Below are 144,179 nucleotides of genomic sequence, written 5' to 3'. Positions count from 1 at the left end.
TGATTCACATGAATGCCCTTTTCTCTGGGTATTAGTCATTTGGATTTGTATGCCCAGCCTTGCTGCTTTATCAGTAGCCTCTAGCCAAGTGCACTGGTGTGGAACTGCTGCCTGTGCCTCCTGCTGCAACATTTCTATATAGCACCTATAGTACTGCTGACTTTCTATATAGCACCTCTAGTACTGCTGACTTTCTATATAGCACCTCTAGTGCTTTTGCCTGTGTCTCCTGCTGCAACCATTCTGTATAGCGCCTCTAGTGCTGCTGCCTGTGCCTCCTGCTGCAGCCTTTATGTATGTAGTGCTTTCTATATAGCGTCTCTAGTGCCTCCTGCTGCAGCCTTTTTGTATAGCGCCTCTAGTGCTGCTGCCTTTCTATATAGCGCTTATAGTGCTGTTGCCTTTCTTTATAGCGCCTCTAGTGCTGCTGCCATTGCCTCTTGCTGCAACCTTTCTATTTAGCACCTGTAGTGCTGCTGCCTATGCCTCCTGCTGCAGCCTTTCTATATAATGCCTCTAGTACTGCTGCCTTTCTATATAGCGCCTCTTGTACTGCTGCCTTTCTATATAGCGCCTCTAGTGCTGCAGCCTTTCTATATAGTGCCTCTAGTGTTCTGCCTGTGCCTCCTGCTGCAACCTTTCTATATAGCACCTCTAGTGCTGCTGCCTGTGCCTCCTGCTGCAACCTTTCTATATAGCGCCTCTAGTGCTGCTGCCTGTGCCTCCTGCTGCAACCTTTATATATAGCGCTTCTAGTGCTGCTGCCTGTGCATCCTGCTGCAACTTTTCTATATAGAGCCTCTAGTGCTGCTGAACATACACAATTTATTTGCTGCAACCTTTCTATATAGCACATCTAGTGCTGCTGCCTGTGTTTTCTGCTGCAGTCTTTCTATATATTGCCTCTAGTGCTGCTGCCTGTGCCTCCTGCTGCAACCTTTATATATAGTGCTGCTGCCTGTGCCTCCTGCTGCAGCCTTTCTATATAGCGCCTCTAGTGCTGCTGCCTGTGCATCCTGCTGCAGTGTTTCAATATAGCACCTGTAGTGCTGCTGCCTGCCTGTCAGTTGCCTAATGGGGGCTGATCTATATTACATCATATGTATCTCTGCTCTGCCTGGTTTTGTAATGAATTTAACACATAGCAGAGAATAGGTTGGTTCTTCAGTTTTGCAAGGGGTGGCGCACCAGAAGGTCATTTCACCTTTGCACCAATACAGCTTGAATTGAGCCACCCAACCAACAACAGAATGTAGGACAACAACTAAATGCATTAAAATATACTGTGTGCAGCAGGATGTTGAATATAACTGGAAGTTTACTGTCTGGTTAAGCCTTTTATTTTTCCATGGATCAGATAGGGCTAATTTGGGAGATCCTGTGAGTGCTGTTATGTAAGCTCCTGTCCTTGTGTTCTAGCCTCAATTAAGCAGTCCTCACTGGAATTAACTGATCTACTAGTAAGGACATGATTCCCCAGAATAGCTGATTGAGCATCATTTGCAAAGGTTAAACTGGAAGCCCATAGGCACTGATTCATAATCTTTTATAGAGCCCCTTCCTTCTTACCCCAGTGCCCAATTTCTGCAAGTCACCCCTCTATCCACCCGAACCCGTAACCCATGTATTTTGGTCCTTTCACATCGCATTTTTATTCATCAATGTTTTACAATCTTATTGTTTGTGCCCATGGGGCCCTTGTGTGGATTCAGACCCAGCAACCTGCGTAGTTATGCTGCTAACATCCTTATTCTTTATTTTGTTACAGTAAACTGTGTATATTTAGTAAAATACATTTATTGCTGTACTTAGGGATTAACACATCCCTGCTTTCCTTCTGCCAACCATGCACTTTCACTGATGCTGGTCCGGTAGAATTGCTAGAACCTGGTATTCCTTGACATTTGCACAGAAAACCTTTGTATTTGCCCAGTGTCTGAATTCTGTAGAGCAGGGGTTTCAATCTTGTTCCTTTACAGAGAACTGAATGTTGGGAATTATAGGCTAGACTTCCCAGATTAGAAGTGTGAAATCTTTACAAATACGTAACAATAATAACATGTTTGTATCACATGAATTGTTTAGGTGAATTAGGTGTCTTCTGCTTGTGGTATTGACATACATAGCTGTTACTTAACCACAATTTATAGTTGTAGGCAGAGGTAATGTCAGGAGTGGTTCATGTACAAAGTGATTGTGGATAATATGAAAAGCAAGTTGGGGGTGACAGACTTTTCTATGGTTGTCTTTGTAATGGTACCCACGGTTTCTTAAGTGGGATTGTTTTACATGTGTTAAATCTGGAAACCCCCTGTACAGAAAACTCTAATATAGTAATGTCATTTCCCACAGTCCTGATGTACTCTATCTGTAATAAGTGCATTGTCCTTGTATTCTGAACTAGCACAACTCTATAGTTAATTACAATACTAATACACTTTCAGTATTTATGTTTTATGATATCCTTAACACTATGGGCTCCATATTACGACAAGACCCTGGAGAACTCTAGGACCCAGGCATTCCATATAATAGATCCGATGCCTGTAACATTGTGGTTTTCATGCAGTCATGTATTTGAAGAAAGGGTAACAACGCCAAATATTTCTTACATTTTTTTATGCAGATGAAAAATGTTATATGAGGTGTATTAAGTTCCTCAGTCTGACTCTGGTTTCTCTCCTTTGTCTGCTTGTCTGGGTTGTCTCATTGTATGGTGCATTCATCTTGCGTGTCATTATCATCTGTGTGTTGCAGTGGTATTGTTAAGACATGCGTGCTTGTGTTGGCTGCAGTGGTGTCAGCAAGCAGCGTTGACCCCAAGAATCAGTATATGTTGCTTAGGTGCCAGCTGTCACAGTTGCATAATTGTGTTTATGTTGGCTGTCCCAGCATATTGTGTTGCATTAAAGTATCTCTGTTGCCTGCAGTGTTGTCAGTAAGTCACAGCTATATATGTGTGTCTCTTGTTTTCAGACCTATGTACCTACAGTATTTGAAAATTACACAGCCGGTTTGGAGACAGAAGAGCAACGTGTGGAGCTCAGCCTGTGGGACACTTCAGGTATGGGCATTTCTTTCATTGACTATAATACTCTTATCCATAGGAGAGCATCAGTGATGCCTAGAAAGAGACAGACCTTTTGTGTACAATGGAAACTATGCAACATGTTTATAACTGTTGGGCATTACCCCCTTTTTAAATAATTCTACTTTACAGACGGTATAAAGTGAGATATTCCCTGTCATGTAAAAGGTAACATTTTCAGCCCTTTATATATTTTAAAATGACAATGTCTTTGTATAATCTGATTTGGTATTCTTTTCTGATCTCTCCATGGTGTATTATCACTTAGATCTACTTGTATTTATATAGATATGCTGTGTGTGTGTGTGTGTGTGTGTGTGTGTGTGTGTGTGTGTGTGTGTGTATATATATATATATATATATATATATATATATATTCTGATTAACAAAATCCTTTGCCAAAATCACAGGAAAATGGCACTGCTGCAAAGATTCCAGACCACAATAAATCCAGCAATCTCAGCAGTTTTATCACCCCTCTCTATTTTAGGAACAATACCTTGGAGTAGATTGCTTTCATTGACTTCTTTGGATAAGAACACGTGGGTTGATCTGGGGCATTTGGCCTTGGGACAGTGGAGTGCAAAATTACCAAATTTCTACTTGTGTACCATTGCCCTTAAGGTCATTGTGTGACCTAAATGATTACATGGCAGGAGAATGAAGATTTGTTTACAGACAGGAAAGTTACTGCCTATGAAAGTCCACCATTTTTCCATCAAGAATTTTTCTTGGAGAGCATTTCAATAAAAATAAGGATATTAAACATATTTGAAGTATAGGATTTACAGAACTTAAATAACAAAATTATGGTATAATTAAATACATTACCAGGCAACAGTGCTATAAAAGGTGCTATACATTTAAACAAAATTTCAGTTAATAGTTTGTCAGGAGTCCAATTAGACTTAGAATTACAGGATGGCCACCTCCCATAGACTCCTTTTTTCCAAATAATCCGAATTTTAAAATATGATTTCCTTTTTCTCTGTAATAATAAAACAGTACCTTGTACTTGATCCCAACTAAGATACAATTAATCCTTATTGGAACCAGCCTATTGGGTTTATTTCATATTTACATGGTTTTCTAGTAGACTTAAGGTATGAAGATCCAAAGTACGGAAAGATCCGATATCTGGAAAACCCCAGGTCCCAAGCATTCTGGATATCTAATTAGTCCTAAAGCAAGACATGGCTGCTTTTTGCCCCAGCTTGAAGCAGATAAGCCTAAAGACAATGTAACTCTACTGCATCAAATTAGCTTTTACTTTTTCAAAATTAAAAAGTATTTTCACCAATTATTTACTTCATTATGCACCTTTACATTCAACTTATGCAGCTGCTACTTAGATGGTAGGACTGTCTTACACAATCATGGTGGTATAGATGCATGTAAATAGGCTCTTTCTCTATCTGCCCCTAGGGCCAATATCATTTCTTCAGTGTTTCCTGTCAACACCAGCATGTTCATCTTGCTTTGCAATGGAAAAAACGTTTTGACTTCACTTATTTTACACCTGGGTACAGCACCAGATGGATTTCCCTGTGTGCCACATGCTTTAGACAATCCGTATAATACCTCCCATTAATACTCACAAACAATTATAAAAGTGCAAAAAAAAAAAAGATGCTCACTCAGGAAATATTAAATTATTCATAAGTGTTATTTAAACTGACTGTATTGTCTATAAAATAGTGCATTGCATAAGTCCAGTATAAGAACCAATTAAAGGCCAAGTGTATAAAGATAAGGTGTTACGGTTAAACAGACAAGATTTGAAAGGAGAAAGAAGTGGGCAAAGAGAGAAAGCATTTATGGGCATAATTATGAAACCCGATGAAAGCAATTGGTATGCTTAATGCCCTCATGGCTTAATGGTATAAAGCAGACTGCAATTAAATAATGCCATTAGAGCTCATTATGCGTGTAGAATCATTCTTTCCACGTACACAATCCCTTTGGAAGTGTATCATTGATTGCTGGATTATGAGCACTTTTGAAAAAAAACTTCTATTTCTTTAACACCTTCTGGGCTGTGAAATGCAACAAATCATTTTAAGCAAAAGCATTCCGCATACATAGTAACATAGTAGTGTAACAAAGTAAGTAAGGTTGAAAAAAGACACGCGTCCATCAAGTTCAACCTTTTAGTGGTTTTTTTTTTTTTTTTTTTATCTGCCTAACTGCTAGTTGATCCAGAGGAAGGCAAAAAAAACCCATCTGAAGCCTCTTCAATTTGCCTCAGATGGGGAAAAATTCCTTCCTGACTCCAAAATGGCAATCGGACTAGTCCCTGGATCAACTTGTACTATGAACTATCTCCCATAACCTTGTATTCCCTCACTTGCTAAAAAGCCATCCAACCCCTTCTTAAAGCTATCTAATGTATCAGCCTGTACAACTGATTCAGGGAGACAATTCCACATCTTCACAGCTCTCACTGTAAAAAAAACCCTTCCGAATATTTAGGCAGAACCTCTTTTCTTCTAATCGGAATGGGTGACTTTGTGTCAGCTGGAAAGACCTACTGTTAACTAAAGCATTAGAGAGATTATTATATGATCCCCTTATATATTTATACATAGTCATCATATCACCCCTTAAGCGCCTCTTCTCCAGCGTGAACATCCCCAATTTGGCCAGTCTTTCCTCATAGCTAAGATTTTCCATACCTTTTACCAGCTTAGTTGCCCTTCTCTGTACCCTTTCTAATACAATAATGTCCTGTTTGAGTGATGGAGACCAAAACTGTACGGCATATTCTAGATGGGGCCTTACAAGTGCTCTATACAGTGGAAGAATGACCTCCTCCTCCTGTGACTCTATTCCCCTTTTAATACAGCTCAAGACCTTATTTGCCCTTGATGCTGCTGACTGGCATTGCTTGCTACGGCCAAGTTTATCATCTACAATGACTCCAAGGTCCTTTTCCATAATGGATTTGCCTAGTGCAGTCCCATTAAGGGTATAAGTGGCTTGGATATTCTTACATCCCAGGTGCAGGACTTCACATTTATCAACATTGAATCTCATTTGCCACTTAGCTGCCCAGATTGCCAGTTTGCCAAGATCATGTTGCAAGGATGCCACATCCTGGATGGAATTAATTGGGCTGGATAGTTTTTGTCATCTGCAAACACTGATACATTACTTACAATACCCTCCCCCAAGTTATTAATGAACAAGTTAAATAAAAGTGGACCCAATACCGAGCCCTGAGGGACCCCACGAAGAACCTTACTCCAAGTAGAGAATGTCCCATTAACAACCACCCTCTGTACCCGATCCTGTAGCCAGTTTCCTATACATGTGCAAACGACTTCATTAAGCCCAATAGACCTTAGTTTAGAAAGCAGTCGTTTGTGGGGCACAGTATCAAACGCTTGATACTGCCCCCCCACTGTCCAGCATCTTACTCATCATAAAAAGCAATCAACGTTAGGCAGATTCTCAGTCTTGTTACGCAACTGAAGGTTGACTGATATAGATCAGATACTGGTATTAACACAGCAAAAACACTGGCCTAAAACCCATGAGAATGAATCTGGGCATGTTGGCTAACATGAAATGTTTTTTTGGGGTGTGGTTGCCCTTTTGGTAAAACAGATAACAAGACAATGAAGAGTTTGGTTGGGGTTTGTGTTGAGTACCTTAAGGCAGAGGGTGTGGAGGATAGTTGTCAAACAAGTGTAGGAGGCAAAGAGCTGACATTCCTCTCTGCCTGTTAAAAAATGGATGTAAACTGTAATCAAAGGTCTATTGTTTGGCCAGTTTTTCCTGCTGAGTACCATTCTGATGGTCATTCAGGCCTGAAACTGCCCTCCAGCTTAAAACAGAGAGGCAGTTTTAACCTAATAGCCACATTTCTACATGTTGTTACAGCTGCTTTTACTGGGAGCCATGTAAATTTCCGAGTTACCATAGCTGTCACTTCAGTCATGCTAAGCCCTGTATTTTAAACAGTAATGTGGAACCCGATTGTGTTTTGCTCAATTTCCCCCACAGTTTGGTTATAATCAGAGGAAGCGTTTTCTAGTTCTTCCTAAGCACCACAATCCATCTTCATTGGGCAATTAGAGAATTACTTATCTCTTTTGTAGCAGTGTAGTGAATTTTATTTTCTATTCCTCGTGTTTTCGCAATGTTGTAGTGCCGCATAGCGGAAGAATCTGAATGAAATTCTAAGCTCTCATACCCATACTATTGGTATTGGGTTTTTTTTCCCTAGACCTGCAGTGGCACTATTTGTCTCTTGGCTTAAACAATCTAGCTGACCTGCTGGCTACTTGCTATGCACCGCCAGCCCAGACACTGCTGCAGATCAGTGGCAAGAATCGCAGAACGCATACGTGGCACCGATACTTTCAGCTCAGCTACGCAGTACAATAAAAGCCCCCAGGGAAGGGATGCAGCAGGCACCAGCCAGTCCTTGAAGAGCAGTCCAATAATACCAGGCAATTATCCCTGAGGGGTTGAAATGTTTTATGTATCCACCTAACCAGAACTATAGATGTATCTACTTATTAACTGTCTCTTGATTTGTGATCCTGAGCGGAGTCACATCTATTTATTTATAATTGTCCTTCCTGGCATTCCAATAGAGTATCTTGCACATCTTCTTGTTCTAAAGATGAGAAAGCATGTTCCTGGAAGGGCTTTACTGATGCTTTGCAATGATGGATACATGTTGCTAATATTTAATTAGGACTTTAGAAACTGTTTCTTTCAAACTTTTACTTCTCCAGATAATTTTAGCATCTTAATTACATACACATAATCCAGATGGAAACAAGTATTTATTCAATGTATCCTTTCAACACTTCAGAGCAGCCCGGATTGTGCAGTGCCCCACATTTAACTAGTTAACTCTTGGATTTTTTTTGTGTATTGATGAATTCTGCAGCTTCCTGTCCCTCTCAATGATTGGTCTGGTGTTGTTGCTATGGATACTGTTCTCCTAGTCCGGGTGGGGGTATTTGCTATTCTAAGCACGGAGTGACTGAGCTGAAGCTGGAAGGGGAGGGTGAAAAATGAACAATCTAGCAATTGAACAGAGGCACCCTGGGTCTCTGAAGAGGTCCAAGCTTTGCCCATTGTCAAAATATGCTGCATTTTGTGTGCTCTTTGCAGTCCCTCTAAAATGTCTTTATTTACAAGCCTGTCACATTGTGCAGTGTAATGGGAAGCCACAACAGGGCAAGCTGCTGCTCACTGGCTCTCTAGTGGCAAGCTCTTTGTGAGAAGCCGTCCGCTCTCCATTTTCAGGTGCACTTGTAATGTGTCCCTAGCCACTTGTGAGACTGAGAGGCAGCTATGTGCATAGAAGCAGTGGCAGGCCATACAATAAGGATCCTTTTACCACTACACAGACACTCTGGATACAGTTGGCTGACTCGTGCCTTATGTTCAACACCATGTCATTTCAACTCTTTCAAGGGTTGTGGAAAGCTGGGCCATGTATCTGCTCCTTTGTAGTAAATAAACATTATGTTTGGAAAGGAGCAGAAAGGCTGACATTCTCCTAAGAGGCATTGAGCTGTATGTGTATGTCTAGTATAGAACTGAAGAAGCTGCTCGGATGAGTAGTGAAACGTCTTCATTGATTACTCCGCAAGTCCAATTGTTTTTAGATTTACCTATACTAGATATACCATGACCAGGATGAATGAAAATCTTCATAGTTTTATGTGTATGTTTTTTTTTTTTAAACTGATACGTTTTAGTAACTTTCATTACACATGAAATGGGTACCATCCGTTATTTGCGGTACCTGTCATCAATGGTAACATAGTAATGCAAAAATGATTATTAGCATATGTTTAAAACAATAGCTATATAGCGGAGGGGTATTATTATTACTACTTATATGTTGGACTTACAGTATTTAGGCTACTGTCTTTCTGCTGAGTATGTCCCCTTGTCACGAGTGTAGGGCCAGATAAAACTGAGGGTCATTTTCATTGGCTAACCAAGTGAGCCAGATTCAATGTATATGTAAGATTTTCATTGGTGGCTATACCAATTATCTTTGTCTTTAGGGATCCCAATAGTAGTCCTGGTTGTGTGTGTGTGTTAGGTTGTTTTCATGGATGGCTGTATCGTATAGTTAAAATGATTGACAATGCTATTGGTCACTGGAAAAAGACACAATGGTACCGGTACCTTGTTATGGCCACCTTTGCCATCTATGTGCCACTTGTACTAAATGTAATATAGTGGAGTTTTAATCCCCATGTATAAAAGTATGAATAAACGTGGGCATTTCAATATAGCATAACACTTTAATGTACATGGTTAATTGCTGGTACCATGGCACTTGGCCAACTCTAATCCACAGAATATAAACAGTAAACCTATTGTACTTGTAAGGGCGACTTAAAAGCTTACTTGACAGGATAGAAAGCAATTCATTGGCTGCACTAAGGAACCATCGGAAATGTGCCCTAATGACTTCCAGTCTATGCACAATGCAATATTTAATGCCTTTCAATAAAGATCAATTTAGAGTCTACAGGAATTTTTCTTTGACAATGTCAGCCCTTGTAATGACCTTCACAGGCTGTCAAACTTCTGCATCTAACAAAGCCAAATCTCTTTTCAGGGTCTCCTTATTATGATAATGTGCGGCCTCTGTGCTACAGCGATTCCGATGCAGTGCTGCTCTGTGTTGACGTCAGTCGGCCAGAGAGTCTGGATAGTGCTATGAAGAAGGTGAGCCTTTTATGTTTTCTCTGCAAATGGAAGTGGTAGAACAAAGTGTAGCATAACCTGACAGTGTGTGGCCAAAAAAAACACATTTAGCCTGTTCCATTTGTATATAATATAAAAAACAACCTACTGTATGTCAATTCAAAGGTGCTGTATAGGAAAGTAATGTCTTGTCTTCTGCCTCAATGTTACTGTTCTTCTTTCAGTGGAAATCAGAGATCACAGACTATTGCCCCAACACAAGAATACTCCTGATTGGATGCAAAACGGACCTACGCACTGACCTTAGCACAATTATGGAACTATCAAACCAGAAACAGGCACCAGTATCATATGAGCAGGTATGGTCCCATTTTCTTTTAATCTAGGACTTGGCTGTGTTGCCAGCTCTTCCTTTTTTTTTTTAAAGCCTAAAAAAAATAATATGGTTGGAAATATTCTGTATTATATTGTGTATACTATTGTATATGTGCTGGATATTATGAGACGGTCCCTAAATTCAGTTAACTGACAGGAGCCCAGAGCATATACCATGCATCAACAGAAAAGAAGCTGAGGTGTAGAAATTTTAGCCTAATTATTTGCTGAGCTTTAGTTCTCTTTTAAGGCAGCACATAAGCAGCATATAGTTATAAACAATGTAGCATTTGTAATGTTGCAATCTGATTAATTATTTCTGTTTTCCTTTGACTCCTAGGGCTGTGCTGTTGCAAAGCAGTTGGGTGCAGAGAATTATCTTGAGTGTTCTGCCTTCACATCAGAAAAAAGTGTACACAGTATATTCCGAGCAGCGTCTTCCATGTGTGTGAACAAAGCTTCTCCAGCCAGTCGCAAGAGCCCAGTCCGGAGCCTATCTAAGAGACTGTTAAATTTGCCCAGCCGTTCTGAGATCATTTCTTCCACTTTCAAGAAAGAGAAGGCCAGAAGCTGCTGTTTGATGTAGGGCTCTCATGTCTGAGAAGCACATGGACATTTGTATCAGACTTTGGACATTGTCTTGCACTCTGTTATCACCACTGGAAGAAATGCAGGAGTGGCCTGGAGGTGATGATTCTGACACCAGTAGCCTCTCAGTAGCCTCACCTCCAGGACGAGCTAGCACCTGGGCCCAGAGAGTGACGGAAAACTTGGATTTGCACAAAGAATGATTGCACAGGAAGACAAAAGTTTAAAGCAGAAAGGTGTGCGGAAAAACAAATAGGGATATTTTTTTCCTTTTTAGCAACCACAAAAGAAGCTGCTTTAATACCCCTTCCCATACCTTTGTTAAATCCCCTGCCTTGCTGGGGCAAATCATTAGTGTTAACCCTGTGGTACTTGTCCCTGTACAGTACTGTATAGGATGCAGTTCCAGGAGAAACCAACAAGGCAAGTGGTTTCCTTCCTGTGCTGTGAAGATTTTAAATTATTATATTTTTTAATCAACAGTAAACCTGTATGTGCTTGATCTGTGATACTAAATTTATTTATTGAAATATATGGGGGAAAAGCATCTGACATGTTTCTTTCGCAGCCTCTTGACTTGTATCAAGAGTTTTTAAGACTTTGCCAGGGATCCCTGCCCTGTGTGTACACTGATGCACTTTGGCATTGCAGATCTTGATATCTGTAAGACTCATTCTTCCATACTGTATACTTGATGGCAGATTTCCTGCTGAGTCATGTAAAATGATTTGTGTGTGTGTGTGTGTATATATCAATCCTTGTTAGAGTTCAGTGTTGACTGCATCGTCAGAATCTCCAGTATGTGGAGCTGATGACATGCCCTAGACCATAACTGGCAAACTAGTTTAAAGGTTTCTCTGTAGCTGCAATAAACTGAAGCTGAACCTTATTCTTCCCTTCAACCTTGTTATGTCTTTTTATTGTCTGTCTGTTGCATACTCAGGAAGGGGCTAACCAGTTATCTTAGGCTACAGAGCCCACTTTTTAATACATTTACTTTTTGGGGGTTATTTATCAAAGTCTTTTTTTCTGGTCGGGCTTTTGAAGGCAAAAAACTATTTTTTACTAGAAAAAATACTCAAATGTATTCAATTTATTGATTTATTAAACTCTGATGGTGTTAAAAGTCCAAATAAAAAAAGTAATCCAACTCAGACCTGCTGAGTTCATGTAGAAGTCAATGGCAGATGTCACGTTGATATCCTGATCTGCACTGGGTTTAATTCAATAATCTGGTTTTCAGGCGTCGAATCTGAAAAACCCTCTGCGACAAATTGGAAAAATTTGTACGATTCAGATTTTTTCACGATTTTATTAAGTTTTAACACCTAATTTGCACTCACACAGTAATGGAACAAAAGGAACTACGTTTGCCCCAGGTATAGTTACCCATAGCAACCAATCAGAAGATAGCATGTACTTGTCTAAAGTGTTAGGTGTTACTAGACTTGGTGCAAACTTTGCAACTTAATACATTATCACTCCTAGACTTAGTATGTACAGCCATTGTTGAAGTGACAGTATGTAAGGTGTTCAGGATGTGCTTTCTTAACCAAATCACTAGGCTACAATAAGACAAACGCAAACTGCCTCAGCAAAATAGCCTTCTAAGGGCCACTATAGTATTATTGAAAAATTGTGCTTAGTACAGAATACCTATGCTGATATAGGTTAAATAACTTGGTACAGGATAAAAGGCCCTTATGTGGACTGGCAGCATACAGGAGGAAGTCAGAAAAAAGGAATTCAAAAATAAGTACCTGCTTTGAGGCCACTGGGAGAAACTTCAAAGGGGTCGGTGAGCAACATGTTGCTCATGAGTCAATGGTTAGGGACCACTGCCCTATAACTGCCTCTCCCTGGACACACCAAGGAATGTAGAGCAGGAGACTTGAGAGAGAGAGAGAGGGCATCAGGAAGCAGTTTAAGTGCTCGCTGGGCCCCTCTGAAGAGTTTATACACAGGGGGTCCAGCACAGTCTATGTATAATGCTGGATACTTGGTCTCTAGCCAATGGCACATCACAGAGACCCCTCCCTTACTGCATCACTATGCAGTATTCTATTTCTTTTGCATTATGATGTCACTTGTATTCAAGACTGCAGATGGTTTGGTGTAAACTTCTCCTGGATCCAATTACATTTTTTTAATTGCTCTATGTCATATAAATATAACAAATGCTGTCAACAATGGCTTAGTGCTATAAAATCTGCGCATTTCATGCCCCATTTCCTGGCACTTCCTCAGAGTGCAGATGGTTTCGTCCATTATTTTGCATAAAAGAGTACCTGTGTACTGGAGTTGGTTGACAAACATTTTTATTTAGGTTATTTTGCGTGTGTTGCCTCATTGATGGTACAGTGTATGTTACTATGGGTAACTGCATTTTGGATCAGATACCAGATAATTTTTGTCTCCTGTACTCAAGTGGGATATTGTTAAATTAGAGAGAGTCCAAAAAAGAACAAGTAAGTTGCTAAAGAAACTGGAAAGTCTCAGTTATGAATAAATGGGAATATGTACGTTACTACACCAGAGGATTTATACCCCAACCCCCCCTTAAAATTCCCATACTCCTTATAAGGTATACAAAATACATTTGAATTCATATAATAAATACACATTACATAAAATGTATGCTGTTTAAAAATGCCTCATTATATAAATCCATCATAATAAAAGTCTTAAATTCATATTACTGTATATATATATAAATATATCATTATTATTAATAATAACTTGTGTTTGTGATTGATTTTGTAATAATCCAACACAATTTGCCATCCAGAACAATTGGCTTTGTTGAGAGGCAGGAGACAACACATATAACCTAATGCACTTGTGCCATCAACATAAAATACCACTTGTCCTATCTATCGACACAGAGAAAGCATTTGATTGAATGGACTGGGACTTTATGTTTTAATTCCTTAAAAATATGAGACTTAATATACAAATTCTAAACAGGGGCATAACAAGAGTGCACAGCCCCCCCCCCAGCCAGAAACATTTTCAGAGTGCCCTGCAGCAAGCACCTGTCCGCAACTCCCCCTCCCACACCGCATACTCTCTCCGGTGCGAGCACTCAATTTAAAAGAAGAAGAGTGGGGGATTTCAATTCTATAGAGGAAGCAGGCCCTATGGTCCCCCTGCGACCGGGGGGGGGCTGCTTCCTCTATAGTTACGCCACTGATTCTAAAATAGAAACAAGTTTTATACCATTCCCACAAGAATACCTTAGGACAGTGATCCCCAACCAGTAGCTCGTGAGCAACATGTTGCTCTCCAACCCCTTGGATGTTGCTCCCAGTGGCCTCAAAGCAGGAGCTTATTTTTGAATTTCAGGCTTGGAGGCAAGTTTTGGTTGTATAAAAAACAGATGTACTGCCAAACAGAGCCTCAATGTAGGTTGACAATCCACATAGGGGCTACCAAATGGCCAATCACAGCACTTATTTGGCATCCCAAGAACATTTTTCATGCTTGTGTTGCTCCCCAACTCCTTTTACTTCTGAATGTTGCCCATGGGTTCAAAAGGTTGGGGATCCCTGCCTTAGGATAAATGTCTCACTCACTGATGGATTTTCTCTTCACCAAGGCACCAAACAGGGATGCCCTGTGTCCCCCCAATGTTCATTTTGTCCACTTCAACCTTTCTTGCAAAAGGGTACTGTATCTCAGACACCCATCCATTATAACACTGCTGCTTTCGCAGATGATATGCTTATCTCAAATCAACACAAGGGACCTTATGAAGGAATTTTATTTACTTGGAAAAATCTTAAAAACAATGTTAAAAATCCCAAATTATATATTTTTGCTTACCTAAGGCCTTTCTCAGAAACATTCACCATTAGTTTCAAACTGTGTCTAGAAAAATAAAAGAGCATGCCAAAAATACACATTGCTTGCTCATCCTAAAAATAAAGAAGCTAAAAGTCTCTTTGTTTTCCTTCTGCTGTGCTGCAACAGGGCTACAAAGAATGATAGGAATGACCTGTGGAAGTTATGCTAAACTGTGGGTTCTAGTGTTACGACAATTGATCCCAATCCCACTACACACTCTGCTGACTCCCAAGGGACTCTAGACCAGTGATACCCAACCAGTGGCTTGTGAGCAACATGTTGCTCACAAATCCCTTGGATGTTGCTCCCAGTGGCAACGCAGGTGCTTATTTTGGACCACGATTATCTCAAAACAATCATACAATCGTACGAATTGTTCATCAACTAAAATTGCCAGGAAAACAAAGGGTAAATGCCTGCTTGTCCCTGCAACCATAGATAGATTGCACTGGGACCGATAAAGATTTTTTAACCTGGCCGATCAATTTTCTGACAGATGTTGGCCGAAAAATTAGTAAGATGTACGAGCGTTGAATCTCACTAACCACACAATAATTTCGAAGAATTGGTCGGAATTAACGCTTTTCGGCTCACATGGAGCCGTCGTCAGGATCCTGACGACGGCTCCATGTGAGCCGAAATGCGTTGATACACCATGCACAAATAAAGATAGAGTGATACACGCTTGATGGCGTTTGCTGTGAGTGCTTTCATGGACTGCGATATACCCTTAGACTACATAATTATGTTCCCTCATTGCATAGTATACACTGTAAGTCTCCCTTATTGTATAGGATACATTCAATAAAGGAGAGGTCTATCCGGTGTAATATATTGCTGGGGATCACATCAGGAATGGTTGTATATCCTATAAGGATAAAAAAAAAATTCACTTGCGAGACAAAATTTGTAGTATACATGCTGAAATGACCTTGTGGCATGGCATATATAGGACAGACCATCAGAATGGTCAAGGAGCGAATTAAAGAACACAGGAACAATATAAGGAACTATAAAATTAGTACAGCAACTGACACACCTGTCTCGAGACAGGGCCATAATGTAAGCCAGCTAAGATGGCTGGTATTAGAAAAAATAACACAGTCTAAAAGGGGAGGTGATATATGAAAATCCCTTGGACAACGGGAAGCGTATTGGATAAAAAGAATGAATACAATGGCTCCTGCAGGCTTGAATGACTCTTGGAGCTTATCTCCTTTCTTATAGCTAAACTGTTCATGTATCTCTTTCTTCACAGATATTGAGTACAGCTTGTGATTAGAATACTTTGTTGCAAGTATCGGCTAAGGGTAAGACCTTTTGTATCAATAGTTATTAATGTATAGGCAGTTGAAACAAGGTAACCTTTAGGTAGGCTCTTTTTGAGCAGTTCCTACAAGTAATTTGGTTATTGTTTTTATATTTATTTATGTGTAGTTTGTCTCAACTATTTCATGAGGAAATTGCTTCTGACGACCGCATTTTAATGGTTATGGAGTTTTGACACTACGGATTGAATCGGGAATTTGCACAGCTACACAAATTTTTATGATATCCTGGACTTTTAAATATCTTATATCTATTTATTCTTATATTATACACTACTTGTGTTCTTATGTAATTGATTATTGTACCTCCCAGTGGTAAGGGTTAACTGTGGTTCAAAATATTTTTTTGATGGAGGGGTGGGACTTCCTGTATGACACTCTAAAGCACTTTTTCACTTTGGATTGTACACACTTGAGAAAGGGCCCTTGCTGCCCGAAACATGTCGTGTGGAATGCACAATAAAGACTGAATAGCAGGTATTCTGCTTTTTGCTGTTTTCTTGATTTGCCAATTTAATATATTGAAGTTGTATAATTAGAACAGCTTGAAGTACAACAATGTGTAAAGCTCTATTTAAGTCATGTGGACGCTCCTTTGCAAGATACTGCCTTCACGTGTGTCTTTTTCTTATTTATTCCATGCCACCTTTGTTTCTAATACCATTTTCACACAGAACCTTTTATAAAATCTTTATTGTTAGTTTACTGTATAATGAATGTCAAGGTATAGCAACGCCCCCTCTTAGGAGACTTTACAGTAGAGTACGTTGTATGGGTATAAGCTGTCATAACCATATATTTCCCTATATTTAACCAGAATTGTAGTGAGGTCCAAACCCTGAAAGCCGGGAGCAGTCTTCCCGAACTAATTCAAGAGCTGAACGTAATATTTATTTTTCCTGGAGCTGATATAGGAATAAGCTGCACTGCACTGATGAAAGCTATATTATAAGGCAGAGATGTCAGACTTTCTGCTTTTGTGAGGTACACATTTCAGAATTCTCTGCCACACACTCATATAGGAGGGCTGTCATCTTGCTTTAAAAATGTATAGGTTAAAAAAAAACAGATTGTACACTGAACAATACAAGGGGTTGTCAGTATTACTGATTTGTGTGTTTTTAGTGATATAGAAATTTACTCATAAATCATCTAAGAAAACATAAATTTAATTTGGAATTTGCAGAAATCATTTTATGTCCAAGCCCATCCAAATGTAGGGCACACTTGTTTTGTTTAGAACATTTTCAGGAATATTGTTGCTATAGTAACCAAAAATAAATACTTTACCAGAAATTACATTTTTAGTTGACCAGATGATAAAGATGATACATGTAGACTGTCATAATGACCTAACATGCTCTGTCCATTCAATCTCTCTGTTCTGCCCCAATTTGATAAAGAAAATTATGAAAATTACATGTGGATTTAAAAAAATTTTTGTGTGTGCACAAAGGTGATGACACAATTCAAATGGTCTGTCATCTCAGATCAGTTTCATATGTGTGCCAAATTGTAAATAAGATGTACTAAACTAAACTAAATGCAGAATTAATATATTTACAATATTCATTAGGGATGCATCAAATCCACTATTTGGGGATTCTGCCAAATTCTGATTGTTTCATCAATGATTCAGCAAATCCAAACGGAATCCGGACCATAATTTACATATGCATGATAAAGCCCCATCTGGAATATGCCATACAGTTTTGGTCTCCATCACTCAAACAGGACATTATTGAATTAGAGAGGGTCCAGAGAAGGGCAACTAAGCTGGTAAAAGGTATTGAAAATCTTAGCTATGAGGAAAGACTGGCCAAGTTGTTCACATATAATATGTACAGTATAATAATCTCTCTAATGCTTTATTTATCAGTAGGTCTTTCTAGCTGACACTCATTCCAATTAGAAGAAAGGAGGTTCTAACTAAATATTCAATAGCACAGCATTTACCTTTGTGACAAATAGCATTAGTTACAAATTCAGCTTGCATTATAAATTTAAGGGCAGTGAGCACCTATTACCTATAACGTTTTCCACTAATGGAGGAGATGCGGGCTTTTAGAGGGGGGAAACAATAATATTTTTCATTTGAAAATCCTACTATTGAGCACTCTGGCCCATGCAACAGGTAGGAGCTTCTGGTGCAGACTGACATGTTGGGGCACACGATGCTCATTATGGGGCAAATTCACTAAGATTCGTAGTTGCGCCAGGCGTAACTTCGCCGCACTTTGCCACACTTCGCCAGGCGTAGTTTTGCCAGCGCTTGGCAAATTCACTAAAATCCGAAGTTGCGCTCAGGGGTAGCGTAAGGTTGCGAAGTTGCGCTAGCGTTGATTCGCTAAGCGAAGCGAAGTTACGCTAGCGATGGTTAATTTGCATATGGCGCCAAATTCAAATTTCAATGGAGGAATACGTACAATCACTACAAATGCCTGGGAAACCTTCAAAACATCAAATAAAAATTTTTTTTTGCCCTACACATGTGCCCACTGTATAGTTAAGTTGCCATGAGTTAAGAAATGTAGGGGGGAAGGAGGGGAGCCCCAAAAAAAATTTTGATCTTTTTCAGCCTATCACCCATAATATAGAAAAAACGCCAGCTTTTTGAAGTAATCCCTATCTACTCTATTGCGCTTCGCCTGGTCTCAGGTGGCGAAGGAAGTCTAGCGTAAAAGGTAGCGTTCAGTACAATGCGCGCGTTAGTGAATTTGCGTAGTTACGTCCGTTGTGCAAATTTGACAGGCATAAGGGTGCGAAGTAACACTAGCGAATTTACGCCAGCGTTCGTTAGTGAATTTGTGAAGTAACAAAAATGACCAACGCTAGCGAATTGGCGCTTCGGCGCATAGTGAATTTGCCCCTATAAGTGAGTGGGCCAGAGAGCCTGATAGGGGACTTTTCTAGAAAAATATTATTGTTTCCCCATCCAAAGTGCGGGCTCTGTTAGCAGTGGAAGATCATAGGTGCCCTTTATTTTCATTGGCCATCACTGATATTCATTGTTCTTAGACTTCAGTGTTGGTTCGTATTTATTTAAATGACTTTTTAGCAATATTTAGGGCAACGGGGCATTGGGTGGTTTTAGGCATGTTGAGTTTTTACATGACGTGTGTGTGTAACCACGCTGATACATGTCAGTTGCCCATGAACTCAATTCACCAATCTGTTTCAAAAAAAGATACCTGTACTTTATTACTGTAGCCATATTACAACCACTAACACATTGGTGTTAGAAAGACCTGTTGTGGAAATAAGAATTGTGGGGTGGAAGCAAGAATGGTGAAATGAAGCATATATCAGAAATCAAAACCTAAACTAAAAAAAAATAGGGTAAACCACACAAAAACTTTCTGTACATTTTAAAGAACAGTAACCCAACACCAAACACCAAAAAAATTAAAGTGTTTTAAATAAACTACAATATAATGTAGTGATGCCCTGCACTGGTAAAATGTGTGTGTTTGCTTTACATAGTTGCTTGTTTATATAAACCATAATAGAGTTTCTGAAGCAAACACACCAGTTGTGCAAGTGCAGCATTACAGTATATTTTGTTTTTGATACTTTAAAACACTTTCATTATTTGGTGTTACTGTTCCTTTAAGACGGCCACTCCTGCCATGAGGCAAGTTGAGAAACATGATTCAGATGCAGTGGCAATGACCGACATGGAGATTTTTGTATCATAAAAGAGCAGGCACTTCCAATGACCAATCTTCCAGACAGACTTGTAAAATGATAGACTTGTAAAATGATAGCCAAGTGCCATTACCCTTGAGAGTGATTTTTTAATGATTTTTAGTAACTGAACTCTACATTTACTGTCATCTACACTTAGTAAACAGGGAGCGGGGTATAGTTGTTTAGGAATCAAACAAAGCCTCAGTTAAGGATAATTAGATGTTTTATTGTGGGTAGATCAAAGCATGGAAGAGCAGATAAATAGACACTATTAAGAACTGAAAGGGAAAACAAAGCAGCCATATTGTGATGGGGAAACGTATTATTGCCAGTTTAATCCTTGTATAAATGCTATTATAATCCTTGTACAAAGCAAGCAAGCAACAATGAAATAGGAAGAATTGTGTATGCATGTGTGTAAACAAATGAACAACAAAATGACCCTGCTCGTTAGACCTAAAACTCTTCATTCATGGTATTTTCCTGGGTTGTGAAAAGTACAGGGGAGATTTTAGGCATAGTTGACCCCATTGCATCCTAGGCTAGGGCCTAAGGAGATATTGAGAGTCTGCAGACCAATTTCAGCCCCTGACCACTAGCAGACTCCTCTTCTGTGTTTACATCCGGAAGCCTTGTGTCGGCTCCAGCATGAACACATTTGTCGGATTTCGGCAAAGAAACACAAGGCTTCTGAACCTAAACACAGAAGAGGAGTCTGCTAGTGGTCAGGGCTGAAATCGGCCAGTAGATTTCAGCAGGTTGATTTCAACCTCGTTTTGCCCTAGCCTTGTAGTATTGAAAACACACAAGACCAGAATGCCCAATATCTCCTTGCATTATCCTTTTAGAATTGCCTGAAAGTGTTAGTATTGGCCCAGAAATGTAAATGCGCAAACTGAAAATGTCATGGCCGTACAATTATATTTAAGCTTTACTATGGCTAGCCAACAGACACCTGGCAGGCAAGTATATATCCACAGTGTCAGACTGGGGTTTCCGGGGCCCACATGGCCTGCCGCCTGTGGCCCCCCACCCCAGTCGCGGACTCCAGTTCCTCCAAATGCTGCCACTCCCAACCCCTGTTGTGTAACGCTTACCTTACTTCCCTATTGCAGCCGCGATTGTAGGCAGGCGAAACCCGCAATTCTCTCTGGGTCTGCAGTGTCCGTCCAGCCAGACGACTCTGTGGACGTTATTTATTAAAGTTCGAGTGCCAAAAACGTGAACGTTTTTTTTTACTGTAAAATCCAAATTTTTAGTGGAAATGTTTTTATTATACCCTGAGGCTGCAATAAATCCAGATCCGAAAATCCCCCATATCAGACCTGCCGAGGTCAATCGGAGAGGTCCCTATCATATTTGGAAGTTTCTGTGGTCTGCTCTGGATTTAGCCAGAAATTCCAACTATTTCGGGCTATTCAGAAAAAAATCGAGCTATTCTGGAAAAAAAAAAGAAAAAAATTATACGATTCGGATTTGGATTCCGATCTTATAAAATCGAGCTTTTTTAATACGAAATAAGGTCAAATCATGGATTCTAGTTTGGTCTGACTTTTTTTTAAAGGTAGATTTTTATTTATTTTCAAAACTTACATTAACAAAAAAACATTAAACTCAAAATAATTATCAGTAAGGAGTATGTAGTTTTAAGTCGCATATAAAAGTAAGCAATTTGCCTGACTCTATATGAGTCTTTTATTTTGTGGAGTGTCTAGTCACTTGCCCGTTCTTCCCCTCAGTGGGAAGTGCTAATGGGGTGTCTCGCATTGGGAGTAGTTGTACCCTATTTTAAATACTAATTCGGCATTAATTCTGATCTTTCCATTTTCTCACTGCCCAGCACATCATGATCATACCGGTCTGACTTTTTTTTTAATAAAATAATCAGAACATTTTTGAAATAAGCCCCTGTATATCCAGATTTACTTTAACTTCACCACACCAGTATTTTTGTAGGCTTTTTTTTAAATGTATATTTACACATTTATTTTTTCCAGGTTAGTATATAGAACAGGGATTGTTAACTTAGGGGTCTGGACCCAAAAATGAGCCCCTATACTGTTTAGGGTGTGTCCCAATACTAACCTATTTATAATATGAATGTTCTGACTTTTTGTAACCAGCTCTTTGGGCTGATTCACTTCAGCTGATATATCTCATTATAGAGTGAAACTCCCTACATAACAGTCCATCAATTCTAAAGCACCATTAACACCTCCCACCACAATGAAACCTACTATGTTGTTAAATCTATTAAAAAACAATTTATAGTTTCATTCAGATTATCATGCAGAACATGTGCTGTGTTTGAAAATGCATCACCGGTTTCTTTTAGTCATTACACCATATATCTGCTCTGGGCTAATTCTTCATAATGAGGTGCTCCTTTCCTTTCTTTGTACAGTCATTATGATGGTATTATTAATCAAATATAAAAAAGGCATTTGGTTAGTGATATTACTAGATAGGGCAAATGCATGAATATTTTATGATATTAAAATAAGTCACTTGGTTAATATATTCATAATTTGAAGGAATTTATAACCAAGGAATCGCTTGCTTTTAATTATTAACAGAGGTTGAGAAGTTCCTAATTTTACTACTACAGAATTGTAATCTGATCTTTCTTTAGTGGTCTAATTAAATGTGATATAGATGGGAATAAATTATTTTGTATAGTTTGTTTATTTAAGTGGTTCTGAAGTCCTAACCAGAATTAACACACTCTTGTAATATATAATTGTATTCATATAATCACTCATTCTTTCAGCCACATGTAACAAGAGATGTTCTGATCCTCTTGCTGTCCATGCTATCTACTGGCTGAAGTGGGAGCCAATGGGAAATGAGTAGAAGACCTTTTATGTGCAGCAGAGCATAAAGTAAAAATACCCAAATTACCCAGTTATCTTGAGTATTCCCCTTGGGCTGGATTATAGTATGTTCCACATCTCACAGAGGGTATTTAACAATCCAGGGTTTTCAGGTGTTCCAGAATATTTTAATATAATTATGATTAAATAGCAAGAGTTTTTTCTATGACCAGAATGTCCCCTACCTTATTTTGTATTGTTGTTTGTTTAAGTGGTATATGGCCTCTCAGAGGTTCTGGTAGACAGGGTCAGACTGGGGGCCCACCGGGACCGCTTTCCAGTGCCCCCCTCTGGCCTCTCCACCCGCCACCTACTATGAGGCGCTGCTCGGTGTGCACACATGAAGACGCGGCCGGCGCGCCGGCGCAACAAGCACGAGGCGCAGGTGGATCGGCGCCAAATTTTTTTTTACATTTTATAGAATCCCATGCGGGGAGAGGGGGTCTGGCCCAGTGGGGGCCCACCGGGTTTTTTCCCGGTGTGCTGCCGGGCCAGTCCGACACTGCTGGTAGATGAACATAGTTTAATAATCAATTTCATGGAATAATTCCGCAGATTGGTACCCTGTGGAAATAAATGTAGTAATGCTATTTAGGGGCATGGTTGCTTAGTATTTCCCACTAGTATAGGGCCCTAGAGAAATAATTGCATTTCTGACTGCATTCCTGCTTTATTGGTTAGCCAAAATATAATATCTTATACCATAACAATTATCCCTATACGGTGCCACGAATGGCAATCAGTGCCGTACACAGGTTAATGGTATACATGGCATTTTGTTGACAGCTATTGTGATGGCAATGAAAATGCTACTCACTGTGGATTACTTCTTATTCATATGGCATTGTTCATATTTCATGTGTGCATTCCCTAACAGAATGGAGAAAAGGTGCCTTTTTTTCAGCTACAAAATGTGCATAACTTGTACATCAGTTATTTAGAAGCATTGTAGGAGCTACAAGGGGAGGCCAATTTATCTAAGTCATGTGATTTTTTTTTAATCTAATAAATTCGAATTGGAGGTTATTAAAGAAAAAATTCAAACGTCTAAAACTGAAACAAATTTTACCGACTCGAAAAACTCGAATCAAATTTGATTTGAATTCAACTAAACTCGAATGTCAGGAAGGCTATTAACATCTTTAAATGGGTCACTGGACCTCTCCCATTGACTTATACATGAACTCGGCAGGTTTTAGGTGGCCGCTAGTCGAATTTGAATTATTCCCAGGGTAAAGGTTTGATAAATCTCGAATTTCAAATTTGAATTGAGTTTGGGTTATTCCCAATTCAAATTTTTTGACCAAAAAAAAAATAGAAAAATTCGAATTCCCTATTCGACCCTTGATAAATCTGCCCCTTTAAATGTAGCAATGATTGCAGAATTCTGGAAGTGCCAGGAGCACATTTTTCATAACTAGGTACCATAGAGCACAGAAGAGAGCAGCTATTCACTTGAGAATGTTCTCACACTTGATTGAATCTCTCCCGCTGAGCATGCATTCTCTAATGAGTGATTTATCCAGCTATTAGGGCTAAAGAAAGGAGAGCAGGCACATTAGGGGGTCTGTAGTGTGCTAATGCCTTCTTGTTTCCCAGCTGAATCTGCTTCTGTCTCTACATATAATCTTTATTAGCATTTCCAACCTCAAACGCCAGGGTGATCTAGCAACATCTGAATGACTAGGAATACAGTTAACATTGCACAAATACAGTCACTGATTAGTTTCTAATTCTGGGTGTGACCTGGGACTGGTATCACTGTTAGAATACCATTGTCTGTGTCATAATCTAAACAGAAAGTCAAATATGGGAGTTGATAATATCTAAGTCATGTTTTTCCTGGGAGTCAATGAATAAATAAAAAGAAATTAGGGTTACCACAAATGCAAGCATTCATTTCCCAAGTAGCGCTAATTGTCAAAACTGATCAAATGTGTGAATCGCAGGTAGCCAAATATGTTGACCCAACCCAAGATTCCATGTGTACTAGATTGTAAGCTCTTGTGAACAGTGCTCTCTGATACTATTTTTGTTCTGTAACTCTTTTGCAAGTAAATTATTGAATGCTTATTATACATGTTTTGTAAGCACTGCATAACTGTGCCTAGGGTGCAAAGCTGGAAGGGCGCCAGGCATGTACCTACCCTGCGCCTACCCCTAGTGAGGGTCCATATCCCCAATGGGTTTTCTGCTCCCTTGTAATACAATTGTGCAAATGCGCACCTGTTCAGGTTCGCGGCTGACCAGGTTGCCTAGGGCACCCCGGCTGGTTTGGCCCGGCACTGCCACAAAGTGGTCAGGCAATGAGTTAGAAGAGATAGCACAAGAGGGATCATGCCAGTGCAGCAGAAACTTGGTGAGTTTCTTAGGTAGGGGGACAGAGAGGCAGGAGAGGACAGGGCTAGTGTTACCATCACTCCAGTTTTGAAAAAATTATTCTGTCTTTTGTGAGCCCCCTCTGACCTCATTCACCCACCCTTTTGTACAAATTAGAATGTTGACAAAGGTGGCAGCCATAGACAGGGTTGAGCTAGGAGCAGGAATTGAAGGCTAAATAGCAGAGACTTAAAATTCATCTCTCTTTAGAATAAATAAATATAACAGCAGGTCAGTGAAATCCGTTTGCATACAGCTCCCCCTGGTGACAAATACGCCAAATACATTTTTACAGGAACATGCCTTGTTGCTTGTGCTTGAAGTACATATTTGCTACATAGATTTCCATAGACATGATTTGGATTATTTATTCCGATTGGAAACTTAAATAAACAAATTTAAGAAAAAAACCCCAGTCCACAGAACACCAAAAATGCTGAGGAATAAAATGTGCCAAATCACCCCTTGTACCATTGCCCAAAACATACATGTCTTCTACAGTTGGAAGCAGAGCAAAAAACAGGGCCACCATCAGGGCAATTTTCATAGAGCTTATTGATTATGAGTTAATTAATATGCTGGACAGCAGGGGAGCAATAGATGTGATCTATTTGGATTTTGCCAAAGCCCCACAAATGACTGCTTTTTAAACTATGGGCTGTTGGGCATTTGCACATGGATAGGAAACTGGCTACAGGATCGGCTACAGAGGTTGGTTGTTAATGGTGCATTTTCAGCTTGGAGTAAGATTCTTAGTGGGGTCCATCAGGGCTCAGTATTGGGTCCACTTTTGTAATGTATTGACACAAAACTATGCAGCCAAATTAATTCAAGGAGGCGGCATCCTTGCAACAGGTTCTTGACAAACTGGCAATCTGGGCAGCTAAGTGTCAGATGAGATTCAATGTTGATAATTGGAAAGTCATGCACTTGGGATGTAAAATTATGCAAGCCACTTATACCCTTATTGGGACTGAACTAGGCAAATCCATAATGGGAAAGGACCTTGGAGTCCTTGTAGATATTAAACTTGGCTGTAGCAAGCAATGCCAGTCAGCAGCATCAAGGACAAATAAGGTATTGAGCTGCATTAATAGGGGCATAGATTTGTGGGAGGAGGGGGTTATTCTTCCACTGTACAGAGCACCGGTAAGGCCCCGTCTAGTATATGCCGTACAGTTTTGGTCTCCAGCAATCAAACAGGACATTATTGAATTAGAGAGGGTACAGAGAAGGGCAACTAAGCTGGTAAAAGGTATGGAAAATCTCAGCTATTAGGAAAGACTAGCCTGGGGTTGTTCACATTGGAGAAGAGGCGCTTAAAGAGTGATATGAGAACTATAAATATATAAGGGTATCATACAATAATCTCTCTAATGCTTTATTTACCGGTAGGTCTTTCCAGCTGAGGCAAGGTCATCCATTCCGATTAGAAGAAAAGAGGTTCCTGCTAAATATTCAAAATGTTTTTTTTAATTTTTTACAGTGAGAGCTGTGAAGAGGTGGAATTCTCTCCCTGAATCAGTTGTACAGGCTGATACATTAGGGGTTATTTGGCTTTTTAGCAAGGGACGGAATACAGGGTTATGAAAGATAGCAAATAGTACAATTTGATCCAGGGACTAGTCTGATTGCCATCTTTGAGTCAGGAAGGAACTATTTCTCCATCTGAGGCAAATATCAGAGGCTTCAAAAAGGTTTTTTCCCTTTCGTCCCCTTCGGCAGCAACCATGAGATATATTTTGTTCCCTAACTGGTAGGACAAGCAAAAAAAGAGTTAACAACCTCCTAGCCACACCTATAAGTAGGAGTTACCTCAACAGTCCACAGTGTTTTTCTTGTCCTAGATGGTAGGTAAGCAGAATTTCTTCTAATCCTGTTGTTTTCTCTCCTCTTTTTTTAGGAACAGCAGAAGGAATGTTTCCAGGTCCCCAGGGGACTTGAAGACCGTAGGATGGACTGCCCAAGGGGCAGGAGATCCGGGGAAGGCAGGACGCGTCCCCAGGTTGAGCCGCACTAAAGTCCGGGTAGTCTAGGGCTGCCCTAATCCAAGATGGCGGCCGTGTAATTGGGCGCGACGCTAAGAGCGTGCGCGGAGTGACCGCTGAATCCTCTGACGTCAGACGCAAATGCGGAAGTGAAGGGATTTAACCGGCGATTTGAATTCTAGTGGCGCCTAAGCTGGTTGCGGACTTAGAATTTTGGCGTGTCTCCCTGCCTAGGCTGTAAGGTAGTGTGAGTGAGGGTGATGTTGGATAATGAACTTATTTTACTTAACCAGATTCTGACTGATGCATGTTTTCTGTTACAGATGTCCACTCCTGCTAGAGAGGATTCGAATGCTAAGAGACTTAAGAAGTCTAAACATTTGCAATGTAGAGCATGTGATCAAAATTCCCTGAAGGCTATGACAAGAGATTGTGCATGGACTGCATGACGTGTATTGCCAAGAAACAGGGTTCGGAATCTGTACCCTCTACTACCTGGATAAAAGATTTTATAAAATCTACAATGCAGGAGATGATGGCAGAATTACAGGATTCTAGACTGCCAGAAGGTCCTCTGGATTCTCCAGTATTGTCAGGAGAAGATTCATCCTCGGAGGAGGAGTCTCTAGCATTATTTGCAACAGATAATACGGCTAGACTAATTAAGAAAGTTAGATCCACTATGGATTATTTTGAGGAAATAGAAGCTCTACCCTCGACTTCTCAGGTTACAAAGAGGTCTAAAACTTTTCCGGTACATTCGGTCATGAAAGAGCTTATGAAAAGAGAATGGAAAGAGCCAGAAAAGGCACCTACTATAACTAAGAGACATAAGCTTCTATTCCCAATACAAGAGGAGGAACTGCAGTCCTGGGAAGCTCCTCCCAAAGTGGATATAGCGATAGCTAGGCTGTCCAAAAAGACTGTCATTCCTGTAGAAGATGGATCAGGATTAAAAGATCCAATGGATAGGAAGGCAGATAGTATTCTGAAAAGATCTTACACTGCTGCAGTGGCAGCATGTAAACCAGCTTTGGCAGCTTCGGGAGTGGCACGCTCCACTAGATTCTGGTTGAAGCAGCTGGATGAAGATATCACTAACCGCATAGCTAGAGAAGAGTTATCTAGTTCTCTTTCCAAGATCAGTATGGCTATTGATTTCCTATGTGATGCTACTGTGGAAGGTGTTAAGTTATCTGCTAAGGCTATGGCATTATCTACGGCAGCTAGAAGAGCCTTATGGCTAAGAAATTGGTCAGCTGACGCAGTTTCAAAAAATAGCCTCTGTACTATGGCTTTTGAGCCAGGACATTTGTTTGGTGCCGAATTGGACAAGTTACTGGAATCTTTGTCAAGTTCTAAGGGTAAACGTCTGCCGCAGGAGAACTTTAGAAGGAACAGGAGATCCTTTTTTAGAGCTAGAAGATCTCCAGTTCGTGATTCAGAATTCCAGAAGGATAAAAGAAAGAGAGACAATGATTCCTTTCGACCCTTCAGAGCTAACAAGGGAGGAGATAGACCATCCTTCCAGAAAAAGAAGTCGTCTTTCTGACGCCAGAAGTGCTCTTCCAGTGGGAGGAAGATTATGGGAATTTTTTCCAGAATGGGAAGAGACTATTACAGACAGTTGGGTCCTTCAACTCCTGCAGCTAGGATATCAGATAGAATTCCAACGGTTTCCACCACAAAGATTTATTCTCACTTCCTTAGCCCAACCAGAAAGACAAGTGGCTATCGAGGAAGCAATTCTAGGATTCCTAGATTCAAGGGTACTCGAACCAGTTCCTTTTGGGGAGAGGTTGCAGGGAACCTATTCAAAGGTGTTTTTAGTGCCAAAACCAGACGGTACTTTCAGGACCATCATAGACCTACGGTTCGTAAACCAGTTTATCAGGAAAAAATCTTTTCGGATGGAGAACATCAGATCGATAAAGAGTATCATAGAGCGGGGAGATTATATGGTTTCTTTGGACCTCAAGGATGCCTATCTGCATGTACCCCTCTGTCTGGCTCACAGGAAATTTCTACGTTTAGCGGTAGTAATCAGGGGGTCAATGGTTCATCTGCAATTCAGAGTATTGCCTTTCGGAATAACAACAGCACCCCGAGTGTTCACCAAGATAACAGTATCAGTAGTAGCGATACTGAGGAGGAAGGGAATATCTATAATTCCTTACCTGGACGATTGGTTGATTTCAGCGGTATCAGCCTCTCTATTGAAGAAACATCTGATACAGACTATAGAGATGTTACAGAAGCTGGGGTGGATAATCAATTGGAAGAAATCAGTCCTGGTTCCATCAAGGACAATTCAGTTCTTGGGATACATCATCAGTTCAGAAGAGATGAAGATATACTTACCTGCGGACAGAGTAGAGAAGCTTATGGATGCAGTCCAAAAGATTTTCAAGAGTCCTCAGTCCTCCCTTCGCGAGTTGATGAGGGTAGTAGGCCTTATGACAGCATCTATAGAGGCAGTACCCTGGGCAAAATTCCATATGAGACCTCTGCAGTCAGAAGTTTTAAGGAGATGGGACCGTCAGTTGTCATCCTTGGAGAAGAAGGTTATACTCAGCAGGGATACAAGAATCCATCTGAAATGGTGGCTCCAGAGGAACAATCTCTCGATCGGGTCTTATTTTCATCAGGTGGAATGGACGGTTCTTACCACAGATGCCTCACAGACAGGATGGGGAGCCCATATGAGAGAGATGACAGCGCAGGGTCTATGGAATTCAATGGAGAGTTCCATGTCTTCAAACTTCAGGGAGATGAGAGCAGTGTTCAGGGCCATCCAAGCTTTTCAACATCATTTGAGGGGTTCGAACCTGAAGATCATGTCAGACAACTCCACCACAGTGGCATATTTAAACAAGCAGGGTGGGACCAGAGCCCCAGTACTCAGTCAGGAAGTGTACAGAATTCTATCTTGGGCAGAGAGATGTGTAGCCAGACTGATGGCAGTTCATATAAAAGGGGAAGACAACATCCTGGCAGACTGTTTGAGCAGGAAGACCTTTACTCCAGGGGAATGGTCTCTAGATTACAACATTTTTCAGAAGATAATAGATCACTGGGGGATTCCAGCAATAGACCTGATGGCAACAAGAGAAAATCGCAAGATGGAGATCTTCAGTTCAATCAACAGGATGGATCGGTCGGATTTTCTAGATGCCATGTCCTTCAGGTGGGATTTTCACCTAGTGTATATATTTCCTCCGATTCCAATGATACCCAGGGTGCTTCAGAAGATAAAGGCGGAACAGGTGAGAACTATTCTGATAGCACCATTCTGGCCCAAGAGAAGTTGGTTTGCACCCTTGATGAGAATGTCCAGACAGGAATTCTGGATTCTTCCCCAGATACCTACATTGTTGACTCAGGGACCAATACGATGCAAAGATCTAGCTCGGCTTCAGTTGACTGCGTGGAGACTGATAGGTCCATTCTGACATCACAGGGGCTATCATCAGAGGTAGTAGATATTCTGATTCAATCAAGGAAAGAATCCACTAATAGAGTATATTGGAGGATTTTCAGAAGCTGGTGTTCTCATCATCAGATTGGCCATAAGCAGCCACCGATAGAGACAATTCTTAAATTTCTACAGGAAGGATTTGCAAAAGGGATCGCAGTGAATACTATTAAAGTCCAGATCTCGGCTCTTTCGGCTTTGATGGACAAACCTCTTTCTTCACTGCCTTTAGTGAAACGATTTGTGAAGGCGATATCGAAGATTCGACCTAAGGTGATGCAGCCACTGCCTACTTGGGATCTTTCTCGTGTGTTAAAGAAGTTGTGTGAATCTCCATACGAACCGATACAAGATTGTTCTATTAAATGTCTTTCTTTTAAAGCTGCATTTCTAGTAGCAATTACATCTGCTAAACGTATTGGAGAGCTTCAGGCTTTGTCATCCAAAGAGCCATATATTTCTTTCCTGCCAGATAGGGTAGTGTTGAGAACATTACCTTCCTTCAGACCGAAAGTGGTTACAAACAGTAATGTTAATCAGGAGATTGTGCTTCCTAATATGAGTCAAGACTCTCAGTCTCAAGACAATAAATTGTCTCTTCTAGATGTGGGTAGAGCTTTGAAGGTCTATCTGAAAAGCACTGAATCTTTCAGAAAGGAAGAAAATTTGTTCATTACCTTTGCGGGGAAAAACAGAGGTCTTAAAGCTTCGAGACCCTCTATTGCACGTTGGCTGAGAGAGACTATACAGATGGCTTATATCAAGGATAATCTTGTACCACCATTTAAAATAAAAGCACACTCGACCAGGAAAATGTCAACTTCATGGGCAGAGATTGCAGGAGTTTCCATGGATAATATTTGCCGTGCAGCTACGTGGAGCAATCCTAATACCTTTGTTCAGCATTATAGAGTGGACATTTTGGCCTCCCAGGAAGCTTCCTTTGGCAGTGGCATAATCCAGAGGGCGGTGTAGCTACAGACCCACCCTAATTACTCGCTAACTCTCATGGTTGCTGCCGAAGGGGACGAAAGGGAATTAGTAAATTTATACTTACCGAAATTTACTTTTCCCTTAGTCCCTTTTCGGCAGCAAACTATTACCCTACCCTATTAAAGATATTAAGAATGTTTTTTGTCTGGGTTACTTTTTGATTACACTGTGGACTGTTGAGGTAACTCCTACTTATAGGTGTGGCTAGGAGGTTGTTAACTCTTTTTTTGCTTGTCCTACCAGTCAGGGAACAAAATATATCTCATGGTTGCTGCCGAAAAGGGACTAAGGGAAAAGTAAATTTCGGTATGTATAAATTTACTAATTTTTTGCCTTCGTCTGGATCAACTAGCAGTTAGGCAAGGTAAATATGGATTCAAAAGGTTGAACTTGATGGACGTTTATCTTTTTATAACCTAACTTACTGTGTTATTATTTCTCTCCAAATCGGCAATACCACTGTAAAATGGCTAATATACCGTATATAACTTGAACAGGGAATTTTGGTATCCATAATCTAATAAACACTAGATTTACCATGTGGAATAGAGAATTGTTGTTTATTATCTTTGCAGTGGCCTTTAAACTATCTTACAGATGTGGATAGAGAAACAACCCCCTTCACAGTCTCTTTAAAAATAAGCTATTTCATGTGTTTCATATGGATTGGTTGGTGGCCTCACTTCAAAAAGAAAAACACACAAATACATTTTTTGAGGTATGGGAGAGTTTTATTGACACATTAGATGAAAACAAACATCTATCTGATGAACTGCATATGTAACTTCATTGCCAACTGGGGCAGTGGGACACTGGGAAAAAGAGCTGATGGGCCATGCCAGCCCCCCTACCCACAGAGTTAAAGGAGGAGAACAGCTACCTTTTCACTACTTTTTTATAGTCTTTAGCTGGTTTTGAAATTAAAACCTGGCAACCCTGCATTTCAGTGACATCAGTGAAGTTATGAATGTGCAGTGCGGATTCAGTGGTTTTGAGAGTGGCGATGCCCATGCACGAGTCACTTCTGTCAACTTTGCTTATGACCCAGAAAATGTTTCTGTCCCCCATGACTGGATTTGGTTAAGTTAACAGCTGTGCCCTAGTGCGAGGTGGACCATTGGTGTTGCAGCTCAGATGAGCCCCCAGATGCCCCAGTAGGACACTGAATTCACCATCACATTTTGGGTTCCCTTTTGTGCTTTAGTTAGGGTTGCCACCTGGCTGGTATTTTACAGGCCTGGCCATTAAAAATGATGCTTGATGCCAATGTTATTAATAGGAAAAAACAGCAAGAATATAGGAAGGACGGTATTTATTCCAGAAAAAGTGGCAACCCTAGATGTAGTGGTACCAGTACCTGGTTTCAAGGGGATTCATACCGAAGCTTTTTTTTGGTCAGGGTCCTGCATACCTCCCAACTGTCCCAACCGTTTTTCGCGGGACAGTCCTGTTTCTGACAGCTCAACCTGCAGTCCCGGATTGTTACTGAAATGTCCTGACTTTCTCTTTGATCTCCTGCACTGAACAGTCAGAAAAAGATAGTTTCTGAAACATTTCTGAAACTTAATTGGCTTTTGGCAGAGAGCCCAGAATAGTGGCAGGGGCACTAGGATGCTTTTGTAACAATTTAAGATAAGCAAAGAAACAATTGCAGCAATTTAAGATAAGCAGGTCTCTTGGGGAACCTGTGATTTGCATCTTAAAGGGCAATTCACCTTCATTAGCAAAACTGTAAAAAAAACTAAAAACCACAGAAATGTGTTCAAACTTTCATAATCTGCCAAATGTTGTCAAATTAACATGGTAATTAGGCGGTGTGGTCACAAAAAACAGGCGTGGTCAAAAACATGTCAACGAGCTCTGCACGGCAAATCTTTTTGTCCCTCTTTCTTTTTCCAAAATGTTGTTTAGATTTTGTATCAATTAGTTGTTTTGTATCTTCAACGTACAAACTCTCTACAAGTTGGAATATCAAATGCATAAATTAATAAAAAAGATGGCAGGAGCTAACAGGTGCCGTGTACACCTCAGGGGGCCATTACATTAATCATTCAAAGCACAGCTAGCCAGCAACATCTTCAGCCACAAAGAAACAGCATTTCGGGAAACGTAGTTCCCCCCCAACCCAGCGCGCAACAGCATTTCCGGGAGCGTACTTTCTACGTCAGGACGCACGCATCCTTCTGCGTTTGTTTCCCAGCATGCCACGGAAATAGCTTAGCTAACATGGCGGCGGAAGAGTAACGCAGTACGCTGAGTTTACGAATGTAAGTGAGTAAAGCTAACAAGGTGATACGTATGTGGTGAGGTGAGTAGGAGCTAGTGGCGCTGCAAGTATGGAGTCGGTGTGTCGAGTCGAGTTTGTATTTACACAGCCTACATGTGGTCACTTAAAACCATAACAATTCTGGGTTTGGTTCCGATATTTATAATTTTACAGCGTTGGCAGCGTGTCTTTAATAAGATGTTTCTTATTGTACAGAAGTACTCATTAAACGATAAAGCTGGGAATGCAGTCATGTGGTTTAGAGGAGCCTTTTTCATTTGTCTTTTGTTTTCTGTTCTACAGATCTGCTTACTTTCCATGTTGAGGCTGTAAAGAAGAGACATTACCTGTATAAAAGTGATTCACTTAAAGTAAGTGTTCAGGTTCTCGCGTTATGTAACATAAAATATTTGGTAATATGAAGCTTTCAGCTGGTTTCAATTCCAGACTGCACTCCATGTACCACAATCTGGTATGGCCTGCTCCTCCTTCCAGATTTCAAATCCCCTATGTGAAAAGTAGGGATGCACCGAATCCACTTTGGATTCAGCCAAATCCTTCACAAGAGATTCGGCCGCATACCGAATCCTAATTTACATATGCAATTTAGGGGTGGGAAGGGGAAAACATTTTTTACTTCCTTGTTTTGTGACAAAAAAGTCATGCAATTTCCCTCCCTGCTCCTAATTTCCATATGCAAATTAGGATTCGGTTCGACCAGGCAGAAGCATTCAGCGAATCCTGCTGAAAAAGTCCAAATCCCAAACTGAATCCTGTATTTGGTGCATCCCTAGTCAAAAGTACATATCCAAAGATGTATTTGCTGAAACTTTACACTTATATTAGGTGCAATTTTATTTTTATGTTGACATCCCCTTTAAAAAGAAGAAATGTTTACTTACTGGTGAGCACCAATTTGTTAGTGAATATAATTACTAACCTGTCAATGGGCCAGTTTTCCTCTTTGCTGAAAAACACATGGGCAAGCATTTACACTTTTAATCTCTGAACTGTATATGCCCCCGACCATGTCTCTCACCATTGTTTGTGATTATGTTCAGATGGCAGGAGAGCAGCCTGATAAAAAAGACCGTGATGCATCTCCATCCAAGGAGCGCAAGCGTTCCCGTTCTAGATCTGCTGAGAGGGACCGTGATAGAAAATTGTCACCCTCCAAAGACAGAAAAAGACATCGCTCTCGAGAAAGGAGAAGATCTCAAAGTCGTTCACGCTCCAAATCAAATGAAAGGTGGGTGGATGTGTAGAAGGTATTGTTGTTTACATTCAACATCAGGCATTTTGGAATTGACTTTTATAAGTTAGACCGTGTTTTCATAAAAAGTGTGTTTAAAAAGAATAAGGCCACGACTATTTTTAGGTGGTAGGTGTTCTTTAACACCTTTTATACACGTTTTTCTGACCGGCATGTGGTAACTTTCTAGCCTAGACTTTTGCAGACTTTCAAAGCCTTTGCTGACTTGTTGACATTGCTTGTTTTACTTTGCCACTAATAGGGACAGAAGACAGAAAGATCGAAAGAAAGATCGTGAAAGAGAGAAGGATACCCACAGAAGAGACAAAGAAAGAAAGCGCTCAAGGTAAAGTCAAAATAGTTTTCATCTTTGTTTGAGCCTTACCAGTGTCGAACCTTCTGCATTTTTCATTTCAGGAGTGTGTCCCCAAACAGAGGAAAAGAAACCAAAGTGAAGAAAGAGGTAAAAAAAGAAGAGGAAGATGAAACAGACAAGAAGCCAAAGGTGAGATATGATTATAGCTTGTGGTGGAAGAGCATCTTTGTATATTTGTTTCTAAGGCACTAAACCTAGTGCAAATTACCTTCCAAAATAAATGTTCACTTTAGACCCAGGGCATGAATGGTGTGTTATGCTGATTATAAAATAACCGTATATATGTATTTTGCTTTGTACAATTAAGTGTGACTGTAATATACTGTTTTACAGGCGAATCCTTTATCACTGGAGGAGCTGCTTGCAAAGAAGAAAAAAGAAGAAGAGGCAGAGTCCAAGGTATGAAGTTCAGGGATGCTTTCAAGACTCAAATAATTTCATGTTGTCTGGTTTTGGTTTCCAAGTTGCTTAACAGAAAAAGAACTTTTTGAAAATTGCTTTAGGGGATAGTTTGGCCACCTGCCACGTACACCCCCTTATGTAGAGGAATTTGAAAGGTATGGGGTTGGACAAGGGACATTCTACAATTTTTTCAACTATAATAACAGGCAAAATATGATTTTAAAACAGAAGATGTGTCTAGCCTTGCCACTCCTGCAGGAGTGCTGCCTTATGTAAACATTTAGGGCCCATACAACTGCATTTTGGAAAATTTGCCTTTTACAATATATTAAAATTATGCACAACTCAAGGCATCCACCAGATCATCTATACTTTCAGGCTAGCTGTATCTGTGACTGCAACTTTGGTTAAAACACTGTCTAGAAAACCAAAGCTGGTCACATACATTGATTGTCCTATTGCACTGTATATATTTTTCTTCAGATTAAGATATATAGTATGACTGATATTAAGCTTAATCTGTGTGTGAAGGTATATGATGTCAAATATTTTATTGCATTGGTCAGCTACACATGAAAAACTCCATTATATGTAAATTAAAAAAAAATATGTATATTTTGTTGACTTAAATGTCCTTGCAGCCAAAATTCCTTTCCAAAGCAGAGAGGGAGGCTGAGGCCCTAAAGCGCAGGCAGATGCAAGTGGAAGAGCGTCAGAACTTACTTGAAGAGGATCGTAAGAAAAGGAAACAGTTCCAGGAAATTGGGAGGAGAATGCTTGGTATGAATATATTTTTCACTTTCTCTTCCATAGATTGGTGTGCAAAGGTACCATGGGGATAAAGTTCCTGCTGCAGAGAAATGGACACTATGAGTTGCTTCTCCTTCTATTGTATGTATCCCTTACTGACTTCCTCCAGCGTATATATTCTACGTATATAGAAAGAGACTGGATTCTGTGTTCTTGGGAAGCAAGTGTATTGATACCCAGTTTGGTCCCACTTCACCTTGATTGCTATCCTCACAACCCAGCCAGACAAATCTTGTCTCGCTTCAAATTTAAGTTTTTTTAGGGGTGTAGGTACTTCTGAGGGAGTGCTGTCCAAATTTTTCATGAAGTGGACCTTTTATTTGTCATACTTCATCAATGGAATCCCCCTTAAGTCTTTAATGGTACTACAGAAAGACATATAAAACAGTAAATTCAACCTTATATCTGTACAGCACACATATCACGGTCTTATGTAAAAGCCTCTATGGGTTTTTTATGTTTTATTATTGATCTCTCAATAACATACTTTATAATTTCTCAGAGGATCCACAGGAGAGGGAACGTCGAGAGCGCAGAGAAAGGATAGCGAGAGAGAACAATGGCAATGAAGACGATGATGGTAGAGTAAAAGTTCGTGAGGAAAAAGATAAAACCAAGGAACTGCAAGCTATAAAGGTAATGTTTGAAATAGTGACTAAAGCACAACAGTTTCAAATCTACATCTAATTGATCAATGCTACTGTTTACAGATCTCTGAGGTAGAGTTTTATAGAGCTGTGTCGTTTGTGATAGTAGTCCTCTTTATTCACAGTGAAATATATTCGTTATGTGTATTTCAATGCTAGGCACTGGGATCTTGGGGTGATTCCTTTGTGTCCTGTTATTACATTTTCTTTTTGCAGTCGCATTGCAGAGTATGTTTGTTTAGTTAGGAGCACCACTGTCATTTGCTGCTGTTTGGGTAAGGGGCTGTACTAGGACCATCCACTCCTCCTGCTATGGCTGCTGCATGTTTGCGGGGAGACTGGGGACCGTTATGGGGAGTTTTCCCTTCTTCCAGACCTAGGCACATTATTCCGGCGCCATGCTGCGGGTCTAGCCAACTTTTAAAGTTGGAGCTTTTTTTCTCTTCACACTCTTCTCGTTGCGCAAACCCGGAAGTGCTCGCGAGGAGGCTTCCGTGCCCCTGTCTCCCTCGTGCGCTCAGGATTCGCGCCCCTTTCTCCTTAGAGCAGTCAGGGCGCACGAACGGTACTTTGCGGACGCTATCTGTTCCTCTGCACCTTACCATCAGTCCTGCATTGGTCAGCGGGTCAGATCAGGACACAGGATCAGGCAAGGGTTTTTTTTTTTTATTGGCTGCCATTTCAACACTCTGTTTGTCTGTCTCTCTCTCTCTCTCTCTCTCTCTCTCTCTCTCTCTCTCTCTCTCTCTCTCTCTTTCTCTCTCTCTGCCTTATTGGAAAATTCTGACCCACCTCTGCAGGGTAGTATTATTCCGCCTCTAATTCGGGGGGCTGATATTATTCCCTAACCCTCCTTCTCCGGCACCTCCCTCCGTCCTGGCTTGGGTGAGCAGGGCTATCCAGTCTTGGTCTGATTCCTTATGCCGAGCAATCCTCTCAGGGGCCTCCTGCTAGGAGCTTTCCCAGTGGGCGTCAAAAATCAAGGAAGCCAACGACTACTTATGCGAAGCTTCTCTTGACGCAATCCAAAAAATCAGCAGAACCTCAGCTCTAACGGTAGCAGCCTGCCGGTCTCTCTGGATGAAACTTTGGTCAGCGGATCTTTCCTCAAAAAAGTCTCTGACTTCAATACCTCTCTTTGGACCTGACCTCGACAAGATCATAAGTCAAGCCACTGGGGGTAAAGAGCACCTTGCTGCCTCAACCCAAAGCAAAAAAAAAAATTTTTACGTGGCCCCCAAAACAAGAACGCATGGTCCTCCCCTCCTCGACACTCCTTTGCAGGAAGAGGACGCTTCGGATGAAAACCCAGACCATCCTGGCAATCTCTCAAGCCCTCCTCAAACGGCTCCTCCACTGCCAAGCGAAGTGCCGGTAGGGGGGTGGCTACAACACTTCGCCGACGCATGGCTAAATCTGACTCAGGACTCCTAGGTACACGAAGTTGTGACCCGAGGGTACCACATAGAATTTGCCTCCCTTCCTCCTCGCCGCTTCTTCATGTCCAGGCAGACTTCTGCAATTTGCCTTCCTTCGGTCTGACTTCAGCCCCCGCATCTTCACCAAGATTATGTTTGTAGCCACGGCGTGGATCCGAACTTCAGTTGTATCCATAACCCCATACCTGGACGACCTTCTAATCAAGGCACCGACCCTTGCAGGGGCCCAACTAGCATGGCAGGTCACAATGGACAGGTTGCAGCAGTTGGGCTGGTATATCAATCTAGACAAGTCTTCCCTGATCCCGAGTCAATCAATGGTATTCCTAGGGATGCTCTTCAATACCCAGACACAGACTGTCTACCTTCCCTCAGACAAGGTTCAAAATCTACGGGCCTTGGTACGGTCCCTTCTATCGAGACCGACTCACACAGCCAAATTCTGCATGAAGGTCTTGGGGGTAATGGTCTTGACCATGGAAGCAGTGCACTTTGCACAGCACCATCTCCAAGAACTCCAATGGAACATTCTGGCGCTTGGAAAAGCAAATTGTTCAGGAAAGCCACCTGTCACCAAAAACTTTTGCCTCCCTCCACTGGTGGATTCAAACCAGCCATCTGACCACGGGCAAAACTCTCGTGGGAACCACAGTGGTGGCTCCTCACAACTGGGAGGAGTAATGGAGGGGTGCTGAGCACAAGGCTGATGGACTCAGAGAGAGACTACTGCTCATCAACATCCTAGAAATTCGAGCAATCCGGCTCGCCCTAGTTCACTGGCAAGAGGAGCTGGAGGAACAGGCGGTAAAGATCCAATCCGACAATGCCATAGCAGTGCCATACATAAACCACCAAGGTGGCAGGAGAGCACTAACAGAGGTCAGCCTCATCCTTCGCTGTGTGGAGACACATCAGACCCAGCTTCAGCAATCTACATTCCGGGTCTCCTAAACTGGGAAGCAGACTTTCTCAGCAGGCAGTCTCTGGATCCAGGCGAGCGGTCACTAAAGGAAGAGGTATTTCACGAGCTCACCCAAAGATGGGGCACACCAGTGGTGGATTTCATGGCATCTCGTCAAAATCGAAAGGTACCTCTCTTCTTTGCCTGCTATAGGGATCGAAAGATACCTCTCTTTTTCGTCCGCTACAGAGATCCTGTAGCAGGTGGACACTGACATCCAACTGGAACTTGGGCTGGCTTACGACTTCCCACCTCTCCCTCTCCTTCCCAGAACAATCAAAAAGCTACAGAGGGAACAGAGAACTCTCATCCTCATAGCCCCCAGATGGCCTCGCCGCACTTGGTTTTCGAATCTGGTAAACATATCTGTGGCGGAACCGTGGACCCTGCCCCTCTCACCAGACCTTTTCTCACAGGGGCCAATCTGACATCCCTGTCCAGCCAACGTAAAATTGACGGCGTGGCTACTGAGACCGCGATTCTAAAACAGAATGGTTTCTCTGACACTGATTCTCACAATGTGGGCAGCTCGTAAACGAAGACCTATCACAGAGTTTGGTCCATCTACCAACAGTGGTGCCAAAACCACAGAACCGACTTTCACAGATTTTCTACTCACAATCTCCTAGCCTTCCTGCAGGACGGCCAATCCATGTGACTCTCGCTGGGATCCATCAAGTCACAATTATCTGCCCTCTCTGTGCTGTTCCAAAGACGTCTGGCCCTCCTTCCATATGTAAAAACCTTCCTACAAGGGATGGCACACGTGAAACTTCCAGTCCATACTCCAGTTCCTTCCTGGGACTAAACTCTAGTTTTGTGATCTCTCCAACGACCTCCCTTCGAACCGATGGCTTTAGTTTCCTTACAGTGGCTTACATGGAAGACGATATTCCTCCTAGCCATAGCCTCAGCACGGAGGGCATCAGAGCTCTCCGCTCTATCTTGCAAATCTCCATTCCTCACCTTCCACCACAATAGGGCGGTCCTCTGCACAACTCTGTCCTTTCTTCCCAAGGTGGTCTCCAATTTTCACTTAAATCAAGAAATTACCATTCCTGTCTTCTGTCCATCACCTACCAACTCCAAGGAGGTGGAGCTCCACTCCCTAGACCCCCTGAGAGCTCTCAAGTTTTACCTGCACCAAGTGGAAGACATCAGAAAATCGGACTCTCTGTTCATACTACCTTTAGGACCCTGTCGGGGTACTCCTGCCACCAAGACAACCATCTCCCGCTGGATCAAACAAGCCATCCAAAAGGCCTTCACAGCACAGGGACATACCCCTCCAGCTAGAATCAGGGCCCCCTCCACCAGAGGAATGAGTGCGTCCTGGGCCTTCCGAAACAAGCCTCAGCGGAACAATTGTGCAAGGCTGCCACTTGGACATCTATTCATACCTTTGCAAAATTCTACCATTTTGATAACTTTGCGGCTTCTGACACCCGCTACGACAGGAAGGTCCTCCAAGCCGCAGTGGCTGTTTCCATGCAGGCCTCTACTTCCTTCCTGTGTCCCCCCCCCCCAACCAGACTAAGGAGAATAGATGTTGTGTACTCACCGTTAAATCTCTTTCTCTCCAGTCGTTTTGGGGACACAGGACTTCCCTCCCTGGATAGAGGCCTTCACTCGACCTTCAGACATGGTTGGTTTAATCTACTGTTAGTTCTTCAGTTCACATTAATTAGTAACCTTCTGTGATGCTTTTGTACAAACTGGCCTAGTGGTGCCAGCTATACCCACTGTTCCTGTGTCTCCCAAGCGACTGGAGAGAGAGATTTAACGGTGAGTACACAAAATGTCCTTTTCACACATCTGATATATAGATTTAAACTACTTAGTCAGCGCCCCACTTGCCCTCTGCCCCCCCCAGAATTTACAATAAATATTCTCTGGAAACTGCATTTAACTTTGCAAATGCAACTTCATGAAAAATATATTTTATGAAATAACATCTATGTATCAACTAAATTTGAATAACATTTAACATAATGCACATACTAGCATATCATTTTTATTTACTTATTTATTTTTTTACAGGAGCGGTATCTGGGAGGTTTAAAAAAGCGGAGGCGCACTCGCCATCTAAATGACAGAAAATTTGTGTTTGAATGGGATGCCTCTGAAGATACGTCCACTGATTATAATCCACTGTAAGTAACAGAGCAATGTTTTCACACAGGTCAGAAAGGCAGCTTCAGGCAAATGATTATAATTAAGTGGTCAGATGTCCTGTTGCAACAATTCACAAAAGTGCTGAAGCCTTCTGCATCTATTGCTTGGCTTGATCAGCCTCTCTGAAACTGTATACCAATATATTTTTGTGGAGGTCTTGCACTTTCCACTGACTTAGTGGAAAGATAACTTTAGGATAAGTTTAAGGTAACTGCTTTTCCAGGTCTACTCATGACTACTTGTCTAATGTTAAACATGCCGTTAATCTTGCAAAAATAGTATAGTATTGTAGGATCTTGAGGTTTTCTTTTGTTCATCATAACATGAACATTAAGCATAAAAATTCCCAACATACGTAGTTGTTTGGTATAATAGTTTAATAATGGCCAAATTGTTTTGCTTGATATTGGACTGTGTAGGTGCAAAACAATCTTTAAAGAAAACAAATTAGTATTAACTGGATTTGATCTGTCCAAATGTAAAATATGTTAGTAACTGTATTGACAAAGGGTTAACCAGAATTACTGGATGGCTAGGGGCCAGTGTGGTTGAATTATTAGATTCAGAGGCAAGAGGACAAAATGTAATTGCAATTTAGTCCAACAAATATATACTTGTATAGCATTATAGTATATAGATGCACATTGGGACTTTGTAAAGTAAAAAAAAAAAAAAGTTTTGGTTTTATGTGTGCACAAATGTATAGTATATCTCTCCTATATTGGCCATCAGTTTAGTCGTCTGCATTGGGGCTCAAACCTAAATCTGTTAGTGAGTGAGTACCTCTGTTCAGCTATTTTTGAAATAGGGGCATATCTGACCATCACTTGTGCAAATTTCTTTCATTTTCAACCATAAAATGGGAATGTTTTTTTTTACAGCTGGATGACCTCAAACTTGCCAATTTATCTTAAACAATGTTTTGTCTCAGGTACAAAGAACGACACCAGGTCCATCTTCTTGGACGTGGCTTCATTGCTGGCATAGATCTTAAGCAACAGAAACGTGAACAGTCCCAGTTCTATGGAGATCTCATGGAAAAAAGACGGACATTGGAGGAAAAGGAACAGGAAGAGTAAGTGATGTTGATTGCGATAGTCACAATATGCTGGTTTATTAGCTTTAAGGAGATCTAGCAAAAGATTAAATATATGTTAATTTTGTGTGGCATATTTTTTTTTTTTGTTTAACTTATAAATCAGAAGCTCAGTTGTTCTGTCGCAGTGAGACCTTAAAGGAACAGTAACATCAAAAAATAAGTGTTTTAAAGTAATAAAAATATAATGTCCTGCACTGGTAAAACTGCAGTGTTTGCTTCAGAAACACTACTATTATTTACATAAATCAGCTGCTGTGTAGCCATGGGGGCAGCCATTCAGAGGAGAAAAGGCTCAAGTTACACAGCTGATAAGCTCTGTAGAATAGAATGGTGTTATCGGTTATCCACTATTTAACCTGTGCCATATTGCCTTTTTTCAATTTCCACCATCGCTAGACAAGCAGCTTGTTTATATGAACTATAGTAGTGTTTCTGAACAAACAGATCGGTTTTAACCAGTACAGGGCAACACTACATGATATTTTCATTACTTTAAAATGCTTTAAATTTTTTTGCTGTTACTGTTCCTTTAACTGTCTTGTTAACTACCAGAGGTCATAGCTACATGAAGGCAGTTTCATCCAGGTATAAGTGATCCCCAACCAGTGGCTCGTGAGCAATATGTTGCTCACCAACCCCTTGGATGTTGCTCCCAGTGGCCTTGATACAGGTGATTATTTTTGAATTTCAAGCTTGAAGGCAAGTTTTGTATGCATAAAAACCAGCTGTACTGCCAAGTAGAGTCTCCTAAATGCTGCCAGTTCACATAGGGGCTACCAAATATGCTTTCACAGCCCTTATTTGGCACCCCAGGAACATTTTTCTTGTCTTGCTCCCCAACTCTTTCTACATTTGAATGTGACTCACAAGTAAAAAAGATTGGGGACCCCTGCTATAAAGCAATACATCTCTATTGCTTTGAGTTCAAGTGGCATCTCTTATTGGCAGTATTGCGCGCTCTCTCTCTCTCTCTCTCCCCCCCCCCCCCCATATGCAAGCAGCATATTCATGTTACTAAGCAGCGGCAGTATGCACTCTACTCTGTTCAGGAAAGTGGGCTCCTTCAAATGCTAGATATTAACTCCTCAACAAACAGCTTTAACCCAGATGGTTTAAATAATAATCATGCTTAAGTTATATAACTCAATGCATCAGGCTAAAACATATGTTTATACACATTTGTTTCAGCAAAACACAATTCATGTATATGTACAGTTCAAACTGTAGTGATTGAAAATGGAGTGAAATGTTAAAGGCTTTAGTTCCTCGCATTTTTGTTCAACTCAGTGAATTAAAGCTGAAAGTCTGCAGTTCAACTGCATCTGAGTTGTTTCATTTAAAATTCATTGTGGTAATGTACAAAACCAAAATTAGAAAAAAAAGTTCTGTCTAAATATTTATGGATCTAACTGTACATTCAGAGTTAATTTTATCTATATGGAATAAATAATTTTGACCTGTCTCAGGGTAAGGCTTCGCAAACTGAAAAAAAAAGAAGCCAAGCAGCGCTGGGATGATAGGCACTGGACTCAGAAGCAGCTGGATGAAATGACGGACAGGGACTGGCGTATATTTAGAGAAGATTACAGCATCACTACAAAAGGTGGCAAGATCCCCAATCCAATCCGCTCTTGGGTTGACTCCATTCTTCCTCCACATATACTGGAAGTTATCGACAAATGTGGCTATAAGGTGAGTCTGCTGTAGGTGCAGGAGTGTGAAGAACTGGTTGCACCTGTGCTAGTTTTATAAAGCTTATCCGTGCTGCAACATTTAATAACCTAAATACCGAGCATGTTTAATGAATTCAATTAAAAAAAACTTATGAATATTAATGTCCGTATTAGAATGCAAGTAACTCAGTAAATCAGAAAACACACACTTTTAAAGTACCGTCTTGCATAAAAAAAGGCATTAATTTTAGGGATGAAAACATCATTTAGTCTTTTTATACCTTACCTTGAGTATGCAGTGCAGTATTGGGCTCCAGTCCTTAAGAAGGATATTAATGAGCTAGAGATAGTACAGAGACTTTTAACTAAACTGGTTAAAGAGATGGAAAATAAAAATTATGAGGGTAGACTATCGAGGTTGTGAGTACACGTGATTACTCTTTACAAGTACATTAGAGGGCATTATATATAGATAGCAGGAGATCTTTTATTCTATAAAATGGATCACCGTACCAGAGGCCACCCCTTCAGACTAGAGGAAAATAAATTTCATTTGAAGCAACGTAGGGGGTTCTTCACAGTGAGGTTGTGGAATGCACTGCCTGGTGATGTTGTGATGACTGATTCTGTTAATGCCTTTAAGGGGGAGCTTGGATGATTGGGGTCCATGTGAGTATATATGTGCACTGGGGTTCATTTGATGGCTTTGGCCTTTTTTTCAACCCGCCTTAACTATGTAACTATACTTGTGCAGTATGAATGGTTACATAAACAATATAATCCTACATAGACTACATTGTTTGGGATTGCCTTTTTGTGAGTATTGCCCCTCTAACCTGAGCATATCCTGTCCTTCCCATTTGTAGGAGCCAACTCCTATCCAGCGACAAGCTATCCCTATCGGTTTGCAGAACCGGGATATTATCGGTGTGGCTGAAACTGGCAGTGGTAAAACTGCTGCCTTCCTAATTCCTCTGTTGGTCTGGATTACAACTCTCCCCAAAATAGACAGGTATATTATCTTGCTTTCTTGTTGAAAGAAGGGAAATTTGTATGTATGTTAATAGTGAGTGCCCTGCTTGTTATATTGTAATATTTTCGTACGTATGGTATTTTTTTGTGACCATTTGTACTTCTGACATGTTCCTATTTATTTTATGAATATGTCCGTATCATAATATGGAAAAACAATCTGATGGGTTCTATTTAGTGGAAGCTGCATGTATACTACGTGTCATATACTGCAATTCCACTAAACCTGGACAAACTGTGCATGGCCAGTTCCCTCTGTGCATGGTCAGATTAACTCAAAAGACCAGTAATACCAGTAGTTCAGTTTTGTTCTGGTGTGATGGGCTATAGAACAATGAGATCAATGTCTGTTCTTTCAGGATTGAAGAATCTGACCAAGGACCTTATGCCATTATTCTGGCTCCAACAAGAGAGTTGGCCCAGCAGATTGAGGAGGAGACCATCAAGTTTGGAAAACCACTTGGAATCCGGACAGTTGCTGTTATTGGTGGTATCTCTCGTGAGGATCAGGGATTCCGCCTGAGAATGGGCTGTGAGGTATTTTAATGAGTTTCTCCTACGCAGAAGTTTAGTTGTCAAGTGGATTTGTGCACTTTGTTGTTCTTTGCCATGTTTTTATCTCTCTGTACTATAGTGTTGTTACTAACATGATTATCTCTTCTGAAAGATTGTAATTGCCACTCCTGGACGTCTCATAGATGTACTCGAAAATCGCTACTTGGTTCTAAGTCGATGTACTTATGTGGTACTTGACGAGGCTGACCGTATGATTGACATGGGTTTTGAACCTGATGTCCAGAAGATTCTAGAATACATGCCAGTGACTAACCAGAAGCCTGATACTGATGAGGCTGAAGATCCAGAGAAAATGACTGCCAACTTTGAATCTGGAAAACACAAATACCGACAGGTAATGTAGAGGAGTGTAAAGCTCTAAGAGAAATTTAGAATTTGTATATCTTTAACCAGACTCCAAACCAAAACAACATGTATGTACATAAACAATGTTTAATTTTGAGCAAAAGAGAGTAATTTGGGGACTAAATGTGATTCTGAAAGGCATGAAAACAGTCTGATTTAACATTAATTTCTTGAGACACACAAAAAAGATTGCTGTAGCATTTATATGCCTATAATACACAAAAGCCATGAATATCTTGTTATATCCTTATAAACTGTGAGTACTGATGTCATTTCTTGTCATTCTTATTGAATGCACCTTGTTTCGACTGATTAAAGATAAATATTCTGTTGATTAGAACAAAACTTGTCGCTGCCTAAATCTGAATGTAACTTTTTCTTCCACCTTAGACTGTCATGTTTACAGCCACAATGCCACCGTCTGTAGAGCGTTTAGCAAGAAGCTATCTGCGTAGGCCAGCAGTTGTGTATATTGGCTCTGCTGGCAAACCTCATGAGAGAGTAGAACAGAAGGTGTTCCTCATGTCTGAAGGAGAGAAGAGGTAAGCAGGTTTGCTATGAAGTTGTGGTGGTAGATTTGTGTAGTTTTGCTTACTAAGATTGAATTGTCTGCAGCTCTCCACGTTGAGGTATGTACCAGCTTGTTATATTGGATTTTTTTCTTCCTTTTTTAGGAAGAAATTGCTGAACATCCTGGAGAAAGGATTTGATCCACCAATCATTATCTTTGTCAACCAGAAGAAGGGATGCGATGTACTGGCAAAGTCTCTGGAGAAAATGGGGGTATGTACAATTCAACAACATGTCTCCTATAAATTGTGCACTTTTTCAGACAAACTATTCACTTTTTTTTTAAATCAACCAAATGAGTACTATTCTATGATTGTTTAACTGTTGTTTATTTGTTATAGTTCAATGCTTGTACCTTGCATGGTGGCAAAGGCCAGGAACAAAGAGAGTTTGCATTGTCCAACCTTAAAGCTGGCGCCAAGGATATACTGGTTGCCACTGATGTTGCTGGGCGTGGTATTGATATTCATGATGTCTCTATGGTTGTGAATTATGACATGGCAAAGAATATTGAAGGTAAGCCTCATATCTACCTGTTTCTGTATTTTGATTTGAGACCTTATTCATATGTGATATATATGCAATTTTTTATATGGTGCAAAATTAGGTTTTCTTTTTATTATTCAGAGCATTGTGTTTCTCAAAGCAACCAGGGCAACATTTGCGTGGCTTCTTTTAGGTTGATATTACTCATGCCTTGCCATTCTCTAGAGCTTATGACAAATAATAGTTTTTACTAAGCCAAAATTACATTATTATTCTCTCTGTATTCCACTGACGTGTCCAGTATGTGGTCACATTTTCTTATTTTCCATAAGATATGCGCCGATTACTGTCATCAGGAGCAGTATTGGGCATGCAAGGCATACCAGACACACTAAATGTATCAGTGTACAGGTATAGGACCTGTTATCCAGAATACTCGGGGCCTGGGGTTTTCCAGATAACAGATCTTTCCGTAATTTGGATCTTCATATCTTAAAGGGGCCCTGTCGCATAGACCTAAAAAGGTGTAAAATAAAGTCCTTTTTATATTAAACATGATATCCAAATTCTTTTTTTTTTTTATTAAAGCATTTATAGCTGTTGTAAACTCATTTAAGAATCTCAGCTGTCAATCAAATATTGTCTGCCCCTCCTATTCCTTAGGCATAGGGGAGGGACAGGCAATTACTTTTCATTCAGCACTTCCTAGATGTCACTGCTCTCCCCATTTTCCCCCTTTCTCTTTACCATTTAATTGTGTAGCCAGTACATGGGGATGGACATCAGGTCCCCCATTCTGGTGCACAAACAAGATTCTGAGATGATGCAAGGCTTGCCTTAATAACGGTGCCCACAAAATGGCACCTGCCTGCTTGCTATAATGAATTCCCAGCCGGAAGGAAACAAGATTCAACTAATTTATATAGTGTAATAAAAGTTCATTTTGCTTGACTAACGTAATAAAATAGGATTTGGAATATTTTTTTGTGGTGATGGGTCCCCTTTAAGTCTACTAGAAAATCATGTAAACATGAAATAAACCCAATATGCTGGTGTTGCTTCCGATAAGGATTCATTATATCTTAGTTTGGATTATATACAAGATAAAGTTTTATAACGACAGAGAAAAAGGAAATCATTTTTAAAAATTTGGATTAATTTATTATAATGGAGTCTGTGGGAGACTGCCTTTCCGTACTTTCTGGATAACGGGTTTCCGGATAACCGGTCCCATACCAGTATCAAAAATGTTATTTTTCCCATGCATATGTGTTTTTATAAACTTCTCTTGGCAGTATCTCAATCCTGGCTGTATTTGTATAAAATGTTAGTTCTGAGCTTAACCACAATTATCCTCTTTGCAGATTATATCCATCGTATAGGAAGAACCGGAAGGGCTGGTAAGAGTGGTGTTGCCATCACTTTCCTGACCAAAGAAGATTCCTTTGTGTTCTATGACCTCAAGCAGGCCATTCTTGAAAGCCCGGTGTCTTCCTGTCCACCAGAACTGGCCAACCATCCTGATGCCCAGCATAAGCCTGGCACTATTCTCACTAAGAAAAGGAGAGAGGAGACCATCTTTGCTTAACCATTCCCTTTGGGTCTTTCTTTGCTTAACTATTCCCTCTGGGTCTTATTGAAGTCTGAGATATTAAGAATGTGCTGCAGTTCCTAATATTGCTCCCTGTTAGCAAAGATATGATGCAATTTAGAAAAACCGTTTGTATGACCTGACGATCATATACTTCCATAGAGTTCTGTGGGTAATTCATTCTGATATCAGAATACAGATGTTTTATCTGGAGACAGTGATCTTCCTACATTCAGAATGTGACTTGTTTTGAAATATGGAAATTTAGCAGCAAGCAGATTTGGTGTTTATAGCCACCAAGCATATGTCCTTGACAACAATCTATCCATTGATTTCTTTGTTCACATTGTTTTATTGGTTTAATGAGACTCATTTGCTTCTTCACGAAGGTCCTCGTTACATGTACGTATAGAGACACCTCATAGCGCTGCAACAGTGCCTAAAGTGAAAGTAGAAGATTACTGTTCTGATGGCACATGCACCCAGTAAAGATTACTCACTCTCATGTGAGCAGAATAAAGGCCACCCACCAACGTTTCTGTTTCCTTCATCCATGCACCCACCTCATTTGTTTTCAATAAGGTGATTGCATTGCTACGAAATATTATGAAGATGTTGCTCGATGCGTTGAGTATGCCTTTAGCATCAGAACTGGGAAGACACTTTCAAAGAAATATATCCAGTTCTACAGAAATATTGATGCTTTAGCCTTTTAATCTGTAAATTTGTGTGAGGGTTGCACCAATGGGAAGTTGTTTTAGGGGAATTTATGCACCCAAATTTTACAACAAAAATTGTATGCTGAAATGTCATTATATGCAACTATTTAGCATTCATTAAAAATTGTCATTTGCAGATTGTCTCAGAATAGCAATGTCTACATCATATTAAAATTTAATTTAAAGTAGGGATGCACCAAATCCACTATTTTGGATTCAGCCGAACCCCCGACTCCTTTGTGAAAGATTTGGCCGAATACCGAACCGAATCTGAATCCTAATTTGCATATACAAATTAGGGGTGGGAAGGGGAAACATTTTTCTACTTCCTTTTTTTTTTTTTGACAAAGTTGCTATTTCCCTCTCTGTCCTTAATTTACATATGCAAATTTGGTTCGGCCGGGTAGAAGGATTCGCCCGAATCCTGCTGAAAAAGGCAGAATCCTGGATTCGGTGCATCCCTAATTTAAAGGTGAACTACCCCTTTTAATGTTTGCTTTCTCACCAGCAGTCTTCCTGCTAAACTACAATTTCACAGTCGGACATATTCTGCAGGGGATCCAGAGCTGTTCAGTACATTCAATAATGTACCCTCCCTACCCCACCTTGTAAATTATATGGTTACCAAGGAGTTCCATATAAAAGCAAGTGACCATTAGCAAACGGCATATAATGATATTATTTAATAGTTATTCATGGTTCTTGTGTATTACAAGTTTATAGAGGCCCAGAAAGCCTTTGCATTATGTGTCAGTTGCAGGACATGTAAGTTCAACAGACAGAAGGCAAACAATATTTTCATCCCTCTTACTTCCCATGAGAGGGGACACCCTCCGACAGCACGTGAGTTACTATAACTTTTGGTAGCAGTGTTATTGTATAGCAGCAATTTCTTTTCAGAGAAGGAGAGTTGGGCAATTTCATTCAGATGCCCAACTTGAACTTGGAAAGGTTGGTTGGACCAAGTTATGTTATCCATCTACTTTCAAGTAATATTGTACGTACGACATATGGATATTAGTCTGTTCATGAATCAGACAAGTCGAAAAGAAAGATTGGCTGATTTATCGTATGTGTCAGTGCAGCTCTTCTTCACTGCTGTTTTGATCATTAAAAACATAATAAAGACGGCCATGCGGTGTGCCTATTGGGTGGAGAGCATACAGGGTCGATGGGCATTTTTAAGAATATCACTATCACTTGAAATCAGTGCATAGTATTGTACAGGTCATGTGCCACAACCAGTTCTAGTAGCTGGAACCCTACATTAAAGGACCATTAACGTAAAAAATCATTTGTTTTTGGTAACATTTAAAAGCTGTATCTGCTTAAGCCCCTACAAATAAACATTTTTTTTGGCAACAAATGTCCTGTTTTATATGAGAGGCTATTATTGACATTCCTTTAGAGAGCCATGAGTGGCATTTAATCCTTGTGCAAAAACAAACCCCACTGAATTATGTACAACTTCTCTGCAGTATAGGACATGCAGTATGGGACAACAGTCATTTGGTCTTATAATTACCCTGTGCATATGCACAGATGTGATCTATGCTTGATGTAGAATAAGAGTTTCGGAGAATCTGCTTCTTACCTTAAAGGACACCAAACTGGGAGCCTCCAAAGCCTCCTCCCATACCTCATTATCCAGGTCACTTATAGCTGGTTCCCACCTTCCTCTGAAATTTCCCATTACCCCTTTCTTATTTTTCAGTAACAGAGTAAAGCCATGCTAATGGGTGATTTCTGCAGAAGCTAGAGAGATATTCCAACATATTTTCTAGTGGGGATTTAGATATGATGACTGGGGATAGTGACCATTGAGCCTTAGTGGCCTGTTTAAGTTGGTAATATTGTAACCAGGCAGTAACCACCACATCAAAAACAGCTTCAATCTGCCGGGGGTTTTTAAAAACACCATCCACATATAGATCTTCAATGACCTGTTTCCCTTGAGGTTGCCAAAATAACTGCAAATCCGCATTCTGGAAATGAGGGGTCCCCTCGGTTTCCCACAATGGAGTGTTTGGTGAAATCTCCTGGTATTGAATGAGTTTCAGTGCCACCTCCCACACCCTAAAAAGTTTTCTTATCAATGGAAGGGGGCAGGCGTAGTTCTGTACATGTTCTAAGAATATCAGCGGCGGTACCGCCTTGCTACCCCAGCACTTACTAAGAACTACATAAGAAGAATCTGTTTCGTCTAGTTTAGACCATGGCAGGAGATGCTGCAATTGTGACGCTAAGTAGTAGGATCTCCAATCTGGGAGGGCCATCCCACCCTGCAAGCTTGGAAGTTGTAAAACTGAGTATGCCAGTCTGCTGCGCTTGCCTGCCCAGACAAATGTTTTGGTGGCCATGTAAATACCTGTTTTGGTATGTAAACTGGGGAGTTTATGAATACATACAGTAGCTGTGGCAAGAAGATCATTTTACAAATAGTCACTTTACCCTGTGGTGGTAAGGGGAGAGAACTCCATGCCTTCATTTGACTGGATATTTTAGTAAGTATAGGGTTCAAATTATCTTGCAGGTAATTACAGTGGTTTTTGGTAAAGGATATTCCTAGATGTTGAAGTCGGGTGACCCATTGCAGGGGTTGGCCAGGTAATTGATAGCGAGGGGCTTCGTGATCCAAAGGAAATATTTAAGATTTACCCCGTTTATGATCAAACCCGAAAATATCCTGAATGTTTTAACCGTATGGAGAAGTCTGTCTAAGGATTCTGCCAAGTCTGCCAGTAACATATGTCCGCATATAATGCTATCTTTTCCTTGATATCCCTATACTTACAGCCAACAAAGTTATCATCTGCCCTTACAATAATGGCTAACACTTCAATGGCCAGTGCAAACAGGACTGGGGATAGTGGGCAGCCCTGCCTGGTACCCCTTTCCAGCAAAATAGATTAGCCAATAAACTTTTCCCCGAAGCCAAACCCCACCAGCGTCTCCCATAGGTATCCCCATTCCACTGTATCGAATGCTTTAGCGGCGTCAAGCGAAAGGATAACCCTCTTACCCTGATTAATGTGAGGCAAGTGTAGGTTTGCAAACAGTCTCCTAACATTCATAGTGGTAGCCCTCCCTGGCATGAACCCCGTTTGATCTCCATTAGGGATGCACCGAATCCACTATTTTCTGACAAAAAGTCAGGCGATTTCCCTCCCCACCCTAATTTGCATATGCAAATTAGGATTCGGTTCGGCTGGGCAGAAGGATTCGGCTGAATCCGAATCCTGCTGAAAAAGGCTGACTCCTGGCCGAATCCTGGATTCTGTGCATCCCTAATCTCTATGTACGAACTTAAGAATGACTGTATTTAATCGAGCCGCCAGAACTTTCGATAATATTTTAAAATCACCATTTAAAAGTGAAATAGGTCTATATGATTCGCAATACTTTGGGATCCTTCCCTTTTTTGGGAATCAATGCTATGGGGCCGATTCACTAACTTCGAGTGAAGGATTCGAAGTAAAAAAACGTTGAATTTTTGTGCTCCTCGACTATCGAATTGGCGTAAATTCGCCTGAGTAGAATGATTCGAATAGATTGAGCGCAAAAACGCTGCGACTATTCGCCATTCGATAGTCGAAGTACTGGATCGAGCGCAAAAACGCTGCGACTATTCGCCCATTCGATAGTCGAAGTACTGTCTCTTTTAAAAATACTTCGACTGCCTACTTCGCCACCTAAAACCTACCGAATTGCTTTAAAAGCCTATGGGAAAGTCCCATAGGCTTTTTTTCCAAGTTTTTGATCGAATAAAAAGGCATTCGATCGAATGAAAATCCTTCGAGAGAATATTCGATCGAGCGCCTATTCGCCTGGCAAATATTCGCCAATTCGACTATTCACCAGCGCGTAAATTCGCCCGAATTGTCTATTCGATTCTATTCGATTCTATTCCCCAGTCGAATTTCGAGGGATTTAACCCCTCGAAATTCGACCCTTGATGAATTTGCCCCTATGTGTGCCTCTGTCATGGAGGGAGGAAGGGACCCAACAGACAGTGCCTGATCAAAGCATTTCTTCAAGTGGGGCACTAACATATCCTTATACTGTTTGTAGAATTCCATAGGGATCCCATCTGTTCCTGGGGCTCTAGAGAGGTTCTATCTTCTATGTTTAGTGTGGGGAATGGTACCTGTTGCAAATACTCCTGCAATTCTCCCTTTGTGTAGGTAACTCTTGTCCTGTAGGCCTCAGAGAAGTAGCCTTAAAATGTCTTATTTATCCCTGACATATCTGAAATCATTACGCCTTCTGTAGCGTGGATATTCATTATTGCGGTAGATGGGGCTATTTCCCTGCACAACAGTGCCAGAAGATAACCGGTTCTGACCCCAAATTGTGTAATTCTATGCTTGTAATATAATATACTTTTATGGGACTGCTGCACTAAATAGTTTTGTTGGTCCTGCGATTTAAGAAGCCAGTTTTTTTTATTTTCTGGGGTGGGCTGTACTGTATATTGCACCTCTGCCTCTAGTGTATTCCTTTCTAGCTGTATTCCCTGCTCCTCCTTTTTCTAACTGTTAACTCTGGACTTAACTATCCCTCTCACATATGCCTTCATTGCATCCCATTCGCTAGAGTCTGTTGTCGTATGCTCATTAAGTACCCAATATTCATCAATTGCTTGGGGGAGTCCCTCAGACACATCTGGGAGCCTCATCCAATAGGGCTGCATCCTCCATGGTCTATTGCCACGAGCTGATGTGAAGACCGTAAGAGAAATTGGTGAGTGGTCTGATATCCCAAGAGGTATAATGTGTACATTCTGTATCGTTGGCAGCAAATCTGTGGAGAGTAGGGCTAAGTCTATCCTAGACATTGACCCGTGGGTTGCTGAGTAACATGTTTATTGTTTTAGGGTAGGGTGCCTAGCCCTCCCGGCATCTACCAGTGCCAATGCTGCCAGGCATCAGGGCCGGAATTAGGGGTAGGCAGAGTAGGCATATGCCTAGGGTGCAAAGCTGAGGGGGCGCCAGGCACGTACCTGCTCTTTCGCCTACCCCATGTCCGGTCCTGTGTCTCCCTGGCTGCCGCTGGTAATTTGCGTTTAAATGCGCTTGCGCGTACTTTCGTGCGTGCGCGATTAAGCACACACTAAGCCGGCGCCTGGCTCTGCCAGGCATTGCTGAAACCTATGGGACGGCCTTATAACTATCTGGGCATTGGTGGTAAATTTATCCAGTTGTACATCCTGAATGGAGTTGAAGTCGCCCATGCAAATTATTGGCAAACAGGGGAACAAAGATATTGGGGAAAGACACTCAGTCAGCAGTGGGTCTGTTTTGATTTTAACAGGTTGGAACGCAAGTCCCCTTCTGACCAATATAGAGACACCTTTAGCATAGCTTGAGTAACATGCATGGTAAGTGGCGCCAAGCCATGGTCACCTAAGAGAAGGGGTCATATGGGTCTCTTGCAATATTATAATATCATGTGGGTGTTTTATTCTAGAAAATTCAAAACTAAGGACCGTTTGAGTTTATCCCTCAGACCCCTCACGTTCCAACTTTGCAAATTATATTTAAATGCAAATTTTGGTGTTCATTCATTGAATATAACTAATTTTCATGCTTAAACTCCCTACTCCTAGATTCAAGAAAACCACCATATTCCATGCTTACTCTCTCCGTGTAAAAAAAAAAAAAAGGCAAACTATATGCTGGAGAGGCCAATTTCTCTGTGCAAGTATTCTGCATTATCAATGTCCTGGCTCTGCTTAACTAATCGAGCACAAACTATGCTCTTCATTTTCCAAGTATAGAGGGGACCTGTTGTTGCTCCTTGGCCTTTTATTGATCTTTGTGCAGTCGGAATCAGCAGTGGGCTGAAAGGGGCACTTAAGCTCTGAGTTTTTTTGGTTTTGTTTTTACAAATGCTTTTGTTTGATGTTTTCCTTTCTATTGCAAAGTTCTGCTGATTCGAAATAAACCAGATGGGAGTTTGTGGAACATGTGGTTATTTCCGGTGACTGATGCAATCTATTTTCACTTTTATTTGCCAGAAACACAGGCAACTTCATCACATGTCACATGCTAGAAACAAACACCACAATGACAGTGTAGCTAACAGGCAAACATGAAAACATCTTTATTAGTTAGAAAACCACATACAAGTAGCCTGTAATCCCTGTAAACTAGGTGCAAGCTTGTTATAATACTGAGCAGCGAGGCCTTGCTAGAAGTCCTAAGTGGGGGTTGGCTACGGAGATCATTTCGTCAGCCTTTATCATAAATTCCAAAATCGGTGTTGGGAGTTGCCGCCCTCACCAGTTTAAAGGCTTCTCATCCCGTCCGTGCCAGTGTGCTTGTAACAAGTTATCAACTGTTAACTTGAAAGGGGCCACCACCGTTTTCAAGTGCTAAATCATGAATAATTACTTCTCTCCGTTGCTTTTTTTTTTTAATAACTTTTACTAAAATTTACATTTCAAAGATAAATTCTGTTTCCTTTCTCTTGGTTTCCAATAGCAGCTCACTAAGCAGGATCAGTTTGATACATTACATTGCCCAGCAGTGTCTGCCTCTACCCAGCATGCACCCAGAGCATGACCCTAAAGTCTGTCCCAGAGCGACTGTTGCTGACTGATTCATTGTTTTATTCAGTTATTCAGTTTTATTCTGCTGATTGGAAAAGAGAAGCTGTGGTTTCTCTGAGTTCTGACGCATCATAGTCCCACTCACAAGGTGCAGATGAAATGTTTAGTTTGGGTTGATCAACTTTTAAAACCCTCCCCTCATTGTTACATACATGACTAGATGGCTGGGCAGCATGGCATCTGGATAAACACAGGCAGCTTACGAGCAGGTTGTGTAGGAGAAGAAAGTTTAATGGGAGGCATTGTGCTAATCGGCATGGTAGTTCAGACCCTAATTCTAAAAGGTAGATTATACTCATTTCTAAATATTATGATTGGGTCCAGTTATCTGTTTCAAATACAGTTCAGAATAATAGCAGTCTGACATCACTAACCTCATCAATCACTGTTATTATATTTCTATATGACAAATAATTTACTAGTAGGAGTAGCAGAGTAATAGAAAACCAACAAAACCAAAAGGAGTGGAGTTCAATTAGAGAGCTCATTCATTCTGTGAAAAAACAAGTGTCAATTACGGCCCTTATTTAAGAAAGAAAGGAGCAAATGTAGTGCCTGCTGGTTATAGTGCATTTCTCTCTGAAAATGGCTTGTTCCAGACATAGTTCAGAAGAACAGAGTACTTTGATTAAAACGTTGATTGGAGAGGGGAAAACATATAATAAATAAGTGCAGAAAATGATAGGCTGCTCAACTAAAATTATCTCAAATGCTTTAGGGCTCCTATACACAGGCCTTTGCTTATGCACTTTTCAAACGCATGCGGAGTGCAAAAAACACATATATTGCATTCAGTGTGGGACTGGGACACCAGGGGCCCACCCAAAAACCTTTGACTAGGGGCCCACCAATTAATCTTAGACCAGGGGCCCTACTATTATTCTTCCTTTCCTCACTCATCTATTCTCCTTTTCTTTACATGCTATAATCTATTATTGCATCTATTTAGCCACTTTGTACTCATAGAAATAGGCCAAATGTTTAGCAGCACAAGGGCCCACTGACACCTGGGCCCACCGGGAGTTTCCCTGGTATCCCTGTAGGCCAGTCCGACACTGATTGCATTTAAACAGGCAGTGTTCCCAATGCACTTGTGTGTATGGAAATAAAAGCTATTATATGTAGTTTGAGGTTTATTCCTTTTTTTAAACACACTGCTATTATTCTGAACACAACTGTAATTGCCTACAGTAGGTGCAGAGGGTTGAGCAGCACGAGGGCTCAGAGCAGGTTGCATATGAACTGTATTTGTAATAACTAGGGTAGTAGAGAAACCATGGCAGGAACTAATATGAGGTCAGGCAGAATGATTTGGCATTAGATTGTGCAAATGTTTCTCACTTGATCTCTGTGGACACCTCATACGAAAACTAATCAAGCTTATATTCTGTTTGGAACTCGACCAGATGCCAATGTATTCTTCCAGAAATCTATTGGCATAAAGATGACTGTAAAACTAAGCTGACTACTGCACTTCTTTCTTCTATATACGTTTTTGTACAGCATTAACCTGTAAAGCCATAGATGAATATATACTTTATGCTTGCTCTTTCATCTGTGCCATGTAGTGTGAATACAGAGTGCTGGCAATGCTGGGGTTAAAAGTCACAACAGTCAATTAGTCGGTCAATTGAATTGTCCACTAAAGAGGTTATTTATAGCAAAAATAGGGCTCTGGGTTATATATTTGAAAACACTGAGTGACTGTTGCCTATGAGAGCATTGGGGCTCAAGGGCACACATAAAGGTGGGGTTTCTGCTCATTACTGCTGCTTATTATTAATGGCAATGGGTAGACCTTAGCAGGTTGTCATCTTGACAACACAGAATGGTGTAAATTGCTCATGCTTTATCATAAGTAGCTGAATAACCTGGTAGCAAATGACCTGCCCCATGGAGTCTGAGTTGGAGATGAAAAAGATGGGAGTGTGAACTAGACGCTAGAACATGAAAATATAAACACCGGTTGGGGACCGGATGGTACTAAATGAGCTTAGCTCTGTGATTGCTAAACCTCTTTGCTTAATTTTTAAGGATTCATTGAGGTCTGGCATAGTGCCAAGAGACTGGCGAATTGCTAATGTGGTGCCGCTATTCATAAAGGGATCCTGTTCTCAGCCTCAAAACTATAGGCCTGTACAAGTTCTGTCTTGCATAAAAAGGGCATTTACTCAAGGGATGAAAACATAATTATGCCTCTTTATAGGTCCCTGGTAAGGCCTCATCTGGAGTATGCAGTGCAGTTTTGGACTCCAGTCCTTAAGAGGGATATAAATGAGCTGGAGAGAGTGCAGAGACGTGCAACTAAACTGGTTAGAGGGATGGAAGACTTAAATTATGAGGGTTGGGGTTGTTTTCTCTAGAAAAAAGGCACTTGCAAAGGGACATGATTACACTTTACAAGTACATTAGAGGACATTATAGACAAATAGCAGGGGACCTTTTTACCCATAAAGTGGATCACCGTACCAGAGGCCACCCCTTTAGACTAGAAGAAAAGAACTTTCATTTGAAGCAACGTAGGTGGTTCTTCACAGTCAGGACAGTGAGGTTGTGGAATGCACTGCCGGGTGATTCTGTTAATGCTTGGATGATTTATTGGACAAGCCTACTATTGAAGGCTATAGTGATACTTATATCTACAGTTAGTACATATATGGGTATATATAGTTTATGTGAGTGCATGGGGGGTTAGTGTGAGTGTGTGTATGTATGGATGCTGGCTTTCATTTGGAGGGGTTTGTTGTTTTTTCAGCCTAAATGAACTATGTAACAATATAACTATGGAGTCAGCGATGTCCATTATTTAACCCAGTGCCCACTTTGTGTGTTTGTAAGGTCCTACCCTCTTTATTTTACAAACATGTTTTCCCCCAAGATTTCTGCAAACCCAGGACTGATTTTTGCCCTTTCCTATACACTATCTTGTTTGTCTAACCCTAAGCAGTTTTGTTGCCCTTGTCTAAGGACATTACAAATTAAAGCTTCCTATTGTCTCCTCTAATACACAGAGAACAGGGAATGTCACATCTCCAAGGCACCATCATTTATACTTAAATAACTACAGTAGTTGCTGAAGGCAAAGCTGGATCATCCCATCAAATATCTCACTGAGCTTGTGCATATTAATTAGCTGATGCTGGGAGCATCTTACAGCAAGAAACAGCTTGATGTTCATGACAGAACAGAGCAAGGGATCATCAGCTCAGCTTTGCAAATGAAAGGCCGCTGTCTCATCTTCTCACTGGCACCAATGATCAGACTTGTTACAAGACTTTATGGCACAGGTGGGATTAAGCACACCCCGAATTCCCCTTCATGTTAATTAGCTTTTTCCTTCTCTCTCTAAAAATAAAAAAAATTACAAAAAACTGCAACAGTTTGTTTTAAATATTGTTTTTAACTGATACACATATAAAAAAATTGGGAAAGGCTTTCCAAAAAGGGAGAATGTAAACTCCATACTAGTGTTTCCAGATATAAGAGCAAGAGAAGGGAAAGGAGACTGTAGCCATCAGTACGTGCAGGCTCTGATACATAAGTGCAGTGTTTATTTTCCACTATCTCATAGTGTGCAAACTCTTCAAAAACATTCAAACATGCCGTACAAAGGGGAGATTTGTACAATGGTGGTAAAGTGGCAGCCCCATACATATTTGTACATAAAGGTTCTTAAAGGAAACTCAGGAGCTTACTCTTCTTCTCCTCAAAGTACCAGAGAAGCTTTTGTGCCGCAAGACTAAGGTTCTGTGTTCTCCCGACAGCACATATAGAACAAAACACTCACTGGTCACAGTACAAAGAACAGACTGTTATCAGCAATAAATTCCAGCAATGCAAGTACAATAAGGAAAGCAAGGAAAGGGCATTAATATGGAAGGGTAACTGAGCAAGTATTATCCCTAGTGTAGAACTCTTTGGGGCTCCTTCTCATTTTCCTTGGAAGAATTTTCACTGGGCCCCAAGTTTAACTGACAATCACTTTCCTGTTCCTCAGTATATTTACAGCACTCACTCAGTCCCCTAACTGCGGCTAAAGATCATTGCACCTGCCATTAGAGAACCCATTCTAGGGTCACCTCGCTCTACTTCTGTAACATTGGGTCATTGACATAATGGTTTTATAACCTGAAAGCAGGGGACTGAGCATGTTACCCCCTCCTGCAGCTTCCAAAAGCCAAAATTAGTGGGATTTGGGCAGGAACCTGATATTGCTGCACATCCTTTGGTTTTTGAAAGATGAAAGAGGAGATTAAAGAAGCAATAGTCCACCCTATGCTCCAGCTGTTGGGGAAATGGAGCCAGAGAAAAAACATATACCACGAGTTGAGCCCTTTACTTTACGGACTGCATCACCCCAAGACCCCACCATGTCTGACCATTTCTGCTACAAAACAATCACTACATCCCACCCAGCTTTCTTGCTTCAAGAACCGAGAGAACTAAATCTAAAGGGATGGAAATGTTGCCCATCAGATGACGGCCTCCCACCTCAGTTTCTTTTTCCCTGCAGAGATGTAGTACAGTATGCCATCTCCTACACCATCTGAGCTCATTAGCTGACACTGTTATAAGTGACTGCTACGTGATTCCATTTTCCAGGTCAGTTTTGTTCCAGTAACTGCAAGCACCAGGCATTCAGCAGCTACTGTCCCATTCCCTGACTCCGAGTTGTCAGCTCACCCCATGCCAGTAAGATAAGGGTCCTCTCCTGGGATTTTTTAAAATATATATTACAATTTAGATTGAATAGAAAATGGGTTTCTACAAAATCCAGAACTGGTTCAGCATCACGCTAGTGGCTTAGGGTTAGTTGATATCTCGGCAGTGTGGACTTATTTACCCCTCTGTGTTGCCCTTGCTTGTTGCCAGCAGCAGTATTCTGAATTAGGGGCTGGACACAGATCCATTTATTCACATAGTGGTGGGACTGGTGGGACTGGCATAGTTTGCTGGTATTAAACTACTATTTTATTTCCTTTAAACATGGCATCTATTTGATCACAAACAAATACAGACTTTTAAGACTCTAGAAGCATCTTCCCATAGTTGTCATGTGAATAAGCCACATACCAGCAGATCAGGAGAATACTGTGGCCCCAGGTCTCTATAGTACTCAAGTATTCAAGTTTTTTTTCACAATTGTATTCAATTAAGATTTTTGCATTGAGATTTTTTCATAAAATAGCAAACGTTCAAGTTTTTTTTGAAATATAAATTTAAAGTAGAAAAAAAACCACAAATCTCAAAATTAGATTTTTTTGATAAATATGTCCATTGGGGAGGGATGTACATTCTCTGTGTGAATCTGATTTGACTAATGACCACATGCATTTCCTTTGCAAACACTTTCAACTACAGTGTTGGCTGCTAGTGATGAGTGAAAGTTTCTCCCCAAAAATGATGCCCATAGACTCCAATGGGTAAAAAAAATCGTTGCACGTCAACATAGGCCTCAGACTAGAGTCCTGTGCAGGTCCGAAAAGGCAGACTCATGCCCAACATGGACCCTCTGACCCTCAACCTGACCAGAACCTGCACCCCCTCTATATGCTCACCCCATCCCTGCTACCCAACACTACCCACCCTACCTCCACCTTTAACCCAACCCAGAGATCCACAAAACCAGAAGTGATGTCACCGTTGACCAGACGTGACATCACTCAAGAGGTGGATCAACCAGGTCAGGGGAAATATTGTTTTGTTGATTGTGAGCCTTTAATCAAGCTGGGTACCCAGGCAGGATACCCGCAGACTGCCCGCATGGTCAGGGAATCAGGGAGTTCTTGCCGTAACCTGTGTTGCGGGTATTCTGTGTATACCCAACCCAATGCAGGACCTAACAACTCTACATACTCATGCCATACTTGTGTTCCAGAGCCATAGCATACAGCTGTGTGTTTGTTTAGTTAACCCTAAGAGAAACACAAGCTGACATTTATAAAGTGATTTGTGGGTGTTATTGCTATTGAAAGCAGCATTTGTCTGGCCATATCCTTCTGTACACCTATCATTCAGAGGCCATGTGAGATAAGGGAGAGCAGGAGAACAGAAAGGGATAAATGCTGCTTTTCAGTAACAATCGCACATACAAAGAACTTTCTAACTACTGATAATTTCATTACACTTTTACATGTATATTGCTGAAAACTGCATTTTCTTTCATTATGCAATTGCATGTTTTCATTATTTGGGTGGATTTAGTAAAGGTACAAATTTAAATGATCCACTATAATTATGTTTAAAACTTGACCATATACTAAATTCAGGATTTCAGTTTTGGATTGGCCCAAAGCTTTGATTTTATTCTTTGAGAGATTTATTTGCCCTTTGTTTTCATGTAACATAATTATATTGTGCAACTGAAGCCAATGACTTTAGCACACAAAAAAATGTTGATGCATGTGTCCAAGCCTGAAAGTGCAAGAAGTTAGGGTTTAGCTTCAGTTTGGCATTTAATTGGATTCAACAGAACTATGGATCTGATTTAACCCCCATTAAACTGCCTTTATTCTGTGAATGATCAGGAGCCCTGGCATTGACAATAGTTTTATTTATTATATAGAGTAGATCATCCTGTCAATTACTAATTAGGATGAGGGTAGTGCTGAGCCCTGGTTATAGGCAGCAATGTATTTAGGTTCAGTGCCCCCCTAGGCACCGGACCCTTAATTTAAGGAAGTGATGTCACAAGCACAGCTGTGTATGATGTCACTTCCAGCACACATCACAGCAGGCCCTATACTTCCCATCCCCCCCAGCACTATGGCCAGATTTATGAGGAAAGTCTCCCGCGGTAGCTGGGGAGGATTTTTTAATAGGGTTTTTTCTTAAACACATTTTTTCAATTACATAGGTGCCCGTGGTCTGCCCCCAAAAACTGATGCCTTAGGAACAGGCTGCTGGGTGCCTATCCATTAATACGTAAGGCCTAACGTCATGGCAGATGGGACATTTTGTGACCTGCACTAAGTCAACAAAGTGTCTGAAAATACCTTTGTATTGAAATCAATATTAATTCAGATTGAGATTGAGATTGACTTCAATACAATGGTATTTTTGGATGTTTTGCTGGCAGCCCTAGTGGCATTTTAGTGCAGTTGGTAAATATCTTGTTTGACATTATCCTTAGAGGCCATTTCCCTGGGCCCCAACATCTAAAGATTCTCTCATAATTCCACTGTGCAACAAATGTTTAATAGCCCTAAAGGCTGTCCAGGGATGCTGGGAGATATAATGCAACCACAGCTGGTCTCCATGATTCTGGCCCCAGCTATTATACGTTGCCTCGGGCTCCCTATTCTGTTAAGTCCAGCCTTTGATACAAGATTTGTAAGAGCCGAACAAAGTTAATTCTGCTTGAGGCGGCACCTGTTCTGTGTTCAGCTGATTTCTATTCATTATAGGGAGACCTTGTGTGTCATAGCCCTTATCAGAAATATATTATGGCTTCAGATACATGACACAAAATAGTTAATTACAGCGATGCATCAAATGGCCCAAACATTTTGGTAAATAGCAAAGTGAATACTACTTTCTGTATTTAAATCTCACTGCAATATACCCTGTCTTCCAAACAGTGGTATAACTATAGAGGAAGCAGACCCCGCGTGGAGGGGGGCCTAGGGAAAGGGGGGCTGGGCCACAAGGTCTGTTTCCTCTATAGTAGCTCTCTTGCCCTGCAGTAAGTACACCCATGCACTTGGGGTCGGGTGAGTTGGTGCACATGTACACCCCTGCTTTCAAATGCTGCTAGAAATTCCAGCATGCCAGCTTTATATAAACTGATCAGGGAGTTCTGGGAGTTTTATTTCTGCAGAACACAGAGAACATTTCATTTTTGAATGTACAAGGCTGTGTATTGAAGATGTGTTATACAAATACACATATAGATACATTTTATTGGTGTGTGCAAAAAGATATGGGGCCTAATTTGCCATCTATTAGGTTGGTATAATACCAGTTAGAAACTGATACCAAAGTTACTTTTTGTACAAGGCACTGCCTCACTGTCTGTAGGTATCCAGTGCACTCATCATGTGACAAATAGCTTTCATCTAATTTGGATCCTGTTATTTTGCTGAATCCACTGAGTTCTGTATTAGATAAATAAGAGGTAAGTCATTATTACTGGTGTTTAGCCAGAGTGCTTCATATCTAAATGCGGGGACAGTTTAAGCATATTAAAGAGAGGATATGTACCCTGGGTTGTCAGCTTCAGAGGAGCATTTTGGGGAGAACAATTTAGATAAAATAAACATTATAAATTATATTTTGGGGGAGAGGGGAGCTTAAGGTTGGGCATTACATGTACTGTATTTAACCCCCTACCATGGGGCCCTATTGTTGCTTATATCTGGTCCTATCTAAATAAGCACCTTAGATAATAACAAGTGACATGAAAACTGCTTCCCCCGTCTTCCGCCTGCTAGAATGAAAAAACGCCCGTAGCATGGCACTCGCAGTGCTTCGTTTTCCGAAGTTGCCCGAAGTTTACTCGTGAGGCAACTCTGGGCGACTTTGGAAAACGAAGTACTGCGAGTGCCATGCCACAGGCAATTTCTCACTCTAGCAGGTGGAAGACAGGGGGAAGCCATTCGGGAAGATTAGTCGCCCCAAAGAAGGGGCGATTAGTCACCGGGCCACTAAATCTCCCCGAATCTCACAGTGTGCATTACCCTTACTATTCTACACACACCTTATCAGTCTTCAGCTACAAATGAAATATATATATATCAAAGAGATATCTAGTGAGGAGAGACAAATTATAGATTAATGCATTCTCTCTGAAGAATACCTTCTGTCTAAAGAAGTTGCATTTATTACAGAATTAAGCACAGATAACAGCAGGATTTATCATTAGTCATTGGGACAAACTCAATTTGGTGAGTCTGTAGTGAATGAACCAGAATGATAGATATTTTGCAATTAGGAAACCGGCTTATTCCTGATACAGGTATGGAATCCGTTATCCAGAAACCTGTTATCCAGAAAGCTCCAAATTATGGGAAGGCCATCTCCCATAGACTCCATTGTAATCAAATAATTCCAATTTTTAAAATGATTTCCTTTTTCTGTGTAATGAGAAAACAATGCATTCTACAGCATCCCAAATAAGATATAATTAATCCTTATTGGATTAATTGGATTACAATATTATATTTTGCTTGGTCTGTAGCTAATATCATAGCGGTAATGCCCGTTACTTGAGCAATAAAGGCATTTTAACTTCAATTACAATTGTGGTGCTGTTCATATCGTACTTTGGCTAATATCATAGCCAACAAGTGATCGGCACTGGGCACCATCGTTCTCAAAGTGAATGCTGACATGTTTCTGGTAGGATTGTTGTCACAAGGTCTGCCAAAGCCTATGGTATGTGATGTTGCACTATATTGCCAGGCCTAGCAGGAGATAGTGTATTGCAGAGTATATATATATATATATATATATATATATATATATATATATATATAGGCAGCATATGCAAGTGCTAAAAAGAAGGAGAGTCGCCCAAGCCCCACTTCATTCTCAAAGCTTACTCTTACCTTGACACACTTCTGTCCCTGCAGGAAGGATGTCTGCTGTTCTGTTTTGTAAACCTATGACTGTGTATTGTGGAAGTGCTAGAAGGTATCTGTGGATACTGCCCAAATGGTTTCACGTAAGAGGCCTTTTAATACTACCAGCTGGGCGTATAGAAATTATTGTGTGTTAAGCACCAAGCTGCCTTGGATTGTAAAGCACAGAAATACCTTGTCTTCATTTGATCTATTTTGGCAGCGGGCACTGAAAATATGCATCTACTTCTCTCTGTTCTACCATCTCACCTTTGTTTTGCAGCCAACAGCTACCAGGCACCCAGTATATGTCAAAGGGCTGTTTTTCACCAGTATACTTTTGCCTCTCGGAGCTACCCTGGAATTTGCACTCAGTGGTTTGTGCCTCCTGCCATGCACTGCCATGCAGGAGGAGTGTGTGTATGTGTGTAGGATGGGTGTGTGCAGTGAGATCACTTTCAGTAACTGTCCTTAGGCCATGGGCGATTACGCTGCCAGTTCCTGTCATTATGGTTCTGCTCAGAATCCCGATCCAGGAGCCGGTCCTGAGAGTCGTGCCCATTTGTGCTGTTCAGTCCACTGTTGTGGTGCCTGTGGGGCTGGTACACATCAGTGTAGGTGTCGGAGTACTCATCCTCAAGGTGATGAGAGCTTCTTTGTGAAGAAGCTGTCCACGTTTTTCGAGATGTCTCACTGGCCTCATCTGACTGCATCAAACTGTCACGCTCAAGGGGTGAGTGCTCATTGGCTCGATCTGAGACAGGCTGTTGGTTCTGAAAGAAAAGAAACACTTATCAGTGGCAGTACTAGGCTTTCACACTATGTACAACAGCAATATAAGCAGTCTAGTATTCTACAATACATGGTGCATGTCACTGTGGAAGACATTGGCACAACCGAAGGCACGTTTTAGGTTTCAATAAGCTTCTGAGCAGGTTCGGACTGAGAATTAAAATAGGCCCTGGCATTTCAGGTACAAAGAGGCCCAAACAGCTCCCACCAGCCCACTAAATACTGACTTTCTATTGGACCTTATAGCAGCCCCTCTGGCATTTGCCAGAACCCACAGATTGCCAGTCTGGGCCTAAAATAGTAAATAAGATCAGAACAAGTCAGAAGACATCATATAAACTGTATAAGACATAACTCCCAGCATTTGAAAAAAAGAGGGGAAAAAAAGTTGTGTGCCGCGAAGTGTTTCAGATTTCTTTGCCTACACCTACTTTGTGGCCACACCTCCTAATTACCATGTCAATTTTACAAAATTTGCCAGGTTATGAAAGACTGAACACATTTTTGGGGATTTTAGTGCAATATTTTGCTAATGAAGCTGAATTTGGCCTTTAAACTGAGTCAGTTTCTCCAAGAGACTGAAATTGTTACAGTATCTTTGCTTATTAAAAATTATTACAAATGTATCTAAGAGGAGGTTATTAGTGTTCTGGGCTCTCTGCTAAAAAGCCTCTTATTAAATTTCAGAAACTTTGTATCTTTTTCTGGCATGGAGATCAAAGACAAACTCCAGACATTTCAATAAGAAATCCAGAATTGCAGGCTGAGCTGTCAAAATTGGGATTGTCCAGCAGAAAACAGGACAGAATGCTAACAATGCTTTTATGGATGTAAATCATAAGGGGACAACATCGCTAAAAGAAGACCCTGCATCAGTAAAGTATGGGCACTCCTGCTGTAACAGCTACAGTATATACTGTACATAATGAGTAAGGCCAAATAATGCTTCTTTAAATTAAAGGAGAAGGAAACTGAAGCAGTTTATTGCCAATAGATTAGCCACAATAGTGCAAGCTATAACTATATTTTTAGTAGAAGTAAAGTATGGAGAGCCACATTACAATAAGATCCCCTATCCAGAAAACCCCAGGTCCCAGGCATTCTGGATTACAGATCCCATACCTGTATATGAAACTTTTTCAGCAGATTTAACGTAATTTGTAAATGCAATTGCTATAGAAATTAGCATCTTTCATGTCGGCTTTATCTCTTTGCTGCGTATTCTGATAACTCATAACAATGTAGCACAAACCTGCTAACTAACATGCACAGCATTGTCAGAAATTAAGACTTTGCTTCCGCTACATTGTTTCAAGAATTAAAGTCTGCAGTGTAAAAAGGTTTAGTTAAATAATAACTTTGATTGCAATGGCATTTACAAATAGTTTTCGTTAAAGGAACAGTAACACCAAAAACGGAAAGTGTTTAAAAGGAATGACAATATAATGTGATGTTGTCCTGCACTGGTGCAACTGGTATGTTTGCTTCAGAAACCCAGAAACCCATTCAAGCACAGGATACACACTGAATAACAGATAAGTCCTGAAAAATCCCATTGTGTACAACAGAGCTTATCTGTTATCTGCTGCGTATCCTGAGCCTTTTCTCATTTTTCAGCTTTGAATGGCTGCCCCCATGGCTACACTGCAGCTTGTTTATATAAACTATAGTAGAATTTCTAAAGCAAACACACCAGTTTTAACAGTGCAGCACAACAATACATTATATTTGCATTAGTTTAAAATACGTTTTTTGGTGTTACTGTTCCTTTAAACGTTTTCAATGGTTCTGACATTTTGGAAAGTTACATTTTCTTTCATTAGGCAAAAAATAACCACATTTTCCTCTATTTTCAGCACTTTATTCTAAGAAGTGATATACCTGTAAACCAGGAATGACAGTTGGGGGTGTTATGAGATTCGGACTATTTTGGGGGTGCAAGGGGTGGTGTGTGGCTTTCCAGTAAACCTCCATGTACTCCGCAAGGTGCTCACAGGCATCTTCCAGCTGGTTCTCATCCAATATCACATCAAACATTTCCTTGAGAAGAGCAAAAAAAAGAAATCATTCATGCACGGAGCAGCTGTCAGATTTCATTCAGTAAGCCAGTGTCCATGGAGAGGGCCTGATGCGAGTGACAGATCCTGTTCTACAGATATGGAAAGGCTGCTGGTAATATAGCTGAGCTATTTATGCTTGCTATCACATCTCCAATTCAACATTCCTTATTATTAACGGAGAAGAAGGCATTTTATTGCCCATAGATTAGCTCCAATAGTGCAAGCTAGAATGTTATATTTATTCTGTAAAGTGTCTTACCATATCTGAGTAAAAAGCCCTAGAAGCTCTCTGTTTGTTTAGGATAGCAGCTGCAGTATTAGCTTGGTGTTTCCTGCCTGAGTCTCTCCCTGCTCATCTATAGCTCTGGGTCAGTAGCGTTACTAGAGGGGGGTGGGCCCTGGTGCGTGACGCGCAGCCGGTCCCCGCCCCACTCCGTAAGGCCCGCATTTTCAGTGGCGCACGGGCTGCCGGGGGGGTCCTGAGGGGGTGCGCCCCTGGCCCGCTCACATCCCCTGCTCCCCCGGTAGTTCCGCCAATGCTCTGGGTTCAGATTACAGCAGAGAAGGGAGGGGGAAGAGGAGCAAACTGAGCATGCTCAAGCCTGTGCCCTGGAGGTTTATGCTGAGAACAGGAAGTCTGATAAAGAAGCCCATGTGTACACAATAGAAGGAAAGGAATACAGTGTTTCTTTTAACTGGACTCAGAGCAGCATTACTTTGAGGGTTTACTAGTGTGTTGATATAGACCTTTCTGATAAGGCTTACTTAGTTTTAACCTTTCCTTCTCCTTTAAGGTCCAATTATTTCTGTCACCCATTTGACCTCTTGGCACTTCATGGGGCCTGCCCTCTCCCACATTCAAGTAAGAGATTATTAGATTTGGATGACATCTAATGTGCATTTAGATCTATGGCTTCTATATGTTTCATGAGTAATGATTTAAACTGGCTTGGTCTGATCTGCTAAAACCACTGACTGTAAATACACATTAGATTTCATCTTCCAATAACAATCACACCTGATTCAATATTCCACCGTGACACTGGGGAACTGTACTTTGGTGTGTTTGTCTCATCACATACTCATGTTATAGATAGGATGTTTGTGATAGCAATCAGATCCAGGCATGTTTAAAGGAATCTTCCATTACAATTTAGCATGAAGTCAAAGTCAAAATGACTGTCTATACTGTAAGTAAGCATGAATGCACATAAACAGCACGAGCTGTCAGGCTACACCCGATTACAGCTTGATACAGTCAAGAAACATTCCTGGTGAGGTCACAATTAGAAATGACTGGGTCTTAAATGAAACCCCTGCAGCTCCCAGTATTCTACCAAGAGATGAAGGGGCCCCTTATCTTGAAGTCCAACCCTGTGCCAGCAAGTAAGTGTTTCTGTAAGGTGACCCATTCTGTCTGTCTGTACATTTGCATTTTACATTATTGCAATGGAAATAAACAGTAACAGAGCTGGTAACAAAGATGCTGCAATAAGAAACTGGGATTTTGGATTCAAAGAACAAGATAGCTGTTGCAGAAGCAAAAAAGAAAAAAAGTAAATAAAGAAAAAGAAAAGTAATTCATTTCAATTAACCAGATAATTCCATTCTGTACATATACAGTAAAGAGGCATATTTATCAATATTCAAATTTCAAATTCATATAAGTTTTTTCACATGACTCGCTCAGGAATTTGATTTTACTCGAAATTCGAATATTCGATTATTTATTGTAAAAATAGAATATCTTAAACTCGGACGAATTTTACCAAGTCGAAAACTAGAATTGAATGAGAATCGAATTCAATCAAACTGAATTCGAGTTTTTCCTCTGAAAAAAACTTGAATGTCAGGAAGGCTTTCCAGATTGCTCACTGGACCTCTCCCATTGACTTATACAGCTATTCGGCAGGTTTTAGGTGGCGAATAGTCAAATTCTAATTCTTAAAGGGCCAGAGTATGATAAATCTCAACAATCGAATTCAAATTTTTTACAAAACTTGAATAGAGTTTGGATAATTTCCTAGTCGAATTTGACAATTTTGACCATAAAAAAAACAAAAATTCAAATTTTCAATTTGATCCTTAATAAACCTGCACCAAAATGATTGTTGTTGTGTTTTTGTCGTAAGAAAGCACCAGACTCATGGCACTACTGGCATATTCTCTGTTGGTGTTTTTCACCCTGCAATTAGCCACGTCTGTCAGGTGCCTTACATTTATTTTCCATTCACATTCCCATGGGTACAATATATTATAAAAATAAAGACAGTGTTTGCCTCAAGGTCTGGAATCTAAACCAGTGAATCCAAAGGTTGTTGCCATTAATGTCCATTCAGTCCTTTAGGGTTCTCACTTACCGGAGGGCACTGGATCAGCTTGTCGGCTGCCAGCATCTGGACATTGAGATGTTTGACTTGGGATTTCCCCCTGGATTTTATCAGTCTCTGCAATACCTAGAATGCATTTACATGGTAAAATATGTGTGGCAACTAATATTAATAGATAAATCATTACATATATTACCCCTATATTAATACTCAGGATATTAACATATTATTAAACTGCATTGAAGAGTGTTACGTTAAGACGTAGATGGAAAAGATGGAAATGTTCATGTATTGAACTTTATTGCTTGAAATCTTACTGCTGCCTGAAAATCCCTATAGAATAAGTTAAGGGAATCCTACAAGTCAAGTTCAAGGATGTCGGGCTCACCTTTGGAGAAGACACTTTTACAAATACGATGATGGGGGCCAGTGATGTTTTGCTAAGCTGAGTGGGATGGTTGATTGTATCTGCATCTAATATAACCAGCTGGAGAGTCTTGGCCAGTTCAAAGATTCTTTCAATTTCACTCTGGACCTCAGCTGAAAAGTGGGATTATTACAACACAATTCCAGTATGTAAAGTCAAGAAAGAGAGAGAGAGAGACACACACAGAACCTACATCAAGAGAACATTCATGGGACTTGCAAAACATTTCCAATAAAGTATGTGTGCATCCAGCCTTAAAGCAAAATTGTTTCACAAAATAAGTAATCAAATCTACAACCCTGTGACTTATCAGCCTATTGACTGTATGGTCAAAGCATTATATGCACATGTACTTCAGGTCTTACCGATGCTTGAGCGGGTGCTAGAGCGCTCAATGATAGCTCTCTTGCCTGGGTTGTTCAGCACAGAACGTTTAGCCAATGACAAATCAGCAGTCACTCGAGTTATGGAGATCCTGCAAACAGAAAGTGATACATACATTCAGCCTAATGTGCAGTGTTTATATTTTTAGAATTGTTTTGGTTTCTAGCACTTTTACTTTTGTGCCACCAGTGGATTTTCAGCTGTATCCAAATGGCATTTTTGTAATTAGGCATGAGCTTGTGCCAACAGCTAGATGAGGTTGATGCCAGGTTTACTCCACCACTTGCATGCTATTTTGGTTTTAAAATAGCCACTACACCAATATTTAATAATGAATTAATATGGAATTCTTTTTTTTTACAAGGGAACACATATTAAATACATATTTAATGGTATCTGCATAGGTATTTTCTTCAAGGGAGCTACATATTGCAAGATGCAATAAGTTTATTGAATATCATAGGTGAATGAGGTTGGAATATGGAGCACCATAGTGTTATGGAGATACCTGTCTTATGTAGCACCAAAAGGTGCAATGAGAGGGGTCCTGGAGCACAATATGCTGTAAAGGAGTTGAATTATATGACATAAAATATGTTGAGATGAGAGGAGATTATGACACACCACACGGTTGGTTAGATGCAGTAAGTTTACAAGCTTATGGAACATTGTGCCAGACGATTGCAGAATCCACTCCCCCACTGCTCCTCTGCTCCCTGCTCTGTCTGCATGCTGAAGCACTGTCTCCATTGGCAGGCGAAGGCTAGGGCCAGACGCAGATGGAGAATCCGCTGCCATGCTGAACCCATTCTTTCTTCAGCTTCAGGCAGGGTGGATTTCGGCGCGAAATGTGGCAACATCTGCCACGTCTTCCTGCAGTACTGCACCCAGGGTCGGACTGGGCTGGTGGGACACTGGGAAAGAACTTGGTGGGCCTCTGTCCCTTGTGGGCCCTGTTGGCCCAGACCCCCTGTTGACACCACCTTCAGACCTCCCTTCCAGCCCCCAGTCCCAGCCGCAATCAGAAAAAAGGTAGGAGTGGGGTGCTGGGGGGGGGGGTTGTAGCTGGTGCAGGGGGCCTGAGGTATATTTTTCCAAAATAAAGCCTTCAAAAACAGTTGACAGTTAGGTTTTTGCATGTGTTCTCACCTGCCATCAAATCTGTGCCTCATGAAGTCAAAGAGAGCTTTCTGCATCATGTCAGTTACCTGGGGTTGCAGATAGGAGAAACATAAACACAAATACAGTGTCATTAATGCAGTTGTACCCACATCCACAAAAAAACATAGTCTAAACTGAAAAGTAAGGAATTTCACCTTCAATTTACTGAACTACACTAATAATTAAGTCTGGCTCCATATTACTTTTGGAAAGTTGTCAGGAGCAGTACTTTATTCTTTCCTGCAGCAAACTGCAGCTTGGCTCTGAATATGTCTGTCTTGTCCAAATCTGGGAAATGAGACCTTTCCAGAAAGTGTTATAAAACAAGTTTCCTTGTTTCCTTGGTTTAAAGGAGACCAACACCATTGATAAGGGCTCATTCAAATGACTTTCACATTATTTAGTGTTAATAAAAACAAGATATTCAAATAGTACATAGCCATTTGGACTTAAAGGAGGAGTCAGGAATCATTATGATATAGACGAACACTGGATGGTTGTAGATAGACTTCAGCTAAAGTGTTTTGGCACCAAGGTCTATTTATTCTGAAATAATTTGGACCACCTACATCATGGGCAGTGCAATTAGTTTTAGAAATGGTGATTTTCCAGACTCTGCGGTAGCTTCACTTGTCACCTCCAAACTGCCATGGCCACAACTACCATTATTTCTTTAATCATAGCAACTTAAAGTGAATATGGCTATAAATGCCATATTTTATATACTGAATTCAATAAACAAGCCTAAAGGTTCAGCCTCTCTATAGTAGTAATGATCCAGGCCTTCAAAGTTATTACAGGAGTTTCCCATCTTTGATTTGTTAGTTACGTCTGTAACACACACTTGCTCAGTGAGCTCTGAGCAGCAAAGTGGCAGCATCCTGCATGGAACCTATAGTTCTGCAAAATTTAGTATCATCAGCAATAATAGAAACAGAACTGCCAATGCCCACCTCCAGGTCATTAATAAACAAGTTGCAAAGCAAAGGACCTAGTAAAAAGCCCTGCAGTGCTCCATTAACAACACTGATTAGAAAACATTCCATTTACCACCACTCTTTGTTATCTATCTTTCTCTTGCCTAATTTGGGGACACAGGCACCTTGGGGATGAAGTTCCTGCAGCTGGAGATGGACACTAACATGTTAAACTTGACTCCTCCTCCTGCTCTGGGCTTCATCCCCTGCCTCCTCCTATAGTCTCCAGTTTCGTTTAGTGTCCTCAGAAGGAGAAGACACAATTTTTCAGTGGCTGGAGCAAATGATCAGGACTCCGGGTTAAGATCATGCCACACTAAGGGGCCACTGATTTTTTCAAGAGCCCTTCCAGCTGATATCTACTCTGCCCGATAGCCTTCCTGCTCTACGGAGGTCTGCAGGCTTGCTCCTGTCTCCCTGCGCTGTCTTCCCGCTCCCCGGAGGCCTGCAGCAGCGCCATACACCCTACAATGGTGTATACATTTATACAAATATCGATATATGTGTGGAATTCTCTTCACATATTTTGCTATTTGTGTATTTATAGGGAGAAAAGAACTGTCTTATGGGCACAAACAAGCTGGCATCCTTGGTGAGTATTATCCACCATTTCTACAACTTTCAAGGATATTCCTCAACCCCTCCCTGCCTATAGGCTCCCCAGACTGCTTCCTACCTTCTTACTTGCGCGCCGCTGCTTTCCGCGCTTCTCTGTTCAACCTGATACTGCGCTATTCCTTTGCGTTCCACCTTGGAACGCACTTCCGGTTCCGGCTACGCGCAGCAGCCTGTGCGATTACCTTCAGCTCTCCCTCTTCTGGCGCCAACGGACTTCTGGCGCCAACGGATCAACCCGACTACACGCGCACCACGCCGCATTCTCTGCAGGGACAAGCGGCAAATCCCCTCCATAGAGACCCCTTCTGCTACCCGCAACCAGGAACCGCAGTGTGAGCTCCTTTGCATCAGCACTTAGGCAAGTTTACATATCCTTTATTACTACCATTTGGACTGTCATAAGCCCCCCGCACATTCACCAAGGTGATGGCGGCAGGACTAGAAGAACTAAGACTCCAGTAATCCCGTATTTGGATGATTTACTCGTAAAGGGCCAGTCCGCATCAAAAACCCTCCACCACACATCCGTGGTCCTATAAACCTTGACAGACCTAGGGTGGATGATCAATTTCAACAAATCGCACCTCATTCCGACTCAGACTATAGAATACTTAGGTCTGATATTGGACTACGAGAAGGGGAGAGCCTTTCTTCCTCCGGACAAGACCACCACCCTACAGATTCGGAAGCTCAAGAGTGCACACAGGGTATCTCCCAGAACCACCATGCAAACCCTCGGTATGATGGTGGCGTCCTTTCCAGCAATTCCATATGCACAGTTCCACACCAGACCCCTACAACACGCGATTCTGATGCACCAACGCAGGAATCTACACGATCTAGACCGCCAGATAGTCCTGCCAACCCAGGTGAAGCTCTCACTCGACTGGTGGATACAAACACATCGGACAGCAGGGGGGAGGCCATTCCCACCCCACCAGTGGACAGTCCTAACAACGGACGCCAGCCTACGGGGATGGGAGGTGTTTTGGACCAGACAACAGTCCAAGGCCTCTGGGACAGGGAGGAGAGGGCCCTTCCTATCAATCTTCTGGAACTAAGGGCGGTCCGCTACTCCCTAGAAAGCATGACACCATTACTCCAGGGCCAAGCAATACAGATACAGTCCGAAAATGTAACCGCGGTGGCTTACATAAATCACCAAGGCGGCACCAGAAGCCCCGCGGCCCTGAAGGAAGCAAGAGAGATTCTTCTGTGGGCAGAGAACAACGTTCCAATGATTTCTGCGGTACACATACCAGGGGTAGACAACTGGATAGCGGACTACCTCAGTAGGGAAACACTAGATCAAGGAGAATGGAGTCTACACCACGAGGCCTTCCAACTTCTTGTGGACAGATGGGGACTACCGGAAATCAATCTGATGGCTTCTCGAAGCAACTGCAAGCCTAGACCCAACAGCACACGCAGTAGATGCACTAGTGATTCCTTGGCGGTTCTCCCTGACCTACATCTTTCCCCCTCTGGCTCTACTACCAAAGGTCGTCAAGAAAATCAAACGAGAAGGCACCGCGACAATCTTGGTAGCTCCGTTCTGGCCCAGGAGATTGTGGTTTGCGGACACTTCCTCTGACACTATGGGGCAGAGTCAACCTCTTTAAAATGCTATATCTCCCAAGGTTTCTTTACCCACTCTGGAACTCGCCGGTTTACATAACCATCCCATTCTTTAACAAAGTAAACAGTGAGTTGCTCTCATTTATTTGGGCCAACAAGGCACCTAGACTATCATGGCTCATACTTACTGCATCAAGGAATAAAGGGGGACTTGCCCTCCCTCATCTGCAAAATTATTATTATGCGTCCCACCTATCTTGGTTTAACCCAGAGGATAGCAACTCACTAACAAATTTGCATGCAACAATCATGGGGTCTCTGGAAGCTATACGCAATGCCCCTTGGGTTGCCTGGGGTAATCACCACTCCCATTAAAGTGTGAGCAAAACTACAAGCTAAAGTAGCCACTTCTTATCCTAAGTTATCAGGGAAAACACCTCTGTTGAGAAACTTCAACCACACCTGGTACAACTAGCGGATTTTCATTATTGGCCACTCCTAGGGATCAGACCTGTTAGTTGACGGATCCTTCCCCTCCCTGGAACAGCTAAAAACCAAACTTAACCGGCAAGACATACAACTGTTCCTATACTTTCAATTGAGACATGCATTCTATGCCCAATTCCAATCATACCAGCTTTCACCAAAGCAGCAGGCGTGGGAGGCCAGACTTTGGGATCCAGCCCCAACTAAATTACTATCACAACTATATAACATAATCCAGACCTCGCAGCCTGCGCCATTTGAAAAAGCCAAAAGGAAATGGTTGGTAACACTCCCCTCACTAGATGAAGAGCATTGGGAGGCTATAGATAACCTACAGTATATGCCTTTCTAATCTCCTTAAGGGATAAAATGGTCCAATTTAAGATGATTCACCAAATATACATCACGCCCCAGAGGCTCATGGTTATGGGTAGACTAGAGGGAGCTAAATGTGGTACAGAAGAGGCAGGTTTCATACACTTATCTGGAACTGTCCCAATGTAATATCATATTGGAGGGAGGTAACTCGATATAGCAATGAATATCTGTCTCTCCCTGGAATTTGTACTCATGAAGTCTGTTTACTAGGTATAATAGACGAAGTAGTGCTCCTACAAAAAACTAGAACATTATTACTCTCTATAGTGTTTTATGCAAAAAAAACTGGTCATTATGAAATGGATGAGTCCTAATGCTCCCACACTCCAGCAGTGGATTGACCTAATAAATGCCACCCTTCCCCTAATCAAGATGACTTATAATGCTCCGGGAACTCCCGACAAGTTTGAAAGAATATGGAACCCATGGCTGGATGTCAACCCCCAGGTATTGTTATCAGATAACTAAACTCTAAATGCAAGTTGAGATATAATGAATTTGTTTGAGGCCCTGTGCCTTCTGATGTGGCATTACAACCACTGTTTTTATGCAAACAATTGTACCCAGTTTATTCTGCAAATGTCAAGTACGATTGTCTATTTATTATTTGTTGTTCATCTGTTTTTTTTTATTGATTTTCTTTTCTGTTTAAAATGCAAAATAAAAACCTATAAAAAAAAAAGATGTATGGCAATCACAGAGCTAAGCTCTCTAAGTGCCCTGGGATGAATACCATCCTGTCTCAGATCTTTGCTTATCTCAACATGTTCTAGTCTCATTTGAATGTCCTTGTGCGTGAACCATGCAACATTAGTTGTATTACTAGAATTGGGACTATTAAGAAGGAAACCTCTATTAGCCTGTTCCTCATTTGTGTAGACAACGAAAAATAACAGTTCAGAATCTCTGCTTTTTTTTCTGTTCTCGTCAACCAGCTGACTCCCCTCTGATATTAAGGGTCCCATCCCCTTCCTGCTTCATTTACACTTTACATATTTAAAAATATTGCAATATTTGGATCCTTTTTACTGCTGGCTGCAATATCATTCCATCTCAATTTATAGCATGCCTGATTTATTGGCCTATTTGTACCTCATAAACGTTTCAGGTATCCCAGCTAACTTCAAAGGGTTAAAAGCACGTCTTTTCTTACCCACTTTTTTGTTTTGTGACAATGTTCCTTACAAGGGGAATGTACTGGCATGTATATTTATTAAAGGGGTTCACCTTCCAAACACTTTTTTCAGTTCAGTTGTTTTCAGATTGTTCACCATAAACAAAGACTTTATATCCATTGCTTTCCATCCCATTCCATAAATATAAAATTATGGAATTAAAAATTCCATAAAATTTACTAAAAATGTAATTTTTAGTAACAGCAAAAAATTGTCGGCACAAAATTATATTCTGCAAATGCAAAAAAAGTTTTTTTTGTATCAAAATTCATTTATACCTATCAAAATAAAACAGCAGTATGTATACTTACAACCAGGGCCAGGGTAGGCAGAAGAGGCAAGGGTCAACGGTCAGACAGTGACCAATAGAATTGCAGCTGTGACAAAACTGTGGCTTCTTTAATCAAAGCAAATACATTGCAGGAAAAGTCTGTAGTATGTACAAATCATAAAGCCATCACCTCTCTTTTTCCAAGAGAAAATTACATTATTGGCTTCTTAGCAAGCTTACAAGCCATTGGTCATCCCAGACCCTTATATTACACATGTAATGGGGCCTTTAGGAGTAAGCACATTACTGCTTTGCATAATCATGTGTTTTACTAAAGCCCTAAATGGGCTCATTGTGGTCACAGATTATTACTTTACTTAGAGTCAGGATATAGGAAGCAAATCTGAGTCAGCACAGGCCATTAATATCCAATTGCTTATTGAACTTTGGAGAGAGATGGAGCTGAGCAAGTGGCATATTATAGATAACCTTCAATTAGGGAAATGAGCAAGTCCTGTCTCTAGACCACAAATCCTCAGCAAGCCAGAGAGGAATGGTCACTCAGAGAGAAATGGAGGTGCAGGTAGGCAAGTAGAATAGTCTGCTGTGGGCACATACTCTACATACAACAATGGACAACCTGTGGCCCTACAGGCCACATAAATAGGAGGCTTCTATTGTTTTTGATGAATATCCTTCTTTGGAAGGGAATCAGGTGCAAGTGATATATTTTTTCCTAGCATTACTTTATTGACATTGAACTTGCAAATAGGAGCAGTTGCAGCCCCAATTAGAAGAGCATTGTTTACTACTGTTAACTCATTGCTGCCCTAACTGCATCTCTTGGTTGATCTATACGCAGCCCACCAGCACCCAATAGTTACATGGAGATCCTTATGCCACTGGCTTAGGCAATTGTGCCTTTGCAGAGGAGAAGAGATCAAATGCATTCCATTAAATGTACATTATTTTTGCCAATGTAATTCTTTATATCCCAGCAGAAAAGAATACTGAAACTGGGCTCAAACACTGTAGGTAAATTCTTCATGTGATCGCTGCTGAAAATAGCAGTCTTCAATACATATAATGGCCCTTGGCTTTTTTAAGATTGAGGAGTGGAAATAAGGCAAACTGAAGTTGCAATTTTAGATTACATAAATCATTTCCCTATGGACATATGTTTAGAACGCTATGGGTGTAGCCCCATAGGTTGGGCTGGAACAGTGGATTCTCCGCAGATGGAAGAAGGGTTCACTCGAACAGACCATTCTTCCTGACAGAACAGCGAGAGAGTCCTTCAGCTGGTGGATGAATCCATCAAGGCTGACGCAGGGACAGTCATGGGAGGACCCACAGCGGGTGCTGTTAACAACAGATGCAAGTCTGACCGGATGGGGAGCAAGACTCAAACAAAGATGGGCACATGGCACATGGTCTCTGGAGTCCAGACAGCCCATAAACATTTTAGAGCTCTGTGCCATTTTCCTGGCCCTAGTACAGTGGCAGGATCTGTTAGGGCGCAAGCACATAAAGGTACAGTCGGACAATGCAACCGCAGTAGCTTATCTGAATCATCAGGGAGGCACAAGGAGTGTATCAGCATGGAAGGTGACGCAGAAGATAATAGATTGGGCAGAGGGCCGCCATGTAGTGGTAACAGCCAGTGGCGTAACTAGATGTTGCTGGGCCCCACAGCAAATTAATTTTAGGGCCCCCAACATATCCAGTGTTTGTCCTGTTTTACCAATATATGTTCAAATTGCTCATCAATGAGAGCCTCATGGGGCCCCCTGTACCTCCTGGGCCCCCCTGCAGCCGCAGGGTCTGCTTCCTCTGTAGTTATGCCCCTGGTAACAGCGATTCCACATTCCTGGAGTCCAAAACTGGGAGGCATATAACTAAATCGAAATCATCTGGATCCGGGAGAATGGGAGCTTCCACCGGACGTTTTCAGTCTGCTGGTAAACAGGTGGGGCCAGCCAGACAAAGAGTTGATGGCGTCCCGCTATAACACAAAGCTCCCAAGGTTTCTTTCAAGATCCAGGGATCCAAGAGTGGAAGGAGTGGATGCGATGACGTTCTCTTGGAATTTTCACACGGTGTATGTGTTTCCACCGATTCCCATGATACCAAGGATCCTAAAGAGGTTTCGGCATGAAAAACTGACTTTGATGATAGTGGCTCCTTTTTGGCCAAGAAGAGCATGGTTTTCAGATCTAATCTCCATGGCACAAGGAGATTGGTTTAGATTGCCACCAAGGTCGGATCTACTGCGCCAGCGACCAATTCTACACCACAATCCGGCACTGCTGTCTTTAACGGCTTGGCAGCCATCCTGAAGCGTAGGGGGTTCTCGGATAAGGTGGTGGAGACGATGATCAGGGCCAGGAAGCCCGTTTCCGTGACGGCCTGTTACAGAGTCTGGAAGGCATAAAGTATGTGGTATGAAAGGAATCAGACACCTTTCGAACAATTGAGGATTGATAATGTGCTCCAATTCCTTCAGCAGGGACTGGATGGCGGACTTAAGCTATCTTCCTTAAAGGTGCAGGTCTCGGCATTATCTGTATTGTTTCAGGAGTGGTTAGCTGTATGAGATGATGTGCACACATTTCTCCAGGGTGCGGCTCACGTCATTCCATTTTTTCGTCCACCTGTTCCGGTGTGGGACCTTAACCTAGTTCTCAGGTCCTTGCAGGAAGCACCATTTTAACCCTTGAGGTCAGTAGATTTGGGGTGGTTAAAAACGAAGGTGGTTTTCTTACTGGCATTATGTAAGGCCAGGAGAGTGTCCGAGTTGAGCGCACTTTCGGTTTTTCCAGGGCTCATGGTTTTTCACAGAGATAGGGTAACTTTACATATGGTACCAATATTTTTGCCTAAGGTCGTTTCTGATTTTCATGTGAACCAACCTATCGTGGTACCCTCCTTATGTCCAAAAACTAAGGGTGAAAGGGAAAAGAAGTAACATACCCTGGACATAGTCTGGGCCTTGAGGTATTATGTGGATAGGACAGCTGGATGAACTTTTTGTCATTCCCTCAGGTCCAAGAAAAGGAACAGCTGCAACGAAAGCAACTATAGCCAGATGGATTAATTAAGGGATCCATCTACCAAGCATATGAGAGTGCTCACAGAAGTCCCCTGGCACAGGTAAAGGCTCATTCAACCAGGGCCTTAAGTACATCCTGGGCATGGAGAAACAAGGCAGCTGTGCAAAACGGCGACATGGTCTTCAGTTCATACTGACATAATTCGAAGCAAGTTTCGGTAGGAAGGTCCTTCATGCGGTAGTCATGACTGACTAGGGGCAGACTGTCTCTTCCCTCCCTGGTTGTTTTTTTTTTTTAAAGAGACTGCTTTGTTAAGTCCCAGTGGCTCCTGTGTCCCCCAATGACGTTAGAGAAAAGGAGAATTTTTTTTACCGTTAAATCTCTTTCTCTAGTCCATTGGGGGACACAGGACCTCCCTCCCTGAGACTAGAGTTTTTCTCTGTATTTTAGTTGCATTCATTCCTAAATTTGTATGCTATTCTTGGTTAGTATATTAAACTGAGGTAGTAGGGTTAAGCACCGGGGATATATTGAAGGGGGAGGAGCAAAGAAATATTTTTTATTATGAGTGTCCTGCCTCCTGGTTGGAGGAGCTTAACCCAGTAGTTCCTGTGTCCCCCAATGGACTAGCGAGAAAGAGATTTAACGGTAAATTATACAAAAAATCTCCTTTTTTGCATGACTGCAGCAAACTTTGCATGTTCACAGTTGGAGTAGAGCTTTGCAAATGAGCCCTGTGCATTTCAAATACATTTAACAAATAATCTCATGTAAAGGAGAACTAAACTCTAAAAATGAATATAGCTAGAAATACCATATTTTATATTCTGAACCTATTAAACCAGCCTAAAGATAGTAGTAATGATTCAGGCCCTTGAAGTTGTCACAGAAGTTTCTCATCTTGGATTTTGTTAGGAGTGTCAGTGACACGCACATGCTCAGTGTGCTTCGAGCGGCTGTTAAGAAGCTGAGCTTGTTGCAAGTCATCAAGCAGAAAATGAGTTTCACTCATCATATACACTGATGCTACAGGCCTGATTATTCAATTCTGATGCTAATTGTGTTGGTTCCTGAGCTTCCATGTACCAATAATCTGAATTATTGGTATCAGTTTTATATTGTGACATTTGTATTTGTTTGTATATTTTGAGTCAGTAATTAAACTCGGGTAAGTGACAGCACCACTGAGCATATGCAGTGAATCAGCAGAAAAAAAGATGGGGAGCTACTGGGGCATCTTTGGAGACACAGATCTTTGCTGCTAAAGGGCTGTGGTTGCCTTGGGCTGGTACAGAAGCCCAAAACATAATGTACAACATTTCTACCCTACTTCTTTATTTAAGCTTTAGTTCTCCCTTTAATCCAATTGTTTTTAGCATCTCTGTATCTAAATAACAAATTGATTCAAGACAAGCGATGCATAATTAATTTCACATTATATTGACCTCATTCGATTTTAAAATGCATTTCTACATTGATATAATTATGAAAGTCTCCATAAATCAATATCCTGATTTAAATCTAATGGTAATGTGCATAACTTATGTATCCATTCTGCTTTTTATTTTGCACTCTGTTGATGATTTTTTCTCTGATACCCAGTGATATCAGTGTTCCTATTAAACTCCAACCCTGTGATTATGTGACAATAAAAAGATGGGTTCTGCCATTGGTCATTTAATACTAATGTTTATAAAAGGAAATTAGTTTGGCACACTCACAGGAATAATATATAGTGGGAGTTTTTTAGCCAAGCCACGGTTTGCTGTATACACATTCAAGATGGTTTGTATTAAAGGTGGAAGAATACCCAAGGTGACGAGGTGACTGGGACAAACTGCTTTCAAAAACATAATGAAAGTGGATTTATCTAAAGCCCCAGAGTCTCAGTGAAAGTATGGTTGCTTTATTAAAGGGGAATACCATGTTATACACAGAAAGTAGGTTAGTAAATTCAAATATTGTATTAGTTGCCCTTTAAAAGGGTTTTTTATATGGTTTAGTTGCCATTGAAATTTGTAATCTATGCATTGCAAATGTTGATTATTGTAAGCTGTAAAGTATATTTATATGTATGTGGCTTTTTATCCCTTTGCATAGACCCTTTTAAGGAAACTTAGAAAGTTACCATAATAAATTAATTGCTTTCTGTATTCATAATGAATGGCAGGTATGGGATATTCTGTAAGACATTGCAAGGGTTTTCAAATGGGTGGGGGTTCCCAATTGAAGATGATGTCAGTTTCTTTACATTTAAATTGTAACACATAGCTTCATTTTATATGTACCTGAGGAAGGGTGCCCCCCCCAAAAAAAACATTGTACAGCCTGAAAATAAAAGATGTATTTTTAAAGAATGTGGAGACTTTCTAACGTGTGTGCAGTAGTGATATATGGGTCAGGATTTCCCAGACCCACACCCAGCGCTAACCTGCCCTCCCTTAGCCCACCCCGCCATCATCCGACTTCCGGGTTGCTTTTATAGACTCTCGCCAACCCTCCCCGCCCCTTTTGTAACATCATCGGCAGGGCGGGTCGGTGAGGGTCTATAAGGTAGAAGTCTGATGATGGCGGGGCAGGCTAGGAAAGGTTAGGGCTGGGTGTGCAGCAGCCTCTACCCATTTGCAATAATTGCCACATGCTGGGCAAATTATGATAGGTGCAAGGGGACTTATTGCCCTGTAATTTATTTTACATTTAATCTTACGTTTGTATAGAATGCATGTTATTTATGTATTGTTGTACAATACATAAATATACTGAAGTATACTGAAGAATATCTAAGAAGCGATATACAAAAATATGCATCTACATTTTTTTCATGGTTATATGATTTTTAGTAGCCTTATATGGACCGTATCAGTATAACCCCAGGTCCCAAGCACTGCAGATAAATAGCTTCTAGTTAAGAAATAAGAGGTTTTATTGAAGCTCGAGCGTGCTTCGTTTCACCCAGTGCCAGTGTCACACAAAGTGCTCACACAAGTGCAAAGAGTGCAATGGAACTTGGTCTTAAAAAAGACTTAGTCCCCCATAAAAACTCCGGATTATCCGGCCCAAAAGGTGCACAGATAAAACCAAGTCTTCAGCACCACCGTCGCCGAAGCTAAGGTGGAGCCCTTTATCCCCGACCCCCCCGGCCAAAAGGCACAGACAGGGGGCAAGGGTCTTCAGATCCCCTTCGCCGCAAAGCTAGGGGGACCCCTTTCTCCGATCCCCGAAAGGAAAGGAACAATTGACCTCCGAAGAGATCCGTGTGCGCCCATAGGTACTGTATATGTGTGTAGCATAGACATATATTTGTGCCTCTTCAGGTGTAGCATTAATTGTGCACGTTTGCTGCAGCCCCAATATTCCTGCAACAGACACTGCTGAGAGAGAGGGAGATGCTCAACCTACCAAATGGCAAGGGTTGCACATTTATCCCATTTAATTAACAGATTAATAGAGCTAATAGAGTACTGATTGACAATAAACAGACATTTATCACTGCCTCGTAGCCTCTAAAAATGCAAATGTGCATTGTCCGTAGGTACAACAGTAGTGGTTCTAAAAAAAATGATGATAGAGAGAGAGATAAACATACACAATAATAATTACATTCAAATACCTATGCAGCAGCTGTGTAACAATTATGTGCAGGGGTCCCTGCAAAAAAATCTTCGGAGGGGCACAGCAGCCGCTACCCAGTCCTCCCTCAACCTGCTCCCATCCCCCACTCCTCCTGCTCATCAAACACCATAGTCTAAGTCCCCCTGTTGAATTTTCAGTATAAGCAAAGTAAGGAATGAGAGCACAATTCCAGAGATTGTCATTGGGAGAGAATTCATTGATATGGCATCATGTTTCTGTTTTTGAGGATACAATATATGGCACTAGCATGTTACCATATTTTAGCCGTAGCTACAGATTATTTTTTTCTCAATACGTCCTTTTGTTATGCTTAGGTCTATATACTGAACACAAAGCAACTATTGTAACGATTGTGGCTTTATAGAAGTACATAGAGTATATCTGCACTAGCAACCATCTAGTAGAATTGATATTCCCTGCTAAATAAGGTTAGGGCTATATGTACATGCTAAAGCTGTCAGTACTGGCACTGACTATGTTTTTCACTTATGTGCTATCTAGGTCAGCTTCCTATATCACAACACATCACATCAAATCAGCAAGCAGACCAAGAGTGTGAATATATATATATGTAAAAACAGTGAGGTCCCCAGAGCAAAACAATGTGTTTCTATGCTCCAGTGACTAGCAATGTCCAATAACCTGAGTCCTACAACTGGGCCCTCAAAATGTCATTATGCTTCCCTTTCCGCCAGCTAATGTAATTTCCTGCAATAATCAGGGACAGTCGTTTTGCTGACGTCTCGCTGCACTAAATGTCTGATAATAAAAGGACGGGAATGTGAATAAAATAGAATTGGTAATATTTTTTTTTTGCCTGGGAGAAAATGTTTAGATGCTTTATTTTAATTACCTTTATATAAAGTAAATATCAAATCTACATATTCTTAAAAAAGCTTCTCAAAGAACAAAAAAAAATATTGTGTAAATGACATTAGATGAGCACAGTGTTAATGTGCCAGTTGCATGTACAGGTTGAACTGAGAGTAGCAGGTCTAATGAAGCCACTTACTCATATAAGCATTGGGTTTTAGGTAAGTAAGTGAAACGTTATTACTGAAATTAGAATTTAGGTTACAGGTTTGTATAATACTACTGCTTCATCTTTAGTTACCCATCTTTAGTTACCCAAAATAACAATTCAGAGCAGGAGGAGAGGAAATTGGATCCTGAAGTAGAGACAGTTACTGTTATTTATGAGGAGCAAAGTGCCCTATTTGTCCTCCCCAGATTTACATTTCAGACAAGCCTCACAGTCTGAGAACATTCGTCAGTCCTTTGTGGAGTTTATTGCCTATCACTGTCTGTAAGTGATAAAAGGGTCAATGGTTTTTCAACCTGAACCCAACCCTAACCCACTACTTCCCAACCTGCATCCAAACCAGCATGAAATTGTTTTCAACTTTATGAATTGCACCCAACCCAACTCCCTGCTAATGACATATGGTTGAAGCCAACTACCATATGGAAGAGCATTAATGACATATCGGGCCCTTAGGCTACATTCACACATGCTGGGTCTGGATGCATAAAGATCCAGGCATGGGTGCACTAGAGCTTTCGGCAGCAGATTGGGTTTGGCCAGCGCCATGATATCACTGGATCTGCACACAGGCACCTTGAAGTTTCCTCTTGATGCAGCAAGAAAGAACCCTTAACAGTGGATGTGACAGAACAGCCCATGCGCAATAACCAGCTCTGCTGGTCACTTCCACCAACACATGGGCATTAGCGATTTAATCAGCCGCATTCTTCATACAGGGGTTCTGCGCATGCAAGCACATATGCAAAACCTGGATTTTAATATATGTTTAGATATTAAAAGAAAAGAAAATAGAAAAACACTGAATTTGTACCTCATATCCCTTCAGAGACGGGCCAACAAGAACCACGGGTCTCATAGATGGAACCACATCATATGGAGCAATGTGCTCTGCCTGATAAGAAATTAAAATATTACTGTAAGAAGACTGCAATAACATGGAATATATCTCATTCAAATAAATTATGAAGGTTGCCTAAACAGGCTAACTTTTTATTCTTGTGGCATCTTCGTCCTCCCTTGTTAAAATAAAATATATCAAACCAGATAAGTGGCATGTTTGGGAGAAAAAGTCCACCAACAGAAAGACATGCATTTGAAGCATCCATTCAAACCCCAGCTTTTATGTGGATTTCATCATTTTTAAGCTTACTTACTGTACAGGCTTCAAACAAAGTTATTAATGGAGGCTTTTCACCTTCCAAATGCTTTTCAGTTCAATTTTCCAAATTGTTCACTAGAAATAAAGACTTTTTTCAATTGCTATCCGTTTTAATGTCTGTGTCTCCGAAATTAAAGTTTGCTCAGTGGTCCAGGTGTAGATTCTAAACTGTTACAATTGGCTATATTAGTTGGTACATTTCTCTGCAGCATCTATGGAATATTAGCAACTATTATATCAATTCTTTAATGACACTCAAGGATCCTGCAGGGACAAAGATAAGAAATGTATCTATTTAGAACAGATTACAGAGTTGGTGACCCTCCCCCCAGAGCTCCTTCAGAAAGACATCAAGGGGTAAAAAATAAAACTTTAAACGTCACTATTAGAAAAACAGTAACAAAGAAAAAATAGAAACTAATTGTGAAAATGAAGCTTATCCCATGACTATACCTTTTTCAATACTCTCCCAATAGCGATCCCCCAGCAGAAAACAGAAGACATCCAAAGAGAAATAGTGTGATTCATTTGGGCCATTAATAGGCATAGAATACAACAAAAAGTGTTAAAGGCACCTAGATCTTCAGGAGGAAAATCATTCCCGATTTATGTCATTCTTAGCTACTCAGGTAAAACAGGTGCTGGACTGGTTTTCAGACAGTCCATTAACAAAATGGACAGACATTTAAAAGAGAACAAAACCTTAAAAAGAGCATGTGCAGTGAATCAGCAGAAAAGAAAATGGGGGCATCATTGGAGACACAAATCGTCCCTGCTAAAGGGCTGTGGTTGCCTTGAACTGGTGCAGAAACCCAAAACAACATTTCTAGCCTACTTCGTTAGTTAAAGGGATACTGTCATAGGAAAACATGTTTTTTTTCAAATGCATCAGTTAATAGTGCTGCTCCAGCAGAATTCCGCTCCGAAATCCATTTTCCAAAAGAGCAAACAGATTTTTTTATATTCAATTTTAAAATCTTACATGGAGCTAGACATATTGTCAGTTTCCCAGCCCCCAGTCATGTGATTTGTGCTCTGATAAACTTCAGTCACTCTTTACTGCTGTACTGCAAGTTGGAGTGATATCACCCCCCTCCCTTTCCCCCCCCCCAGCAGCCAAACAAAAGAACAATGAGAAGGTAACCAGATAGCAGCTCTCTAACACAAGATAACAGCTGCCTGGTAGATCTAAGAACAACACTCAACCCTTAAAATTAATCTGAAACTAAATGTCTTTGTTTATAAGTGGCTGAACTTTTAGTTACTCAACAGATGTACATACATATGAAACTTGATATCAATTCTACTTCATGTAGAACTATTTTCTGTCTTTTTTGGCCAATCCGTCTATGAGATACACATACTGATTACTGATAGGGGGCACAGGGGTGACTCTATCGTCCCAGGCCCGGAGGATCTCTGGCTCTCAGTGGGGCCCGGGCGTGCTGCTGAAGAAGCTATTCCAGAGAAGAACGAAGCCACCGTGATGGAAAAGAACAAAGAAGCCGTGTCGGAAAAGAATGATGAAGCCGCAACGGAAAAGAACGAAGAAGCAGCGACGGAAAAGAACGAAGAAGCCCGTCACAGAAAAAAAAGAAGAAGGAGGAACTTTAAAGGGTAAACACCAAGACTTTTTAACTTACAGGGGGCACTGGCACCATTTTTTTACACTTCTAGGGGGCCCTGGCCACCAGTGTTTTTTTAACTTGTCGGGGACCCTGGCACCAATTCTTTAGCTTATAGGGGGTCCTGGCCACCAATGGGTTTTTTTTAACGTGTAGGGGGCCCTGGCATCGATGTTTTTCTTTTAACTTGTCAGGGACACTGGCCATCAACTTGTAGGGGTTTAACTTGTCAAGGTTTTAACTTGTAGGGGGCCCTGGCCACCAATAGTTTTTTGAGCTTGTCAGGGACCCTGGAAAGAATTTATTAACTTGTAGGGAGCCCTGGCATCAATGTTTTTTTTAACTTGTTGGTTACCCTGGCACCAATTTATTAGCTTGTAGGGGGCTCTGACCACCACTGTTTTTTTTTATCTTGTACGGGGGGCCCTGGCCACCAGTAGGGTGGGTGGAGTCTGGGGTGGGCTTTGTCGTACGGGGCCCCAGGATTTTTGATGGCAGCCCTGAATTGATCTATTTATGTTCCTCAAAAAAAGGGCATCAAATAGCAATATAATGTATAGTCTACATAGGACAGTATTAATTCAGTAATAAAGTCTGGCCAAAAAAAAATGACACAAGCTCTGACAAGCAATTCCTCCGAGAGGCATTACTGAGCATAGAGTCCATGCTAATCTCTGATCATCATTTATAGCTTGTTAATTTTGTCACATTAATTACATGCTTCAATAAACATGATTAAAACTATATGTGACCCTTGATGAGAAGAAAACAAGTTTTAGACTTAACTAAGAAGTAAAGAATTATTGTAAACAAACCCCAATGCTGTTTGAATGCAAGCATCCAGTTTGAAGGTAAATAACCTACAATAGCACACCATCTAGTATAATCCTGAGTGATCCCCTAGATAGCACCCCCAGTTGTCTTAATTTCCCCTTGATAGTGTCCTCCATTTGAAATATTTGAAGGCAGGTTATCTGTAAGCTTGCAAACATATCAACTACACACTACATTTAAACATAACAAGTTGCAAGTATCATGCCAAAGAATAACCTTGTCTGGGGACATTCTCAATTGTAAGTTGGCTGGGATGGGAGAATTCCTTCAGGGGGTTATAAACAAACCATACTCCAATTGTTCTACATACAGGAAATAACAAGCAAACGTACGTAGGGGGCATTCGGGTGCAAAGCTTACTTAGTGGTGCTGGCCACAGCTGTATACTATGACTTTAAAGTGTGCCCTATTGTTTAGCATTTTCTTTACTCACATAGATTTGCTATTTATGTTGCCCTGTCTTATAGACACTGAAACAAACGGAAAAATTCTAAAATACAATAATAGTTAACTTAAATAACAATAACGTACCTGTTTTTGCTTCTGTTTAGCTTTGATGGAGGAAATAAGAATATGGATTGATATTGGGAAATGATGTACAGTGTAAAATGCATGAAATGATATTCATAGCAGAGCAGGCTCATCGTCTGCATCTATGTCTAGCCTTGGTTAATGCATTTGTACAGAATTTTGGCACTCAGTAGCACAGATCACAAAAAGACAAGTCAAACAAGCAATGTGCTCTTCTGCTTCTTATTTATAGGTTTCGTTTTTTAACTTGCATTTATTTTTGATAGATTTGTTTAATCAGAGTAAAACATTTGTTCCTGCATCATTTGTTTTCCATCAGGGTCAAAACATTTAGCACTTTTGTGCCTTCTATAAATTTTTATATAGCAGTGTTAAGTGCTGGATAATCATGTGTCCTAGGGGAAATATACTATGTATTTAATATCGTACATTCGGCAAACAATACAGTTTTTTCGGGTTTCATTCAGTGTTTATAACCCCCCTCTTTTTTGCATATTTAAATGAAAGGGTAAGAGTTTTGCCCTAACTACAGAACAGCTACAAATGCTTTTGACCACTAGAGTTATTTCTATTCTATAAGTGCAACCTATATTCTCAGCTCCCACTGATATATTATCTGATACCAGAGACCATGAGCAGGAGATTAGGATGGCCAAAATATAGGAGCGCCCCTCATATGAAATCACAAGCCAATAATTACACAGAAAAGCTTTCGCTATTATAACTCACGTTTCAAAACGAAATATACACACATTAATATAAAAGCAAAATCATTGAATCAAGTAGTAGTAAAGCAAGAGAAAGGCCCAATAACATCCATGTAGATGTGTACAGAACAAATTTCCTGGCATGTGCACAAACAATAGCAGACAGATATATCAGAGCGCAGGCTGTTATTGTTAGTTCTACAATTATTTCATCTTAACAATGGCTTGTAGTGACTCATTCAGTTGTGCTATGATAGCCTGGTAACAGGGAATAACTGGGTTATTGGCATAAAAGCAATATCTGGACTGGTTTGCAACTTCTAATAGAAATGGGAATTTATTGCATTGTAAGTTTTGTGCTTACAATAGAATATGCAATAATTTAAAATGTAGTCTTTACCTGTAGATGGGGGAGGCGAACGCCGATTTCCTGAGACCATGTCTCCAGACCTCCTACAAACACACACAAAGGAGAAACAAAAGTGATGGAACTGGAACCAAATAATATTATAAATGAATGATTGATTAGAAGCTTTACCTTGCTTTCTGCTCCTGTTTCAGTCGAATGGCCTCAAGCCTTTGGGGGCTAGGGATAAAGGTGATGTCAGCCCCTTCTTTTACTAGCCGCCCGATCCACCAGTCATTGTTGTATTTCTATAAAATGATGAGTAAAGTGGATGCCTGTATTCTAGGGGCACATTATGAAGCAGGCAACAATGTTACTGAATTAATCCTGAACTAGTGCAAAGACTTGTGATGTGATGGAAAGGGAAATTGAAGAGCAATGTAGAAAAACCTGCATATTCTACACACACACATATATATTATATCTATAGTGTCATACTTACCCCCACATGTAATAAAAGGCACTAAGTTTGCCCAGGAGCAATAACCAGTAGCAACCAATAAGATGTTTGGTTTTAAACATGTGACCTGGAAATTCTACCTGCTGATTGGTTGCTATAGGTTACTGCCCCTGGGCAAACTTAGTGCCTTTAATTACATAACCCCATTAATGTCTATTGTTCCGTGATGTGGCATGATAATACAAGAACAGGCACAGCATTATACACTTTATCAGTTGTTGTTTCGGTGGCTGTTTATCAAGTAAAGCAAGAGTAACTTGCATTGAAAATGACATAATTGCATAATTATGCAAATAGTATGAATGGGTATGAGTATGGGTCAGCATCATTTAATATTTATAGGCGTAGGTGAGCTGCTACTGAAATTATGAAAGCTGCTCCCAATGTAATCCCTGTCATACTATGACCAACTTTCACATCACCAGGAGTGATAGAAACATATGATCAGCACCTTGGAGAGAGGAGCAGTCAGGTTCTTCAGGATTATCTTGCATAAAAAGCCTTTTCAGATCCACCTGCTAGTTCCTATCAATAGAACTATTAAGCGAAGCTTATTAATTGATGAGGAAAATAGTCATTTTCTGGGGGAGCTATTGGGATGCCACCGGCAGGAGAGGTCCCTTAAGGCCACAGATTGCTAAAACTAAAAACCATCATTTTTCTTCACTAAAAAATGATGTAGTATCATGGGTAGTCAATGTAGTTTGGCATTGTATCTTCCAAAACAAACAATTTCTAACAAGTCTCCATGCATGTCCTTAATAAGACCGGCAGGGCATTACCAACCAATTTGGGCATTACCAAATTTGCAATTACTGCAAGAAGGGGAGAGTTAAGGGTTGGGAAGAAGTAGAGGAGAGGACCGACACAAGGAGATGTAATTACATGCCATTTTTCCATTTGCATTATAGTTAAAACTTCCACTAAATTGATCTTTGAGTAATCTGAGCATCTCTGTATTTTAATCTATGAGCTTTCTCTAGAGAGATTTGAAGATGCGGATCAGTTAATTCCAGTAACAATGTCAAAATATAATGGTGAATACTGAGTTGAGTAGACTGGGTTATGACTGACAGTTTTATTTTTATAATCCCAAAGCTCTCCTACGGTTGTTTTGTTACCTCCTTGATATGTAGGAAATCTTTGGCTTCAAAGTTGATGGCAGCTCCTTGTACTGGGCACTCCTCATCCAGCGCTCCACAGTAACTGACATTTGTTCTTACAGCAAAGGCTACCGGCTTTAGCTGCAAAAAAGAAAAACCATTGTAGAATAAAAATGAGAATTCTTAGACTACAATACATGATTTATGGAAGCAATAGTTCCCAAACAGTGGAGGTTGCATCTGAAGGCCAACGAGAGTAAGATTTTGGGAAGGATATTTCATCGTTATTTGGATATCACTCATAAGTTCCAACATGTGCCCAAGTGTTTCAGATGCAAGTTACACTAACTGCAGTCTATTTATTATACTGTACACCAGTGTCAGATAACTATATGTATTGACCATCTACTAGGAGTAAAACAACTATTAGAGCCTATTCTTGTACCTTAAGTGATACAGATATTCAACTGCAGCTAGAGGAAGTGAAGTGGTAGCAAGACACACCTCATATGAGCCAACCATTTATACAATAATATCATATCCCCTGTGGTGCAACTAAGCATTAAAAAGTCAGTGTCCATAATGACCCAAAGTCCAGTGCTTGTTGCGAGCCACCATGTTTGTGGCATAAATATCTCTTAATTGACACTGGCACTGACTCTTGACACTGTTGCTAAAGGTTTGAATAAATGTTTCTTATAATTGTAAATATGACAGTTTTATAATGATCTCCTTGTTACAGTTTTGATGTCCCTAGTACTCTTTTGCAATAATATGTATAATGCTAATGGTAATGTATGGGCACATTTTTTCCCCACTGTATAATAAATATCCTTTTGTCATGTAAATGTGCATAGCTAGGCCCTGATAATGTGGCAGTATCATAATAATTTCTCTATAGGTTACCAGCTATTGATGGGCTATTCATTTCTATATGCATGTTCAGGATTGGGCTATAGGACATTATGGACACTGAAGGGTTTTAGTGTAATTGGACCACAAAGATATGTTAGCATTAAAAATTTAATTGAAAAATCCTGTTGGGGTTTGACTAGACTTGCCACCTTTTGCAGCAGGTAAGTCCAGGCGGGGGTTGGGCGGCTATGTTGGTGTGGCAGGGTGGGTGATGTCAGAAGCCGGGTGTTATGCCATTTCATGTGTAGGTCTGTGATGTCAGTGGGTGACAGGTGGCAATCCTATGATTGGCTCACACGAGGTGTCTTGCTATCATGTCACTTCCTGTAACTGCCTGTATAATAGTTTTGAGTAACACTTGACAACCACTTAGGCTCGAAACATGTGTTGTGTTAATAAAAACACAAATTTGCAGCTAGTTCTCCAATCTCTGTCTCCTTTTTAAAGACAGGGTCTCCCATTTGCATTGCATGTATCTAATATTGCTTTAAATACCCATTTTTAGATCTATACTCCTTTTAGGAAATTATTTTTAGCTGTAAGAAAGGATCTCCTCTGCCCAACCACTGGATAACAGATCCCATACATATACTAAATGAATCAATGTGCAATGGGTATTTAAGCACACTCTGTTTGTTATTCTGTCATCTGTTGGTGCTATATAAGTAAATGATGATGATGGATGACTGAGAAATGATTTACCCTAGCTCTTTCAAGCTGCTCTTGAGCCTGCCTCTCCACCTCGCGGCGGGCAGCCTCCCGATCCTCCTCCAGGGACACGTCGGAGTCTAACGATGGTCGACTTGTGTATGAATCAGCTGAACCCTGTAACAGAAAGGCAATACTGTTCTTAGGCTCTCATTCTTTTGTTGCAATACGTATTTTATCAAAGACTCAGTAATAATTACTTAAGAAAACTAATGATAATGTATTATATTGTGAAAAATCTATGTTTCTATAGTAACATGATCCAGATGTGAATATTACACTGAAAACCATCATGTAATATATATCTATAGGTACAAGAAATGGTCAGTGGTGAAGTCACTGGACATGATTCCCTGGTGTAGACTATGATTCTACTTCCTTTTGGCCTTGGCTGAAGTTTCCAGCATATCACATATATGTAGTACATGCTACATTGCCTCACTGTGCTTCTGTAACTCTGGGCATGTTTTAATTGATAATCTAGGAATGTCTGGATAGATAGATTGAAATCTAAAGGGAATAAAACATAAGACAACAAAAGGAAAATGAGAAGAAAGGAATTATTTGTAGTCTAGAAAAGACGAAAAGACCTGCCACTTATATATGGTTATCAGTCACTTATGTCAAAACACTAACTTGCAGCAGTAATTTATGGTAATTCTAACAGTCACATTTCAGCATTGTCCTGAGTAACGCAATAAATAGCAGCACTTGGTTAACCAACTTGGCCCGCCTGTATTTCCATGGAGGTTTAAACCAAACCACAGTGATCTCAATGACACAAACAATAGTACGCAACGATAAAATGCTGGAATAAGGAAAGCATACCGAGAATATAGGTGGGATGGGGCCAGTTGAGACATCAAATAAGCTGTTACCGCTTTCTGAAATAAAATGCAATGGGGAGAGTTCCATACCAGGTGCATAGCTCTGAGATATACTGAATCATTCTGCATAACAATTATAATAACAATAATCTCTTACTATCTGCTAGTTCTTAGAATGCCATTGTGTTCTTTGTTTTCTGTTCACAACATCAGAAGTCGTAAATCCTACAACCACACCTCTATTTTAGGCTCTCTGGCTATTGTGAATCAACTCATTCCACCTTTCATAGACAGTGACTGCCTGAGGATTAGAGGAACTGTACTTAAAGGGGACCTGTCACCAAGACATAAAAAGCTGTATGATAAAAGTTCTTTTCAAATGAAACATAAAACCCAAATTATTTTTTTATTACAACATAAAAAGTCTCAGCTGTCAATGCTTTAGGCACAGAGGCAGGGCAGTCAATTACGTACGCTTTCTGTTCTGCACTGCTGTCACTGCACTCCCCACTTTCCCAGGACTGCTCCTGCCATAAGGCAAGGTGAGAACATTGCCTCAGGTGGCTGCGTGCAGGTTCGGATTGAGAATTAAAATAGGCCCTGGCATTTCAGGTACACAGAGGCCCACCCAGCCCCCACCAGCCCACTTAATACTGACTTTCTATGGCACCTTATAGCAGCCCCTCTGGCATTTGCCAGAACCCACAGATTGCCAGTCCGGGCCTGGCTGCGTGCAGCCTGTTACAAGGGGCGGCAAAAAGCTGCATCTTGTAACTTTAAGAGCCACATTTCCGGGTTTCAGGGCTGCTGCAGTCTAAGGATCACCCCTGCACATTCCCATTCTCTATTCATTATATAATTGTGTAGCCAGGGCATGAGCATCAGGTGCCCCATTCTAGCACATAAACAAGATTATGGCATGATGCAAAGTTTTCCTCAATAACAGTGTGGCACCTGCCTGCTTGCTGTGATTGTGAATTCCAAGAATAAAAAAACAAGATTTAAATATTATTTACAGTGTAAGCAGAGTTTATTTTGCTTGACTCACATCATAAAGTAAGATTTCAAATGATTTTTTAAATTGTCAGGTCCCCTTTAAACCACAGCTGGAGGGACTCACACCTAATAAAAATAAAGGCCCATAGTATTCTGATATTGTCCTTTGTATTTGTCATGGTATAAATCTAATGTCATGAAACTATCTAACAATCAAACCATTTTCCCAAAACTCCTTTATTTACATTAATGTAATATGGACAAGATACAGGGTTGGCAAAGGAATGGATGCCATCATTCAGAGCAGTATGGTCGGTATAAACAATCCGTAACCACAAACAGAAATTAAACAAAGAATGAAAAATGGATCTGATGGCTTGAAAAGTTGCTTTTGGGGAAGTAAAGTTGCAAACCTCCCCACCAACCAGGACTATAAATATTCACTCGACTCAGGTCACTCTCATTGTGCTTCCCTAGAAGACTCTCTCTAAAGCAGGGTCAGATTGGGGGGCCCGGGGCCCACCAAGGCTCTGTCTCAGGGCACGTGTGTACATGTGCGAAAGTGCAGGGAAGAGAGGAAGAGGTGCAGGGTGCGGATCTGGGCCGGCGGGGCCCACAAAGACCGTGGGCCGAGTCCGACCCTGCTCTAAAGTAATAATTAAGTCATATAATGAATACAAAAAGAAGGCGGTAATTAATTCAAAAACTATAGCTTACTAAAAGTGAACCACCCCTTCAAAACCAGCATAGGAATTGCCTGTTAGTAAATTTGTCACAGCCATTGCACCCACTTCAGTGTATGGATCATGGCAGTGAATAAGTGTAATGAGCTCTGTATTTCATTCTTATTGCTATAGAATACAAAGAACTTTTTGTTCCAATCCTAGTGTTCACTAAAACCTTGCCAACAAATATCATCTAACAAAGGAAAGAGCTCAAAATCCAGCCATTATTGCTTGGTGCCATTCTGCTGGGGGATTGTCATCAAATGTAACATCCTGTGGCCCTACAGCTGATATGGACAACTTTAAGCTGTCAGGGGATGCAGGAGATTTATTCAGGGTTATTTATCAAGGAGCAACTGCCAACAAGAAATCATTGAGTACAAGGATTAAACGTCCAGTCTGTTACCTTAAATACTATAGTTGCAGCAGAATGATGCTGGGTTCTTTACTGCTATTCCACATACCACTACTTCTCAAAAGGTCACTGAGCCCCACTGTACAATGCGTGCAAGGCTCATTGAATTGCCATGAATAAAAACGGTCATATAGGACAATAGCATGATGCTTTTAGTAATGTCCTAAGTGCTGCTTTTCCCATGAGTTCTCATCTTTACACTGACCGAGCTGTTTAGCAAGGTCTCATATCCACTTTGGGAGTCAGATGGCAATCTCTATGGCAGCAGCTTCAATTCACAGAAGTCACAAGGGACACTGAGTCAGAGACTTGGAGTCTAATGGGGGAATGTAATAAAAGTTGCTAATGGAAAAATATGTCTAATGTGAAGAATGATTCCATTGTGAAAAAAAATCCACTCTGCATATTAGCCTTTATGTAATATCAATAAGCAGCGCCTCCAACAGCAGGAAAATGATTGTGCATTTGCAGTTGTAGCACTGTGGATATAACAATACTGTATATGTAGCACAGTGTGTAGCAAAGTGCACTTAGGCTGTTAACAGAATTAACTGAAGCACAACTGATTTTATTTTTGTTCTGTTTGTAGGGACACATTCTCATCCCAAATAAAACAGATTTTTCAAAGGCCATATCCCCTTAATAGGTGCTCACTGATTAGAGAAGGGAAGCAAGCAGCCATCTGGGATATACATGGGTTTTCCTTGTCCCATCTGTCTGGTTACCACTAACTAGTCTACTGCTTGCCAAAAGCCACCTGCACTTTTTAAAAGGAAAGCTCAAGCTCAACAAAAAATTAGCCTAGGCATGTTAAACCCTATGTTTCTTTAAAAACTTGCAGCCACTGCAGCTATTTGGCAGTTATGTTTTGTGTCTTTTGATCTCTACATCTTCTTTTCTGATTATTCACAACACAGGCTTCTTATCTGAGCCTCTCTCTCTTTATTCAATGTTTTGGCCCCTACATCGAAGCCGTGATCAGGAAGTGAAAGATTACATAACACAGTGTTACAGTACCTTAATGCTAAAATAGTGCCAAAACATCCAACTAGTGATGTCAGTAGTAGGCGTGATTTCAATAAATGATTTGTTGTGCATATACCATCAGTACATAGCATTGTTAATAATATATAAAAGTGACTTCTTATTCTTATTCTTACCACTTCTTATTTTTCACAAGACCTGAGTGCGGTTGTTTTTCTAACACGTCATTTCTTGCACTAAAGAGGGCAAAATAGAAAAATGGAATCATATTCTACTTCCTGCATTGTTTGAGCACTGTTAAAACAATTCAGCTATCCACTGAGAATACTTGTGTTTTATGAGCTTGTGTTTGTGAGTGTCAGAAGTAGAATGGGACTTTACTTTTCATTTAAAACTTTGCTCTGTTTAAAACTATTGCAAATCTTACTTCATTTCCAAGAATTGAGAAGGAGAAGAGGAGAGAGGCCCCTGCCCTATAGCGCTTACAGTCTAGAGGGGTTATTTATTAGAACTTGATTTTTTCTAGTCAATTTTTAGAGAAAAAAAAACTCGATTTTTTTCGAGATATATTATGCCCGAAGCTGCTAAAATTCTGAATCCAAAAATACTTTGAAGATGTTTTTAACCTTCACAAATTTTGACAATGGTTTTTGAATAACTTGTGTTTGACAATTCGAAAAAGTTGCACAATTCGAATTGTCGCACGATTTTTCCTGACCCAAATTTTTGGGCCTGATTTCTTTATAAATAAGCTTAATTTCGTGGATGGGACTTGGGTCGATTTTGCTTTTAATAAAAAACAGGAAAAAGTCGAGTTTTAATAAATAACCCCCATGTGTATATATACCACTAACACGTAATATCACACATTTACTGATGTGTTTTACTGCGGCACCCCCTGTTGTAATACAATTGTACAAATTTCAAGACAACTTTTATATAGTCAGTATTTTATTATAGAAGATACATCCACTTCTTACAATTATCCATTAAATTAGACGTCAGCACAGATCAAATGTGATCATTTATTATCAGGGAGCTGTGCAGTATCCATGGCAGTATAATTGGCCTGAAGATCTATAATGTGTATTGAATAAATGCAACGATGGGCCTGCGTCTCCTGTGCTGCCCTCAACCACTCCACCTTAGGTAATAGGCTCCCCGGGGGATTGCAGGCCGGCCTCCGCAGCACTTTGTGATACACATACACTTCTGCAACCATTAACTTGCAGTGAGGCACAAAGGGTGTCAGTGCAGCCGCCTCATTAAGGCTTCTGCTGATGAAAATGATGAAAGATTGACACACAGGCACTTTATAACATCCATAACATTTGTAGCTATTTTAAATGCCCTTTGTATGAATTGAAAATGTGAATGACTGCAACATGCATGCAGTACTTTTATACGTCCTTGTCCCCATGCAGCAAAGGGACATATGAATAAAATATATCTATAGAACATTTCTGCCCAGTAAGGACATTGAAAAAGATATTCTTTTAAAACAGATGTACAGTATGTGATAAGCTGCACATGATGTACTACCCTGCACAATTAAGATTCGTCAATATACCTTCATTAGTCTAATTAGCTGGAACTATTTTCTGATGCCAAAGAAAGTCTTTATGCCAAAGAATCATCTCACAATAACAAGAAGGATGTGTCAGTGCAGGGGGAATATGAATGTATGCTCTCCAGCCTGCAGAAAATCATTTTACAGGTTTTTGTTACATCATCATCCTTTTCATAGTGTTTGCATTGGGTACAACTGTTGCCCTTCATGACAGAATTTGGAGAGCGCTGGACTTTGCGCTGGAGGGGAACAATAGCGGAAATGAAAATGTAATGTAAGTGACCATCATACTGAAATAATAAAATTTCTAAATACAATCAGTTAAATATTCTGCACTGTTTCTGAAATAATCTAGTTTATCTTCACTAACCCTCTCTAAGCTTTTGTTTCTCTTCATTCTATCTTCATGCAGGAGTTAGGTGTCAGATAATCATTGACAGTTAGATACAACATATCTTATAGGGGAGAGGGCTTCCTTTCCTAACAGATGAATTAGAGATCACTCATATAACTGATTCCAGTACAAACAAAATCTAACAAAATAACTGCCTTTTCTACAAATTCTGCATGTAGAGAGACATGATGTCTGATGATTTTAATAGAGTTAGCTCTAATCTTCTAGGCAAAAGAAGCCCCTATAAGATATATTGGATCATTCGTCTGACACCCAACTGCTGCATGAAGACAGAATGAAGAGAAACTGATGCAGAGAGAGGGATAGTGAAGATAAACTTGATTATTTCAGAAACAATGCAGAATGTTTCATTGATTGTATTTAGAAACTTTCTTACTTCAGTATGATGAAGCTTATATTAAATTTTCATTTTTGTGATAGTTCCCATTTGAATAGAAATATTGTGGAGGGGGAGGTGTATTGGAAAACATTTTTAAAGTGCTTGGACTATCCTATACTCTGGAGTTGACCAGCTGCTACAAATGCTATACAGCCATCATTTACATGCACAAAAGAGGACATAATTACCAGAACTCAGATTCAGCCTGCGTGATTCCCTTTAATGGGGTTGTTCACCTTCCAAAACCCTTTAAGTTCAGTTTTCAAACAGTTCACTAGAAAATAAAGACATTTTTTTCATTCACTTGCTATTTTCTATTTGTGACCGTTTAAAAGTTTAATTTTTACCTTCTTATGTGTTTCTGTAGCAGCTCTGAGGGAGGATTGGGTGACTAACTCTGTAAACTGATACATTAGCTGATAGATTTAATTAAAGGCTGTCATATTTGATAACATAATTTGAACTGATACAAAAATATAAAAGCTGTTATAATTGTTACAATAGTTGCTAATATTCAACATATGCTGCTGTGAACTGAAACACCAGAGGAACAATCAACTGTAATTTTAACAATTTTGTAAAAATGGTCAAAAATAAAACATGGAATGCAATTGAAAAAAAGTATTTACATCCAAGGAACAATCTGAAAACAACTGAACTGAAAATAAGTGTTTGGAAGGTGAACAACCCCTTTAAATACATTTTACAAAAAACTGAGATGAGGTTTTAGTACCACATTGTGGCCAAAGTATGAAAACTCCTGTGCAAGGCCCCTCATTTAACATGAGTCCAACACTGCCTTAGTATTATAAGTTTTCTAAATATTAAATTGCATTTAAAAAAGAAAATTAAAAACAAGTAGGACTTACTCATTTTAAATGCATTTCAATATTTAGTACACGGTAGGCAGCTTATGACTCACATTTGTTTGGAGCATCATAGGGAAAGTTAAACTTAAGGTGAGACATCTAGACCTGCATCTACTTTACTACCCACAGCCTGCCCAATGCCTATAGTTTTTGTGGGTGCCCACATATACCAGACCTGTTGTAGGACTGCAAACTTATTAAGGGACTATGTGACTGGCAGTTTTTCTGGTGCGGTGATATACCTGCTGGGAAGTAAACACTCTCTTCATATTAACATGCGTTTTGTTGTTGTAGTAATTGTGCATGGTAAGGGTGGGGAAACGGTGCTATAAAATCAATAAAACTGCAATTTGGGAGGTCTTTTCTTTTTTTTTTTTGCCCATGGACAAAAAAGAAAGCTTGCAGGAGCACCGGATATGAAAGTGTGGGCTATTAGAATAATGTCATATATTTACACAGCTTTCAGAGAAGAGAAACGTGCAGCAATCAATATGCAACTTCATCCTGGTAATTTCATTGTTGCCAGAGCACACATTTGAAAAGGAGCCCCTTTAACACCCATCTTGCTATTCGATGGCAGTGATGCATGTTTTTGTCACACTCCAGGAAAGCTTTGCAATTACTTCCTTCATTTGCTGATGAAAATTAAATTACTACCACTACTCAGTGATATTTTCTCATTATGGTATGTATAGTTCTAATAACATGAACAAAGTAGCTAGCTAAATCAGTGGAAGATTATAAGCAGGAGTTTTAAGGCAGATGTCTGGGACCACTATTACAAATAATATGACTTTACCAAATGTGCGCTAAAAAACATGGGTTGGTTTTTGGATGTGGCCATAATGACTTTATGTTCAAAGAATTGAAGTCGTATAATAATAGTTAATTGCATTTAGGGCACTGGGGTAGTGACTTATGGAATAAGCAAATGTTGATGCAAAGTAGGAGTTGCCCTAGTGGAGTTTGTATACAAAGATAAAGTAACCCAGAGCAAACAATTACAGATTTTACAGGGTTGTTATTACAGGCAGAGTGTGGTGTCCAGTCAGAAGCCTTGTGGCAGTGGGTCCTGGACATACATCAAGGTCAGATTACTGGGAAACAAAGGGGGTGAGTTTGGTGCAGGTTATGGGCAAGGTTAGAAATAACAAGACTCATTTTACTCAGCTATTGAAAGTAGCAGGACACTCAAAAAAAAGCCCCAATGATTTCGACCCCCACACAATTGGTGGGTATTTGTCAAGGGAACTGTGAAAAAAGCAAGCTTGCTATTAGTGCTAATAGTATTTCATTTGTATTGTATGTTTCTGTGGATCTACCTGTGAGCAACACATATAAACCTTGTTAACTGATAGGGAGTGTATCACCAGTGAAACGTTTTCCATTTTACTAACTGTGTAGTATGGGCAGCTATGGTTATGAAAGTTGCATCTGCACTCTTGCTCTAGTCCTAAGGGGTCGCCATGTACACATATAATCTGCTCTTTCAACCAAGAAGATGTTGAATCTGTGTACTGAAAGAGCCAATACATAATACACATAATAATGAATATGGGTGAATACAAACTCATGGTCATTTATTAGCCTGGGGCTAATAAAGACAGAGACTTTCTCCAAGTTTTGAACAATAGAGCCAATCTTATATGGAATGATTCTTCTACCAGAAGAGAAATTCCTGAACCTGTGTCAGGTGATTTCCAGTTAATGGGAAGTGGCACTGGCACAGATTATTTCAGGAATTTCTCTGCCAGTGGGGTGTATAAATGCATAGGAGGAGGGTGATTTTGGGGTTTGGGTTTTTATTTTTAAAACAAACTCTTTCACAGTATCCACATATACCCCAGAACATATGGCAGGGTGACATTTTCATGTAAAACTCCTCCCTTAACACCTACTATAAAAAATTTAGTTTCATGTAGAATGCCCCAGAACACGTCATTATAATTACAGTACCAGTTTTATGTACAATACCCAAAAACACACAGCAGTATAATTACAGTACCCGTTTCATGTACAATACTTCAGAAAATGGAATCCAGTGCAAGTTCCAGGATATATTCAGTACCAACTTTATGTATAATAAGTCCAGGATGATAATAAAGACCACCGCCAATCCTCTCCATTCACTTGTATAGGATTTTAAGGGGGAGAGTTGAACTAGTTTTTTTTCATACTTGATAAATTAGCCCTAATAATTCTATTTGGGTGAATAATGTGTACTGTGTGCAATTCTTCGTGCCATTACATTACAAGCACAGGGCGCTCTGATCTATAATTTATTATTTGCTTTCGACATGACAGGACTGAAAGAAAATTTCTTTTTGTTTTCTACCAAATGAAATCCTAATTTGCAAGGATTGAAAAATGTTATTTTTATTGCTTCTTGACAAAATGAAAGGCTTCTTAAAACAAGGCTCCCTTTCTGCTTCTTAACGGGATACTGACATATTTAGGACCAGAAAAGGTTGTGGATGTAAATATATACATTGTACTATTTTTCTTAAAGTAAAAGTATTCCCCCAAAATGAATACATAAGCAACAGATTATATAATATTAAATGGCATATTAAAGAGGAGTCTTACCTAACTGGAAGATATATATCAGTAAATATTGCTCTTTTACATCTTTTACCTTGAGCCCCCATTTGGGATGGTCTGGTGCTGCCGCAGAGATCAGCTGACCAGAAATACTGCAGCTCTAAAGGTGGCCATACACGGGCAGATTTTTTACTTCCAAACGACCGATTCCAGAGTGTTCTGATAATATCGATAACCTATCGGATGGTTGATGGTGTATGAACGATCGTCGGACGAATAATAGTCTCAACATTTGCAAAATTGATCGGATGAGTTTAAAAATTTTAGTCGTTCAGGGATAAAATCCCTCTTTGCGCATGTCAGGATTGTAGCACAAGCCAGCGAACATATATACGGAACAACGAACATATACGGAAGGACCCGAACGTTCTTTGCTGAAAGTTTCATTTGTAACCATATGAACTATGTAAAAAAATAAATTGGTGCTGACTGCAGGAATATCACCCTATCACCTCATATGTGAGAGAAGTTTATTATGCCACTAGCAAGACATAAATCGATATGGAGAAGGAAGGAGAAACTGACTATATACTACAGACAAGGACACAATGCTAGCACCACTCCTCGTTTGTTGAACAGCGTTATCATTCTCCGTGGATGGCATATCGTATGGTAAAATAATCGTCAGACGATCGTTTATCGGTACGATCGTTCATCGCAGAACGATAAAAGTATGCCCGTGTATGGCCACCTTTACTGTAACAGAAAGAAGTGTGGAAGCAAAAGACAGAACTGTGTCTGTTAATTGGCTCATGTGACCTAACAAGTATGGTTTGTTTGGTTTGTTTGTGTGCACCGTGAATCATAGGATCCAAGGGGATCCCTTATTTCTTAAAATGGCAATTTTCTATTTATGATTACCCAATGGCACATACTACTAAAAAATTATATTATTATGAAAATAGTTTATTTACATGAAGCAGGGTTTTACATATGAGCTGTTTTATGCAGTATATTTTTATAGAGACCTACATTGTTTGGGGGTATAGTTTTCCTTTTAGCCTATTTACAGTAATTAATTAATTGCACCTCATGCTGATCTACCCCACATTACTATACTGCTACAGTATCAATGCTCCTCTCTTGAAGAGCTTGTCAGACCGAGAGAAATGGGGCAGCATCTTGCATGTCTACAACATGCTTCCATTGCAAGCCATGTGCTCCATGTGTCATTAGTCAGTCATTCCGTGCCATTGCCCTTAGGCTGATGGTACACAGAATGTATTAACCACTGGCCTTTTCCAGCAGGAGGAGAAGCACCCAGATCTACCCATACTGCCTGTTATAAAGGAAACCACCTTTAAGATTGTGTTTGCCAAAAACATTTCCATTAAAGCTAATAACAGACAGCATGTGCAGATTTAGACATTTCTCTGTTTGCTACATGGAGTGTCCCAAAGTAAGGTTGCAACCTAGGTGGCAACCCTAATGGGGTAGTGTTGTTATTTTGGCCCCTGCCCTGTATCCAAAAACTCTCCAGGCAGTTGCTGTCAGTGTTTGTCTCTGCTCAACAAGGCTTTCCTGCTCCTGCTGAGTACCCACGGTTTCCCCTGTTAGTTGTCTGTATCAGATGAGAAGAGCTACGTACTGAAGGTAAAAAAACATGTAAAATAATAAAAAATGTATTTTAAAAAAAAGAGCAGAGAAGTATTCAAGGAAAAGTGAGCCACTTTGCACCCCACAAAGCCTCATATGCAGCCATGGGGTCTACCATTCAAGCTCCAGTAGGATTTATATCAGAGCTATTAGTAACCTATACTGTGGTGTTAGAGATTTTGGATCAATATTTTGTCAACGGGGAGATTGGCCAAATGGAAAACATTTGGCAAACCTCACTTGACCCATTTTTATCCTCAGACATGACAGTGTTAATGCAAAACAGAGGGAATGCTCAATGTCAGATTGCTAGTTATTAGCAGAGAGCAGAGAAGTATTCAAGCATCAGTCTGCCACTTTGCACACCACAAAGCCTCATATGCAGCCATGGGGTCTGCCATTTATGCTCCAGGAGGATCAGTAAGATTTATATCAAAATATTAGTAATCTATACTGTGGTGTTAGAGATTTTAGATCTATATTTTGTCAAGGGGGAGATTGGCCAGATGGTACACATTTGGCAAACCTCGCTTGACCCATTTTTATCCTCAGACATGACAGTATTAATGCAAAACAGGGGGAATGCTCAATGTCAGATTGCTAATTATTAGCAGTAGGAGGAAATCCAGCAAAGACCCACAATTATCTCTCTATCACTAACCCATAACAGATTGTTACAGTCCTGGAATTTATCCTGCCCATATGCAGCATCTCAGCCTACAGTAATAGGAGTAATTCAATGTTTGTATTAATAAAGAGCCCAAGGCAGTCTCTGAGACACTGGTAATTGGCACCACACAGTGCCGACTACACTATCCAACAAATGCGTGGGAAGCAAGAGAGAGGGAGGGACAGAGGAAACTGAATCAGTAACTCGTTAATTGAAATTTTAGTTTTAGGTATAAAAACGGCTGCTATTTTAGCAGTTTGCACAATATATTTATATATATTATACATATTATATTGTATATATTAATATAGAAAAATCCATCCCACTAATACAATTATCACCTCTGCCCAAAGCATTATATATGAAGGGGCATGTTGGCTTAGTGCATTCTGGAAATTTTGGAAATTTATGGGTTTTGTTATTCCTTGAGCTAAACAGGGAAACTCGGGCTCCTCCATGTTTGGCCTTGGGTAATAAGATTACCAGTATATAAATCCCTCCTTTCCTATTTTGTTGTGACTGTTTTGTCTATTATGCAGGGGGATCGTCTAAGCACTGGTAATCTAATTAATCTAAATATAACAAAAAACATCATTTTGTTGTGATTTAAGAAATAGCCAAAAATAGTTAAATCCAAGCCTTATTCATTGCACTCATGTTTAAGTGACTATACTGTCAATTGAATGGACTGCCAGCAATAGTGATTTGTTGATGGAATGAGAAAAGATGCTTCATGACCGTGACGGCGGAATTATTTTGTATTCACTACTGGGTTGAGGGACTGATAATACCATGCCATGCTTTGTAACCTATAATGCTTACTATATTCTTCCTTTTCCAGCATATCAGACATCCAAATCAGTCAAGAGTTTCTGGATGTTATAGTTCAACAACATCCCAAAGAAGGTCACTTCTTCCAAAGCTATCCCTATCATTTTCCCTGCAGGGCTTCCCTTATATTGTTAAATCTATGAAGATTACTGCTACACTCCCCGCTGAAAAATTAATCTTTACCCATTTTTAGGAAAGACTATTCAAAACCCAACAGCCTTAACGTGTGTTTTCACTTCACTTAGTTTTAATAGAAAACATTGCAGCATAAACAAAAACCACAACAGCCAAATATTTACATAATAATAGCTGTCATGTACAAGTTATTACACCTGAGGCAAATTCTACGCAAGTTACCACATACTCAACACCCGTACAGAGCCACATCATACTACCATGTAAAATTCAATTCCTAACCCAACATGTATATTTCTCTTTAGTTGTAATATTGGTGTGTGGGCAGCCATCTCAGGTCATTTTGCCTAGTCATGTGTTTTCAGAAAGAGCCAGCACTTCAGGGTGGAACTGCTTTCAAGCAGGCTATTGTTTCTCCTACTCAATGTAACTGAAGGAGTCATAGTGGGACATGGATTTTTACTATTGAGTGCTGTTCTTAGATCTACCAGGCAGCTGTTATCTGGTTACCTTCCCATTATTCTGCTGATGGGCTGCTGGGAGGGGGGGGTGATATCACTCCAACTGAAGTTTATCAGAGCACAAGTCACATGACTGGGGGCACCTGAGGAACTGACAATATGTCTAGCCCCATGTCAGATTTCAAAATTAAATACAAATAATAATATATATATAAAAATATTATTAAAAAAATGCTCTTTTGAAAAACGGATTTCAGTGGAGAAGTCTGCTGGAGCAGCACTATTAACTGATGCATTTTGAAAAAACATGTTTTTCCACAACAGTATCCCTTTAATGTGTCTTTAACTGTATGTATCACTTAATATGGAATTGTTATTGTAACTGCCACTATACTGTGCTATTACCATGGCACACTTAAAATGACCATATAAGCACATTACTACTATGGCCTTTTCTAACTAGCTATTGACAATCACTAGATTATAGGATGTTCTAACCAATCCTTGTGGAATTCGGCATCCAAGCAATTAGCAGAATAAAATCAAAGCCAAAAAAACAAAGAAAAGGGTGCATTGCTACACCAGCGTATTGAGATCATTTTGTGTTATCTTAGAATCTGTAAAGAGTAAACATATTCTTTGGGGGTACATGGTATGAAATGGCTGTCAGCTGGGATTAGTCTTGCACCAGAAATCTTATCTGAGGCCATTATGACTTATTTTTTGTGCCAGGGTGTAATTAGGAAGGTCCTGCCTGTGGGATGGGAAAAGCATTAACACTGAAAGTTATTTATTATTCATGTGCTCCTGCTGAAAACTGCTAACATTAGCACGCGCCACATCCTCGTCTCCCAGCAAGCTCCCTGCATTCCACTGATGCCACGCTCAGCCCTTACCGAAAAGGGAACGGGCTGACAGTTTAATGTCTTGTGCTCTTTCATCTGACTTGTTTCCTTATTAGAAGGGATAATTGAATTAACTATTTCTCACCCGGTTGCCAAGCTACTAAGCCAGGAGATGTTCACTTGTTCGCTGATATTTTATTCTTAAAATAACTCAACAGAAGAATTGGAGAATTCTAAGAACACAATGTAAAGTACATTTTGCTAACAAATATATATGTCACCAATCACTTTGTTACGCCATAAATTCCATATCCCAGGAATATGCCCACTTAACCCACAGAGATAAGGCCAGGTAAATGGTTAGGAGCCAAAAGTGACATTTGCTGCAGTAAGTTTCCCGTACATTGGCCATGATCATATGTGATACAGCAGAGGACTTAAAAATGAGCCAAAAACCTTTGTTTTCAGAAAGCATATGACTTTAGGCAGAGAAAATGTTTAAGCTCTGTTTGATTGATATTGATAGCAGTCTCAGGTGTAGTGCTTCCCATGTTGGCTTGCCTTGGCTGCACAGGTTATCATTATTTATAAATACCTGGTTTTAGACCTGTTCCTTCAGGATGAGGCTGCAAGCAAGCAAACAGCATGTGAAGAATAGGAATGCATGCACAATACAGAAGAGAATAGTAGTGAATAATTACTATAATGTAGAAGTGTTGTGGAATGCCAATTGGGAATTTACTCAGCATGGGAATGTAGGAAAAAATGCTTGGAGGGTCTATTACTGTATCCTGCCTTTAACCAGAAGAGTTTCGCTTTCCAACAAGATGTGAATCCAATAATAACTTTTTTACTTAATGAAAGAAATTATATTTCTGATCAACTTTCCTGTGTACATTCCTTGCAAAATCTCAGAGGTTTCAAAGGTATTTGTACATGTTAGTCCTCCTGAAAGCTGTCTGCTAATTCCTAATATCTGCACCGCTGGTTAAGACTACTGAAGCAATGTTGCAGAAGACTGATGGTTACAGACAAGTGCTTTCCTGCATATTCCTGTGCTGGTTTAAGTGTTTCAGCACAGAGGAATGAAACACAGGCTACATTTCCTATGTGATTCATTGTGATGCAAGTTGTGTTCCACCTGAATAGCCACTGCAGGGGAACACAGGGAACACCGCCTGTTTGTAAGAGCCATAACAGATTAAAAAAAAACATGCAAGTCATTGTGAGAATTGACATTTAGTCTGGAGAAGAGCTGGTTTCTGCTACACTTAAATATTGCATGAATGACCCTTGTTCTTTAGCCAAACAAGTTACACTCCATAACATATCCAATACAAATGGCCTTTACCCTGTGCCCTGTACTACATCTTTTAATTGCAATAAGCTTACAATATACACAGTGGCATAACTACAGTATGGGGACCCCATGCAAATATTTTCCCCAAGCCCCCACCCATCACCTGGCCAAAATTACAGATTACCCTTTATTTTACCTGCGCTATAGGTCACCGATAGCTCCCCCTACAAAGGAAGCAGAATCGGGTCCCTTCTGGTTGTGGGAGCCTGCTTCCTCTGTAGTTACACAACTGAATCTAAGACTGTGCCTAAAGAACACCATTCATCCAAGTCATGATGTACGTCGATAAATCTAAAGCAACTCTCTAAATCTAAAATATAAAAAACATTTCACCACTCATCAGTGAAGCTTCTTCAGAACTGAATGGATTTAACTTGTGAGTTAAGCCACTAACCACTTCCTCTCTTAATTCTCTTCAAAGATTTGCTACAAAAAGTAAAAAATCAATTGGCACAAGGATCATGTCATTACACACTGAAGTGTGGGAGCCAATTTTCTTCTAAACTGATTCTAGAGCTTGCCTGTTCCTTCCGGATTGTGGTATTATTAAAGCTAATGGACTTTTCTCTTTATGATTAGCAAACATTTTGAATTGTTTCAGCAACAAGAAGCCCTGCAGGTTCTATACTATAGACTTTATCAAATAAAAGTAAAATGTGGACTATTAACTGTACTGTAAAGAGGAAATATTACAGAAATTAAAACTTAGCATACGCCTCATCATACTGAAATAAGAAACTTTCTAAATATAATCAATTAATTTTTGCATCTGTCTCTCTTCATTTTGTCTTCATGTAGGAGTTGGGAGTCTGATTCTGACTGACAGGACTGTTATATTTTTTTGGGCAGATTTATAAGAGCTCACTCCAGTAACTGATTCCAGCACAAACAAAATCTAACAAAATAACTGACTTTGGCAAAAATCATGAATGCAGAGAGGCAGGATTTCTGATGATATTAATAGAGTGAACTCAAATAAATCTTCTAGGAAAAAGGAGCCCCCTAAAGGCTATATTAGACCTAACTGTCAATCAGACTCTGACTAGTGATGAGCGAATTTGTCCCAATTTGATTCACCAAAAAATTTGCGAATTTCCCGAGAAATGGTGGAAAATTCACAAAACGCATTGAAGACAATGGGCGTCAAAATTATTTTAATTTCGACGTCCGCAACAATTTTTATACGCGCGACTATTTTGTAAAAATGCATTAAAGTCTATGGGCGTCCGAATAATTTTGATGCGCAACAATTTTTATGCGCGCGACTATTCTGACACGTGCTCACTAACTACGAATCCTGCATTAAGAGAGAATGAAGAGTCAGATGCAGAGAGGACGATCGTCAAGATTAACCTGACTATTTCAGAAACTGGTCAGAATTTTTAATTTACTATATTTTGTAATTTTCTTATTTCAGTATGACGAAGCTCATATCAAATCTTTATTTTCAAGATAGTTCCCTTTTAATCTTGATTGGAGTCCTAACATATTGTAAATCATACGCGACAGCCTTTATTAAGGTAAATCTGTTTCACTTTGTTTCTGAATCATGGAACTGTTCTGTCCTGTGCTGTCATCAAATGTCTGTATCTTTTCTTGATTAATAAAGGATCAGCTTTTATTGTGGGCACAGCTGATGGCTTATGGATGTAAGACCAGTGCCACTTATTTCCCAGAACTGCTATTGGAACCTATGCACAAATTCTAAAGAGCTCAAGCTCCGATGGATAAGACTTTATTAGATGTGCCTAATTACATTTTTGGAAGGTTGTGGACATGAGATTTCTTAAAACCGACTAGATGGCTGCGCGGTCCTAGTGCCCGCCTACACTTCCCCTTCCCAGCGCGCCGGCGAAAAAGCGCCGGCGCAGCTGGTGTCATTGAATGGGGACGCACACGTCCCCACAATGCAGCTGGGCAGCATGCCGCCCCTATTTTTTGCCGCCCTAGGCCCGGGCCTATGTGGCCTCGCCACAAATCCGGGCCTGCAGACCTAGAATACAATTTATTTGCAGCACAATTTAATTTAGCATAATTAAGCACATTTTATTATGAAAAAAAAATCTATACTGTCAGCAAATAATGACAATTATATTAACTTAATCTTTTTAAAGTTAAAGAAGTGTTATTTGTACTAAAATTGTGAAAGCTGATTTTTCTAAGGAAATTATTCTATAATAAGGGTCATATCACACCAGGAGGTACAACATATTTCTGCATTCCAGTAAAGCGGAGGTCTGACAAAGTAATTACATTATTTTTTTATAATGAAAGAAAATACAATTCTAAGCGACTTTCCATTATAGCTTAATTAAAAGTTTCAATGATTTTAAGGTTACTTGTAAATGAAATTGCAGCTGAAAGCAGTTTCTCTGTCCTGTACTGTTACTTTCTGAGTTGCCTGAAAACAGAAACACTAGGGGGGGGGATGTAATAAAAGTCGCAAAGAGAAGAACAATTTGCATAACTAAGAATAAAAATCTGCATTTCACAATGTAATATTCTTTATTAGACTGTTATTGCATTGCAAATTTTAATTGCATAATGTTCATTTTTAAGAAGCGCTTGAAGGTGGATTAATCCATTGGAGCAAACGTAACAACTTTTCAAGTTTTATTACATACACTGAACACTGGTGCAAACTATAAAATTGACAGTCTTTCTTCCACTGATGGAAGTGGTCACTATACAGTGCTACGCAATATGTTGGCGCTATATAAATACATGTTAATAATAATAATAATAAACAGTTTCTGGGTTTGCAATACTATTATGAATTTGCGCATTGCGAGTAGTTTTTCCATTACCAACTTTTATTGAATTCAGGGTTAGACTGGGGGGCCTGGGGCTTGCCGGGGCTGCTGTCTCATGGCCCACCCTCGTTTACCCTGCCACACCATCACCCCCTCCCCCCTGCACATTGTGCCAGCAAGTACTGTTAAGGTCAGTGCAGGAAGATTTTTGCAGGGAGTGGGTCTGGGCTGGCCCAGTCCAACCCTGATTACATTCCCCTATTGGGCTTATTTGACGTCTTCTGCATTTATGCCAATTTCCATGCAGTCATTTTTTCAATTAAAAGTACTTGCATCAAAATGCGCTTCTGTAACATATAGTTGCGCTCACAGCTGTACACATCACTTGCACACCACTTGAACACTGGAAATTAAGCCAAGCAGACTTTGAAAATATTAGGTGCAATAGTGTCTGATTTGCGACAAAGTACAAGCACAATTGGGCTAATTTTTACACATCTGATGCAATTGTGTCAGGTACAACCCCCTCTTGCAACTGTGATACAAGGGGAAACATTGTATTGTGGGTAAAACCATGGCTCGCCACCTAAGACTCCAGTTCCCACAATGCCATGCACACTTCTGTTATTATCCCTCTTCTCAGGTCTGTTCAAGGGGAACTAAAACAAAAATGAACATTTAATACAAGCTTAATCTCATGGAAATAAGCTTACTAAATTTAACCAATGAATAATTCTATACTATGTTTGAAATAACCAAGTTACTCATCATTATCCCTCTCAGCAGTCGGGATTTCTTCATGCAGCTTTATGTCGGTCATTTTGAAACAACTCAAATGCATTTGCTAGGTAAACGGAGAATACGCCAATGTATTTGCCCTAACTATCAATCAAATGCTGACTCAGACTGCTGCATGTAGAGAGAGACCGACAGCTTGGAGTAGAATATTGAAGAGGAACATGATTATTTCAGAAATGGTACAGAATTATAAATAATTCTAATAAGTTCAAAAACATGAAATATTTTGAAATTAGTGTAAATTGGAAAGTAGCTTAGAATACTTTTTTTAAACCAGGTTAATTAACTCCTTTCAAAATTAGCTCTGGTATGTGTGTATGTAATAGGGACGTTAGATTGTAAATTCTGCTGGGGCAGGCAATAATGAATAATCTGTGTAAATGCGTCAGTACTATACACATAATAATAATTAAACTTTTCTTCAAAAGAGCAAGGAAACTATATTCAGAGAAACTAGAAGCAACCCATGCATATTATGCCACATAGTTATCACAACTAAAAAAAGGATTTTTTCACTTTTTGGTTTAATAACTCAGAGATGGTAGAATCAATGGGCACAGTGAAAGAAATACACAGTCAGGGGGCTACCTCAAGAAATTCAGGAGAAATTAACAAGTCTACGGGGACCTTACACAACTTGAGAACAATTTTTCTCAGGCGTTTTTGTGCTGAGAAATAATAAATGTGAATAATTAAGGCACCATCGAAAAAAAGTGCTCAGTTTTCTCACTGCCAAGATCAGAGTTTTTTTAATTTTAATAAATGCATGCATTTTGTAATTTCATACATAGGTGAAATACCTTTTTATAATTACAACATTAAATTATATTGTCAAGAGTAATCCCATGGTAAAAGCAGAGGGAAACTGGCCTCAATAGCAGAATTTGCCTGCAGAACATTACTGCAACAAGAAAGGCTCAGAGTAATTCATATAGCTGGAATACACAAGTATTGGAGGCACAGAGATACAGTGCTATATTCAATCACAGGCTGCTCTAGTCCATATGGCATTCTCCAACAACCAACCATCTAATCTGGCAACAACAAGATTTATTTAGCACACTTGTGTTAACTGTTTGGCTTCCCAGCAACTTTTTACTTGTGAATGGCACCCCAACACATTTTCACTTTTAAATGTGGTACACAGGATAGGGTTCCTGTGATCTATGGTGTAAGTCACATAGTTGTCAAATCATGAGCCTTATTAGAATAGCTGCCCTTACAAAATCCCCTGAATTTTGGTTCTTGCTCCTAGAGTAATGGTTACTCAATTAGTCAGCTGCTCTGTTACATTCTCATCAACCAGTTTGCAAGAAAAACATTTTGGAATATGAAATTATGGGATCCTTTATTCAGAAACCTGTTATCCAGAAAAAGAATTACCTTTTTCTCTGTATTCATAAAACAGCACCTTATACTTAGATAATTAGACATAATTAATCCTTATTAGATGCAAAACAATCCTATTGGGTTTAATTTTTAAAAGAGACAAGGTATGGAGATCCAAATTACAGAAAGATACCATGAGCCACCAGGTCCTGTAGATAAGATACAGGTATGGCAACTGTTATCCAGAAAGCTCAATTTCCCATAGACTCCATTTTAAGCAAATAATTCAAATTTTAAAAATGATTCCCTTTTTGTCTGTTATAATAAAACACTACTTTGTACTTGATCCCAACTAAACTACATGAACAAAAAACAATCCTATTGGGTTTATTTGATTTTAAATGATTTTTCTTAGCAGACTTAAGGTATTGAGATTCAAATTACAGAAAGATTCTGGATAATACATACCCCTCACCTCTAAGACAGGCATGGGACATGTTATCCAGAATGCTTGGGACCTGGGGTTTTCCGGATAATGGATCTTTCTGTAATTTGGATCTTCATATCTCAAGTATAGTAGAAAATCGTAAAAATTAGATAAAAGGCCGGTTCTGCTTCCAATAAGGATTAATTATATCTTAGCTTGTTTTATTATTATAGCGAAAAAGGAAGTCAATTTTAAAAATGTGAATTATTTGATTATAATGCAGTCTATGGGAGACGGCCTTTCTGTAATTCAGAGCTTTCTGGATAACGGGTTTCCGGATAACGAATCCTATATTTTTTATTTTTCAAACTTGTGCATATATATATGAATAATAAGTCTACATTTGTTATATATGCTTGCGCACACACACTCTCTCTCTCTCTCTCTCCTGCACCAGATCACTAGTGCTAGTGAAATAAATGATGACCCATAATGCTTTTGTTTGAAGGTAATGACACTCTTCCCAGAGTAACCACACTCCTGTGCAGGCAGCTAAAGCCACTGTTTCACTATCTGTGTTTCAGATGTGTGCAGCTTTGTGACAGTAGATGGGATAATAAAAGCAGAAATAAGCAATGTGTTTGTGTTGAAATACAGTATATAGGCAGATGTATATCTCGATCAGTGATTGTGTGAAGATATATATAATAATTTGTACTTATTTTATGTATCAGTCATAGCCTATGACTGCCTTTTCTTATTTGTATTCCCTTTTACTCTTTTTTAACCTCATAACTCTTTTTTCGTTTCTTCAACAACATTCCCACTCACCTCCCCCTTATGCCCATGTGTTCTCTCTATCTCTCTCTGCCAAAGCTCAGCTGACACTATATCCCCCCATTCATTCCCTCGGTTATTTTGATTTTCTAATGCAGGAGAGGCACAACTTAGTGGGGGCCCATGGTCTAAACCCCCCTGGAAATAGAGAGAGAGTATGTGTGGGAGGCAGAAAGCATGTGTGTGTTTACAGAGAGAGGGTGCAGAGAAAAATATAATGTATTTGTGTGTGTGGGGGGGTGAGAAGTATATGGAAGAGAGTGAAGGGGGCAAGGAGGTTTGCATGTGAGCAAAGAAGAAATTTATTAATATATAAGGGAGAGTTAATTAGCTGCTATTATTCAGGATCTGGATCTGATATTCAATGATGGATTCAACTACCATACACTTTTTGTTATGTATCAGAGAGCACGTGTTCATAATGTTGAAACAGTGATGGGGTGCAAATTTTTTTTAAACTGGTTCCACTAGAGGACGGGCATGTGCCCCCACCTTACGATCCTCAGTATACTGTAGATCATGCCAGAATATTTACTGCCTCCTTTAGAAAAGTTTTCCTTTTACTTTTAAGTAAGAAGAATTGTGTGTGATGTGAATCAAACAGAACAAACACAGTACACTTATGTTTATAAAACAGTATAATATGCAGAGGTTACAGTCCAAGGGGGTAATCCAAACTTGCCTCTCATGTCCACTCGTCAAGAAAATGAAGAGTGGGAGGCATTTATGTTATTTTGTATCTTTATCATAAAGAAGGAATCCGTATACCTACTGTAGCAACACATTGTTTATATAATATACATTTTCTTATATTACCTTCTTGCATTTGTTATTTTGACCACAAATTATACAGCACAATAGGCACTGCAATAATATCCAGCAGTTTTTTTTTTGAAAATGTGATATAAAGGGTAATGAAAAAATTGCTGCAACTGTGTAGTAGCAATGGCAAACCAGTAAAATGAAACTTAGTTGTTTATGGATTCACTGCATTTTTTACAAAAAGGGGCCTATTTACCGATTCAATTCAGATTTGATATTCAAAGAGAATATCAATATGCAAATATATAGTATTTTTTTTTAAGTCAATTAGTAAGGGTACATTTTTCAAAATTTGAATTTCCCTGGACCTGTCCGTATCCCTCACTCCTCCCACCAGAGAGAATATATGCTCTCCAATGTTAGTCACAGTGGTGCATACTGAATTATACAGGTATAGAACAGGCTTGTCATCACTGTGTTTTCTCCATGATTTCCAGCCAGCTCTGTTGTGAGCAGAATCCAACTGTCAGGGCAGTGGCATAACTAGATGATACTTGGCCCCACAGAAAATTACATTTGGGACGCCAAAACATTGGTAAATATATTCTACCAATATAGATTAAAAGTTCTCATTAATTTGGGTCTTACTGAGCCCTCTACAAAGAGGCAGGTTTGCTTCCTCTTTGCTTACGCCCTTGGTCAGGGGACAGGCAACTCACCGTTTACACTGTAGCATAAAATATACAAGCTCAGAGTACATTTCTACTCCTCACACTGTATCTCTGCATCTTAAAATTTTTACCTGGCCTGCCATCCCCATTCCCAATTCCCCCAGTCTTTCTACAACTGGATTACTAAATAGATGAACGGAATATTCTCCTGTATTATTGTCCACTTAGTTGTCTCCGGGTCACATCAGTGTTAAATCTATGGTGCTGTTCACATTTGCAGTTTTATCTGTGATAATTGCATGGAGTTGCAGTCATATTTGGTTGCTGTTGTGTTGCAGGTAGATCAATTGAACAGATAGTTTCTCAAGATTCATTTGCAAAGATTTGCATATTTCCCTGCACTAGTTATTTCTGCTTCATCAACTGATGTGCAGATTCACTCAATTGCATTCATTTGCACAAACCTGAACTGAGCTGCCCATGGTCTCCAGCACACAAACAGGCTAAAAATAGATTCTGTTGCTTCCTGTGAGCTAAGTGAGCACTACAATCTGCAGTTAGTGCAGCGAGGCCACAACAACTAATGTAACCTAGACAATTACACAATAGAAGAAGAGTACAGCCAGTGCATAATTGAGGAAGAGTACAACCTGATGAATGAGGAACAGTACAGTCAGAGCATGATTGAGGAAGAGTATAGCTGAGCATGATTGAGGAAGAGTACAGCCCGAGCATGATTGAGGAAGATCACAGCTGTGCATGAGGAAGAGTGCGGCCTGCTCATGAATGAAGAAAAGTACAGCTGTGCATGAATGAGGAAGAGTACAGCCATAGCATGATTGAGGAAGATCACAGCTGTGCATGAATGAGGAAGAGTACAGCAAGAGCAGTGGTGTAACCAGATATAACTGGGCCCCACAGCAAATTATTTTTCAGACCCCCAAAATGTCTAGAGGTTGACATGCTTTACCAATATTTATTGAAATAGTATATGAATTACGGCCTTGTGGGGCCCCTATAGCTCCTGGGACCCCTGCTGCAGGGTATGCGCATGAATGAATGAGTCCAGCCAGAGCATGATTGAGGAAGAGTACAGCAGGAGCATAATTAAGGAAGAGTCCAGCCAGAGCATGTTTGAGGAAGAGTACAGCAGGAGCATAATAAAGGAAGAGTCCAGCCAGAGCATGATTGAGGAAGAGTACAGCAGGAGCATAATTAAGGAAGAGTCCAGCCAGAGCATGTTTGAGGAAGAGTACAGCAGGAGCATAATTAAGGAAGAGTCCACCCAGAGCATGATTGAGGAAGAGTACAGCAGGAGCATAATTAAGGAAGAGTACAGCCAGAGCATGATTGAGGAAGAGTACAGCTGCACATAAGAGTACATGAGTGCATTATTGAGGTAGAGTACAGCTGCACATGATGAGTTCCGCCAGAGCATGACTAATGCATGTAGAAAATATGGTGGGGGTTCTATTTATAAAAGTGCACCTGAATGAAAGTTTGGAATAAACTCAGAACAAGGCAATTTTTTCCAGCCTCTGCCCCATAACAGCATAACAGGGAAGGATAAATATAAAAATACAGCACACAAGATGCATATGGCAATAAGAAGCCCACTGCAGACAGTTCCACTTTTTCCAATATGTACTCTGTATCAGCCTAGGACATAAGCCCAGTGCAGACACTGCCACAGCTCAGCAAGTCTACTGGATTAGCCACTACCCTGTGCCAGTGCAGCGAAGAAAGCACATGAGCAACAGAGCTAATGGTACAGAATCCCAGCCAACTTCATCTGCCAGTGACAGTAGGAGCAAAGCCACTTGTGCTATAATAATCATAGGGCGTAACCATTGCTGTGCTGCGCAATCAGTTCTGCTACTCAGTTGCCTTAGGAACCCTGATATGAGACGTACTCACTTATCCCCAGCTATCACAATGCACACTGCCCTGACCCCATTACATGCCTCTGCTTGACCTCATCATCATTTTCATTGACACATCCAGACATGTGGGGCTTGTTAGCACCCTGTTAATTGCTTGATTTCATCAGCAGCCATAAAAACAGGCCTGAGTCCAGCAAAAACACAGCAATAAATATTTTATTGGTTTCGCTAAACCATCACTAGTGTTGACTTATAAAGGCTGTGAGCCATTTTGCAGTGCTTTTTATAAACACAACCTAATGAGACAGAGGGCCCCATAGGGGATAGTACTTCTCCACTGTCAATACACAAGGGAAGGGGAACCTGAAATGTTCCCAATGTTACTGAACTACAACTCTCACAGCCTGTAGAGAGCACAAAGTTGCCACCGCAGCCTTTTTGAAACAGGACACGTATGATATCGAGAAGAAAAATGGTTAATAATTGGAATGAAGACTGTACTGAAACCTATTGCAGGCTGCAGGAGGCATCTAAAGTAAGGGTTAATTAACCATTTAGCACATTGATTTAATTTGTCAGCTTTTAAAGAGGTGAGGTGGCAACTATTGTAGGGCTGCAGAAACAAAACAAGGTAAATGAATGCCAGTCACTGGCACAAACAGCACATTATAATTAGCACCATTAAGAAGTGATATTTCAGCAATGCTCAGCAGCAGAAAAGCAACTAATTAGTACAGAAAATGTATACGTAGTCACACAACATATGCACAATCTGGCTGCGCTCCATCCTCTAACATCTGTACAGCCAGAAGGTACAGGCTCCTGTTTCTTATACATTCAGCACCGCACAGCATTTAAAGGGGCAGTGCAGTATATTTGCAGTTCAGGTATGGAACCTATTATCCAGAATGCTCAGGACCTGCGGTTTTCCAGATAAAATTTGGGTCTTTGTACCTTAAGTCTAGAAAATCATGTAAACATTAAATAAACCCAACAGGCTGGGTTTTCTTTCAATAAGGATTCATTCTGTCCTAGTTTGGATCAAGTACAAGGTACTACTTTATTATTACAAGGAAAAGGGATTTTCCTCTGCAAGGAAATTTGGAAAAAATGGAGTCTATGGGAGACGACCTTTGGATAATGGGTTTCCGGATAACAGATCCCATAGCTGTACTGCATGTGCATATATTTGTATGTAGGATGATACTTACATTTAGTCATTGAAATGACTAAGAACAGAATGCTCAGTAGTGGCGCTGAAACAAGTTTTAATAAAATGAATACTTTTAAAAGCCATGTATGTTATTCATCTGGCATAGTGATACTAATTAGATAACCCAGGATGTTTATGACGTTGGGTAACAACATTACTGTTCGATTGTCAAGGCCATAAAAGTAATAAATCACATAGTACATTGCCTGTCAGGGGTACTGGGGTTCTCTCATCTCAAACTGCTATAAAGTCCCAGCAAGCAGCAGTTATGGAGGGGCTAGAGAGGCTTGTCAGAGACACTCACATTGGTACAGCATGGAAGAGTCTCTTCCTCTGGAACTCCCTCACTTACCACTTCTGAGTCTTCAATTCCATGGAGATACAGGTCCTCGTACATAAGGATTCCAGTGTGTGGGGGGAAGGAAAGGCAAAGGTGCAATTAGATCCAATGGTGATGTATTATCCCTCCTATGAAACCCAGGAGCTGACACACAGGGAGAGCAGAGAAGCAGAAGCTTGCAGTATTGCCTGGATGTGGTCCCACCCTGGATGCTGAAATAAGGAAACCAGGAGGTTTCTCTGAGCCTAACAATCAGGCAGGGGAACAATAGCACCCACCCACCAGCCCTTCCCCGTCACACACACGGATGTCTCATCTGATTGGCAGAGCATCTCTTCCCTGGAGTGTGAGGCTTCACAGCTGGGAGGCTGCTGGAGAGAAGCACCTGCTCACGACTGCTGCTATTAGCACATTAGCTCTGCTCTTCCCTATTCCTCTGTCCATATGCTTTTACCCATGCAACTAGTGCAGCCCCCTAGGGATCTCGCACACAAGCGTTGTGTGGAGCTTTCGTGCGTTCCACCACGAGGGAAGCATAAATTAACGTAGCCCAGTATTTTCTGATCAGATTGTACTCACTGTGCCATTGGTAAGCGATGAACATTACAGGTTTCAATGCAACATAAGGGCTTGAAGGGCTAGTCCTTTAATCTCTGAGATGCCCTGAGTTGGATTTTTTGCCTTATTCCTTTACGACTCACTGCATCTACAGACCAGGGTCACTAAATAAATTATTCTCAATGTTACAGGTATGGGGCCTATTATCCAGAATGCACGGGACCTGGATAACGGATAACAGATCTTTCCGTAATTTTGGATCTTCATATAGAAAATAATGTAAACATTAAATAATCCCAATAGTCTGTTTTTGCTTTCAAATAAGGATTCAATATATCTTTGTTAGGATAAACTACAAGGTACTGATTTATTACTACAGAGTAAAAGGAAATAATTCTTTAAAAAGTAGGATTATTTTATTATAATAGACAAAAGCCATGAATATCTTGTAAAGTATATCCTTATAAACGGTGAGTTCTGATGTCATCAGTTATAAACAGTGAGTTCTGATGTCATTTCTGTCACGACTCACTGAAACTTGTGTATTATAATAAATAAATTACCCCCAGTTGCAAAATATGAGGATATTAAAAGTTACCTCGGAGTTCCATGACCAAGGCCTCGTGTTTTTATATGGTCATGAAACTCCTCGGTAACTTATAATATCCTTATATTTTACAAGAGGGGGTACTTTATTCACTATATAATGGAGTCTATGGTAGACAGCCGTTCCTTTATTCGAAGCATTCTGCATAACTGGTTTTCAAATAATGGATCCCATACCTGTACTAGCCCTTATTTTATGCTACTGATGCACCATTAACTGGCTGACATGGGGAAATTGGCACAGGAATAGTACATGCAAATCAGTCGGGATGGGGGGGGGGGAACCATAAATGTACTAATAATCATATGAAACTTTATATATTGGTACATGTATGGCTGAACACTTTCACTATACTTCCGGTTTGTACACTAAACACATAATAAGACTTACAAGGCTGGGTAACAATGATTAAGTATTTAGAAACATCAACAACATTTTGATAAGGAAAGTTTTAGACCCAAGTTAATAAATTTCACTAACTATAGGAAGATGACAATAATTATATGAAGAGAAATAACAGCTGGCTAGAGTTGATGGGGGAAGAGCTTGAAGTCATATTATGTTTTTACCTTCTTGGATCAAGCATTAACTACAAAGCATCCAACCAAGAAATAACCAGCTGTATTTGGAGAACAAGAAGGACTAACAATCTTCTAATGTTCAAACATAAAATTAAGAATAAAGATGAGAACATTCCAGGCAGTGTGTTTTCTTTATTTCTGTAATAACTGGGCAATAAAGAAGCAGAGCATGAAATGTATTAAGTACTGATATCTTTGAGTTTTATAGGCAAAAACTTGAGCAAACTGTGGATGACAAAAAAAACACCAAGCAGACCCTTAAAGAAATCAAAGTTATCCTTCCACTTAATGTGCAAATGACTGGAATGTAGTTGTCCTGTTTTGGGCAATATATTACAAGACCCAATTTACTGGGGGGAGAATTATGCATAAAAGAGTTAAAGGACCAGTAACATCAAAAAATTAAATAGTTGTAAAGTAATAAAAATATAATGCAGTGTTGCCCTGCACTGGTAAAACTGCTGTGTTTGCTTTAGAAACACTACTATTGTTCATATAAATAAGCTACTGTGTAGCCAGGGGGCAGCCATTCATAGCAGAAAAGGTTCAGGTTAAACAGCAGATAGCAGATAAGCTCTGTAGAACATAATGTTATCTGTTATTTTTTTAAAAAAAAAAAAAAACTACTGTTATCCCCAACTGGAATGTGGGCTCTATTAGTCCGCACTTTTGGTTGGGGATAACCTTTTTTACTCAACAGGTGCCCTTTAAATAGGCCAGCATTTGAGAAAAAGGTTTGGTGAGTTTTGTCTGGGTTTTTTTTGGCTCTCATTTTTTCCCCCCTTACCTCGCAAACTAGTAAATAGGCCTCCGGGTCACAGGTTCTTAACCTGTATGCCAAACTTTAGACGTTTTTACCCAACAGGTGCCCTTTACGAAAAAAAAAACCAAACATTTCTTAAAAAAAAAAATCACACACCCGCAAGAAACACATTGCTCCATTAATTTTGAGGCTAAAAAACTCAGATGTTTTAATAAATAATAACATTTGAAAAAAACGTTTACATAAATAACGTTTTTCTATTGAACCTCGCCAGCTTTTACTTTTCCTGAGTTTTTTCTACTGTTTATTCTAGATTGTAAAGAATATTTTCTAGAATTTTTACGTTTTTTTATGCAATAATTTAATAGGCATTTTATGTTATGAAAGACTAATAATACTAATAGAAAAGACAGTTGTAGGTTATGTTTTGTTCATTACAACAACTGCCTTTTGAATAGTTAAAGTATGACTGCCAGTGTCAGGTTAAAAGGTGTAGGGCTCCATCTGCTGGACATATATGGATTGATGGACATTGCAATATTACTGTGGTTGTTTCATTGTAGTTATTTATTTCTAAAGTTCGACCATAATTTCCTGCACCAAAAAATGCAGCAAATATTCCAATTGCATATATAAAACATGTTTGCTCAGACAATTAATAGGACTGGTATTAGAAAGGAGGCTATAAAAAAAAAGGATTTGGCCCCTGTTTGAATAGGGCAATGATAAATCAGGGTTGTCTAAACTGCAGCCCTAGCTGTTGGGGGATTACAGCTCCCAGTATCCTCAGATGATGTGTGTTGTAGTCCAAAAACATCTAGAGGGCTGCAGATTGGACATTCCTGATGCATGCAATGAAGATATCTCATATATCTCTTTTTTTCTTGGCAAATGGTCTCTCTCCCCAACCCTACAAGCAGAATTAAAGAAACCTGTCTGGAAAAATCTACCAAATATGTTTCGTATAGAATGTATTGCTCATCTGTAAATAAACTTTTAGAATGATATTCTGAGATCATTTGCAATTGGTTTTATATTTTAATTTGTGGTTTTTCAGTTATTTAACTTTTTATTCAGCAGCTCTCCAGCTTGCAATTTCAGCAATCTGCTAGGGTCCAAATTATCTTAGCAACCATGGATTGATTTGAATAAGAGACTGCAATATGCATAGGAGAGGGTCTGAATAGAAAGATGAGTAATACAAAGTAACAATAACAACAAATGTGTAGCCTTACAGAGTTTGTGGTTGTTTTTTCAGATGAGTTAAGTCAGGGGTGCCCAAAAGGTAGATGAGGATCTTCCAGTAGACCTTTAGCTGGTGATCAGTAGATCCCAAGACACTGTCAACAAACAGCTTGTCTAATCTCCCTCCTATTCATGCTTTTCAACAGATTTTAAGTTTACATAAGAGATAGTTTTTTGTTAAATACAGCAATATACATTTTCTCACATATCAATATTTAAGTAATATTTTCCATGGAAAAGAATGCTTAACCTTGACCTCACATTAGTCAAGAATGGGCGCTCCTGAGTTAAGTGGTCCCAATTTTAAAGCTGGAAAGAGCTTCAATTCGAAAACTATAAAAAAAGAAAAGATGAAGGCCAATTGAAAAGTTACTTAGAATTTGTCATTCTGTGACACAATAAATGTTAATTTAAAGGTGAACCACCTCTTCAAAAACTGACTTTTAAGATTATATGAAAAATGTGAGTTAATAACTGGCTTCAGTGAATGGCTGATTGTAAGTGAGTTTGTAGTGTGCCTTTACTCCATACACCCATTTGTGCAAAATATACTAAGGTGCTGAGGCAAGTTGCATAGGTGCAGCTGCCCATAGTAATCAGATCGTTGCTTTTATTGTCTGCCTGGTTACAAACTGAACAAAACTAGAGAAACTGACCTGGTTAGGATGAGATGGGTAAAATGAGCCAAAAACACATGCAGTGTAAAGCCTTCTGAAAACAGAAGGTATTTACATGTCTCATGCTGTACACATAGCACTGCCTAAACACCAAAAATAAGATTTTAACATAATCACTCCTTTATGTTCCAATAGACAACTATGCATGCAGAACTGCTGGTTTTATAGCACAGAGCCCTATATTCAAACTTACAGACTGTTTCAATCTTGTTAGATCTCATCAGTATAAAGGCTCTTACTCACTGGCGTTCTGACCTGCGCTCCCCTGCGTTCCATTTTTTGGCGTTCAGCCGCAGGGGAGCGCAGGAATAGACGCATGTCATTATTTCAAATGGGGCTGTACTCACTCAGGCGCGTGTAGGCGCCGAACGCAGGAAAAATGCAGCATGTTGCGTCTCAACCTGCGTTCGGCGCCTACACGCGCCTGAGTGAGTACAGCCCCATTTGAAATAATGACATGCGTCTATTCCTGCTCTCTCCTGCGGCTGAACGACAAAAAACGGAACGCAGGGGAGCGCAGGTCAGAACGCCAGTGAGTAAGAGCCCTAAGATATTGGAACATGGCTTCTGAGTGGGTAGGACTTGGAGAACAAAACTAATCACACTTGGACTATTTAGCAATTATCTCAAGCTCTTAAAGGAACAGTAAAACAAACAAAAAATGAAAGTGTTTTAAAGGAATGACAATATCATGTTGTGTTGCCCTGCACTGGTACAACTGGTGTGTTTGCTTCAGAAGCACTTGCCTAAGTAAGCTTATGTGTAGCCATGGGGCAGCCATTCAAGCACAGGACACAGTAAATAACAGGTAAGTTTTTAAGAATCCCATTGTATACTACAGAGCTTATCTGCTATCAGTTTTTTTTTTAGCTTTGAATGGCTGCCCCTGTGGCTACACAGCAGTTTGTTTATATAGTAATAGTAATGTTTCTAAAACAAGCATCCCAGCTTTACCAGTGCAGGGCAGCAAGACATTATATTTTCACTACTTTAATGCCGTTTCATTTTTCTTTTATTAGGGATGTGCCAACCAAAGTTGCTGAATGAAACACTGTTGAGATTTGTGTTTCTTGCAGCAAAATAAAGTTTGGGTGTAATTTACAAAGTGCTACAAACAGGCACAATCCACCATTTACCCTGCCCCACACTTGTCTTGATGTCCTGTGTTTGCCCTATAAATACAGCTCTGCCCAATGACAACATTTCCAATCTGGTGCTAATTGCAAAGCACAGCCAGACACAAAGGGGCATGCTCTAGAACAGGGATCCCCAACCTTTTGAACCCATGAGCAACATTCAGAAGTAAAAGGAGTTGTGGAGCAACACTACCATGAAAAATGTTCTTGGGGTGCCATATAAGTACTTTGATTGGCCATTTGGTAGCCCCTATGTGGATTGTCAACCTACATTGAGGCTCTGTTTGGCAGTGCACCTGGTTTTTATGCAACCAAAACTTGTCTCCAAGCCTGGAATTCAAAAACAAACTCCTGCTTTGAGGTCACTGGGAGCAACATCCAAGGGGTTGGAGAGCACCATGTTGCTCACGAGCTACTGGTTGGGGATCACTGCTCTAGAACAACGATCACTAACATTTTTGACCCGTGAGCCACAAATATATGTAAACAGATTTGGAGAGCAGCACAAGCATGCAAAATGTTCCTGGGGGTACCAAATAAGGGTTCTGACTGGCTATTTGGTAGACCATATGTGGATTGGCAGCCTGCAGGAGGTTTTTATCCAACCAAAAACTTGCCTCAAATCCAGGAATTCAAAAATAATCCCCTTATTTGAGGTCACTGGAATTAACATCCGGGTTCTGAGCCACTGGTTGGGAACTGCTGCTCTTGCACATATGTACCAGGTCAAAGTAAATTACCCTTTTGTGTGTAATTATAACTATACTATTCCTTAATCTACTGCACAATCTACCTGAGGTTTAGGTATGTTTTACAGGCAGTTTCCCCTGTATATGGACACCTAAGTAGTTTAATTCACCCAGGCAGCTATGGCTCTTTTCCTGGGTCCATGTATGTTCAAGGTTTGTCCACTAGGTGACAGAGTGTAAATGTTTAAAAGGAAAAACGCACGTGCTCAGGGATCTTTTCCTGTATCCCACCTTCAGGGGAGGTGGGGACAGGAGTCGGTCTGAATATTGTCAGGCTCAAAAGCAAGGAAAGTTTTATTTAGTACAAGAAGTTTATGTAATAGTTGCTCTAGGAGCAAGAGATAGTGGCACATTTAGTGAGCACCTTTCTCCAACAAGGAAAGTAGTTTGGGTTGCGGTGATCAAGCCGCCAGACAGGGACACGAGTGGGTGAGCTCAGGAGCAGGGACTGTGCCAAGGAGCATGATACCCTGTGCGATCTCTAATTCAGGGGAAAATCATCAAGAAAGGTAGAGTCCTGCGCAGGTGTATTTTTGAAACCCGACCCATACTCACAACCCACATCCAGAATCCGCAATTTGACCCACATGTTTCCACTACCCAACCACCAATAGGCCAACTAACCTCCAACCGGAAGTGACATCACATTTGCCCGGAAGTGCTGTCACTCTGGCAACAAATCTTCACAAAAGAATTAAAAACTGGAAGAACCACAAGGGAGGGTGGGGTGATCAAGCCCGCCCCTTTGTTGGGTACCCAGACTGGTAACCCGCAGACTGCCCGCACAGCCAAGGGATCGGGGACTTTTTGCCCAAAACCTGACCCGATGCAGAATCTACTTGCAATATCCTAAAGTGTGAAGGTTTTCCACTGATTGCTATGAATGTACTGAAAGATACTATTACCTGAAAGCGTTAATCAAGATTACTGCCTGTTCAATAAATAAGTTCTTGGTTTGAAGCAACCCCTGGACTGCTGTTATTTCCAAGCTGAGTTATCTGTGCACCAGGAGACACGCAGGACCCACCTGAAGGTAATGTGCTTAAAGGGGCCATTACACATTGCTGAGAGTTGCCAGTAGCCTCGGGTGCCCGGATACACTGGCAGCAAGTCACACTACAAACACTAATTAAATGGAGTCTAGTGAATCATGTAATGAAGCTGAAACTGGCATCTTGTGTAGTGTTTTATCACTGCTAAAGGGTGTTTGTGGGCACTTACTGTCTGCACAATACAGTTCGGCAACATCTTTATTCAGTCAGATTGGGAAATTATTTGTGCAACACTATATATTTTTCTAAGCTGTTGTTAACAGAGAACCACACATATATATCTGGAATTGTAGGGTGCAAAACAGAAATCATAACCAACCTGACCCCTAAACAGCAAAAGCCCAGTACTACATACTGTTTATTATTATGCCACCTACTCTTTATGACATAGTTCATCACCAACAACATATTCACCACCAACCTAAAGTGCTCAATAGAACTAATAACTGATCTGACCTCCAAACTGCCAGAAACAGCGCTACAACATACATAGAACTCTATTCTACCTCCTATTACTGTTTATTGTTCCACCTACTCATTATGACATAGTTCATAACCAACCTCTTCTGTGATCAACGTAATTAAACATTATCACTGCCACTTATAAACATTACTAGGATACATTGTTTATTTGCAACAGGCAGACCTATATGTATAATGCTGCCTACATATACCTACAACATATATATGTGCAGATTTGGTTGGCTAGTTTGGCTAATTTTCTGGTGTAATATGATTAAGTAATTTATTTGATTAATAAAATTGCACTTACGAGGCAAGAGTGACCAGCTTAACACAGTTTCCTCAGAAGCTTGTGTTCAAGCTGGCATGTCCCAAACAGATACCCTCCAAATTTTGTTTGGTTTGATCAATCTCAAAAGTAACTGTGCTGTTTGTGACAGATAATAACGGGACTTAGACACTAGTGCTGTATTTCTGTCCAATTCCAGTTTGCCACCCTAGGTACCCCCACAATATTCCAACTGCATACATGTGCTATTGGTTAGTCCACACCAACAACAACTGCACCCCTCACCCTCGCAGCTCTGCCGTTGGATTTATACATTTTTATATAGGCACTCCAGGGTTTCTGCTTTAATGCCTCCTCCCTATAGGTGCTTGGGTGCACATATATATATATATATATATATATATATATATATATATATCTATATATATATATATAGATATATATATATATATATAGATATATATATATATATATATATATAGATATATATATATATACTATATATATACGGTATATATATTTATATATATACACATTATAAGACCCTTTTACGTACAAAACGTTATCTTACTGGACTTTGAATTTGACCCTACATCAGGTTTTATGTCTTGGGATTAACCTGGATTTGCCTCCATCGATATTATGGCCACAGCACAAAGTGCTTTATAAAACACTGGGCAAATTTGCACGTGAACAGTGACTCATAGCAACCAATCCGTGAATGGCTTTTTTTTTTTTAGCCAGCTGCAGGTTGAACAATGAAAGCAAACATTGGATTGGTTGCCATGGATTACTGCCCAGAAGCAAATTTGCCAGTTTTTTAAATGAGCCTAAAGCTGGCCATAGATGTTGAGATTTTTAAAAGATCCGATCCTCATCGTGAGACCACGATTTTCTCGGAACGATCGTACGAATTGACCATCAACTAAAAAGACCAATTTGGCAGGAAAACAAAGGGGAGCTGCCTGCTTGGCCCTGAAAACATAGATAGATTGCACTGGGACCGACAAAGATTTTTTGACCTGGCCGATTAATTTCCTGACAGATGTCGGGCGAAAAATCGTAAGATGTTCGATTGTTCAAATCCCACTAACCGCACGATAATTTCGAAGGATTGGTCAGACTTCGCTAAAATCGGTCGTTCGGCAAGAAGAATCGTTGTGTCTATGGGGAACTTAACACTGAGCGAAAGGGAACGCCGTACATTTCAAATGGGGGTCATTGACTATAATAATAAAAAGCTAAATAACTTAAAAACCACAAATAGAAAATGAAAAACAACTGCAAACTGTCTCAGAATATCACTCTCTACATCATACTAAAAGTTCATTTAAAGGATTACAACCCCTTTAATATGGTTATTACTGGCTTTGTCAATATATTGGTGTACCACCTGCGCTACTTTTATTCTACTGACCAGTAGAATCTGAAATGGCTTAATTCTGTTGGCTAGCATGAGATTCATTATGGGGCTCTTAACAGTCTTGATTTAAGTGGTATGTTGTATGCCTGTCAAGTGCTGCATCATAACTTATTTATTCTTAGACATTCAAAAGCTTTCAGTATATCTATTAAATATTGCAGCTTGAAATGCAGAATAGTTTCTGTGAAACAGTGGCACAGTTATTACTGTTATCATATTAAGACGTATACATATTCTTCAGCACTGCGGTTAATACTGTACATTGAACATACACATTAGATACAAAAATACAGCTGATTAACAATACTAAAAGTACAGAGGGCCCTGCTCAATGGAGCTTACAATATAAAAATTATACCATAATGGTATGTCTAAGGTGATAGGCCACCAATCTAGATAAACAGCAATTCCAAAAGTCTAGCAAACAAAGCAAATGATAGGGTTGTATAATGTGTTTACCACTCAAACATAGCACTCCTTTCATTACCCATAGAAATGCCCTTCCACTTCCACTTCTTTGGAGACAAAAAATGATTATGAATCAATGGAAACATCACAGTGTTTAACAAAATCATTCTGCAAATCCTGTAAAAAAAATGACAATGTGTTGTTGAGTTGCCATGATGCGTGCATAGTTCCAAGAATCCACCAGATACATAGGGAGAGGTGTCCCAGGGAGCCTTGTGAGGTGAGGTGGGATTGGCAATATCATTTTCACTATTTTAAAATGTTCGACAAATCTAGTGACATTCTCCCACTGAAAATCGCACAATCGGCATTACACGCAGAGATATTATCAGCAGTCGACAGAAATTTTCTAACCTGTCCGATGGACCAAACGACCGATCTCCGTCGGACGAAAAATGTCGGGACTCTCCACATACAGTCCGAAAATCGTACGAATCCATGATTCATACGATCGGATTGTTGCATCTATGGCCAGCTTTACCCATTCCTCCTACCAGGGAGGGACACCATTTAACTGATATGCCACATGCCCAATCTGCTTAAACCCATACCTACATACATTGTGGGGCCAAGATGACTGGGTGGCCTTAGGCAAGCTGACCAGCCACCCCATTCCCTGACATGCACATGCCCGAATGCAATCATGCAGAAGACAATTTAAGAGGTACCTGCCCAGCGCCCCCTATTGTTGTGCCCTAGGCAGGTGTCTTTTCCGTGTTTCTGTAAAAATTGCAAGATTGGTACCTTTTAAATCTTGCTGTACATGACTTATTATATATTCTGGAGTCATGTGACTAGTTCTCTGATAAACTTCAGTCACACTTTACTGCTGTACTGCAAGCTGAAGTGATCTCACCCCTCCCTTTCCCCCACCAGCAGGCCATCAGCAGAACAATGGGAAGGTAAGCAATAAAGCAGCAAACACAAGATAACAGCTGTCTGGTAGATCTAAGAACAGCACTCGAGTCTAATCCAGGTCCCACTGCATCACATTCAGTTGCATTGAGTAGGAAAAACAGCAGCCTGCCAGAAAGCAGTTCCATCCTAAAGTGCTGGATCTTTATGAAAGCACATGATACAGGGCCGGAACTAGGGGTAGGCAGAGTAGGCACCCGCCTAGGGCGCCATCATGGGGGGGGCACACTTTTAAGGGAAATTATTTGGTTTGCTTGACCTTTAATATTTTTTAAATTTTATAAACTGCCTGTTCTTGGCCGTGATTTGTACTGCAGGCAGAAACACTTCCCACCTCCCTCTTGGCAGTTGCTGGCACAGGGCACATATATGTGGGCAATATCTTGGCTGCTGTTTGCACAGGTAAACAGATGATATTTGGCAATATCAGGGATTGGTTGCTGCTGGCACAGGTACAAATTAGGGGCAATATGCCACTGGCAAAGGTGCAGTTTGGGGGTAATAATATGATGGATGTTTTGGCTTATGCTGGCACATATTATATGTGGTACATATTGGGATCCTGGGAGCAATCTAAGGGATTGACTGCTGTTGGCACAGAGGGCAATATGAATTGTAAGGTGGGAAATGGTAATGCAGGACCTGGTGGTGGGGGCACTGATTGAAGCCATTGCCTAGGGTGCCAAAATACTGATCTTATATTGTATGCCAGGCTTTACTCAGCAAACAGATAGGTTCAGCATTAAGCACAGCTGCACAACAAAAAGTCAAATAATTAAAATATCATAAAGAAAAAAAAGACAAACTGTGTACTTGCTTCCACTATAAAAATAAATGATGATATTGACTAAAAATAGCATTGTAATGCTGAAATTTCATTTTATGTGAATATCCACCTTACTGGTTCTGGGCAGATCTGAATACTTTATTTTTCGCAATGTAAATACACAGAGTGCTCATTGTTTAGTAAGGCCTGACTGCTTATAGAATGGGTAGTTGTGCAAATCTATGTTACTAGCTACAGAGAAAAACAACATCATGGCATATGGGTAGGATAATGGAGGCAAGTGTAAAAAGTGATCTCATTATAGTGTTGGATTATGGGCAGTTTGGGAAAGAAGGCTATGAAGATATAGTTAACAGTCAATTAAAATCAGAGATGAACAGATTAGGAGCCATCTCTTGCAATCCAGTTGAGCCAGAGCCTGTCATGCCTGTTCCTTTTCCCTCCCTCGCAACCTCCCTCCCTGGCTAAATCATGTTCATTTGTTGCTTGTCAGCGGCTGTCAGTTTCTCCATGATCGCCTGTCTATTTGTTTTTTTCTGCTTGTGCATTTTAATATAATAGAAGCTCATTCCACCAAGGAAAACACCGCTGTCTGCTTCTAAAGTTTTTCTTTTGCTAATCATATGGTGCCTTATCTCTATTTGTGTTTTAGCCTTTATATTTGGTTACATACAATAACCTTTCAGTACAATAGAGTATTATTACGTTAACATTGCTGGTGCCGTAATCCCATATAATCCCATGTAGCACTGCTATTCACTGCTTTGTCCCCCTCACAATAATTATACACAAACCACCAACATGCCCCTTCCCATTTCTCTGTCTGTTTGTGGTCAGTACTGCTTCCCATACCTTCTTCCCCTGTGTCTTTATTACCCCCAGTCCTATTGCTTCATTTTTTCCTCATTCTTCTGTGTTTCAGTAAAAGCACTAAGTACAACATGGCTCATTGCACATCCCCAAAAAGGTGCTCTGCTCTTCAGATAAAATAGCCCTCAATACAACAACACTAACCTTCCCTTTAAGGCAGTGAAGAAAAGGCAAATGGTTACCTCATTCAGAAGAAATGTTGCACTGGAGTCAGAGAAAGACATAGAAGGGGCATAAATAGCCCAAAGCTGCACTCTCAGAAGGTTTTTTTATAGGCAAGGCAGACTTTGCATTCTCTGTTTATCCGCTTCGCTGTGCTCATAGCTTTTCTCTCCATCAAACACACACAAAACACACTATTTCTCCCCTTCCCTGCCTCTCTTACTCCTCCTTCTGTTTCTCTCATTTCATTTCCACCTCTCAGTGCCTAAGCCTGGTTGAAATAATGGATTCACAGACATTTAAGTGCCGAATAATTGTATTAATGGCTTATGGCAACGCAATGGGGGAAAAATCTTTGAAATGCACAAATGGATTTTTTTCTTTATTTGCTAGGAACAGCCCCTGGCACATAGCTCATCATTCCTGTCCTGTAATGCCACTCACAACAAGCAATAATTCTATATCTACAGGCAATGACCTCTATTGGCAGAGCTATGATCTTATGTTCTCTGATGGATACACATCAGAAGTAAATATATGTTGTGGTCGAAGAATTGATCAATTTTGTGCCACAGTATTTTGAGAGGCAAAAGATGTAAATTTGCGTTCTATAAAGACTATGAATGTAATTTACAAAGGTGAAGGCAGTTGTGCAAAGTGCAACCCTTATAATAAGACTACAGACAGCAGTGTAACTACCTATACAGTAGACCTTTTGACCACGGGGGAAGGACAGTGCAGGGTCCACTGTATGGTTGTTTGTTGCCCCCAGCCAGGGCCGCCATCAGAAATCGCAGGCCCCATATATCAAGCCACAGGCTCCACCCCACACCCTACAAGTTAAACAAAAATCTTTGGTGGCCAGGACCCCTCCCCTACAAGTTAAAAAAAACATTGGTTACCATGGTTCCCCCATACATTACCTACTTGATTAACAGCCCCCTAATGCTGTCAGAGAAATGCAGACTTCAGAAGGGAAGACAAGAGCTTAGATGCCTGCATATTCTTTCTGTACTGCCAATTCGTCACTGAAGTCTAAGTCCCAGTACAGCTGCACAGGGATTGGATCAGGCCCGGACTGGCAATCTGTGGGTTCTGGCAAATACCAGAGGGGCTGCTTTAAGGTGCCATAGAAAGTCAGTATTTAGTGGGCTGGTGGGGGCTGTTTGGGCCTCTGTGTGGGCTGATTGGGCCTCGGTGTACCTGAAATGCCAGGGCCTATTTTAATTCTCAGTCCGGGCCTGGATTGGATGGGTCAAGTTTGAATTCCCCACCAGCCTATCCAATCCCCATGCAGCTCTTTTGATGCCGTGCAAACTCCTGCCCCCCCTTCCAAAGTCTAAAGCTGGCCATAGACGCAAAGATCCGATCGTACGAATCAACGTACGATCGGACTTTCCCATCTCCCGACCCTCCACTAACCATTCAGATCAAAGTCTTTACCATTCCTATCAAATAAGAACAGATCACCCAATGTTCTGCCCCTGACAGCAATCGTACGATACTTATGTCTGACAACTAGATGTCTCCCTCTGAAAATCGTACGATCGGCAATACACGCAGAGATATTATCGGCAGCCGACAGAAATTTTCTAACCTGTCCGATCGACCAAACGACCGATCTCCGACAGACGAAAAATGTCGGGACTCTCCACACATGGTCCGAAAATCGTACGAATCCACGATTCGTACGATCGGATCTTTGCGTCTATGGCCAGCTTAACACTCTCTCACAGCAGGGGGCCCCACCGAATTAGTAAATGCAGCACCAGCATGGCCCCCTAAGCCACAAAAACCCATGGGGCCCAGGACAACTGTCCCCCTGTACTGATGGCGGCCCCTGTCCCCAGCCATTTCTAAACTTGGCGGCTGGCTCATTTGCAGCTGGCTGGGCGTGAACTAGTGGCTGACCTGAAGGGAGAGGTTGGGCTTAAACAAGAACTAAAACCCAACTAAAGAAGTAGGTAGAAATGTTGTATATTATGTTTTGTGCCTCTGTACCAGCCCAAGGCAACCACAGCCCTTTAGCAGTAAAGATCTGTGTCTCCAAAGATGCCTCAGTACTAGCTCCCCATCTTCTTTTCTGTTGATTCACTGCACATGCTCTGTGCTGCTGTCACTTACTGAGCTTAGGGACCCACTCACAATATACAGTACACATAGAATATAAACAGTGTCGGACTGGGATGCCAGGGGCCCACTAGAAAACCTTATTCCATGGCCCATTCTTCAAAACTATTTCTGCTCTTCTTTGCCTCACTTAACCTCTGTTCTTCAAGACTCTTTTCTTTCTATTCTATTATTTATTATTCTATCTATTTAGCCTCTCTGTTCCCACACAGAAGTAGTTATTGACCATGAAACAGGCCATATGGTTAAAAGCAGAAGGGCCCACTGACACTTGGGCCCACCGGGAGTTTTCCTGGTATCCCAGTGGGCCAGTCCAACACTGAATATAAATGTCGCAATATAAGGCTGATTAGTAGTCAATACAGATAATTACTACATGACAGTACAGAAACCAGTGCAACTAGCATCAGCATTTAATAATCAGCCCAATCATCTTATATTACAGGCCAACCTTATTTTCTGCTGGATAATTTGCGACATCCCCTAAGCTTAGTTTCTCAACAGCTGCTCAGAGCCCACTGAGCATGTGAGTGTCACAGACACTTTCCAAGATGGTGATCCCCTGTGACAAGTTTGAAGTCCTGGATCATTGCGAATATTGAAAATCTGAAACTTTAGACTGCTGCAATAAGTTCAATATATAAAATATGGCATTTTTAGACATATTAAGTTTTAGGATTTAGTTCTCCTTTAAGTATATGTGTTGTGCCCTGGTTTATGTACATAAAAAGGGAGAGCCACCTAAGGAAAATTACAATGTTTGCATACAATTTAAATTTGTATTTGTACCTGAAATTGCTATTGGATGTATTTATATGTATTTGTACCTGTAACTGCAAGTGTATGTATTTATATGTAATTGTACCTGTAATTGCTATTGAGTGATGTTTCTCTCTGTCTCTTACAATCCCCTCCACTCCTTACCTTAAAGGGATACTGTCATGGGAAAAAAAAATTCAAAATGAATCAGTTAATAGAATTCTGCACTGAAATCCATTTCTCAAAAGAGCAAACAGATTTTTTTATATTACATCTTGAAATCTGACATGGGGCTAGACATATTGTCATTTTCCCAGCTGCCCCAAGTCATGTGACTTGTGCTCTGATAAACTTCAATCACTCTTTACTGCTGTACTGCAAGTTGGAGTGATATCAACCCCCCCCAGCAGCCTAACAACAGAACAATGGGAAGGTAACCAGATAACAGCTCCTTAACACCAGATAATAGCTGCCTGGTAGATCTAAGAACAACACTCAATAGTAAAAACCCATGTCCCACTGAGACACATTCAGTTACATTGAGAAGGAAAAACAGCAGCCTGCCAGAAAGCATTTCTCTCCTGAAGTGCAGGCACAAGTCACATGACCAGGGGCAGCTGTGGAAATTGACAAAATGTCAAAATGTTGAACAAAACCATGTTTTCTGATGACAGGATCCTTTTAACTACAACATTGCAACACTGTGTCTGGCGGCATCTTTTCTCAATTCAAGGCTCCCTTTTCCACAATTTACATGCCGGAAGTAATGCACAAAACTCATGCAGAGAGATGCAGCCCATAGATTCGCTACACTATAGCGCTTGGTTGAATTTTTTCCTTAGCATATAGCTAAACTGTTATTTTAAAGATGCAAAGTAATCAGTTTCACATGTCTACCCAATAAATCCAGAGACGTATCTTGGATTTATGAGATAAATGAGCTTGTCAAATCTGCACAGCTATTGTTTTCCATTTGAGAGACAAGATTTCTACTCCTCATAAATCAATTGGAATTAAAAATTCATATTCTCTTTAATGCTTCCAATATTATCTGTACAAAATATCCCTTGCACCACAAGGACTGCAGGAGTTTCAACAAATAAATGTTTATGACACCTAAAAGCTTTTCTGACTGCAGAATCCCTAGGTAATACACTCCATTTGCACCAACTTCCAGCAAAGGTCAGTTCTGTGGATGATGTCAGAGGGAGTGTAGAAGAGCTGTAACATTGTGAGCGCTTATGCAGAAGGTCTGCCACAAAACAACCCATGTTTTTTTTTTTTAAATACTGTAACCATTACTGCCCAAATTCTATGTTTGTGCTGCTTGACTAAAGGTATCTTTCACAAAAAGGTGACATAAACAAATAACTAGAGTTGAGGATATACGTGTTTGAGGGGGGGGGTAGTGTATATTAAGAGGTTCCTGCCACATATTGTTTTATTCGTGGAACCCTGCTGTCATTTTCTATTGTAAACCATATAACATTCTCCACATTTAGATAATAGAAGATAACCAAAGCGACTTCATTTACTGCAGAACAAAACTCTAAAGTTGCAGCAAATATCTACCAGCAGATAAAATAATTAGGGAGTTATTTATTGAAATCCAATAATATCTCATTATTTTCTGAAATCTTCTCCGACCAAAAATTATTTCTTCTTATTTATCAATACATTTTCCCGAAAAACTTGAAAAAAATTGTGGAAGATTCAAATTGTACAAAAAAAAATCGGATTTTTGACCGAAAACCACAAAATCTTCGCATTATTGCACGAAACCCAGTGCAGATCAGGATATCTTCAGGACTTCTCCCATTGAAGATATCAAACTCAGATTTTTTTGGATTTTTGCCTGAAAACCACGAAATCTTCGGATTATTGCACGAAACCCAGCGCAGAGCAGGATATCTTCGGGACTTCTCCCATTGACTTATATACAACCTCGGCAAGTCTGAGATGCCAGATTTTTGGATTCTGACTTTCTCCATCCTCCGGGTATAATAAATCCCAAAAAAGCAACATTTTTTTTTCACAAAAAATTCAGATTTTAGAGTAAAAGATAATCAGATTATCGCATGATACCCAGTGCAGATCAGGATATCTTCGGGACTTCTCCCATTGACTTATATACAACCTCAGCAGGTCTGAGATGCCGGATTTTTGGATCCAGACTTTTTCCATCCTCGTGGTATAATAAGCCCCGAAAAATGTATATTTTTTTTTCACAAAAAATTTGGATTTTAGAGTAAAAAAAACTCGACTTTTTGGCATTCAGACTTTAATAAATAACCCCCTTAGTGTGTTAGGAATTCTCAGGTTTTACTTTCTGCTGGGTTCAAACCTGTTACCTGTTGTTTGAGAGCCTTTTTTCTTACCCACTGGTCTGTCAGAACAGGGGAGAGGTAAGTCAAAAGTCTTCCATATGGAAGTGGTTTGAACCCTGCAGAGGGCAAGTCATAAGAATTCCTTACAGAGTGGGCACCACCCCTGGCACCACACAGCCATCAGTTCAGCTGTAAGGAGGCAAGCAATTAGGCTGAAGAAGCTGGGTGCAAGGGGCACATGAGGTACAAGTTACATCACTGGATGACACCCCAATAAAGACAACCTGAGGCCATGGGAAGTTTGCTTAGTAGTGGACTAGAGTCCTCCTAGTTAGACCCAAAACCTAAACATAACCTAAGTGAGCTATAAATTGGGTGGAAGTAATTGAAAATTAGTTAGAATTTTCAGACACTGTACCTGCGTCATCTGAGGGTTCACTTTAAGATAGAAACATTCCTGTTTGCAAGCTTAGAGACCAAGGGGTAAATTAACTAAAGGGCTAGCAAAAATTTGCCAGAAATACAATTCACAGGAATATTGGCAATTTATTAACAGGTATAGATGACAATTCGTTAGTGAAAGAGTTCATCGCTAACAAAGTTTCTCTCTTTCGACAGGCGAATTTTCGCAGGTTATACCTGGCGAACTGATAGGATGAAGCTACATCCTCCTCAATCTTATGTCAGTGGCATCATATATTGTATGCTAAAAAGTCATAAAAAAGAGAAAAAACCCTGGGGTTTTTCCACATTTTAAAGTGGGATAATGTTTAAAAGTTGTAACTGTTAAATATTTTTGTTTTAATAATTGTTTAGCAATTTGAAGGTCATGCCACATTTGTTTTATGGTTGGCTCATGTCTAGGACAATAGAGGATCTATTTTGTCTTTATTTTGCTTCCTTGGACATTTTTGATAATAAGTGGCCATTTTAAGAATTTTCCCCAACATCTCTGATAAAGAAATACAGTATGTATGACCTACATGTACCTGCCCTACAGGAGTGCTTTCAGAATATATGTTTTATATGTTCTCAACAGTGCTCTTACCTGGGAGATAAAAACAAGCCAGCTGGCCTTAACCACTATGGAAAGAGCAAAGAGCAATTCTGCATTCAATACTAGCACTGAGAGCTTACAAATGCCAGAAACTCAGATCATAAAGTTAGAATGGAATGCATTTGCAGCTATTATTCTTAGGAAAGCATAGCTTCAAGCACTGCCATGTCTCTTCCTCACCCATTTGTATAGCATCAATGGAAACCTCACTGGATGATCATCTCTTTTATGATCAGTAAAAATGTTAGAGGCAGGACTATTTTAATAAAGGAACAAATGGGCCAATTGCCATGGGTTTCCAAGTGCCATTTCATCTGCAATAATTTTTCATTGAAGCATCTCTTTAAAATGGCAGAGCTGTCATTGCAAAAAGTTGAATAGCATTACAATTACTGATATTCTGTTGTTTGTTTCATTCTCTTTTCAATGAAGTACAAAAAAAAGAAAGAAAACCTAAAGTTTTTTCTCATGTTGTGTACAAGCTGGACATATATATTCAAATCTGTGGCATATTTACCCATTTTTATTTGTATATCAATAGGAAGAGCTGATCGAGCTATAGTCCCCTGCCTTATTTCTCTTAAGCACTTAGCACCTGCAGGCCAGGTAGGGTCCTTAGATTCTCAGTCCTAGACACACACCCAAGACACTGTACAGATGGATCATTTGGAGTATGTGTTACTTTATCTTCTTCATGAGTGTTCTCTCTTCCCTCCATCACAAACATAGAGCAAGTTAATAGGGGTTGCGAAGGGAATACTACTGATTAATTAAAAATAATAATATACTTGCATTTAGATCCACTAACATTCCAACTGGGAGCTCCATTATCGAAGCTTCTGAACCATGTTTGGAAATTTACTAACCTGATACTAACTACAACTAAACGATTAAAGGGGTTGTTCACCTTAAAATTACCATTTAGCATAATGTATGGGAGGGATATTCTGAGAAAATTTGCAATTGGGTTTAATTTTTTATTATTTGTGGTTTTTGAGTTATTTAGCTTTTTATTCAGTGACTCTCCAGTTTGCCAATTTCAGCCATCTGGTTGCTAGGGGCCAAATTAGCCCAGCAACCATGCATTGATTTGAATAAGAGACTGCAATATGAATAAGAGAAACCTGAATAGAAAGATGAGTAATAAAACGTAGCAATAACAATAAATGTATAGCCTTACAGAGCATTTGTTTTTAGATGGGATCATTGTCTGACATTTGAAAGCTGGAAAGATTCCGAAGAAGGCAAATAATTCAAAAACGATAAAAAATAAATAATGAAGACCAATTGAAAAGTTGCTTAGAATTGACTATTCTATAACATACTTAAGGTTAATTTGAAGGTGAACCACCTCTTTAATAGCCTACAACTCGATGTTGTAGACACCAACCCTGATGGAACTTAAATCTGTCACAACTTTGGCTGGTCACAATGGAACCTATAGCACCCCGAATTATATGACCATTGCCTAAAGGCTTTCTGCCTCAGAGAACTTATCCTCCCCAATAAAGCCATAAAAATATGGTTTCTTTCCTCAGGTCGATATTTGCTGTCAGCAAGACCCATCACTGAGTGCTGCACATTATGTACCACAATGTTGTCCTTTCTTAGTTTTTGTTTCTTTTTCATTTCTTAACTCTTCTAATATACTAGTATGTGGTTTAACTGTCATATTGCAGCACTTATTATTCAAATTTGACTCATATGTAAACCTTTTGTGACACTTTATATAACCAACCATTCCTGACTACATAGTATAGGAACCCATATTTTTATGGTCCTGACCCCCTAGGATAAGAATCCTTGCTCTACATTGCAATTGTGTGTTAAATAAGAGGAGATTGCTTGGTTCATGCACAAGCAACTTAGGTGGTAAGGTCTATGTAGGCATGAGACCTATTATCCAGAATGCTCAGTGGTTTTTCAGATAAGGGATCTTTCTGTAATTTGAATTGCCATACCGCACGTCTGCTAAAAAGGCTTTAATCATTGAATAAAGCCAATAGGATTGGATTTCTCCTCCAATAAGGATTAATTATGTCTTAGTTGGGATCAAGAACAAGGTTTTGTTTTTTTTTTGTTTAATTACAGAGAAATATGTTTTACATTTTTGAATTATTTGGTTAAAATTCAGTCTATGGGAGATGGTCTTGTCGTAATTTGGAGCTTTCTAGATGGGTTTCAGGATAAGGGATCTCTACCTCCCTAAAATTGTGGTTTTTAATGTATGGTTAAATAATATCACCCACTTTAGAACAAATGTAATTCATTTCCAGTACAGAAAATTGCCCCCCCCACCCAAGTTAAAGTCTTGATCCTGAATTCTAAGTAGGATAAATAGGAATGTCCTGATTTTAAGAACATGGAGACTATTATATAATTATAAATTTAGGCTTTCTTGATTGATCAGACTGCAATAAATGTCAACTGAATTTCATCTATGGGAAAATGTTCCATAAAATAAATAATTTAGAATACTTAACATTAGAAAACTGTTTTGGCGTGGTTTTAAAGAATACAGGACAATTTATATCCCAACCCACAGCATTTCATCTTTGTGACTGTATATATTTCTTTTGTATATATTAAAGTGTTTGTTCCCCTTCTCTGTGCTACTAAAATAATATGTAAAAAAAGGAGTATTTTCTGGTAACTGCCTACAAAAATGTTTGAGGAAATTACTGGGGAAATTAGTAAAAAGTGCAAATCCCCTTTCCATTTGATCATATTAACATTCCTGTGTCACACCATTTACTTGAGGTCTTGACATAGAGCTGATGTTAAAACAAGTCTAATTTTAGTTGAAATTAGCCTATATATCTATCACAATCATTTTCATCCTGAGGTCCAGGGATTAAGCTTATTTGCAATTGTTAGACATTGATGCCTAGTCCCAAAACAGCATAGAAATCCAAGCTTACCTCGTTCAGCAGGAACACACTGGAATTGGACAGCGACATGCAAATAGGCTGCTTCTCTTGGAGGCAGGGAGCAAGACGCTGGGGATCCTGTACATGGGCTGCATTTACTTGCTGCTCTCACATCACAGCACACAGGGCTTCTGGGAACCCAACCCACTGAATTTCTGTTTTTCTACCAGGATTTGGATGAGACCAAGCCCACTAGACATAAGCATCATCACAACATATTTGCTTCTGCAATTTGAAGGACTCTTCCCCCCTCCCCATAACTTCTAAAAAATTCATATTTTTCTTAACTGCTTTAAATATTGATGTGCATCCAATATGTGTTTGAGTGGCAGGATGCTGTGCAATGAACTGTTTTCAGTTAACCAGTAAATACCAGCTATACCAATACCAGCTACATTTGATTAAGGGCTAAGTTACTATTATTTTGAAACACTATTTTCTCAATCTCAAATTTATTTTTTTCATTACATATAAGCTATATTATAGCATGCTGAAAAACTTCCAACAAATTTACCATTTTTAATAATGGGTTACATCAGCAAAGTGCAGGCAAAACATTTTAGGAATATAAACATTTTTAATAAATTGCAGGAAAACATCCACTCATACAAAAATAGAAAAAATGTATCAAATTTTGATAAAGAGGAAAAATATTCCCATATGTGAAGAAAATCCATATTTAAAAAACTAAGAATTTTAATGCAAATATAGTTTTGAATAGTAAATCAATCCTGTAGTTTGATAGATAACTAAGAATAGGTTCCATGACCATTTAGGCCGTATACGTCAGCTGTTCATTGGCCAATCCTCATCTGA

General features: G+C 40.2%; 4 protein-coding genes across 8 annotated transcripts in view; 3 read left to right on the top strand and 1 right to left on the bottom strand.

Annotated features, from left to right (window-relative positions):
* Nucleotides 1-11,643, top strand: part of rnd1.S (Rho family GTPase 1 S homeolog) — an 11,873-nt gene extending 230 nt beyond the window's left edge. The window contains exons 2-5 of the mRNA NM_001086155.1: nt 2,977-3,064; nt 9,693-9,802; nt 10,006-10,140; nt 10,497-11,643. Of these exons, the coding sequence (NP_001079624.1) occupies nt 2,977-3,064; nt 9,693-9,802; nt 10,006-10,140; nt 10,497-10,742 (579 nt within the window). The 3' untranslated portion in view covers nt 10,743-11,643. The remainder of the gene's footprint in view (nt 1-2,976; nt 3,065-9,692; nt 9,803-10,005; nt 10,141-10,496) is intronic.
* A 15,126-nt stretch (nt 11,644-26,769) lies between these two features.
* LOC121400800 (lamina-associated polypeptide 2, isoforms alpha/zeta-like) lies at nt 26,770-28,400 on the top strand. Its single transcript, XM_041584752.1, has 2 exons — nt 26,770-27,090; nt 27,172-28,400. Exon 2 carries the CDS (start codon nt 27,285-27,287, stop codon nt 28,398-28,400), a length of 1,116 nt encoding a protein of 371 aa, XP_041440686.1. The 5' UTR covers nt 26,770-27,090; nt 27,172-27,284.
* A 5,022-nt stretch (nt 28,401-33,422) lies between these two features.
* On the top strand, nt 33,423-49,871 carry ddx23.S (DEAD-box helicase 23 S homeolog). 3 transcript variants are annotated; one of them, XM_018249988.2, is made up of 18 exons: nt 33,423-33,583; nt 33,886-33,953; nt 34,644-34,831; nt 35,097-35,180; nt 35,252-35,339; nt 35,544-35,609; nt 36,254-36,392; nt 36,925-37,058; nt 41,510-41,622; nt 42,576-42,719; nt 44,210-44,435; nt 45,283-45,428; nt 45,808-45,985; nt 46,116-46,358; nt 46,760-46,911; nt 47,044-47,152; nt 47,281-47,455; nt 48,790-49,871. In XM_018249988.2, exons 3-18 carry the CDS (start codon nt 34,644-34,646, stop codon nt 49,011-49,013), a joined length of 2,409 nt encoding a protein of 802 aa, XP_018105477.1. In that variant the 5' UTR covers nt 33,423-33,583; nt 33,886-33,953; the 3' UTR covers nt 49,014-49,871. The 3 variants fall into 3 exon arrangements, with proteins under 3 accessions (XP_018105477.1, XP_018105479.1, XP_018105478.1); XM_018249990.2 differs by having other exon boundaries at nt 33,438-33,587; XM_018249989.2 differs by having other exon boundaries at nt 33,440-33,624.
* A 15,278-nt stretch (nt 49,872-65,149) lies between these two features.
* Nucleotides 65,150-143,514, bottom strand: cacnb3.S (calcium channel, voltage-dependent, beta 3 subunit S homeolog). Of its 3 annotated transcripts, none has more exons than XM_041582954.1 (13): nt 143,355-143,514; nt 94,719-94,841; nt 93,120-93,242; nt 91,671-91,786; nt 91,533-91,585; nt 90,426-90,445; nt 87,088-87,168; nt 73,051-73,109; nt 71,883-71,992; nt 71,479-71,630; nt 71,121-71,216; nt 68,582-68,740; nt 65,150-66,681 (listed from the first exon to the last, which is right to left on the bottom strand). In XM_041582954.1, the coding sequence occupies exons 1-13, from the start codon at nt 143,391-143,393 to the stop codon at nt 66,367-66,369; spliced, it is 1,446 nt and encodes a 481-aa protein (XP_041438888.1). In that variant the 5' UTR covers nt 143,394-143,514; the 3' UTR covers nt 65,150-66,366.
* Between the last annotated feature and the right edge of the window lie 665 nt (nt 143,515-144,179).

Source organism: Xenopus laevis, chromosome 2S (genome assembly GCF_017654675.1).
Source record: "Xenopus laevis strain J_2021 chromosome 2S, Xenopus_laevis_v10.1, whole genome shotgun sequence".
Classification (NCBI taxonomy): Eukaryota; Metazoa; Chordata; class Amphibia; order Anura; family Pipidae; genus Xenopus; species Xenopus laevis.
The sequence above is the reverse complement of the archived record's forward strand: the minus strand, read 5'-3'. Positions and strand labels throughout refer to the sequence as shown.

What these genes read in the sequence shown, in the direction of transcription:
- LOC121400800 (XM_041584752.1), top strand. Translation starts at nt 27,285, where the DNA reads ATGGACTGCATGACGTGTATTGCCAAGAAACAGGGTTCGGAATCTGTA.
- ddx23.S (XM_018249988.2), top strand. Translation starts at nt 34,644, where the DNA reads ATGGCAGGAGAGCAGCCTGATAAAAAAGACCGTGATGCATCTCCATCC. An exon ending in GCCTGAGAATGGGCTGTGAG is followed by an intron (nt 45,986 to 46,115) that starts GTATTTTAATGA and finishes CTCTTCTGAAAG; the next exon opens with ATTGTAATTGCCACTCCTGG. An exon ending in CATGGCAAAGAATATTGAAG is followed by an intron (nt 47,456 to 48,789) that starts GTAAGCCTCATA and finishes TCCTCTTTGCAG; the next exon opens with ATTATATCCATCGTATAGGA.
- cacnb3.S (XM_041582953.1), bottom strand. Translation starts at nt 134,222, where the DNA reads ATGTCTTTCTCTGACTCCAGTGCAACATTTCTTCTGAATGAG. An exon ending in ATTTCCTACATATCAAGGAG is followed by an intron (nt 91,787 to 93,119) that starts GTAACAAAACAA and finishes ATCATTTTATAG; the next exon opens with AAATACAACAATGACTGGTG. An exon ending in TAAAAGTGTCTTCTCCAAAG is followed by an intron (nt 71,217 to 71,478) that starts GTGAGCCCGACA and finishes AATGCATTCTAG; the next exon opens with GTATTGCAGAGACTGATAAA.